Below are 105,913 nucleotides of genomic sequence, written 5' to 3' on the forward strand. Positions count from 1 at the left end.
GGCTTTGAATTTCAACGCCCAGTTACGCTAATAAAAAAAATACATTTTCAGCACAAAGTTTGGATTTGTGTATTTCAAATCCGGAATTAACATAGCCTGCCCAAATTTGCGCGATCATTTTATTTGAACACGAGAAAATTTTCGGAATTCTGTCAATATAGACGATGCACGTAAATTCTAGGGATTTAGGGGCTGTTTACATGAGCCCGGTCACCCGAGATTCAACAAAGCGTGAGAGGACTTGGTGATGACACCAAACAAGCACATGCTATTGTTGTGGTAATTATACGACTGCCAGGATCATGTTATCTACTCAGTTCAATACCTCAAAATCATCTCATGCTTCGTTGAATCTCGGGCAACCGGGCTCATGTAAACAGCCCCTTAAAGGGTCTTAAGTTCGAGTGGAATTATACACATTTCAAATTCAAGCCAGGAACAGTTGAAAGAAAAATGAGTCAACTATAGGCCCTCCTAATGGCAAGAGCATTGCACCGGCATCGCAAAAGCGTAGGTTCGATTCCTGCCGAAGGACCCGTAGTGGACTCATTTTTTCTTCAACTGTTCCTGACTTGAATGTAAAGTGTGTATAATTCCACTCGAACTTAACACCCTTTAAAACCCTAATAATTTGACATCTGAAAAATATCTCATGCAAATCAGTTCGGGCTGCCTGTAAATTTCTAGCCACTTGTAGGCGATGTTATGGCAAACCATTGATCATAACATACTTTCGGAAGACCATTTGTCGTAATAAATTCATTATATCCGAGGTATCTTCCTCGTACGAATTTCATGAGTTCTTTGGCCTTGGGAATTTCGTCCAGTTGGACTGTCGACAATCACCGAGTTTGACGATGACAAACCACGCTCACGAATATCTTCAAACACTCCCTTGAGAAGCGCTTTACCAACTTCAATATCTTCACAAAACAGAGGACCGATTTTATAACCTTCGTCGTGAATGAACGCCATTCTTGCAGCGACATAACCAACGATCGATCCTTCTTTGTCGATTGCAGCCCGGGTGTGAGTGCCTGGTGTATTCAACCATTTCTGTAAAAACTCGCTCCGGTTATATCCAAACACTGCTGTATCATAGCTGTAGATATCTTCCATGTTGATTTTGCTAATGCACTTCACTTCACAGCAACCTGTATAGCCTTTCAGCGCATCCAAAGCAGTGGTAATTTTAAGATCGTATATCCCCACAGTCCATCGTGAAATCATCCTGTCCGTTCCAATCCAAAGAAGATTTTTCCTGAGTGGAAACTAGCCTTAACAGTCACGGCAGCTTGGTACATCTATACAAGAGATGACTACTCTTACCGTATTTACCTACGTACGTTTGCACTCGACGTTGGTCATATTCGGCAAATTTTCTCCCGGTAAAGAGGGCTCAGTTTTCCAGCGGTCTTCGCATGAAAAATTAGAAGCTTTTCGTTTTACGCCTTGCTCTCAATTTTGTGTAAGTTGTCCGCTGACAATATGAGCCTGCACGAGTGGGAGAAACTTAGCTAAGTTGGGCCAACAACCGCATGTGGTTATTTTTCGAAAACAACTCCTGGTGTAATTATAGAATGACAGCTAGGGTATATATATTTATTCAAATTTTCAGCTACTGCATGGTAAGGCGCCTCTGTACGAGGTAAAAAGCGCATCACATCAAAGCCTTGACCTGAATAATTAAGCCCGTTTTCCACCAGCGATATTTTTCGAGAAATATCGCTAGTGGAAAACCGGCTTTAGTCTTTCATAATATGCAGTTTTAACTAACATACCTCGCATAACTCACTCCCTAAAGGCGGATTTCCACTTACAGCGAAATCGTTCGCTAGCGAAATATTAGCATATTTTCTTTTGAATTTAAACAGCATGAATAGATTAGTTCGACTTGAGTGTTCTCAATTCAAAAGAAAATATGCAAATATTTCGCCAGCGAACGATTTCGCTGTAAGTGGAAATCCGCCTTTAGGCTTAAATCCACGGGTGCTTTTGAATTTCAACCACTTGAATAAAATTAATTCTGCTTCATTGCTCACAGTTCAAAAGAAGCAGGCAAAATATTTTGCATTTTGCTTGAAAATTTAGCCCGTGGAATTGGAGCTTAACGACATAAACAAAGATAAAACATCAGAAACATAATTTTAATTTTTTGTTTAATAAATTATAGCATTATTACTTGTTTCGCACTCGTGCAATGAACTCGCGAATTCGTCGACGTTTATAATATTCATGAATGTTTGCATGGCGACAATCGATAAGTAATTTAGCTTGTAGGTACCTCACGTAAGTATATTTAATACTGCAAAGCTGTCGGTCCGTTAACCCGTCAACGGACCGAAAGCTTTGCAGTATTAAATGTACTTACGTGGTGTACCTACAAGCTAAATTACTTTTCGTCGACGTTTGTCGGTTTGTTCCAAGCGTACTCTAAAAACTAAAGGCCGGCGCACGCTAGAAGCTATGTGCTTATATAGCAAAATGTCATTCGTGGCCATTGGTTTAAGCGAGTTGCTCTCGCGTGCGGGCGACTTTTCCGGCGACTTTTGGTGGCACGAATGACCAAAGATTCACTATGACCCGTGTCACATCAGACGAGTTTCCCTTCTCTAATATGAATTCTGCGGTTGATTTGAAGCTTCCCGTTAGAAATTCTGTCTTAGGTCAGTTTGGTAATATTAAATTCCTAATATCTTATATCTAACGCTTCTTCGCGGTTTTGCTATGCTTCTAAATCAACATTAGAATATAAATTAGAATTTATGTTCAGAAAACTTCGACGGATGCAAGAAGTTTGGTTCCAATTTAAATACGAGTTCAAAATGCATGGTTAACTGCCTCCTGAAAAAGGGCCGGTTGTTCAAAAGCTCCATGGTTAATGTAACCCAGGGTTAAATTTCAGTGGCCCCTGGTTTTAGTTCCTGCTCTGGATCTCTGAAAAGAGCTTTGTAATGGAAGCACAGTCGTACGACTGTTTTGGCAGCGAAAATAATCTCCAGTGGCTTGTATTCAAATAAAACCAAGCGAAGAGCTAGGAAAATACAGCAAGTTACGAGCTGTGCGTGCGTTATATTGCGTTTCAGAAACATCGATCCGAACTCGTTTTGATGAGTTTCAAGGTGAACTTCGAATCGTCTATGATATATTTCCAGGAATACAGCAACGTAGAATAAGATGACGACAGAGGAAATAACGACTTGAAGCCACAGCGGATTTGTTGGGTTCACTTTTCCCGCGGTCAGCATGACGACGCCATCGTAAAGGTCCATCATCGCAGGAAAATATGGGAGAATATCGTGTCCATCTTTGCTAATTTCATTCAGCATATTTACTGGGACTAACGACACCAAAAGCATTATTGATATTCTGATTCTGACAGAGTTTGCAAATTCCGGGTCGTTCATGAATATTCCGCAGCCGATAGCGTAGAAAATAAATAACAAAAAATACGCAAGAAAATTCAGACTAGTATCTTCCTCTGCCTCGTCAGTTCGATGACATAAACCATATTTTTCTTTGATTCGCATAAAAACTTTGATACCAATAATTAGAATGATCGCCCATACAACAATTATCACAATGACAAGAGCCGAAAACTTAAATGGATTGAACGTCGTTACTTCGATGACTTCAAAAGACATATAGATCCATATTAGCATCGTCAGGAAACAGTTGAACAAGTCGACAACATTGTGTTTCCACGTCATAACGATCCCAGCAAATTTCGCAGATAGATTTCTTGATATTTTAAAGTATAGTTAGAGGTGTCAGTATGTCAATACGATACAGAGCTCGGTCCCTCTAAATTACTGACACTGTGTGGAATCTGTTTACACGTAACAATAAATAGGAATGCTATGATAAAGAATGCTTGTTAATTTCAACCCCCTATGTGTGTCATGCGGTGTGATACTGGGTTGCCAGAGAAACAATCAGACTACAAGTGCATAATTCGCAACACGCGAATGGCTTTTCGCAAGCATGCATAACCGATATTGCAATTGAATTTAAGTTACAAATACATTACGAAAGGCTAAGCTTCGCGAATGTTTTTTGCTAAGCTACAAGTCACAGCAAAATCACACACGACACGTGAACGAAAGTTGGCAGATGTCGTCGCACGCTGGGGAACTTCCTTACACAAATGATCACGAGTAACTGTTTGCTGAGCAGCTATAGCACTCGTACGCGGCCGACTTTAAGGCTAGCTTTCATAAAAAAAATTATAACCCGCATAATTCATCCTAGTTGTTTGTCAGTGTAATTTGTTCTAATTCGGTTTGACTCCGACGTGTCAGCATGGCGGTACGATACAGAGCACTGTTTACACGTAACCATGAATAGGAATGCAAAATAAGGAATATTCTTTGATTTTCAACCCCCTATGTGTGCACAATACTGGGTTGCTATAGAGAAACATTAGATCCATTATTCGCAACACGAATGGCTTTTTGTATCGATATTGCAATATAAATTTAAATTACAAATATATTACCTTAGCCACGCAGAAGCTCCTAATATAGTTATATTAAATCTTCAATCCTCTGCAAACTACGACGTGTCAACGCGCCCATACACGACCACATCTTGTTAAACGACGATTTAAATAGCAGCGATATCATTAAAATAGAACCAGAATCTACATGTATTAAATAATTATATTCTTACCCCAATTAAATCTAAACTTAATCGAACAGCATGAAAAGAACGGTTTATTTGTTCCTCTTGGAGGAAATGCCGTATCATGCCAGCGAAATCGAATCGCCCATCGGAGAATTAGCCAAAGCTGTGCACCATAACTTTTGGGAGACAAAATTGTTACGTAGATAAATACGGTCACATACACTTTTCAAGCACTAGTATGTTTCACGCCAAAACACACTTGCGACAACATCGCAAAAGCGTAGGTTGGATTCCTACCGGAGGACCGATAGTTAACTCTACCGGGTGTCCCAAAAAAAACTTTACCTGTTTGTCTTAATATAACTCAAAAACGATAAAAGCTATTGAGTTGAAATAAACTCCACTGTATACAAGCAGGACTAACTTAGATTTTGATATATAACATTAAATTATTGATGTGATATTTACGGAGATACAAGCATTTGATGTCGCAAGGTACTTTCAAAATCCGTGAAAAATTGACAAAAATCGGCTATTAAATTAATTCGAAAATACTTGCATGCCACTTCCCGTGGTAAGTTTTTAACTTCAGCGATTTTAACTTTAATTGTTCGCTCTTATATAAGAGTAAGTTTGCAATGGAAAAGCGTACATTTAAAGTTAAAATCACTAAAGTTAAAAACGTAAAAGTTAAAGTATTAGTTTCGAATTAATTTAATAGCCGATTTTTGTCAATTTTGCACAGATTTTGAAAGTACCTTGCGACATCAAATGCTTGTATCTCCGTAAATATCGCATCAATAATTTAGTGTTATATATCAAAATCTAAGTTAGCCCTGCTTGCATGCAGTGGAGTTTATTTCAATTTAATGACTTTTATTCGTTTTTGAGTTATATTAAGACAAAGAGGTAAAGTTTTTTTTGGGACACCCGGTATATTTAATCTCCTCTTTTTACTCCTATAGTTAATTTTTTCCATCAACTGTTCCTGGCTTGAATTTGAAGTGTGTATAATTCCACTCGAAATTAAGACATTTTCAAGCGGGAGTGCGATTTGTAATTCACAAGTTTGATTTCACACCAAAATTGCACGACACTGAGTGCAATTTCCACTTTATTATATTCATTTTGAAATCATACAAAAAATTAAACAAATTCAAAACGTTTGATACATTCAAATATCAACAACATGCATGCATGGTGTGGGCGTCTTCAAAAAACGTTCTCGACCTATTATACTAATCTTCGTGTTCACTGATCGTAAAAACAATCCATTTGAAGAGAAATGCATCTTTGCTCTCGCAGTACGGATAAGTTGCCCTCACAGTACATATATAATTCACTAACTCTACATTTTCGACTGATTACTCGCCTATTTAGGCCTATTTCAGTCGTCGAACTTTTCAAGCGCCGAAGCTAATGTTAATGCGCTAAAGTCTTTGTTTATTAAAGTTCATTGCCATTGATTCGACACATGAAGAGTTCAAATCAACCTCTGAATCGGACTTTATATACAAACATATCTTCTTATTTTGCTTATAATAAAGCTTATTAGGAACTGAAAATGTTTCCTTCGCGAAAGACTGATATTCAGACATTTATTTTTACAAGAAAAAAGACAAAAAGTTTAATATTTCTTGGAATAGGCCCTATAGCTAACGGCCACATCAATACATTGTGTCCTCGATTGGATCAGGCACATCAATCATTATCCAGTTGTAGCTCTCCGGTCAGTGGCGCGAGCAGGCAGGGCCTGGGTTCAATCATGGACCACCGCCAAGCCAGATCTGCGTCGTGGCTGTTGGCGAGGAAGAGCATCGATGGGCTGGATTGGCACAATCATACCATCCAAAATTATTCCTCACCAAACCGCCGCAGTCGAGTATCCGTTTGGTTTGAAACTACATCCGATTGAAGAATGAATCCCATATACGTCGGTTTGAACGAGCAAGATTTCGCATTTGGAACAGCTATGACCGCGGATATCAATTACGTCGACCACAGAGCATGGTTGCGACGCGTAGTCGAAACTCATTATGTCCACTTGTGTTTTTGTCGCCTGAAGGTAATCACGATAGACCATGCCGTCTGTGTCGTACTTGCAGGTTATTCGAAGTTGACTCGAATCATCTTGGATTGATTGCATTCTGGACTTTGAAAGACGATATGCATCCAGCGAGGCTTGTCCTCGTTGAACGGTTTCAGCCGAAACGTAATCTGTTAAATGAGGATTTTTGAACTGATGGACTGAACCAGCGTCCAAGCCATGGTTGAATTTTGATCAAAATGGCAGAAGACATCAAAGGGCTTCATGTTGCTATCGAGAACCTGGTACGTCCCTGAAACTCGATTACCATCGACGTAACCTCGGCAAGATCTGCGTGGACTATATTGGCAAAGGTCACCTGTGTAGCCAGGGGGGCAAATGCATTTAAAGCGTGGTGTCGTGTAATCCGATGGCGTGATAGCGTCGTACTTCGCGTTATTATGGCAAACACCGTCTTGTAAACGACAAAATGGCCGAGTGTTACATCCTGTTTTGACCTAAGATATCAATGATAAACGTTGGAAATCTAATTGTGATAATGAGGATAACGGCAGTGTTTACTAAATTTGTGAAAAAGTTGCGGCTAAAACTATAAAAATGGAGGCCAAAATCTGACAAAGTGCATGGATGAGTGTACTGTTACATCCCGATATGTTCCTGCGTTTGAACTAGAACAAATATTGATCAAGAATAAATATTTAAACAGGCACAAACATTGATTAACGGCTAGTGTAAATGGCTTATATTGACCTTGTGAGTTATAATACGAAATAAATTTACCGGACATAAATACGTTTTCGACCTGCCCTTAAAACTCATTTTCAACATTTTTCTACGTACATGCATGCAAGATCAATTCACACCTACCGACTCAAGATCTGGAAGCATATCATAATAAGAAAATCCAGTCATGTTACGCAGACCGGACGGTGAGCGAAATTGGTTGGACGACAAAAGCCGACATTCTCTATTCTGATGCCACATTTGAAATGACATACAAAAACACTCTTCGTAGCAAGCCAAGAAACATTCACCCACAGTCTTCATCGCGAGTACTCGAAATGCATACCCGTAAAGCACTTGGTCTTTCAACACTTTCGTCTTGTCCACGACATATCGAGACTGGACCAAGTGAAGATTTCCGATCGCTGTTATCATGATCATACAGCCAACAGCTGTCATGTTTAAAAGCAAAGCTGGTCTAAACGTGAATAAAAACCCAAGTATAGGTACGCGTTCACTGCGTTGCGTTTCAAATAAACAAATCCCCAACTTGTGAGGGCTCTGCTGAGTGCTCGTTTTATACCACTGACGTGATTAAAAAAAAGGAAAAAAATGTTAAGCTATTTTAAATGCCTAAATCGAGTTGTTATGCTGCAATTTTGGGTAATACAAATGAAATGAGCGTGTTTTATTAAGTTCGAGATTAGTAGTGTCTTCGGAAAAATATACTTATAAGAAATCGTGATCAATTTCAATGTGCATACATGTCTTTGAATGAAAAGGTGCTGGATTTTTTTGTGTTAGTCGCCTTTGCCATGGCAACACTGGCGTTCCATTTTAGCGCAAAGCTTGCACCGATCACGTATTCTTGCCGTTTCTAAGGCAACTGGTGTGTTTTTTTTAAAAAGTTTGAATGTAGGGTAGTAGTCCTTGTTTAATTCCCTCGGGCATAAGATTATGTCACTATAATCAGTATCAAAATTTGAGCGGAAAAGATGTATTCTGTATTTATGTTCTATGCATTCCAGTACGTGTTGACATGCAGTTGGCAAACCCTAAAGCTTGGCGCACACTCGTGAATTTAAGACCATGTTACACGGTGCAATTTTCCTTGCAACTTGCAATGCAATTCTACCGTTTAAAGAGATTTGAATTAGTGAGGAGTCTTTAAAATGTAAGCGCCACGGAGCGTAATAAAGACAAAAGTTCGGTAGTTGTCAAATTTACATTTTTTAAAAGAAGAATTGCATTGCAAGTTGCAAGAAAAATTGCACCGTGTAACAGGACATTTAGCATGCACACAAGTCACTCGTGACAATTACCACCAAAACATGTTCCTTTTCTGCGGAAAATATTTGTGATATGCTCTCACTCCTGTCGTAAAAATGAGCACGAATGATAAAATATCTTAATTTGATCCCAGCGGTCTTGGAATATATGTTGGAGACACTTGTCACGGGTGAGATATGCGCGTGCTAAGTTCACCAGTGTGCGCCAGGCTCAAATCTAAAGTGATTAGCATCAGAAACGCAAAGCTATAATAATAGCTCATATACCTTGCAAAGAACATGCAGTAGCACATTTATCTCTTTCGGGTAGTTATTGGGCAAATGTCTCGACAACATGCAACTTGGCTATGCCTAACAACAGACTGAGTTTAATAATAACGAAATTGTCAAAAGATTTTGATGCTCAATATTGCTCTAAAATACTGATGTAAAATTTCAAAAAACATCTTCCGTAACTTAATAACTAACTTCTTAAAACCGTCTAAAACATCGGCGGCCTACCTTTCAAACATCTTTCTTTTCACAGTTCGCAGGACAGCCATTTCTCGCAGATGTGCAGTTTACAAATAACTTATCCAATGATCGGCTCAGGTTTTAATGCATATAATCGCGTAACATTAATAATTCAACAAGCCATTTTGAGGTGTCTCCGCCGTAAAGTGGAGAAAGCCCTCCCATTTTAAATTTAAAGTTTCTTGTCCTAATTAACTCACAGGGGGTTCTTCTGCGACAAAACGTGGGCACCTGTCGAGGTGCATTCATTTAAATTGCACAGTTCCCCTGACCTTCCAGATGGCCAGAACGCACGCACGTAGACATAAATTGGACGCATTTTAAGTTTTTGTTTACTGATTATATACGTTACTCACGGTCGCTGGGGTTGAAATAACACTTCTTCACTTTAGAATTACGCGCCTTTACTTTGGTGTTGTTGAGCACTTTGGCAAAGCCAGTAGGTGCTAATTAGCATATAATGCAAAGCTCACTTCCCTTGTGGTCGTTTGAGCAATCTGGCCCTACTACGCTTTGCGCATGGCTATACACGTAGATGGATCCGTGTTGAATTCACCACGCGCGGTTGTTGAGAGCAAAGGTATGTACTTAAAAACGGTAGTCATCTCATTGTGCATGGATTAAAATTCTTTTTCAAGCCGAAAGCTTAAATATTAGGCATATATTCTTGTTTTTTCTATTTACATTGGTTTGGTTTTAGGTTTAGATTAATATTACAGAGAGATTTTTGTCGGAGGAGCTATTAGGAAAGGAAGAGATATTACAGTTATGTACAATTGCTCTTACTAATCGAATAAAACCTGCAAATTAAAACTCTATAAAGCAATAATTCAAATTAGTGCATGAATATATAGACTAAAACGAGCTACTTGTCTTGAAATTGTTTTAAACTGTATTCAAGCTCTGCTCTGGATCTCTGTAAAGAGCTTTGTAATGGAAGTACAGTCTTACGACAGTTTTGGCAGCGAAAATAATCTCCAGTGGCTTGTATTCAAATAACACCAAGCGAAGAGCTAGGAAAATACAGCAAGCTGCGAGCTGTGCGTGCGTTATATTGCGTTTCAGAAACATCGATCCGAACTCGTTTTGATGAGTTTCAAGATGAACTTCAAATCGTCGGTGATATATTTCCAGGAATACAGTAACGAAGAATAAGATGACGACAGAGGAAATAACGACTTGAAGCCACCGCGGATTTGTTGGGTTCACTTTTCCCGCCGTCAGCATGACGACGCCATCGTAAAGGTCCAACATCGCAGGAAAATATGGGAGAATATCGTGTCCATCTTTGCTAATTTCATTCAGCATATTTACTGGGACTAGCGACACCAAAAGCATTATTGATATTCTGATTCTGACAGAGTTTGCAAATTCCGGGTCGGTCATGAATATTCCGCAGCCGATAGCGCAGAAAATAAATAACAAGAAATACATCAAAATTGTGAACGAATTCAGACTAGTATCTTCCTTTGCCTCGTCAATTCGATGACATAAACCATATTTTTCTTTGATTCGCATAAAAACTTTGATACCAATAATTAGAATGATCGCCCATACAACGATTATCACAATGACGAGAGCCGAAAACTCGAATGAATTGAATGTCGTTACTTCGATGACTTCAAAAGACATGTAGATCCATATTAGCATCGTCAGGAAACAGTTGAACAAGTCGACAACATTGTGTTTCCACGTCATAATGATCGCAGCAAATTTCACGGAAAGATTTCTTGAAAGTATAAAGTATAGTTAGAGGTGTCAGTATGTCAATACGATACAGAGCTGTGCCTCTAAATTACTGTAGGGAATTTCGTTAAATTCAATTCAACAATAAATAGAAATGCAATATAAAGAATGTTTGTTAATTTCAACCCCCTTTGTGTGATACTGGGTTGTTGGAGTAACACAAAATGCATGATTCGCAACACGAATGGCTTTTTGCACCCATGCATAACTGATATTCCAATTTGAATTGAAATTACAAATACATTACCTAAGCTTCGATAAAGCTCTCTGCTGAGCTACAAGTCACAGCAAAATGACACACGTGAACAAAAGTTCGCAAAACGTCGCCACAAACTGGGTAACTTGCTTAGTAGTAATATTTTTTGCGCGAAGCGACTTTATTCTTGGACAATTTGTTCCAGATGGTTGCAGCTGAGAGCTCTGAAACAAAAGTAAATTGTCGCTTCGCGAGAAAAATAGGGAGTTTACGATTAACGACGCGGCCAGCTCGACGACGCGCTTGCAAAACAAAGACACATCACACGCGAGACAATAGGTATGCATATGTTGTGGTTTAATGACAGCGTTGTCATTCTCACGACGCCTTTAAATGAGGCATTTTCACGCCCTCTTAATGACTGTTTGATAGCTTATATGAGTAATGAGTTGATAACTTATATGAAACTACAGGGTGTATAAAAAAAAACGTAACACTTAATATTCATGAATATCCTCTTTGTTCTACAACACAAAAGACGTTTGGCCCCTGGAATGCGAGAAAGCTTGTAATCATATTCTAGCGGCACAATCGTCGGTAAACAAAGTCGAGTGCGTAAACCAACGAGCTGAATTGAAAGTATTTAACGAGTAAAATTTTATTTACGATTTATTTTACAAGGTCGACAGTTAGCATTTAAGTTATCATGCACGACAATAAAAACTTGTTGTTCGGTTGTTAGCTGCACCATTAATAGTTTAGCTTATTTGACGATTAGCAGTTGAACTGTACGATTAGAAGCCATTTTAAAATCCCAGGGGCATAAAATCTATTGAGCTTATGAACAATATGAATTTTAGAATATTAAGTTGTTGCGTTTTTTTTTGAGACACCCTGTACAATATCAGCTAGACATCGGGGGTTCTTAGCACGATTGAAACGTTTGATATGAATATTTCAAAGTCCTAGAAACATAATTAATTTCTCGTAGCTTATTTCTAACAATACAATTGACTAGCGTCGTCGAGCTAACTGCGTCGTAGATCTTAAACTCTCTAATATCGCTAGTGGGAAACCGGCTTTACACCAATGTTCACGAGTGACTTCTTGCTCAGATATAGGTTATATAGCACTCGTGTGCGGCAGACTTTAAGTCAAGTCAAAAAATATAACATAATCTATCCTAATTGTTTGTTGTATTTTGTTCTAGTTGGCGCGGTTCTCATATTAAAACGGATTTCGCATATAGCAACAAATTAGCGAGTTTAAGATGCTCCAAATCTACGACGCGGACGTGATATGAAAATTAGGAAACCATGCAGTAATAATTTGTTTTACATACGGCTCTGACTTTGTTTATCAAAAAGAGTCTATAATTCTGATTCCTGTTGGGAAACTGTGGAAAACTTGAAACACTAATAATAAAGCATCAACAAGAAATAAATTCAAATTAGTGCATGCACTAAAATTTGCATCTCCTAATTAATATAACTCACAGGGGTTCTTCTGCGACAAAACGTGAGCACCTGCCGAGGTGCATTCATTTACATTGCATAATTCCCCTGACTTTCCAGATTGTCAGAACGCACGCACGTAGACATAAATTGGATGCATTTCAAGTTTTTGTATACTGATTATATACGTCACTGTGGTTGAATTAACACTCCTTCACTTCAGAATTACGCTCCTTCTCTTCGGCATTGTTGAGCGCTCTGGCAAAGCTACTAGGTGCTGATTAGCATATAATGCACATCATCGTCTATGATATATTGTTTATGAGACTCGAGGGAAAACAAAATTCACGATTGGCCGATACATTATTGCTTTGTTGTGATAGGAACAAAAACATACATGTCACACAACAATTTCATTAAAAAAACCCACTTAATTTGTTATGACAATATGCGGGCAACAATTTTTCACTTCTTTCCCTGGCGAGAAACATTGCATTTATTTATAGTCAGGTGACTACGAATGAACCAATAACATTTAAAATACACAGCACCTATATAACAAATATATTTATTCCCAGTCACAAAGTCTACCTTAAATAATGCATCTCTACAAATTAGTTTAAACAAATAGTCAAATGTTTTTAAAAATGGCCCTTAATAAACCAGCGACAAAATCAACACATCGTCCTCGACCGGAGGGACATCAATAATTATCCAGTTGTAGCTTTTAGATCAGTGGCGCGGGCATGCAGGCCCTGTCCCCAATCACCGACCGCCAAGCCAGGTCTGCGTCGTGGCTGTTGGCGAGGAAGAACATCGATGATCTGTATTGACACAAGCATAAAATCCGAAATTATCTTCACCCAAATTGCCGCAGGGGTTGTACCCGCTTGGGAAGAAATTACAACCGTACGAAAAATGCAGGGCAGTCGGATGTTTTCGCGCCAAAAATACGGAACAGTTTGAACAGCTATGACCTCGAACATTAATCACGTCCACAACAGCGCATGCGTATGATTTCTGGGGAGCAATCATGATATCCACCTGACTTTTAGTGGCCTGAACGAAATCCCGATAGACCATGCCATCTGTGTCGTATTTGCAGGTCATTCGAAATTGACTCGAATCGTCTTGGATTGATTGCATTCTGGACTTTGAAAGGCGATATGCATCCCAGTGAGGCTTGTCTTCGTTGACGGGGCTATCCAATAGGAAACTTAATGTCCTAAAGGAAGTATTTTGAAACTGATAGGACTGAACCAGCGTCCAAGTCATGGTTGAATTTTGATCAAAATGGCAGAAAACATCAAAGGGCTTCATGTTGCTATCGAGAACCTGGTACGTCCCTGAAACTCGATTTCCGTCGACGTAACTTCGGCAAGACCTGCGTGGACCATATTGACAAAGGTCACCTGTGTAGCCAGGGGGGCAAATGCATTTAAAGCGTGGTGTCGTGTAATCCGATGGCGTGATAGCGTCGTACTTCGCGTTATTATGGCAAACGCCGTCTTGTAAACGACAAAATGGCCGAGTGTTACATCCTGTTTCCATCTAAAATATGATCAATGATAAACGTTAGGAATCGTTATAAAATTGTGATAATGAGGATAATGGCAGTACTTACTAAGCTAGAAACTACAGAATTTGAGAGAAAAATTTGTGAGAAAGTTGCAATTAAAACATGCATTGTATAAATGCAGCAAAAAACTTCGGCAAAACTGCTAATGGATGCTTAGTTCACACCTACCAATTCAAGATCTGGAAGCATATCATAATATGAACATCCATTCATGTTAAGCAGGTCAGACGGTGAGCGAAATTGGTTAGAAGACAACAGCTGACATTCTGTATTCTGAATGCACATTTGAAATGACATACAAAAACACTCTTCGTAGCAAGCCAAGAAACATTCGTCCACAGTCTTCATCGTGAGTTTGCGAAACGCATACCCATAAAGCACTTGGTCTTTCAACACTGTCGTCTTATCAATCGTGTATCGAGACTGAGCCAAGTCAAGATTTCCAATCGTTGTAATCGTGATTATGCAAACAACAACAGCTGTCATATTTGAAAGCAAAGCCAGTCTGTGAATATCAATGAAGACAAATAGAAAACACTTTGTATTTTAGCGTTTCCGATTGTGAAAGTTGTAGAAAATCGAGTACGACTACCAGTCTGCGTTTAAACATCATATGACATATACAAGCTTTTCATAATTCCATTGCAACTTCTTTAAGTTCTTTTGTATACAATATTATTTGCATAACAATTGAAAAACGCGTACTATTATTATTGGTTTCATTTGCGGATATTTCTGATGAAAACAATCTCCCACGTAGCTAATCGAGGGCTTCCAAATGTCGCTTTTCAGATGCAATCATTGATTGACTTTTCTGTTAAGAGTTTAACACGGGGATGGAAACTCCATCAAAACCCAGAAGCCTACATGTATGGCTACACCACATAGAGTAGCATTAGAGAAATTTAGCAAACACGACGTGACGTCTAAGAACTCGCATATGCTTAATATTGTTAATAAATTAGTAAAATTGAAAAGCTTGATTGATTTTTCAATCACATTACAGTAGTCGTTGCTATGAGAACCGTGGCGTTTCAACTTTAAGGCGTCTTAGCAAAGAACCGTCTGTTTTTTACATTTTATTTAGTTTGCTCTTAAACACATTCTTTAAACCATTTCAAAATAGCTTGATGATTAAAGATACCACCATGCTTTCGGTGCAAAATATCGATAACTATACATGCAGGCGTATACAAATTATACCGATATGTTTTTGAAAGCCAGAATTATTAATTTCCGACTGTAAATGGAGTTCAAAGCTTTGAGATTATGCGTGATATTTAGTAATTCATCCAATAAATTATCCAAAAATCGCGTACCTTTTCATTTCTACGGCTACGAACACCCTTTTCAGAGAGTTCTTTAAGACTGCCATTTCTTGCGAAGGTCTGGACAGCGAGAGTACTTGCTTGATAACGCTGCATTTTAATATGTGAAATTGAATACGTTAATTATAGAATATATATACTGCAGCAAAATTAATTTTGTCACCAGGTGGCCCTTAATTGCCACAATAGTAAAAAAGACAGCATGTGTTCTAAAAAAGCAATTTATAATTTTATATCAGTTTATAAAAGCAATCGTATCCTTTCACAAGCGCGTATGTTCTCTCGGTATATGCAGTCCTTCATTTCAAACCAAGACTTAGCATAAAACAATTAAGCAATGACAGCGACTTTTCAACGAAAATATTCTCTGTAAGACAAAAAACTTCACATTTTGAACAGAGAAGATTTTTATACCTGGCAGATGTAAAAGTGCTTCAAAAGGTGTAGTCAATTCTCAATTAATTCATATGACCTCAAGCGGAGAACATACTAGTTTTTCCAAGAAATTTAAAAGCTTTAAATGGCTGCACTGTTATGCATTAAATCTATCAAGCCAAAGTTATTCGTTATCCACATGCAGAATGTTGTGGTTAAGAAAGACTAACTGAGTCATATCCCATGTTAATTCTGAGGTAACTCGTTGGACACGACGATTTCAGACACGGCTATTAGCCAATCAAAGACCGTGAATTCTTCCAAATAAATCACATAATTCTCATTAATATTAGCAAAACAAATTAAGAGTTCGCACATATGTTTTTTAAGCGACAGAAATACTTCCAACACTCGATAAATTCTTCTTTATTCAATTTGATTACAGAGTTCAAGCTCGACTATATTTTGTTTACAACGTTGACTATCCCCGCAAACTCTAAAACCGTACTTAGAGACAATTAATATTTTTGCATGCATATGTTATCTTAGATAGATAGATAAGTAAATAGGTATGGGTCGTCGAGGCCTCACAAAAATTGAACTGTTTGTTTGCTGTAAAACAACAGCACGGAATCTTGTTTGAACTTTCTCTTATACAACTTGCAAATGTCTTCGATTATTTTCTTCATTTTGTTAAATTCGTTGCTCAGGACTACGATATCGAAGGAATCCTCTTTCTGACCTTTCCAAACGCCTTCTGTTTCGACCATTTTAAAGCCATTGATTTTCGGCATCACGTCGTTCTTGATAAATTTGTGGATATCTTTCTGAGGAATCGACACATTTCCGGTCTTTTTACCAAAAGACGCGGTAAAAGAGAACCATTGTGGTGTTGGGGACGAACGCTTCGTCTGTTTGTTCGCGATCCTCGGTGAGCCAAAACCACGTTCAGTAGCCACGCATGACAAAATTAAAAAGACGAGAACACGGCATACGTTTGACGACAGCATTTTCGATTTGTTTAAACAAACTCCTTCCACAACACTAAATTTGAAAGAGTTATTTTTGCATGCTGGTATGAGTATACTGAACTCGTTTTTATAAAACTTTAGACTTCGTCTTATCAATATTTAACCAATATTTGAATAGAATATATTCACAACTTCAAGTCATGCATGCAGGTAGGCAGAAGTTAAAAAGTATCTATCTAAGAAGCTTTTCGACTCAAAAACGGATTAGATCATTAGAAACTGTCTTAACAATTCATGTATCATTTTTTATAGCGAGTATTAGGTCTTTTAGTTGAGTATCTCAGCGATGTGATAACATATACTTTCTGAAGTTCACAAAATACTGTGTATAAATACACTGACTTTTCTATGTCAGAAGACACACGTATATACATACCGAATACTCCTAGATCTTTTAAACTATCGTCCAAGTCAATGATCCCACAATCTGCGAGTTATGAGTGTTATGCGTGTGTTATATGCACACCCTTATTTATACAAATGCACCAATCTTTTTTAAATTTTTTTTTAATCATCCAATTTTTTTAAAAAATTTTTAATCATCCAATGATCGGCTCAGGTTTTGATATGTATACATAATCGCGTACATATTAATAATTCAGCAAGCGATTTTTAAGTCTCTCCGCAGTAAAGTGCATGTGAAACAACAGCTGTTACATTTAAAAGCAAAGCCAGTCAATGAATATCAATGAAGACAAATATAAGATACTTACGCCTGTATTCTAAAAGCTCACTCACACTCAAACTCATTGAGTGGGATCTCTTCTCATAAAGTTTCAATGGCGGTATTTCCAGCCAAACAGGGGCTTGATCTTCAGTGATTTACCTTATATCTTTTCATCTATTCAGAAAAAACTTTCTCATTGATCAGCATTAACGAAATTTATATGTCACACTCGATGAGTATGAGTGTGAGTGAGCTTTTTGAATACAGGCGATAGTGTTTTAAAGTTTGCGATCGTGAAAGTCGTTGAAAATCGTCGTAGGAAATCTACTTCGACTACTTGAGGTGTTTGTTTTAACATCATATACAAGCTTTCATCGTTAGACACTTCTTTTGTGTACAATATTAATTATTTCTATAACACTAAAAAAACGCATTCGATTATAATTGGTTTGATTAGCCGCTATTTCAGATGAAAACAGTTTCCCGTCAAACCAATAGCTTTTAATCTATAGTGCTTCTAAATGTCGCTTTTCAGACGCAATCATTGTCTTTGCTTCTTTGCTTGCATATTCTTTGCACAGAATACCTATCAGAAGAATAACTCTATACTATTTTTTCGTAAGTGTGATTCGTCATGATTCGTCACTTAGCAAGTGCATTTTTTTGAGGTAGTCACCCCCCTGCCAATACTAAAAATGGGTTGATTTTAGACATTGGCAGGGGGGTGACTACCTCAAAAAAATGCACTTGCTAAGTGACGAATCATGACGAATCACACTTACGAAAAAAGTACAGGAGTTCTACTTCTGTTAGGTATTCTGTGCCAAAAGCCTATAACATACATGCATGGCTGTACCACATAAAGTAGCATTAGAGTAGGGCTGCACTACGTGAAGTAGCAAACACGACGTGACGTCTATAAAGTCCCGTTACACTTTTTATGTCCGATTTTCTTCTCTTGATAGCTGTGCATGAGTACTAGCTAAGTTACGATTGCTCTGATATATAAGAAGTTTTGTTATATAGGTGCTGTGTATTTAAAATGTGATTGGTTCATTCGTAGTCACATGACTTTAAATAAATGCAATGTTTCCCGCCAGGGAAACAAGTGAAAAATTGTTGCCCGCATATTATCATAACAAAGTGTTTTGAAATGAAATTGTCGTGTAAGGTAACATGTTGTTTTTGTTCCTATATAACAAAACACTTAATGTTCGCTACACCTCGGGATATAGTGAGTTTTGTTTTCCCTCGAGTCTCAATGTTTCCCTCGACTTCGTCTCGGTAAACATTCAGACTCTTGGAAAAACAAAACTCACTATTTCCCTCGGGAGCATACATTAAGTGTATAATATTTGAAGCTAAAAATGGATTCGTTGGCTATCGCCTTAACCGCCAGGCCATCAGTGTAATTATAACAAAACAGCTATATTCGCCTTGACTTTGTCTCGCTTTTTATTCAGCGATATTCAACTAGCCTTCGGCAAATAACAAGTGTCTTGACATGCACAACTATATGTGTCTTTATGTCTATATGTGTCTCTGACCTTGCATTTATATCTTAGTATTATACATTTAATATATCGATGAACATCATACAAAAGTGTCCATCGTTTCGTGATGAATTAAGGATCCATTTAATCAGTGAATTATCAGGAAAATTGAAACCCGAAATCTTGATATAGAAAACTGAGTTAATCTGAGCCGAACCATGTTTGGGTCGTCGCCGAGTCAGAGGACGAACAGCGATGTTCTGTGTTGACACAAAAGTAATGACCAAAGGCATCTTCACTGTAGCTGCCACAGGTCTTACCACCAGCTAGTTGAAATTGACAACCTTCACTAACTGCCGCATGAGAATCACTGTGCAAAATGTAAAATTCTTGGTGAAAGAACACTGTGCATTTGGAGCAACTTTGGCCGCGAACGTTAATTACATCGACCATATGACACCATTTCTCGTTTTTGTAGGTTAAAATATCCAGTTGGTCGTTGCTAGCCTGAAGATAATCACGATAGATCATTCCATCAGTGTCATACTTGCATGTGAAGCGAAAATGACTTGAATCTTTCTGGATTGATTGCATCCTGGATTTTGAAAGGCGATATTCATCCCAACGTGGGCTGTCTTGGTTTTTAGGAAGATCCTTTGAGTACGGTTTATCGAATGTAACCCTGTGTTTGAACTGATAGGACAGAATAAGGGTCCAAGTCATTCTTGAACCTGAATCAAAATCGCAAAATACCTCGAACAGATTCATGCCTTCATCGAACACCTTGTACTTTCCAGGAATTCGCTCGCTGTTCTCGTAACCACGGCATGATTTGGCCACAGTTTGGCAGAGATTTCCCGCATAACCTGCGGTACAATTGCACTTGAATCGTGGTGAGATGCGATTTGTTGGTGCAATAGAATGATAGGTGCCGCCATTTTGACAGAGATTGATTGAAGGTCGACATTCCCATCCTGCATTACACCCTCCAGCGGGCTTGTCCGGCCGGAACTGGAAATAAGGGAAAATTGATATCGGAGAAAAAAGGGCGAATTTCGTTTTAAACTATAATCGGCATATTTGTTTACCTTTTCTAGGCAAAAGCCAAACAGAATGCCTAAATTTGTAATACTTCATGTAAAATAATGTACCCTTTTACCGGACGTCGTCAAAATTCACGCATTCTTTTAGGTTACTGAAAATGTAAACAAAAGGCCTGCCGATTAGTCTAAAACCAAATTTCCCCCTTTATTATGAGAGATCCATCATTTTCAACATGTATTTAATGCCTGACTGATTTTTGTTGAAAGAGATTGTTTTTACAGTATGTAAACACAAATTATATGAATTTAGCTACAGTGCATCCCCTTTTATACACAACGGCTTTGCACATTTGTGACATGCCCATCCACTTCACCAAGCACTCACAAATAAAATAATTACATTAAATGGAAGAATTCCTGTAAAGAAATGCAAAATAGAGATGGCATAGTCAATTTATTTTTACCTGTTCAAAGTCTGGAACCATGTCGTAATAAGAACATCCCATCATGCTGTGCAGCGCGAATGGTGACTGAAATTGGTTGGAGGACAACAACTGACATTCTGTATTCTGACGGCACATTTGAAATGACATACAAAAACAGTCTTCGTAGCAGGCCAAGAAACATTCGTCCACAGTCTTCATTGCGAGGTTGCGGAACGCATACCCGTAAAGCACTTGGTCTGTCAAGGCTTTCGTCTTGTCCACCATATATCGAGACTGGACGACGACGAAAAACAACAGAAGCAAAATTGTAGCAGTGCATTTAACTGCGTTTAAAGAGGCACTAAAGGGAGAAAGAGGAGAAAAGTTTTGCATGTCACTAATTTTCTTGTCAATCCTGTATTGAGAGAAAATTAAGATAAAAATAAATGCATCACTAACAAGAATATAGCTCTGCGTTCAACTGATGCTCTAAAAATTTAAAAAGAAACCCAATAAATGGTCCATTGATGGTGCGTTTTCAGATTCTTCTGTTTTCAGTGGGCGAAAACGCCGGATACGTGTGGACGATACGCGTAACCGTAAGAATAATCTTGCGTTTTCAAATCCTTCCGGCATCGTGTGGACGTGGCCTTAGTTTTATTCTGAATTACTGTCTTCATGCAAGATGTCTCGGTTTCCTGTTTCGGTTTAATAGTCGATTATACCAAGTTAGATTGTCTTGTATGTATGTATCGATCTTCAACTTAGCTATATATATATATACATATACACATACTGCGACACTAACATAAGCCTAACAAAAATATAAACCTGTCAATGTTTACAGATTGTAACCCTGACTGTTTATTCATTTGCATGGAAAAAAATCATTTACAAACCTTACCGTAATTTCATATCTTCAAAATGAAGGTAAAGAGATTTACACAAAACTAAGGCGCAGAGAAATCGAATGGTGTTCTTTGTATAATTATGCGGATAAAACGAATCACCAGAAATGATTATTTTTTTTATTGATTTTTTTCATTAAGCACCCGCGTTGCCACCAACCGATCTAATCTTTTTTACTTAATTGTGATGAGGCAGCTGCATTTTTTATGGAAGGCGTATATAACTAGGTCTTTGACGTATATTTCTTAATACTGAATGCCAGTTAAGGCGGATTTCCACTTACAGCGAAATCGTTCGCTAGCGAAATATTTGCATATTTTCTTTTGAATTCGAAACAGTCAAGTCGAACTGATTTATTTATGCTGTTAAAATTCAAAAGAAAATATGCAAATATTTCGCTAGCGAACGATTTCGCTGTAAGTGGAAATCCGCCTTTACAGGTTTTTCCACAGGCGGCTTCAACAGCAATGGAATTCTCGCGCAACCAGCGTCCTAATTTCTTACAACGACGTGTGCGATATATGTGTTAAATAATACATATTTAATATATTAATAGTCTTTTCTTGTCCAATATTCACTTTAAACAGACTGCCACTTCTGCGCATGCGCATGGTTCTGCTTATAGATTAATAGCATTCATAGATTCAATTCGAATGTTCCAAATTTTATTGCCTCAAACTCCCGTTTATTCAGAATCAGGAGAACGAACCAATACTTTGTAGATATAAACGGAATAGATAATATTTTTAAGAAAAATATGGCAGTTCAATTCAAACAAAACTTTGTTGATATTACGGGCTATGAACGTTCTTTAAATGTACAGCTTTAATAATTGAAAGTTTTGATTAAAATCTTCGCTGTTGCAGGTATATATCAAGTGTTTGACGAATAGGATTTTGAGAGCGTGCCTAGAAATAGATGACGTAATTTAAAGAACGTTTGTACCAAACATCGCCGTAGACAAAAAGTACAAAAACTGTTTGAAAATTTATGAAAATGGGAAGAAAATATAAAAAAAACAGAGCTTGACTCTCGAAATCAATCGATTAAGAGCGGGAACTTGATAAAGAAATAGGATGATTAAATGAAATTATTAGTCCCCAACAAAGTAGAACTATCGTTTAATGTCGTTGCAAGACAATCAAGAATGTGTCGTCTGACCACCTCATTGTTGTAATATTTCGACTTTATTCATTCTTCAGTGATTTTGAAGTAACAAAAATTGGCCTAAAATTATTGCGAGGTAAAAACTATGTTGTAGAACGCTGCATGCTTGGCAATATTTTGAATAAAACATTGCATATACTAAACTTAGTAAAATTGCCAAGTTTGGCTGCGAAATATTGTGAAGTACTGAAGATAAAGCGAAGCGAAGTTGGCAAATTTTGTATACTTTTGTATTATGGCTGGAAGTGTGTAACTAAATTAATTATACACTTCCGCCCGTAATGGAAAGTGTAAAAAAATTACCCACTTCGCATGGCTATATTTTCAGTATATACAACTCGACATTTTGCAACCAAACTTGGCAATTATACTAATTTCAGTATACTTGTTTGAGCTGTGGTGATATTTTCCCTTGTTATTACCTAAATCATATTATGCAAGTGGTGCAATCTATTAACAAAATAAAGACTATATATAATATGAATAAAATTTGCATTGGATTTACTGAGTCATAATGTGTTTCGACTCATCTACGGTACCTTGAGGCTACTTTCCACTCAAGGAAAAATCTCCTTTGGATCGGACGGACAGGAAAATTTCCTTTGTCGGTGACTTCCCAGGCGGCGTTTATACCAAGGAAACTTTCCCGTCCTGTCCGATCCAGAGGAGAATTTTCCTGAGTGGAAACTAGCCTTTAGAGGAAAGTTAGCAGTTATCAACGTGCCGCAAAGACTGTCTACCTTGAAAGTAAAACTACAAGCTTTGTGTCATAATTTATACGAAGTGCCGTAGAAAGTAAAAAAAAAACGCCTGCATTGTGACCAGAGAAGACCTCTGCGTGAAAAAAGCTGTTTCCATGGCTCGAAGGTATTAAAATGACTGGTAGACAAAATTTCGCAGCTGAAACGATGTTTTTACACCGGCTCCCATCGAATGCAGTATTATATATGCACATATAATATAAGCACACTTTTTCTTGCCTTGAGAATGACATGTTTATATACGTCCTTAATTGAGCTTTATTTGCAGGTGACAAGGGATTAATTTTCATCTCAGCTCTTGGGAGCAAGGCCCAGACGTTTTCTCTGTTTTCTTTCTTCTTTGCTAATCATATATCAACTGATCCTTGAAGAGCGGAGCTAAAGGATCGTGTCATTTTGGATCATCCAAAATGACACGAATTCTTCAATTTTCAAAAGCAACTATAGATTTGACGTCATTTGATATATTTATTGTTTTAATGACTGCCTATACGACAGGATATTTTATTGTATCTTTGTTTGCTTATCAAGTTCGCGAAGCTTTTCATATATAATGCAATTTCCGAATGCGAGAAAGACTACAAAACAGCTGGAACAACTTAGTATTCACGGCGTAACCTGTTAACACACTCAAAAACACTTTCTGTGCATCTCTATTCATCTTTCGGACTCGTGTGTAGAAACATAAAAAAAAAGATCGAAAAACATCTTGTCTTGAACTGCTGCCTTCCGAGTGAAATTGCAAAACAACTGTTCTCGAAATTTACGCTATTCTTTTATTTTGATTAAGTTTCCCGTTGAGGTCATGTAGTTAAGTCGACTATATAGAAGTTATAATGTAATCGAACTAAATGAAAATCGTACAAAAATAAGAAAGCCCTGTCATATTTACAGACCGAGATTTAACTATTTATTCATTTCAAGATAAATGAACGAGCCTCACCGTATTTTCATATCTTTAACTGAAGGTCAACGCATTCGGAAGAAAACAAATAGGGCCGCGATTCACAGGGTCGGTTGGCGGTTTTTGATGGCTTTTCAAGGAATGAAGAAAAATATTTTGGTTTATTTTTACTAAGCACTCTTGTGTTGTTAGTTAGTATTGCCACCAGCTGGTCCATATAGTCCCTCTACTCGTGATGAGCGCAATTGCATTTTAATGAAGACGTGCGTAGGTCTTCACGTGTATTTCTGGTACGATTTCCTAGTGATCGGCTTTTTCCAAACACGTCATTAGCAACCATTGCATTTCGGATCTCGTGCAACAGAGTGATAACAGTATCCTATAATTTCTTAGTTCAGGTGGGGTACTATATGTATGTACTATATACCCTCTTTAAATAAAGTTTATTATTATTATTAGTTCAGGTGGGGTAGTCATGCTGGTAGTAAAGACCGGTGTTAATAAGACATATTTTTTAATGATAACTTTTTAAGGATTAGCGACTACTGCACAACCGTTCTTCTAATAAGACAGGAATTCCTGCTGATTGGAAATATGTTTATATTTTTCTTCACATGAACTGCTGCTCATATTAATTCAGAATTGAATAGGAGAACAAACCAATATTGCATGTTTTAGATATGTATGGAATACATTTTTAAAAAACTTGACAGTTCATATTAAACAACAAGTGTTTGCGTATACATTACGGTTTTACATAAAAATATATATATATCCATCATTATTCGAAGTATAAATATTAAAGCCCAACATAGTGCTTTCAGTAAAGCCATAAGAGACAATTAAACCATTTGAGAATAATAGGAATATATTTGGTAGTAACGTTTCGTCTTAACTTAAGACATCTTCAGACTAAATGATAAATTACATGATAATTTGAATATGTTAGACTAGTGATATATTTACAAGGTATCAATTTACAAAAGGTGATAACAAGGACAACGTAAGGACAAGCGGTACATGAGAGGACAAGGGGACAGAGACGTCACGACACGATGACAATACGAAGTAAGGACTAAAATAAATTGAGAGGGATAGAGTTGCCTTGAACATTAAGAGAAGGCTTAAGTTTGGTGATGAGGAGGAGACTCTCATGTATCATTAGCTCATCTGACTCTTATGAGCACTATGTTGGGCTTTAATATTTATACTTCGAATACGCTTCCCGCCCGGCACGTCTCTGGCAACTGTATTGAATATCCATCATTAATTTAAAGGTTTTAATTAAGATCTCTGCTATTAAAAATAGAAAAATTGTATTATGCAAGTATTTGCGTGCTTAGAAACAAATTGAAAATTTAAAGAATGTTTGTATGTTGACTGAATAAGACAAGGCAAACATTGCTCCAAGAAGTATTGTTCAAGATGCCGTTCGTTTTACGATATAAGCGGAATAGATTCGCGATCTGAGATGCAAACTTTCATTCATAAACGATGCCAAAACCTTGACTAAACTATGTGTAGTATGTGTAGACTTTACCTTCGTACAAAATCACTAAAATTTGCCAGTGCAGCCTCTCGAAAACTAACTCTGCTTGATATAAGAGTAAATCTATAAATTTGATACGACAATGTTTTTTTTATGATTATAAAACAGGTCAGTCGCACTGGTCTTTAGCCTCCGTCGCGGAGGCATTTAATTATGCATCAACTTAGAAGGTTTTAAACTTTACGTGCGTGTACGTACGTGCAAAAAACACGACAGTGGAAAGCAGCCCTAACTCGAAATCTGATATTTGCATCATCATCTCATTGTACAATCAATGCCCTTATTTGGAGCTATGTTTTGCTCGTTTTTGCTTGCCAAAGCGAAAGCATTGTTCTGAATACAATCAACAAGCAAAAAATGATAACGCAATATGCATTACCCTGACTTATAAAGATGTAGCCTATGAAATTTGTAGACGTATATAGTTCGCGTATAGCGAATAAATTTAACTTTATCTCAACTTCATATCAAGTTTATATTAAAAAACTTTCACGTATATTGGATACACTTTGAAACAAACTGAGTCCCACTTAAGCTTGAACTGTCAAGTTAGCGCTGGATAGTGTTTGCAGAGTATTTTCGTGGTACGTCATCAAGGTTGCAAGGTAGCAACCTGGTCGCAATAAGGAACCGCAGGACGGCAACACGGCGACGACGTGGTTGGAATACTCCTTTAAATAAATGTTATGATAAAGCGTTGTTGTATATTATCAACTGTACCAATTTAGTGAGATATAAGACGTTGAAAACATCGTGTTTACGTTTAGGGACAACTCTATAGAGACTAATTCGAGGTAGCGCTCACTGGGTCCTGAAATGCAGACGTTCTACATAAGACGTAATAGATAACTTTCACCGTAGGACGAGAACGAAAAAACGGCAATCGAAGCAGCTAAAAACAAATTACTCTTCGACTCATCAAGTTATAACTGATGTTATGACATGCAGTCATGCAGTGCCGCAAAGCGAATTATAATATAACATCTATAGTACGCGCGTGCTGATTGGTCGAGAAGCGTGCTTCTATAACTGTATGGAAACACGGGGATTTTCCCGCCGAACTTGACAAGCGAAGCGACGTAATGAGAATTTGTAATTGAATCGAATTATAATATATGTGCAAAATCTTTTTATTGAGTTATATTATAAAAGAAATAGAAAACATTTTTTTCCTGTGTTTCTATACAGTTATAGAAACACTTGTGGAGTTTGGGAGAACTCGAAATAACGTGGAAAAACTCTGATGTGGAACACTGATTATTTCTCGTTCTCCCAAACTCCCACGCGTGTTTCTATAACTAAAATAGAAACACGAAAAATGCTTGTTTGTTTTTTTAATGTAAAATACTTGATATGTCATCAGATTAGTCGCTATACAGAATGACGTAATATTCTCGCGTGATGCTACAAAGAAGAGTAGAAAAATTTCCACGCAAAATTTCCAGAATGACTGATGCAAATATGGCGCAATCTAATTGCAACGGAAATACCGCAATGCAGTCGTTTTAATCAAAGTTGCACACGTTTGAAATTCCATTGTTTTTGAAACAATATTTTTGTTTGTCAAGCAAAAACAACTGAAAAAATTGCAAAGAAAATTAGGCGAAATATTTCGATCTAAAAACTCCACTTGTGGAGACCAGCTTTACTGTGAATTTGTACTTTGCATTTGGCCATAAATATTGCGAGGTTTGAAGCCATTAACTGGGTTAATAATTGATCTACGGCTAGAATATATGTGCGCGGAAGTCCCCAGGACATGTCTTAGCTCTCGGAAGCTTTCTTCCAATTAGATAAGTTTTTCTATGCTTTCTAAAGAACGAAGCTATGCTATTGGTTGAAATAGAAATGTATTGTAAGGTTCAGCCAATGAAAATCATTCTTGCGAGGAGCTGCGACACTACGCAGAAAGTCCCTCGGACGGCCAGTAAAGTACCTGATGCATGAGTATATTTATAGCAAAATGTGTTTAAATGACGTATTCTTATAGCTATAAAAATCCAGCGCTTAAAATTTCATCATTTCGAATACCACGTTGCGTATGGAACGTTCTCCTACTGAAAAGCCAAGATGAAATTTGTTTCGAAGATTCTCAATTTTATTTTCTACTGTACACTGCCGCTGCCGAATCCGATATGGGTAGCAGTTATGTATTTCACCCTTCCAAAAAGCATCGATATGGAGCCAGAGTTTACGATACCAGTCGAATGGGTGATTTCGTTTCTTTTGGGTATACAAGTCATTATCTTCCTCATTGTCGCCTCCCCGAGTGCTGTTGTCACGCTTATTCGCCTGAGAAATCGGATTGGCGAAACATTCAGCAGATGGAACCATTGGATTCTGTTCTCCCTCTACATACTTCACGTTCTAGACGTATTCTGTGCCGGATTAGCAATCGTGGGGCTATCGAAGTTATATATCATTGAGCCTACATTTCCTTATTTCCAAACTGTTTTGGAAGTCCTTACAGTAGTAATGAACAGAGAAATATGTCTTTTACCGCTTCAGATCTTATATGCAATCTGGATAAGTGGTCAATATGTGTCTATATGGGATCTGCAGCCATACCTACCTGCAATATTTGATCTCTACGATGGCGGTTTAATTCTAATATCCCAGTTGCAGTTTAAAGGCTCCACGTTGGTTAACGGAACGGTTACACTTGGTGTTATCCTATTCTCGATAACGGCATTCATGGAGATTGATCGCTGCAGATTTCCTGAGTTAAGAGAAGGGTCTATTACCACACAACGTAGAGAAAAGATTCTCCAGCTCTTGCTGATCCTCATTTTCCTTGGACTACGCATTGTTTTGTTTGGGCTGCAGCCAAATCTAACCGACTTCCTTTTCATCGGCAAAACCTGTGTCTTACGAATGCTGCCATTATACCAAGAGATTTCTGCCATATGAATTGAACAAGAAATGACGTCAATTAGCTTGCTTACAACATAAGTATGAACAAACGACTCTGCATATTATAATTAATACACAATAATTAAAAGACTATATATATTAGCATTTAACGTGATAGCTTTGGCGATTAAGGTAGTGATTCCTATTATGTTTAGTAGAACCAAAAGCACGCCATATTACATTGATAGTATATTGTTTTTGAATTATATACACTTAATCAAGACACTTTGTATATCATGGCGTATTCTTAATTGTCAATTTATTACCACTAGTCTATCCTTGTAATAGAAGACATTAAAACGATCGTGAATGATTTAACTTTTCTGTTTTAAAATATTTCGTATGAATTTCTAAGCAGTCGAGTACTCCTCTTGCTACAGTGCTTGCCATCTTGGCCTGGCCTGACAGTCAAGTTCTTTTTATGTAAACATGTTTCATGTTTCACATTTATTCAAAGCAGATCTCAAGCATGCCTATATACTGCAGGTCGAATTCCCACTTTTCCGAGTTGAGGCCAGTGGGTTTAGTTTAGTTTATGATACAATGTCAAAAATGTCCATCTCTCGCTGAAAAGTCATGTATTTCTTGCAATTTCAATTCCAATTCCATGTCGCTTTTTATTGCATCATCAATTAATATATACTTATATATTGCGCCATACAGCATAAAAATTGGGTTTAATTAGGTCTGTTCACATGATCCAATTTTGTCAGATCCAATTCACTTCTGATGGATGTTTTATAGTCTGTTGACTTGCACTGTATATAGGCAGCAAATCAACTAAAACTAATGCAGAACTGCTTTATCAATAACAAACTATATTCCATACGTCATATTGACCAACGCGAAATTTATATATATTTTATTGGTGCTCTTATTTGTGCTCACCGTGTTGTGCTCGTTTTATCTTGCCATGGCAAAAGCATTGTTTTGAATACAATAACATGTGAAGATTTGAAGTTGCCATTTATATGCAGGTAATGGGGAAATTACCGTCGCAAATAAAATGCCATGTTTAAATTCAGTCTGAAACTATCAAGTGAGAACGCCTTTTGCCACATTATTGAGTCTCACGCGAATGTTTAAGCAACACGGCGTTTCGGTTTGTGGCATTTCAGGGATATCTTCGCTTTAATGCTAACATACACAGAGTTGTTTGAATAAATTGTTTTGCTTCTAGCATGAACCAATGATTAATCCAGATATCTTTGAGACCACAAGCAGTATTTGTGTGATTGAATCCACCAAAACAATGCACCTGATATCAGATATTGGCCAGGCTCCTTTCTCAACTAAATTCAGTTCATACATTCGGTTCAACCCCCAAAAGGGGAGGTAGGAATATTTAATATATTCTTTTCAAATGTTCTTTGTCTCAGCTTATTCAAAACACCCCCCCCCCCCCCACCCGCAGTAAAAAGTATGCATATTTAAATCGTGAGAGCCCTGGTGCCAAATATGCCAGTTTGATGATTGGAGAAACACTGACTTATTCCCTAAATCAACTCAGTTTTGTTTTCTTTTTCAATCGTACATGCATCGTGATAATCTTCCATAGATATGCAATCCTCGGTAAACAGTTTTGAGAGACGTAAATATAAAAGTTAATGTCCGCATTTTGAAAAGTACCATTTGCTTTGAGATCTTTAAATACCGAACCTAAAATTAGGTAAAACAAACAACAAATGATAAACAATGATCATTCAGCAGCAATTTTCGGTGATCTATGGGGTGCAGCGATCATGTCAATAACTTCTGCTGATGTCATTGTGTTTTTTAATTAACCTCCGATGGGAAAAAGTTTCGTGTTTAGAGTTAATTTTAACCCATTCATGTGCGATATAGCAGCCGCTGCTTACACAGATTACTGATGCGGGTAGATTACGAGATTGTTACCTGCCAGCGTCTGGTAAAACGATCCGGCAATCTTAATAATGATTTATTCACATGGGGTAACATTAAACCAATATTTATATTTGGAAAGTCACTTTCTTTTAGCATATTATTACAGAGCACATAGCCACTATAATTTGCCTTATTTCAAGTATCTGCATAAATATACATTAATTTGAATGTAGCCACAAATTGCAACGTTGAAAAGACGGAGAGCTACCTTAAGATACACAGGGTCTTATTGAACCTTCAATTCAACTGATTAACAATGTTTTTTAGATTATTTTTGACCAGATTACTTTACCAGCCGAGCAAAAAGATCAATTCCGTACACATCAGAATACCATCTCAATTGTAAGATTAGAGTTCACCAACACATTTTTCCCAGTTAGACCATAGCTCAGTTCCGTGCTGCTTTCAGGCCAGTTCAGTGTTTCAGGCTAACATGGTGAACTCTATGTGAACTGGAGCTATAACCGAGATACCCTCTGTGAAAACAAATTGAAGCCGAGTTGAGTACCAGTGCCAGTCCATTTTTATTGTTGACAAATGATGACAAATCATCACGGTTGTCGATCGCAATGCTTTTCCGTAGCAAAGCTTATTCATTCTGGATTGTTCCAGTGAGATCGCTTTCGGTCGCATCACTTAGCCACTACCAGACTGTGCGTCGGATAATGCGTCATTTTCCATACGACGTTTAAATTAGGAACATTACGGGATCCCTTCGCTTACTTTGAAATTGACTCTGCATTTTATGAAATAGCTCTTTAGAATTCTGGCATATTTTGATAACGAGTATTTATGTTACAATTTCACAGGTCAATCGTAAAATTTCTATCCTTCTTGCAGACTGCATTAACTTGGAATTTTCATCTTTTCAATTTTCAGCAAATTTAATAAGCCTACAAGAAGGCTGTTAAAGTTTTTATATTCTCAAATATATCTTGAAAGAATGAAAGCTTTTTTCAATCGAAGCTATGGCCGATTCCTGAGAATTCAATCTTAGCTTAAATTTGAGATGTGTCTGGTTTTGACTTCAAATTAAGACCCATACAATATATTGAGTGAAGTTTCATGAAAACCTAATTGATGTCTCAGTGAACGGAGTTTGATAATAATCATTCAATAACAATTTGCAAATTTCTGTGCTGCTCTTATCAAAATGTGACTCTTAATTATGCATGCATGTTTCGTTTAAATATTTACTTATTAACGAAAGCTTGATACGCAACATTGCTGTAGCAAAATTATTCATGTCATTTTTTGCTGATGCAATATCAGTAGAGGGAAAGAAATAAGAGCTATACAACGTAAAGATTCAGCCGGAAATGAGCCTGCGATGAATGAAGTCTCAGATCGTGGTTAAACGTGATTGGTTTATATGATGATGGACGTAAACCTAGAGATAAAAGCGACGAGTTTACATACCCTTGGAACGAACTAAAAATGGCGATTAGATTATATTACATCTTCCATGTCCTGTACTTCTTGTTACATCCAGCAATATTTTTAATACTCGACTTCTTATTCACCATTACAGTCTATATTATTATTTCTCACCAACTTCCCATATCAGTGACAGACGAATTTGGAGAATCAATGGCAATATTTTTGAAGGAGATAATTTTTAAAGTATACCTACCACTATGCTTCATTTATACGACAAATCTCATCATGACTTATATAATCAAGTGGAGAAATTTGGACAGTGTTTCATTCAATGCGACGAACCATTTTTTTATGACAGCGCTTTTCATTTCGCACGTATGGTCAATATTGGTAACTTTATATTATCTTGACGCGTTTTCCCTTGATTTTTTGACGTTAGTTTGGAAAGGGCGATCCATTGTATTTACATGCCAATTGCTTTATCATCTCAAGATGTTTGGCCCTCACGAATTTAGCCGTCACATTTATGGGTCAGTAATGTGGGATATATTCGACGCCATGTGGTTCCTTGCTTCTGGAATTGAAATTGACGTGAAATCTCGAATCTCATATAAAAAATTGGTTTGCTGGTCTTCCCTCTTCAGCTCAGTTGCTACATTCCTGGAAATGTACCGCCTGACCTATCCTGCTTTAACAAACTGGGTTATGCCGTGGATAAAGATGGCTTTTGTTGGTGCATTCCTTGCCACTCGGTTTGTTTTATTTCTGCTCAGGCCAACAATCGGTGATACATTCTTCCTTATTAGGATTATATATGAACTGTGCAGTTTATTTATCGAAATAATGATAACAGCCATCCTAAGTGCATTAGAAAACATGTTCATATAGTGTAGTTTGGACATTATCGGTATATAGCTCATGACTGAATAACTCGAAAGATTATACATATCGTTTTAGGTATATAAACAGACAATTATTACTTTTGAATTGTTGAAGATAGCCGTAGTCTTCAATACAAAAGCCCAGTTGTTGTTAAAGATGAGTTCCTAGTATCCAGGCCCTTCGCTGATATTTTGGTCGCGCTACTTTTTTTTCAAAAACGGCCAAATTTGCATGTTTGAGCGCTTGTATCTCTGAAATTAAGAATCTAAGCAAAAAACTGATGTAGAACTTAATAACTAATTTTTTATGCTCTATCAGAATCACCAAAAACCCATTTTGGGTTTATACGCACTTTAAAATAGTATTGAAATATATTACTTTCCAATCTTTGTAAGCTGCTCGGTAAAAAGGTTACCTTCAAAAGTTATAGAATATTTATTATATATTAAGTTTATTAAAGGTGTATTCTGTATTAATAACATATTGAAAACCTATCTTTTGTCTTTAAGCAGTGGTTAGAATACGCAGCACAAACTGCTAATAGAATTTACTAATGAAAATCATACCCATAGAATCATAGAATCTACACTAGATGCTTAAAGTATTGTTTATTTTCGACGCCTTACTGAGACGGTAAATGGTATATAATTCGCCAAAGCCTTTATATGATACGCTTTTGCCATAGTGTGTTTTGTTATTGTTTTAAAGCATGTATACACAAAGTTATTTTGAATAAATATTTTTTGCTCACAGCATGATAGGTATTTGTTGAAAATACTGGAGGGAACTGGAACACCAATTAATACTAAGTTATTTCATCCTAATATTCAGTACAAAATGTTTAAAACTTTGGATTTAACAACGCAAAAGTGCAACTGTGATCACAGAAACTTTGACAGTGTAAACCGGGCTTTAACGCTCGTAAGTCTACAAGTGTTCGACGTGTCTCTTCAATCAAAACAGGAAATATTCAAATGCAGTTTCAAACTGTCGCTAATGAGCAGGGCCATTACAAGAGTTTCAAAATAATAGAAAAAGCACCGTCTTGCCCCCTTACCAGAATTTCATTTCTTTTAAGGCAATTTAAGTCAATTTTTGGCCAATTAATCGCGATAACCTCCAATATTAGGGAATCCTCGGTAAACAGTTTACAGACATAATAAATATATGTTATTTACCAGATTGGACGTTCGTATCGGGAAATAATTCCCGGCCAAGGTCTCAAAAACAGCGTTTTGAGATCGAGGGAAATATTTCCCTATACGGACCGACTAAACTGGTAAATAATAGATTTATTTTTTTCTTGCGGTCCGAATTTATATTTTAGCGTTGGCTCTGTGCTACGGCCTCATACGGACCGCTCGCGTAGCCAATCAGAGTGCAGGAAACGCTAAAGTATGAATTCGGACCACAAGAGAAAAAATAATGACAGTTACTTTTAATGTCCGCATTCTCTAACAAACAAGTATTGATATACAGTTATAATATAACAGCAATTTCCATTCGTCTGCGTTGCAGCAATTATGTCAACAATTCTCTGCTGAACTCATCGTGTTTATAATAACCACCTATTAAGTAAACTTCCCTTATATTTGCCCCTGCAGATTACCGGTGCGGGTAAATCACGAGATTGTTACCGGCCAGTGCCTGTTAAAAAAGGATTAGGCAATTTTGAAAATGATTTATTCACACGTGGTATCTTAAACCACTCTTTATATCACAAAAGCCGCTAGCCATCTTGGGTGCAACCTCGTTCCCAGGGTCTTTCTAGGGTGGCGAGAGAGAGCCTTTAATTCAACTGATTAACTGTTACGGACATATTTAAATCGATCGCGCCAACAAAAAACAATAGAAAGAGACTGGTGCTGGTCCTGAATTCCGCTTCAAATTAGCTTCAAAGATATAGCGGCCAAATAACCGCCAGATAACGTTCCAGACTGTATAGAGCTCACAATAACGTTCGTAATATCATGGCTGCCTCGAAATCCTTTGTTTTACTAGTATCGATTAACAACAACTAAATAACCCGATGCATATAAATTAGGGACGATTACTAACTAATCGTACCTAATGTTTATGCCAAATACCCGCCTTTGTTATTCATTTATCTCCCAGCACATTAGCCTGCGCCGCAGACCCATGCCCGAAATAGAAAGGCGGGGAATTTCCGCCATATTCCGTCTATGCGTAGACTACCAGCACATCGAATAACTATAAAAGTATTCCTATTGCCTCGGTAGCCATAATATTACAAAGTAATAGCATGGCGTTTCGGTCGATTAGCGATTAAATGTCCCTCAAGCGTCGGCAGGTTTAGTAAAAGTCCCCCGGGCTTCGCCCTCGGGACTTTTACTAAACCTGCCTCGGCTTTCGGGGACATTTAATCGCTAATCGACCTCAAAGCCATGCTATTACTTATAATAATAACGTTCCAGATATTACCGAGCTCACAGGGCATAAGCATATCAGCATATGCAAACCATTGTTCAACGTTTATTCAGAATTATGAATTAATTTATTAGTTAAGATGATTCAAAATAACTTTAATAAGCGCTTAATTATTACATCATATTTCTTACAATATTTCGTATTAAAAATTACACTATGGCAATTATATTACCGTGCTTTATTTTTATGCTTGCAATAATCGTGCAAATTCTTCTGAAGGCTGCTGCAATACTCAGCTTGTCAAAAAATCTTATTAAGATACTGTGCATAATGTCTACGAAAAACTTGGATCTAGGTAAGTATGAAGTCATTTAACAACACATGACGAGATATATATAAAATAGTTTAAAATTGCTTCAACGTTTAAATGCTTCAACGTCATGGAAAAACTAGAAAACATCAAGATATTTTTGAAATTTTCTCTGGCTGCCAATAAGCGAGGATCTTTTAGAAACTATTGTTCACATTTTAAAGCGTTTCTTTAGTGAACATGAAATATTTTAAAACTTTCTACGACTGCTACTTTACTGGTAGTATTTAATATGAAACTGTGAACTTAGACATTTTCTGGTTTGGCAGAACTGATTTGAGAAAATACAGTGTTCCCATGCAGTAAAAACAATGCAAAAGGTAACCAGTTTGAACAAGGCAATGTTGCTGTTTAACTAATCGCTGAATTCCTCCACAAATACATTATATTCATTGTTTTTGTTCTTTCCTAAATTGAGGGATCTCTCAAAGAGCGGCAAATCATCTCTAGGACTCGTTCTGTAGAGTTCCACGCTCGATCCTTGCTCCATTTCCTCCGGGGTGGTCGGCTTCAAGTTCGACATCCAAAATTCGGCGCGTTCCTCCGTGTCACTCGCTGGTTCAGGTGTTCTCATTTTCATCAATTCTTCTTCAACTTCCTTGAAATCGTCGTCGTCCGAATCCTCGGGTTCCATTCCCCCCTCATCGCCCCCCTCGATAAACAGTCTCTGGGAATCATCGTCTTGCTGAAGTAACCGGTCGATATAAGACATGCTCGCATTCAGAGATGTCGTTGAGTCCGTCATCGGCGTCCGACAGAACCTCTCGGCCGTCGACGGAGGCCTTTCGTTGTATCTTTGATAGTACCCTTCGACGCTTCCAATCCGTGCGTCGGGGACTTCACTTGCGCCTGAAAACAGATTTCTTTCGTCAACGGAAGCCACGGTGGTACCGGAGAGTTGCGACCATCTTCCTTCTTCAAGCGAGTCATCAGAATCGTCGCCCGAACTGCTGTCGTCGGAATCGTAGAGAGTCGCGCGGGAGAACAACACCGAACTACGCATCGTCATTGCATCGTCAAATTCTTCGCCATATTCCACAAGCCAGTTCTTGAAATCTTTCTCGGTGTAAGCACGCATCACCTCATCGAAGAGAGGGATAGCGTCACATACCTCCGTCTCCGTCATGTCGTTGTCGACGTGAAGCAGCAATCGCAGCAGGAGCTTCTTTTTGTTCGCACATTTCTCCGGATCGAACCAGCTCGCATGGCGAATCTCTTCCATGCAGAGATTCCGAAATGCCATTTCAACCTTCTCCGTCTTCTTTTCAATCTGATCGAAGGACTCGTCGACTCCCGACAACGGCTCGACGTACACGGGCTTTATCGCCGGCGAAACTCTGTATCCGATGTACGACTTGAACTGGTGGACCATGAAGTCGAGAATTTCGTGGTCGTTCGACTGGTTTGAGGCGTCGGACGTCACCGAATTCAACGCTTCCGAGATGATGGCAACGAAGACGTTGATCAGGATGAAGTTGACGACGAACGTGAAAGTAAAGAAGAAAATTGGACCAAGAACTCGGTGCGCTTCGACCAGGGCATGGAAGTTGAAAGCGCCCAGAGTCATGCCGAGTACGTTTGCCATTGACGACTGGAATGTGTGATAGTCCGGAGCGATTTTACCAAAGACGATGAACCCGAACGAAGCGTAGGCCAAGAATACGACGATGTATACAAGGAAGAAAGACGCAAGCGGTTTATAGCATATCTTCAATGTTTTGCTCATGAACGACATTCGTCTGTTGAAACGCAGCAAGCTGAGCGTCTTCAGGAACGAAAAGAACACAGCCATTCCCAAGGTGAACGTCGACCATTGATCCAACGCAGCTGCGTAGTGGAAGCTCACGAAGGATTGTGGATCATCTCGCATTAAACCGATAGAATAGTTAGTCGCGACCATACGAGCGAAGTAAAGACCGATTGTTGAGAAGCAAGAAGAGAGAACGAGCAATTCCATGTACGTCCACGCATCTTTCCAATACAGCCTTCCCTCACGGCGCCATTTCTTGAATTCGCGATAAGCAAAGTAAAGTAGGAAGGTCATAAGGGTGATTTCTAACACCATGATTGCCAAAAGATTTGGTCCGTAGTAACGATAGAGTCTCACTGGGTATATTTGATTGAACTGATAGTAGGCACCGGTGGGAATGATCTCGGAAACGAGTGTGATTAGACAGAACATGTTCACGTTCGGATTGTATGTCGTGAACTCTAAGAATATTGCCCGAGTGTAACGGTCGAGCCAATCATTTTCCTGCAAGTAGGCAGTCATGTTCATCGCCAAGGTTTCGTTGTGACCCAAGTCAGCGACAAAACCTACGGGATATTATTTTATTTTTTAACATGTCTAAATTTATTGTTTATTTTTATCAAATTTTTATCCTTTTACTAATTTTTATTGTTTACTGAAACGTAGGGATTAAAGAAAAATAATAATAAAAATTTATGTGTAATTTTTTACGAAGCAAGTGCTGTTAAGATTTAAAATTTTAGCATTTCTTTAGAAAGATTTCAAGGTGCCGTTGATTCAAATGCGTTCAATCGTTATGAGAGAGGTCAAAGGCCTGTCCTTTCCACATAAATAATCATCAATACCCATTTCTATCCATAATTATCAACACAAATATCTTCGGTCACCCTACCTCCTCCCCAGTATGTTGAAAATGATGCCCAATATGGCGTCCCTTTCAGTTCCCAAGCGGTATTGTATTGCCAAGCATTTTTCTGTTTCTCAGTGGCTGTATCATTCTTCTTGATCTTCGCCTTGGGGTCTTTCACCCACCCCTCCAGGTACTGACCCTCGTCTTCTTTCTCCCAACTGTAGAAACTGTTACACTCTTGGAACATGTGTTGAAATGCCGGATGAATTGAACATTGATCTGAGATAGACAGAAAAAGATTTGGTTACATTTCATGAACCTAGTCTCTAATTTGTTGTAATTGATATGAACAAGGCAAAATAGTTTAGAAGTATATTTGTTTCAATTTCTTTACTCAAATCGGTCACATTTTGAGCGCACAGACGTAGAAATATTCCATTACATCAACCATATTGTCAGGTTCACGACAATTGAATGGAGACATGATTTAAGCGGATATAACAAAAGGAGAAGATGTTGTCAGTAGATCTATGGTCTTAAAATGTGGCGAAGTTGTCTACAAACGAGCTATGATTTAAGACGAGATGGCTTCACTCCTTCCGTTGCAAAAAGAAAGCAATGCTGTGCAATGGATTATGTAAAAAGCTCAAAAACGACGTCTCACGTACGTGTGGGACTTAAATTGTTCATATGAAGTCGAACACTATTCCTGTCGTGCAATTCATAAATAATAGTTTTGTCCAGAACAAACAGAAATGTCTAACTTACTTGGTTTAACTCTCAGCTGTCTGAATCTCGCGACTCCGACGGTATAGTCCGTCGCACGGTCGGCTACGAAATGTTCCGGGAATGGAAAGGTATTATTCAGCACGATGCTCATGTCTGGGAACTCGCCTGGTCGCCCCTGAATCTTGCGAACCTTGTTTTTGTTCAAATTCAATCGGCTACGCGCGCCCCGAGAACGCGAGATCAGCGGATCACTTTTGACCCAGACCACGTTTTCTAGGATTTGATTTGGACCATACCACTGGTTTGGGATAAGTGTGGGTAATAAGGTGTATCGACTCCAATACCAGAACAGTTTAGGATCGGTTATCTAAGAGTAAATTGGATTAATATCGGCAGCCGTCAACCAGGAAATTAATAAAAAATCAATATTTCAGCAAACTTTCAACTAATAAATCTAAACTACTGTAGAGTACGTATTCTCAAAGAGGAAAAAACAAACACGGTAGAACACTTTTGCTGGGAAAAAGTAATCACTAAAACATCCTTAATTCACGGGAAAAACTAAACAAGAATTCAGAAAGAGTTGAGACCTGAATCTCATAGCATTATCACTATATTGTTTTTTTCTTAAGATATATCTTAATTTGTAGTAAATACCGAAGATATCTTTGCTTCAAAACAAAATTGGAAACGCAAATGTGGCAGAAAACCGAGGAGCTTTATTCTGAATCTTACTGGAACTAAATTAAAGACAATAATACCTCGCCAAAATCAATCCAATTCGTGTAACTGCTTCCTTCAAACATGCTTGACATGGTGGAGGTAGTGTCGTAGGCAACCTTATCCTTGTTACCATGGGCAACGCTCAGTAGGACACTCACGAATATAAAGTACCAGATTATATCGTAAAGAATATATTTCATCTTTTTTTGTTTCAGTTTTAAATCCCTGCTTTCCTGAAGTTTCTGTGGATCCAGTGGTTTAGGGTCAATTCGGGCCATTGATACCAAACCTTGATAGATCATAAAAAAAAGAGTCTTGATGTTGTTTTCTTATTTGTAGTTGTCGTTTTCGTTGTTATTACATTTGTTGTTTTTATTGTTGTTGTTGTGGTGGCGGTAAAAGGTATTATTATTGTTGTTATTGTTGTTGTTTCCTATGTGTTGATACATTGTTATAACAGTTCCTTCTTTTTGATGTTTCTGTTTAAACGCTCTTGCTAGTTGTCTTTGCTTTGTTGTTGTTGCTGCTGTTGCTGCTGTTGTTGTTGTTGTTGTTTACTTTGTTACTGTTTTTGCTGTTGTTGTTGCTGTTGTTTTCCTTTGCAGCTCCTAGCGTTACACTGGTTAGTATTCTTTCTGTAAACACTGACAAATGAACAACATCAAACATACCTCGACCTTCCATGTTCCTCTCCGTGTATTCCTCGTCCTCTTGAAGCTCTGGCGATGGTAATTTATCTTCATCATCCTCCCCAGTTGCCTTCTTCGGGTCTTTGGTAATGAGCGCAAACAGCGTTGCAGCGGCAAAGACCTTCAACGGTTGCGAGATGAGCACGTCTTGCCAGAACGAGATCATCATAGCTGAGATCCACGCTTCGGACTTGGCTTTGCCAAACGTCAGGCCATAGAAAACGGTGAACGTGGCGGATACAGAGCAGGCGATGAATATCGCGAAATATGCGACGTAAATCATATAGTGAGGCAAAGAAGACTTCTTTTTCCCATCTTCAAAAAAATTGAAAAATATTTACGAAATGATACAACGAAAATAAATAAAATATAAAAACAGATATTATGATCTAGGACTTCGTAGACTATTAAGATCGATGAGGCGTCTGTGAATATTAACAGCAATACCCTGGGTATTTGCATTCGATTTGGCAGATGAAAAGTTCGACCCGTGAAACAGGTCTATTTGCAAAGAATGAATGATTTTAATAGTTATTCTCACTATATCAAGAGTATTATGAGATCAGTGGTAACGACTTGGTGTTTCCGTTATGAGGTTACCTTTTTCCTCTTTTCCTTTTTTCGATTTTGATTCTTTAACGTTCTTTTTTTTCCGCGATTCGTATTTGGCTTCTTCTTCCTTTTGCTTTTCTTTCGCCGTTTTCTTTGGTCGTGCATTTCGGAAGATCCAGACGACAAACAAGTTGACAGGAAGCACAACCAAACTGCTCGTGATAGCGATAGAGAGCTGCTGTATGGAAAAGCTCAACGGACCCACCTTAAGTACACCATCGCCAGACGACGACGGGTCGTTTTGGTAGAACATTGCGTTTGCAAGCATTGTGGTCAGCAGGATACACAGACAACACGACAGCCGCTGTACACGTGTGAAGTTACTGCGGGCAGGTCTCTTGACGACCGAGAACCAGATGTGTCCGTCGGAGAGGTTTTTACGAGCTTCGTTTTGGAACAAGAGGTTGAACTTCGTGAGGTCTTCGGCGCCTGCCGGTCGGAGGACTCGGTCAATCTGACCGTCATCTTCTTCAACAGCCAGCCAACGATCGCAGAGGAACCACGTCTTGGTATCTCTGTGGATATCGTGAACCTTTAGGGTAAAGCGAATATTTCAATTATTTTGGTGTTGTAAAAAACTTATTGGTGTTGTAATTATTGCCAAGGATTTGCGAAGAACAACCTTCAATGCAGGCCAAGGATTCTTGCAAAATGAGGGTGCTGAAATGCTTGAGAAATATTTAGAGCAAGCGATGGACTAAAGTTGTGGGGTTCCACGAGAAGTTGTCTAGCTATTCAATGAGACTTACCATCAGACGTAGTAAGTACCAAGATGGAGAACTGCCACCATTATTGTGCCAGATACGAAGGCTTCTCAATTTCCCCAAAGACGAAGGAACGGTTAACAGAAAGTAGTTGATGCTCCCAACGGAGATTTTGTTTTTGCTCGGATCTTTTAACATTCTCACCGGCGTCTCGTCTCGCGTTCCTTCCAAGATGAAGAAAATATCTGCCGTCGTTCCGGCCTCGGCGCTGAACCCAGTGTAGACGGTGATTTCGTAGCTGTATTGATCACGAGGGTCGTTATCAGGTAATGGAACCACGCCAAGCTGAGAAGAAGAAACAGTTTTAGAAGGGAAAACGTCGCTCACACTCAAACTAAGAAAAGAAGAACCTTAAAACTACGCATATAAAGATATTTCTACCAGACCTTTCGTCCCATGATTTTGTACAATTGATTACAATGATCAGAGACGTTTTATTAAAAGATTTCATCATAACAAAAAACCTTTGACAACAGAATATTTTAATAAAAAATGGAAGGAAACATGCTCCGAAAAACAACAACATCTTTGTAAACACAGGTTTGTTTGTTAAACTTTTTCACATCGCATTGAAGTACTTTATGCCTCGCAGATATTTAAAACCATGATTTTAGATCTGCCAGTCTTAGCTACAGTAATTCACTGAAATTCCACCCAGAAATGACTTCCTTCCTTTATAGTATCATGCATTACCTTTTCCAAATCTTTCTTGTCCTGTCTACGAGCGGGAATAAGCAGAATAAAATACAGAAAAATGAACGACATCACGACGGCGAATACGACAGGATTGCTGAAAAGATTATCCAAGCTTATCGCACTCCAGTCAATCGTATTAGGAGCAACGACCATATCTCCACCGAACGATGTCAGATGCGTACATAAACATTGTGTTCCGTCCATAGCTGTCTTTGGACCGACCTGAAATCAGATCAAAATCAAAGTTAGTAAGAGTTGAAGCATTCAAGGCGATTTATGAATGCGTAAAATGACTTGGTTCATGGCAAGTTATCATTAATAATATTCTTGTATGTTTGCATGGTGACAATCGATAAGTAATTTAGCTTGTAGGTACTTCACGTAAATATATTTAATACTTAAATGAAAAATTATAATTTAGTCTTTTAATTCTTAAGTATTAAATACTTACGTGGTGTACCTACAAGCTAAATTACTTAAGTTATCGTTAGTTTGACTGCAACTTGGTATAAACTGTCGACTCTATACTCATGCTATAAGTTGTCTGAAACAAGTGTTCAGGACTCTGCTGATCCTGGTATCTATAGCCAACGAATCGACAATATTTCGTACTTACAACACATCCGTCGCTTTTCCAAGTGTCATTCTCGATGCTCCAGTACAAACAAGACGAAGTAAAGGTTCTCATCGTGAAATTTGCAATCGGTGGAATGAATTCTTTATATGTTATTTTCCCACCAGAGATAACAGCCTCGTACAGCGGGTCAAATGTCCCGTTGTACTTCACGCCAATGTAATACTGCAAAAGAAATCACAGAATCTATGAACAAAACTAATCTGTATTGATCCTCCTTAATTGTAGACTGGCTATTTCTATTTTTTTCAGCACGTTTTTGTAACCGACGTGAGAAATATGAACCGTACGAAAACAAAACTTTAATTATTTAACTGTAAATCAACTCCGAACCAAGAATACGTAATTACCTGCATACGTATTACAGTGCTGCATTTTACCATTTACAAACCAATTCGTCAGGCTGATGGTAGCTTTAACAAAGTTTTCAACGAGGAAAACGTACTAAGCACAGCTTGAAAGAGCATCTTAGATATTGTACAATCCCAAAGTTCAGTCGTAAAATATTTTAAAATGCGGAAAATAGAGTCGCGTGTAATTATCTCTGGATTCAAAAATTGATAAGAATTATGGCTTTCGGAAAAATGCGCAAAATTAAATCAAAACAGATTTGAGTTAATTTGGTTCAAACAGCCAACCGACGACCCTGGATTATTTTCGATTATCAACATGGTTAGAAACAAAACTAGTTACCTTTCCCGCGGCTGTTCTGTTTAGGTCCTCGTTAGACCGGAACAAGATGTAAGGGTTTATTTCCCGACCGGTTTTTGTCTTGTTCGCGGTTCCATTCCCCGAGTGCTTGACGGGAAACACACGTCTCGGCAGCACGTATTTAAAATCATAATTTTCCTCGGTCGGAAATTTTCCGAAGCGCAAATAAGCGATGAGTTCTGTGTTGTTGTCTTCGGCGAGAATCTCGACTTGTATCGAGGTATCGTTCTCCACGACGGGAAATGCTCTGTACAGAAACCTGCCGTGGTTCACGGCGTAAAACGAGAAATCCACGGACATTCCACGTGGCACCCACATGTCAATCGGCTTGGATAGGTTGCTCACTTTGATCGGATGGCCCGAGGCGTTCTTCAATTCCATCGTCATAACCTTGCTCTTCACTTTCGACGAAGTCGAGTCCCAAGCGAATGGATTCTTCGAATTTGAAACAGCCTAGTAATAAAATATCTTAGCATGTCGTCGACATTGATAAGGCGTTTGCACTTGCAATTTTTGCATGCTGCGATTTTCTTCTTTTGGTAGATCTGAACGAGTGATTAGTTACGAATGCTCTGATTATAAGAGTCTTATTTGAACTTCATCAGTAACTAGTTTACTTGTTCACATCTATCAAAATGAAGATCATCGCCAAAAAATGGCAGCAAAAATTGTAAATGTAAACGGTCCTATACAATTTTGATCATGAAACATGCGAAAATGGAATATCCTTCTTTGGATTCAATATTTGAAGCTCATTTGTTATCGGGGGCGTTTGTTTAGACACCATAAAATCTTTACAGTGCAACTCTATTTCAATAGATCTAATGTCGGTTGACTAAAGTTACATCGAATAACAGCATAGAATAGTAATCCAAGACATCCAAGAGTGCCGTGATGGAGCTCTACGCATTGTGGAGATGATAGAAGAACCAGTTGAAAAACTTTATGATGAGATAGCTGTTTAATCGCGGTAGAGCTACAAACCTTAGTATCAACAGGTGGTATTTTTTTCGTATCGTTGCCGTCAATACCGAACAAAGCTCCGACATTCGGCATCATGAAGTTTCCACCTCCTGTGTTCGCCCCAATATTCCCGCTTTCCGATGGATCAGCCCTTTGCACGGCCATGGATAAGCGCTCCGTTTTTACCTCGGTCGCCGGTTCTCCGGCAAATTTCTGCGTCAAAACGGCCGAAGCTAAATTCTCGACGTTCTCCATCGCTTTTGTAACGAGACCTTTGCTCTGTGATAACGAAAAGAAGAGTTTAACGGATTAATCGATACCAGAAAACGTCTTGAAACGTCTTGGGCAAACAAAGATATCTTAGGAATAGATATTATTCAGATTAAAATGAATTATTCGTCTATAACATCTCATTGCGAGATCCCTGCCTCAGGTAAAAAGCAAGCCAATGAGATATATCATAGTCTATGAATGGATCTTTCGTTTTCAAATTGTCTTCAAATCGTTCCAGACTACAATATTCTCGTGAAATACTCACAGCACTATCCGTCTTTGTCGTGTTATCACCACCGTCATCTGAGGCGTTGTAGCTTTTTCCAGTCTCTATAGACGCTTCCATCGAGTTTCCAAGTGTGTTGATAAGTCCACCAGCAGCGTTGTAAGTATCCTGCGGGTTCGGGGGCTCTTCTGACTGAGTGCTGTTGCCAAGGAAAGCGATCATTTGATTCGCCGCGTTCATTGCACTGTCCTGTAAGATTGAACAACGGTAGGTCTATCCTTACGACGAGTTTGTAAGGCTTTAATTTTTCGGGAAAAGGAGATATTCGTATGAATAGTTTGCATTTTCATAACCTTAATGATGGTGCTGTGTTCGTAATATAAACAAAGGGTTTGTTTACTTTTTAAACTGTTGTAATTGGCTACTTGTAATTGCTGTAATTCTCAAAGTATCATGTATTTATCAGAATATTTAATACCATTTAGCTTGGATGATACTTTTGAATTGATATTGGATGAACTATGCAGTTCATATTGAAAAAAATCAAAAGATTGGAAATCATCGTGACTGTGTTTTCACGATTTTAAATATTATAGTTTTGCGTGATTTTACCTGCATTTCTGCTGTGACTTCGTTAGGAGTGTTTGACAATGACGCACTGGCTGTCGCTTTTTCACGGATGGCTTCAACGCTATCGATTGGTATATCGGAAACAACATTTTCCATTATTTTCCTCATCTAAATAACGCGAAAAGGGTTGAATAATAACACCCGTATTCACCCACAACACTATAAACGCTAGCAAAATCAATCAAATCCCAACCTTAACACGAATAGCCGTTTCATTCTGAACTTGAATTCTATCGGCTTCCTGAAGAATTTGGATTTGTTGATTAATTGCGTCAATCTCTTCTGGTTTCAACTGCTCTTTATCAATGGCCTCCAGCGCGTCTATCTCTAACTGAAGTTTCGAAGTTCTGTTACTGTTCGCAAGATTGTCAAGAAGAGAACTCAACGCTCCCACAAGTTGTGTTGCGCTATGAGCATCACCCGAGGCCATCATATTTCCCAGTGGTCCATCCTTGGATATCATGTGAAGCATATGCGTCTCAAATTCTGCGAGACTTGTAATAGGCTTAGCCGTGACCTAAACATGAGATGGAATAAAGAAAATAGAATGGAAATTATGTTTGAGAGATAGAATTCAAGTTGGGTTCCAATTTGAAGGAACAGTGGAACAGCAACTTGGTTTCCGAGAGAGTATAGCTGCTATATGCATATGCATGCAGTGTATTGTCAGACGAGTGGCTTATATAGCTATGAAATATGGTGTTCCACGATTGTGCGAGTATATCTTACCGTGACGTTCAGGATTGTTACATTAGGAGCTAGTAATGAATCAGCAGCATCTACGATGACTTGTATGGAGTAGTTCAAGTGAGCTTTGCCCAGGGGAAGTTTGACGGGTGGCGTTTTACTTTTAGATCCAAAGTATATCAACTGTTCGAAGTCTTCATCGCTTGTTTTGTAAGCGAACTTGTACGATAACGGGACATCTTGGTCGCTCCAGCCCGAGCAAGAGACGCGAAATTCTGTGTCCAGCGCGTAGCCTTCTGCAGGATCTAATTAAACAAACAATATCTATTGTGTCTTTTGTTTTAATAGAAAATCAAAAGTTCTTTGTTTCTCTCTTTTGTCATTGCTATTTCCCCATGAAGACAGTCGCATGCAAATAAGTTGTGGAAGCCCTTCGCCACAAGGACGAAGGTTAGTGAACCAATTGGCAAACTTACCTATCACACACTCTCCACCGCTAGGAGGCTGGTTCATGAATAGTTCTTCTTCAGCGAAACCAGTCTGTTCATCCAGCGTGACGTAAAGCCTCAAACGATATCGTGATGTAGGCAAAAGAACTTTTTCCCCGATGACCACCGTATCTTTTGTGGTTGCCGTTATCACGAAATCTGTTTCAAAAGTCTTCACCTAGTGAAATGCAGTTGAGAGGAATTTCAAGTCTAATATAAAATATGACCAGTTTTAATAAGCAGATTCACCAAGGTTGAATTGTGAATCGAAATTTACAAAAAAAAAAGTGAAATGTGCCTAAAAACGACCAGGTTATTGCAATATTGACATAAACAAGTTTTAAGACGGGACGAAACATTTCCCACAGGTCTCGTCAACATTGAACAACATCTGATTTAGTTTTAACGATATTGTTCTTGACGTATTCGAACAATTCTGGCCACAAAATATTGTTCAATGCTGTTAATCCCTAGGGAAAAGGTTTTAGCCGTGTAACAGCAGGCGACTTTTACTTTTCAGCGGTAACCTCCAAACGGTTGGGAGGGTGATATATCCTTTGTCTGGGGATAGCAAAATTGCGCGCCGTGTACTAACCACTTTCCACGCGTCGTTACGAATGCGATAAAGTCGACCACGTTCTGGCGCCTCGTAGAGCTTCCACTTATACGTCACACGCTTCAATATTTCAGGATCTTCGAGACCACGGATGCCGCCAGTGTAAGCCAGCTTCACGGCAGAAACTCGTTTCTTTTTGCAGTTCTGAAGGCATCTGAATGATGGAAACGAAAGAAAATAGTTGTTAGACGCTTCGATCCGTTTCTAGCGTTCGTTGTGTATACGCCAAAACAAATCGCCCTAAACTTGGCCCTGTGGTGCTTCCATCCCGTTAATGAATCGCTGAACTTACTTGACAAAAACATTGAGAACATCTTTTTCACGTGTGTGGATGTTGAAGTACGACCTCATACGACGATGATTCTTTATAACCGTGAACCGTAGAGCGTAGTTCACGTTCGGGAGGACGGTGAAATTCGAATTTAGGTACACCAAATCGGCAGCGCTTCCATTCTTTAAAACACTAAAACCATCGCCTGAGCAGCCAGACTTCACCTCCGCAGCGCTGATTTCCTGCGGGGTTAGCGTGTTGGGAATCCCTTCGACCAGGCACTCCCAGATCAATGTTATATTCTCGTAAAATCCCGGCCCGACGTCCGGGTCCTGGGAACCAGATGCATCGATTGTCACATTTTGCGCGTAGCCTTTTGAAATGCCCGAACCACCGTTGACTGTTGCGATCAACGGGGATTCAATGATCCGAATGAAACCGTTGTCGAAACCGACTACCCCGTCAATGCCTAGCATAGTGATCGTAAATTCATTCTATACAAACCGTATGGTAATAGGCGGATATCGATGCGGAATCTTAAAGAAAAAGCAAAATTGCGTCGATTACAATTAGGGTAGGGGTTCGATCATTCCTGGGATCAAGTCGGTGAACTCTATGTCAACTGTAACGATAACTTGGTCGCCATCTTGAATTCACGGTCGACGATCGCGCCGACAGAAACAGAAAGAGACTGGCACTTGTACTTAATTCGACATGAAAGATGGCGACCAGGTTTTTGCTCTATCGAGTCGAGACTTTATTTAAGGGGGCTCAGGACTCGCTGTAAATCATCAGAAAGGCGCATGATTGGGCTCGAGATGACGTCATGGTTTATATAGGACGTATAAAAAATTAGCAAACATGTTAGGGGTATATTTTCCCCGCATTTTACAACATTTCGCAAGCAAACTTTGCAAATAGACTCTTCCTGGGGCCAGTCGTTCAAAGCTGGGTTAGCGCTAACCCTGGGTTAATTTTTTATCCAGTGTTTTAGTTTATGTGCTTCTGAGCAACTGTTCGTTTTAAAACTCTGGAAAATATGACTTCCATCGGTCCTGAAAATATTCATTCAACTTTGCAAACAAGCAATTAGAAAAATTAATGTTAAGATTTGCTTTAACCCCGGGTTAAGCTAACTGGCTTTTGAACAACCGACGGCTGAGGTCTTTAGGAAATAAAATTAGTCTTTATTCTAAATATTTTGTTACCTTGGGTTGTTAACGGCGACGTTTGAAGCAAAGATAAACAGCGTGTCATTACCGCCTTCAACGGGGTTCACTTCGTAGACCTCCCATAGAAAAGAAGTTGTCACAGAAGCTTTACAAAGGACGATATTCTGCGTGTCAACCATGAAAACCTGCGACCGTAAAACATCAGTCGCCGTTGTCCTATTCTTTCCGATGTTAAAAATATCGATTTTGGGATAATCGCAGTGATTCCAGACAACCACAGCCTTGTGGAACTTCCAAAGCTTCGACACCAAATTTGAACCAATCAAACGGGGCCAATACACGTCGATAAACGCGTACGTATAATTCAGAACGAAAGACTTTCCACTGAAGACGTAGGTATGGCCTGGAGACACTTGGTCGAGGAAACTCTGTTCGCATAACGTGTCTGGAGCATCCTTGTAGAGGTAATTATGACTGTTGTTTCCGAATCGAATCAGATAACACGATTCTGTTCCAACTTGATCAATTGTCACACGAAACGTGGTCGGATGATCGATCTTTCGAGGGCAATTACTATCGATGTCGATTCCAATGACGATTTGTTGAATGCGAATTTTGAATGTCGTGGATCCCTTGCTCACCGCATTCACGGCAGTAACGGTCGCTGTGAAATAATCTACCTCTCGATACTTATGAAAAACTGTAGCATTTTGCGTCACTTCTTCGTCGCCATCCCCAAATTGATAAGTGTATGTGATGTTCGTGCCGTCGGACGTAGTCACGTTCCATATCACGTCGTATTCCAAAGGTAGGCGATCAAGATTGGGCCCACGAGCCGGACCGAAGTAGCCAGCATCGCCGGCGCTGTGAAAAGGAGTGAGCTTTAGTCCTTGTATGATACGTTGTATTTCCACTTCAAACGTGAAAAATCCCCAAGAGATCTTGTTCATTATGGTACAGTTCACGTGGAACAGACCCCAGCTTTCGTAGAAATGTATGACGGTCGAATTATAAGGTCCCGAATAATTTTTTCCATCTCCAAACTGCATTTCCATATGCGCGTCAGTTGGGTGCCAATAGTACCTCTCTGGAATAGGGAAGAACGTGAAATTCATTCGACCCGGAGGCAGGGGACGTGGAGAGTCCGTGACGCCAACCAAATACACGCCGAATTCACCTTTAACTTGTTTTGTCGTAGTAACGGTGCCCAAGCTATTCGTGAGCGTTACATCGATTACATAATATCCACTGTGGTCAAATTTATGCCACACCGTCCAGCCATCGCTTGTAAATACCCCTTGGAACCATTCCTGACGGAAGCTGAGTGGACCCGCGTACGGATCGTTGAAATCCCACTTGATGGTCACGTTCGAGCCATCTGCGTGGATCGTGTAGTTCACTGTGTGATTCGTTTCCACGTATTTCGCGTGAATGATAATTTGGGGTCACGAATCGGACGATCGATCGTGACCGTCCGTACGCGAGTTTGAAGCGGCGTCACGAGATTAACGGCTGTTATCTTCACGTTGTAGTAACCGACACGATCTGTGAAGTGCTTCTTGTCGATGACCGCAGTTCCCTTGAGGGTGTCTGGAGAGATGGTCACATCCGTTATAGGGATATCGCGTTTTTCCCAGATGTGATAAAACGTCACGGTGTAACTGATGTTGGTGCCCGTGGCGGCTGTGAAATTCACCACGAGATCTTCGTCATTTGGTTGAGGATCTGGCTGGTCAAATTTGAATCCTTTTAACAAAAGAAACCATCTTTTAGAAACATATATTTCTAAATAACTTACTAGGAGTCATTATTTCATAAACATATTGATAATTTGTAAGGAAGATACAAGAGGAATCGCATTCCTTTGTCAGTATAAAACCATAAAAAAGTAAATCTACCAAAACATCTTACCAATGACAGGAACTTGTACAATTGAGATGGTGGAGGCGGTGATGGGGTAGAGTCTGTTGGTACAATTAATGCGAACGTGGTACACGCCAATGCCAGGAAACATGTGATAAATTTTCTGGTGAGTTATCGGCCATTTGTACACCTAGGACGAATCATAAGACAAATATATGAATATAAAACTCCCCCATCTAAGATTCTGGAGACGACCCTGATAAAACTCTCGACCACATCAAAGACTGACCTCTTCATCCGTGATCCAATAGCTGGAGTGACCAAACGCTCCGTCATCGAAATCCCAGGTGCAGTTGAAATCGGAACCGGTCTTCATATCGAAGTCGAATTTTACAGCATCTGTATGATTGGTGGGCGATGTCGCAATTACAAAACCGGTCAGCACGATGATTGGCTTATGCACTTTAATAGGTTGGGTCCAGGTCACCCACGAGACGTTGTTCCACGCGGTTATATTTACCGGAAATACGGCCCAATAACTGTAGTTCTTCAAGATACTGGTTTCACGTGTCAGAAGGCTAGACTTATCTTGGAAATCGAAGAAATGGATCACGTTCGTTCCATTGAGTTGGGTTAATTTAATCTCGACTGTTTCATTGACTTCGATATCACGATTTGCGTGGATCACGCGTGACGTGAGATCCACGATCGGGATCTCCACGATGATCATGAAGTAAAGTTGAATCCTATTCACCAGGTTATACGCGGTTATGTTCACCCAGTACTCGATAGGGTTCGCATAAACATGGCGTATGGGTCGTTTAAGCACTCCGTTTATGTCCAGAGATTGGTTGAGGAACTTCGTTCCGTCGCCCAAATCAATTTCAATTGTGACACGAGAACCGCTGTCGATATACCAGTCGATAGCGGTGATGTGTGTAAGCCTAGATGACAAGATAACATAAGTTATAATTAATAGAATCGATACTAAAGTATACTACAGACTTATTTAGAAACTCCACAGACCTATTTAAAAACTCGAATTAGGTAGATTTTCCTGGGGTCGTTTGAAAGAAATCAGGATAGCGCTATCCACCGAATAATGACTTTTCAACCGTTAAATAAAAGCAAGAACGTTAGCTCAAATTCTTAAAGAGAATAGCCAATTTTAGAACACTAAGGTTTCATGTTTTTAATGATTATACGAGGTTAAGATTGCTTCATTGGAATTCCGGAAGTATACATTTCTAGTAATTTTCATCATTTCTAGTAATTTTTTTTTGGGATTCAAACATAGTCTAATTGACCAGGATATGACTTGCACTTGCGATAAATTCTCATGAGAAAAACTTATTGCAATGCGATTCAATTTACTTAAAGAGAAGACCAAGTTCTAATCTTTCTTCTAATGCCAAGGTATTCGGTGTAAACCAGAATTTGATAAACTAATCGGAAACTATGTGGACAAGTCTTCCTACCTGGCCGGTTTGACGGGCGACGAGAGATTCACATCCTTAATGTAATCCTGAATGAGCAGCGTAAATTGTTCGGTATCGTCTGAAAGATGATTAAACGCGCGCAGTTTGATAAATTTATACCCAGGAGAGGTGTAAACGTGGGTGAAGACAACTGGTTGTGATACGTTCATCTGAAAGAAATTATCCGTGCTTCCGTCATCGTAATGCACTAAAAAAGTTACATTCGTCCCCACTTTTGCACTTGCTGTTATTGTGTAGACGTCGTTGGTCGCCGCAATGGCTTCTAGTTTCCAGGCTACGTCGACGATCGGTTGCGCGGAGACAATTTCTTGAGAAGTCTGGAACTTGTTGATCGCATTGTCGAGCGATATCGCGGCGTGGTGGACGCCCGGAGCGAGGGAGATCGGGAAAATTCGGGTTTGCGGGACGTAGTAGCGAGCCTTGAGGGAATGCTGCATGTGGACGAGCTAAAATGAAATGATATATGCTTAATTTCTGTAGAGCAAACTATACGAGCTAAATATACAACTTCTTTCTCGATGTTTGCTTCATTACGGCAAAATTTTCGAATTCTTACAACCACTTGGTTGCATTCAGCTATAATATAGAGATCACTGGTTGGGAAGAGGAAGCACGACAGGGGGGGGGGTGTCGGGCTTAGGATTGCACTGATCTGCTTATACGAACTTAATGGTTTATGGGACTCGTGAAAGTTAACTTAATGGCAATCGTATTTACCTTGGTGTTTTTCGCAGAAGCTGTGACATAACCGCCTTTGACGAGATTGCTTGCTTCCACTTGGAGAAATCCTTCGTATGCCGTATAACTTTCCACGGTCAGATTGGCCGCTTGGGACGATGGGTAATACACGCCCACGACGTCTTTCTCGCGCACGTCAACTGTCTCACCCTCACCTAATACTTGGTGTTGTCCAACTTTGGAGAATTCAACCTGAATACGTGACACAGTATATACTATTAAAACTTCATTTACAATATTTGTTATGCGGTAACTGATACGACCGTTACAGGTATTAACGCTTTTGACGACAAAAAATCGTTTGCTAATGTCAGTTCAACGTTTAGGTTATAAAACTTTGACCAAATTTCGTCAGAGAATAGACCGAGATAAGCCGGACTACTTAACAAAAGCGAAAATGCTTCAATGTAACGAAAAATAAAACTTGAAAACGTTTCTAATTCTAAAAATATAAAATTTCCCGCCAAAACTTTAACAGTTGCGTAATTGTATGTCGGGAACCAATCAAAACGCTCCATTCCGTACTGTAAACAAACGCAAATGCAGGAACTATGCGAAGAAGCTAGTGTAATCCGCCTTTAAATCGGTTTTCTCACCTGCTTTTTAAAAACCACCTCGTACTTGTGATATTTTTGAGGGATAAACTTAGATGTTGTGGCGGTTCCTTGACATTCATACTTGTCCTTTTCAAAACATCTGCCGGACGGCAAGTGAAGCATTTTATCTTCGCACGTGTACCCGGATAGATCAACACACACTGGATTTGCGAGTGTACAGTTTTTATTCACGTCACAATATTCTCGATAAACGCCGGTTCCACAGACTGGGCGAAGGATCTAGGGAAATAAGGAAACATTAATGTTGTGATGAATTGCTACCGGATTGCTATCATTTCTCATACAGGAAATTCGTTGCACCGACGTGAGAAATTGACTCATAAAGCGCTCTTACGCTATTCAAATTTTCTTGCAACTTGCAATGCAATTATAATTCGTCATGAACTTCGATAAGAGGTTTTATAAGTACATTTTTAAAAAATTCTTCTTACCAAAACGGAGAGCTTGCCAATGCTTTCAACGTTGACCTCGATAGATGAAACAACGCCTAATTCGACGAAGGTTGATACGAAGTACAGACCGCTTTGTGTTTGTTCTTTGTTCGGAATTTTGTAGTGAATTCCGCCAACTGTGCCGATGAAGCCCACTAAAAATGAAACGACATGCTTCAACTGTCAATACTCTTTTTACGAGTCGTACAATTGCACATCATATTACAAAATACTAATTCGCTGGTATCGACCTATTTATTTAGAAAATTCGATATTTAACATAGTAATAGTTTGAGCAATTCAATTCTCTCTCTGAGGTCAGGGAATTTGAAGTTGGTGCACGAGTATCAGTTAGGATGTATAGAGACTTCGATACTCGGTTAATTTCTGGAGCTAAAAAGAAGTAGATGAATGAAGGAGATTATTGAAGTGAAAAGACACTTCATCAGCGCATATAATACATGATAATGAATAACTTACTTGGAAGCATCGGGGTATCTAGTTCCGCAGCATTCATGCTGTAACTGAACACATCTATCGGACCAGTAAAGCCAGTCAAAGTACATTCGTACGGACGATTTGCGATGATAAGACCCGGGCATTCAAGGCTAAGACCTTTGGCTACCGTGATGACCAGAATGGAATGTCGGACTTGGAATTTTCTTTTGAAAAGCCCGCTTGTTTCAGCTTCAATGACGACCACTTCGACTCCAAGATCCTGGAAGGTTAGTTCTACCTGCGATGAAGTTGTTGAAAGAGACGAACGTTTTCTGTAAACTTTAAAAACAGTCCCAGCGATGGACGTAAACGAAAACGTAGCGGCCGTATTCTCTTTAATCCATGTCGGAGCTGAGAATTGGAAAGTGTTGTTCGCAAACTCGGTAACCTGATAAACCGAAAAATGCAATTTTCCACCGCATTTCAACATCTTCTTGTTCCGACAACGCGTTGAGCACATTGCATCAAAAACGTAGTCGGTCGACTCGAGTTTGTCGGCACAATAGCAGTCGCCGCTGTCGGCGAGCAATGCGTAAGGCGACGTAGTCCGACCGCATCCGACCATGCAGCTGAATGGATCCGAACCAGACTCGATAGGGTAACGGGAGGTGACGACGGAAGACGCGGGAAGGCATCCAAGACTGTTAGCGTCTAAAACATTAAATAAGATTGCTAGGAAAATAGTTATGGTCGACGGCAGTAATTCATGAGAAGACTTTCGAATTGAAATTCATATCGTAAGAGCCTTTACTTTCTCCCTTCAACGGGCTAGCCCAGACTGACGGATACACAACCTCACACATGACAAAGTATAAGGAAAGAACGAAAAAGTAAATGGACTTTTTGTCGTTTTACCAAACGGTGCAAGAAGTATAATCAACACTGCTTTTTCCCCTGCAATTTGCAATGCAATTCTACTTTTGAGAGATGTATATTTGGGAACAACAAAGATTTGTGCTTATTACACTTCATGCACTTTTCTTCTGCAAGACTCTTCGCGAATTTACATCTCTTTCAAGTAGAATTGCAAGTTGCAAGAAAAATTGCACCGTGTAGCAGGGCCATAACTACATTAAACTTACAGTCTTGCTTGCCAACTAGCTCCAGTCTCAACGCAATCCTATTGTGATACGAGGTTGGAAGAACTCGTAGCCATCTTGTAACGAGATATTTCCCAATGTTTACCTCCCGCAAAATGGAAGGATTCACATTGCCAGACATTATCTAGGTTGAAAATCATTGCTGCTTAAATTATAACTGATTTAGTTTTCTTCATCATTTATTAGTTAACTTGTATCATGTTTACTAGTAGAGCATTTCCGGCACCAAGGGTGATTTCTTTCGACAAAAATGAAATTTCTTCGCTTTTGCGAATACATATTTCGAGAACATTCATCGACTCCAGAATTATTGTTATCATTAAATTAGGTAAGATTGATTTCATCCTGTAACATTGGCTGAAATGGCTGTAGTAAAAGCGACGTTATTTTCCAAACCTTGTCTATCCCACTGGAAGTCTTCACTGTAATCCATGCGACGCCATCTTTGCTTTCTGCTAACATGAATTTCTTTACATAAGCATCTAATTCAACGTTGCCTTTGAGACGAACTTTGTTTATTTCCATAGTCGTGACAAAATCGACTTGAAGATACTGATTTGCATCCGATACACTACTTATCCAACCGCCTGAAAAAAAAATAACCAACCATAAAATCAACAGTTAATTATACACGGTACTATAATTTCACGTCGAAAATCTACAATATATAATAATAACTTTAATCCCAAATCTCGATGTGCGATAAATTAAGGATTAATTTAAACGATTAAAGTGATAGATTAAGGATTAATTTGAAGGATTAAAGTGATAGATTAAGGATTAAATTCTTGGATACTGAACGTGTCTTCGTTACCTATATTTTACGATACGAAAGTTGGAAGTGCTTTTATTGTAGTATAAAAAATTGACAAAAACCTACAGATCCTCAATATAATCTATACCTAAAGACATCCTGGCAAAATGGGGGAGACCATCTTCGGTAGAGCTTGATGCGGTAAAGGAACTGTCTGGTATCCGGAAGTTCTCAATTCCAAGTTCTTCACTGGCTTTAGTCCCTGGAAGAACAGAAAAGAAATCACGCATATTAACAAAGTAAAAAAAAATTAGCTAAAATATTTTAAAAGATTAAAGGCGCTTCCATAATACAGTAAAAACGGCCAGACCAGTCTCATTTAATTTCAGTACAGGCAGATCACTGGTATTTTAGAGTGTTTCAAGAACACTGCATTTAGGTACATCGTTATTTTTAGCTGCCCAGCACGGGGATATGAGTCTCACCAGGCTATGTTTAACGAAATACTTAATTTCAATTCAAAATATGACCGGTTTGACCATTTTAGCCGCTTAAGCGAAAGCGCCCTAAGCTAAGATTTCTTGATATTATTTCGAACTCTATAGCTGGGTTATTACCAGCCAAATTATATCGGTTTCGGGTAAAAACTATCGCTTGGTATTTTGCAAACACCAATTGAAACCACTCAATGCATATTGGTACGTACGTGGTTTAATTCCCATGCAATTATACAACGCCTGGAAATCTGAATTTGTAAGTTTTCTTTCCCAAATCGCCAGACTGCTGACGGATGAATGTGCAAAGCTGTTTGGTATCATTGCAGATTTCCCCAATGAAAGCGGTCCGAAAGTAGAACTTGCAAATCTTTGCTTTCCATTGAGGACAGTGTTCAGGTCCAGAAGGCAAGTCGGTCCATCCGCGGCACTCCATGAACAGGCTATGAAATGCCAGGTTGCCAGGGAAAACGGCGCAGAGACCCGCCATTGTACATCGCTGTTTTGAAATTCGATCTCGACCGGGTTATTATTGTCAACGCGATCTAAATGATAAATGAAATACGTTTACTTGGTTCTGCTAAATTCGTTGAGGTGAAAGGGAAGTATTTGCAAGTTTCTCATCACCATTGTAAAGTTAAATGGTACAATTTTGTTATATCTACAAAAAGCAAGACCAGTTGTTTTCATGCATGGATAGTCTGTACCACTGGGAATCGAATCACCCAAAAAATTGTAAGAATTAAAATTGTATCCTTGTTAACTCTGACATAAGTCACAAGAGAAGAACGCTGCGAGTTCTTTAAGCAGATCCACTAAAAGATTTCAGTTTTTCTTTCGAATTAAAAAACTTTATTCCAAAAATGTTTGCAAACCTGCTTCCATTGGTGCATAAATCGAAAAGCCCTGGTTCCCTTTTCCACCGGACAGGAAATAGCTTGCAGTTGTAGATAAAGATTCGATCTTCAGCCATATCGAGAACGATAGCCCTTCGCTGCAAAAGTCCTGCTTGTAAAGACACGATGTTGGAGAGTATAGGTCGACAAAGCCATTGGAAAGAAGAAGAGCTGTTCTTTGCCCTCTCGACAACGCTGGGCCGGTCGTGTTCATTGTAACGGAACCAGACGCTAGAAAATAGGTGCGGCTTCTGGTTCCGTACACTCTGTTGTTGGATAGCTTATCCAAGGGCCAGAAATAGGTGCTGTCGTCATGGCAACGGTCTGGTAGAAAAATAAGTAGAATTCTTGCAAGAAAGTTCACTGGAAATATCCTGCAATTTAAGAGCAGCTTTCCACTAAAGCGATTTTCATACGCGCACGTACACGTAAATGTATAAATCCTTATATATGTCATATTTGAAAAGGCTAGGTGAATAAATGAAAACAATTTAGTTTTTCGCATTTTTTAGTATGCATTTGTTGGTCCGCGAGTTAAATATTAATTCAAGAAAAAGCAAGACCTTTAAAGGCAGGTTAAAATCGCTTCTGCTCATTTTTTCGGCTAATAACAATGAGTAGTCTACTTTTTTTCAAAATTGCTCAAATTCACTTGCACGTTTCGTATATCTCTGAACATGAAAAGCGTGTCAAGTATTCAGAAAGTTCTTGAACGCATCCAAAATGTAAGCAAAGCATTTGTTCAGATTACGGACTGTACTTCACCTTTAACTGATGGGGAAGAGTTCATATTCGTGTATCTACTTCATTGCATTTCTTTTGAATTCGATTGTTTTTGCGGTGTTTGGAGCATAAATCATTTGAATATACAACCGGAAATTAAGCGTCAGGTATGCCTTGATCAGAATACAAACCTTTTTTGCCGCAGTAAATGACTTTTTCCCCCGAAACTGTGGCCAAAAACCACAGGAGAGGCAAGGGTTGAATATTTTCTGTCAACTCGATCAACACCGTAGCACCAGTCCCGATAACGATTCGTCCAGGTTTCCTCATATCCACCCAGAATGGAATCCAATGCGAGTCGAGGTCCACCCCAGGGACTGACGTCGGTCCGGCTTTTACATCCCCTCCCCTACTTAACTTTATACTGTCCGAAATAGGTATAACATAGACAAGTTTGTCTAAGGAGTTGCCAAGCCTAATGTCCAACTTATCTTTGCCTTGTTTGAGAAACGAAAATACTTCGCTGTGGACGTGACGTTGTGATTGTAGCGCCCCATCGGAGAATTCCTCGAAAGTGCAAACGTTTTCTTGAAAAAATAGAAGCAAAATATATACAATTCGTTGAAATATGGTATACCCGCTGCGGTATACACTTTTCGGAAATATACTTTTTAATGAAACAAAGGCAATTCCGTTAGTAAGGCCTAGTTCATTCGTCGCATTTTGCTCGCGTCGAATGCAATTCAAATGATAGATGATGAGATGGTAAACCTTATTCAGCCTCAAAACGTCGAAACGTTGAGAAGTGTTTCGTCTGTTTTAGGCAATTGCTATACCACATTTGAGCTTCATTTGAAGCCATTCAGCTTCATTATCATCTCATTATCTATGGTTTGATTTGCATTCGACGCGACCAAAATGCGACGTATGAACTAGGTCTAACTGAACACACACCATCAACACAGGCGCCATTGTACACTTCGATCTCTGTGAAGCGAATACCGCCTTCCGAATACTGGCTCAGAACGGTAAATTTCACCCATGATGCAACACGAGGGACAAAAGAGACTTCCTCTGGTTCTGTGGATCCTGGTAATAGAGTTATCTAGAAGAAAAACAGTCGAGATTTGTTAATAGGAACCATGCATACAATTTATCGGGTTAATTTATTAACGAAGTTAATCTTAAAAGTTAAGTGGGAAAAGGTAGAGTACAATAGGGAACATTTAGATACAACATAGGACAGAGGAGAGCACAGAAGAGCTGAATGGAGTATATACAATGAAGTGGAGTAAAGCAAACGTACAAAGTATATTAAAACAGATGCAGGTGATAAAATAGAGCACAGAGGGGTAAGAGACTACACGTGAGTACAATGGTGTAAAATTAAGTACAATGGAACCTGCTTATCTTTGACACCGAGGTTATTTAGTGCTATTTAATAAACAATTTTAATTGAGAGTCAAAACGACTAATAGTTATATATTTTCAAGCTTTATTCTCTGCACTTACATCTTCTTTTGATCCATCAGAAAAGCTGATTGTGATCCACTCGGCTTGGGCGCCATCGTCAGACTCCGTGATTCTTACAGTGTCAACAAGATACGGCCTCGCAAAAGCGATCTTCAACACTTTGTTTGAATTCTTGTCGCCATCTTGTGCGTCCTCTGTTTTACCATCGGTAAGGCGAGGACAGGAATGCTCTTGATCGCCCACGATAGCTGAGGAATTTCCACCATTCTCTTGCAATGCCACGTTTAGAAAAGTGCATTGAATGAAATCTAAAATAGACGAAGGTTTTATAACGTATTTGGTGAATTCATATCTTCAAAAGGCCTTGCAATGATGACTATTATTTAAACGTTTACGGTAAGCTAACAGTTGATGTTGTGATGTTGACGAAGCCTTAGTGATTTGTGAAAAGGCAGCACGATTTCTCTCTTAAATTCTCACAAATCCCCTATTTGAACGGGCAAATTATGCAGAGAATCTGTGAAAATACAACATCAGAATGTTCACAGAAATCTAGTTTATTTTCGTAGCTCAAAAGAGTTTGGTTCCTATAACTTCGAACCGTATCTAAGAAGCGCCAAAACACTAAACACACTAGTACATTAGTAGAATAAAAACAAATATGCATTTACTTAACGAAACTTAAGTATGCTCGTTGAAAAACATGATTAAAAGCTAGCTATTTAAAATTTCCAGAAAACTTTTCTCAGGTTGGGTTTTTCAAGTCCGGAGCAAGCTTAGGCTAGTTTTACTTGGGCATGTTTTTCAGCTTTGGCAAATTAGAATTGCAAATATTTTGGGCGTTTGCATGGGGTGTTTTTTTTATCAAATTGTGTTTCTGCTGTAACCCATATCTTAGCGCTCGGAGTTTAGAGTTTAATGTTTGGGAAGGACCACCTTAATTTAATTAGCGGTGTATACAGGGAAAGTTTGATAAAAGCCGAATGCCGACCGGAGATGTTCCTTGCATCGAAACAAAATCTAACACTGTCTGATTCAATGTGGGACGATATCCGATGTGAACGAAGGACATTCCAAAAACGTTTAGCGTGCAGTGGCTGGCCTTAACTTGCCCTTGGCTAATGTTATTTGAGTTTATGCAAGGTTTAACCGCTTTTGAAAGTTTATATATAAATAAAATTTCTCGCACGCGACAGCGTTGAAGCCACACCATTGGTTACTACCGGCCATTTTCCCAGCACAATCACGCCTGAGTTTCGTTTTTAAAAAGCCGTGTATTTTAGAAGAACTTTTGAACAAAAAAAGTTGAATAATTTGCTATTATATATTTGATAAGTGCAGTAACTAATTAATCATTAAATGTGTTTTTTCTTCGTAACCTGGTAACACGTTACTCCTACCTGTTCCTATAAAATACATGTCAAAAGCACTTACAAGACGAAATATACGAAGGAAATTGTTTTTATATAAAATATTTTACATATAACTAAGTCCCAGCCTTTAAGCGAAAATAATTATATCAAGCACACAAGCGTTGAAGTAAATTGCAGTGCGCAAATTTCAATGTAATCGGTTCGACAATAATGCAGGTTGCTGCACCATTAAAATTAACTGTGCTGTAGTTTTTCCGGGCTTAACGACATTGCCTCTTCGCGAGAAAGGTCTGAATAATTTATTTCAACGTTAAATTTCATTTGTAACTTATCTAAATGAGTTCGAATCGAAATTTCGATGATAAAATAATGACGCAATTCAGTACGTGACATTGGCCCGTCGAAATTGACGTTATTTTTAGTAAAATAAGTTTAAAGTAGCTACTATGAAAACCGTTCTAGGGTAACCGCAAGAATGAATAAACAGCAAAATAATGAAGACGTTTATTTTACTTAATGCAAGTCGATGTTTCAAATGAATAATTCTGATGAACTTGTATGAAAACTGCTATAAGTGGTATATATGAAAGTCTGCAATATAAAGCTTCGACTTTTATGAAAAAAACTTGCAATTAAATTAAGAAACGGTATTAACTATACATGCTGGTTTTGCCACATTTAGTAGAATAGCTTCATGTTGATACTAATGTTTTGTATCCATAAACTTCCAACCTTCCTCAATGTCAGTTGATCATTGCAGTACTGCTTGTCTGACTGAGTGTTGACTGTTGCTACTAATATTAGCCTGACTGGTCTAGAACTTAATCCTTTGCAATGTTTTATTCAGTGTTTCACTTTCAACCTTTCTCAATGTCAGTTGATCATTGCAGTACTGCTAGTCTGACTGAGTGCTGACTGTTACTCCTAATACTAGACTGACTACTCTACTTAATGCATTGCAATGTTTTATTCAGTGTTTTAGTTGTCATGCCTGCTTAAACGCTAGCCTGTTTTTTAACATAACCTTATAAATACATCGACATTGGATGGATTGTATAAAATTCCTAATGAGACTGAATATTTTGACATTTTTTAGTGAGAAACTGTGCAAAAAATGTGTCTTTTGAAATTGGATCACCTTCGGAAAAACGGTCGACGTCCGGAAGTTTTAAGAAAACTCGAGATAGATGGATCAATTCATACTGCAAATCCATCTAGAGCAGTATCACCACCGTTTAACGGTAAAATATTGAAAACTTACCTGGATCAGGCTTCTCTTCTGTAGCACAAGCGCTCCACGCTGCCTATATTTATTAAGAAAAATGAAGTAAAAATTATTCAAAAGATGAAACGGAATCCAACTGAATGAGACTGGAAGTGTCAGACAAACATAACTTACCTCAAAACAGCAGAAAAAAATAAAGTATGATAACGCATTCATTGCACGAAACGCTCAAGAACATCCGTTTCAAATAGCAATCTCACATCGCCTTTGCTCGCTAGTAAATAGCACGAAGCCCTTGTCTTAGCGTTAATCTCGAAAAAGCACCTACGGAAGAATATTTGTTCGACGCAATAATTCAGCTCAATATTTATATAAACATGAATTTTTAATGTTTGTTATATATATATATAAAAAGTTCTGCAGGTATTAAATGTCGCGTAGACTAACAAGATAAGTATATGGAACTTTTAAAACGACAGATACAGATAAAGCTGTGGTGAAATTTATGATTAACTATGAGAATGGATCGGAATATCCTTGCTGGAGAATTCGCGACGTGGCACCGGCAATATAGATTTTCGGCAGGTGTGTTAAATTCGACTGGCAGGTTGTCCCACATGCGTTGACGCGTTTCATATTCAAACACTTTCATTCGAAGGGTCTATTATCTTGTGTTTGCCATAGCAACTGAAACGGCCGTTGTGATTCGGGCGGTTGAACTAATTGATTGCGCGCCCAATTGATGTCGGGCTTATTTTCTGGGCAACAACTATCATATTATCCTTTCTGTTCCGGGAGCTAATTTGCAAGCGATGTGAAAATTGAATCTACGTTCTTAATAATAAAATGCCCTTATATAACAAGTATATTAGAAGTCTGTTACATGCAAGGATAATATTTACAATCTTTTCTATATAGTCATTGTTCAAGATGCTTCAATAATATATAATAATAATAAAAAAATTATGCTTTCATAATAATAATATAATGTTAAACTCTGCTATATAGAAAGTGATAATCGTTATAGACATAGTTGCACTTTTAGATAAGCACCGTTCTTCCAAATGGCTGTCACTATATATATATTGTATAAAATAAGTCCAACTGAATACACAGTTAATATAGATACAAGAAGTTACAATTAACTGGTGCATTCACCGCGTCTAAGTTAATCGGTGTCTGTTGTTAAGTTATTAGCTTGCAAAGCGACCATATGGCGTCTACTTTTTAATTCACCCGCGGTCTTTTGTGCAGCCTGAAGAAAGACTGTCTCGTTGTTAAACCATGTTATCAAATTTACCAGCCATGCAAAGTTTCCTATTTTGAAATTCATTACTTTGAATGTGCCCGCGAATCTAATTTCTTGCTGAAATACCTTGACTGCATTAAAATATATACAACACCGATAGTAAATCCGGTAAATTTATTGCGATTTTGAAGGGGATTTTAATGGAGTAAAAAAACGCGGGCTATGTTCAACGCTATATTGACACGAAATTTGAAATTTCTCTCTTCAATCACTTACACTTTCGAGGGTTTACACGTTATATATCTAAGTCACCAAGTGTTTTCGGAAATAGCCATTTTACAAGTGGCTTAATCTTGGGCTATCAACAATTGAAATTTCGCTTTGTATATAAAGAACACAGTCACTTCCTGTAGTGCTATACGTGATGTCAAATTAATGCATGCGCTAACAAAATACATCTGTCAGCGTTTCATGCATGTGGGCTAGCCAGCCTGACGATTTATGCCTGGTTTTCATTTAGCAGTAATTTTCGTGAACATGTCAAGGTGGTTGATGTATTCGAGTATTCGTATGTGTTTGCAGTTAACAATGACAATATAAATACATAAAATAAGTGCAAATTCCTATCCGGATTTTTTCACATCGATAAAAATGACTTTTTCAAGAAGCCAGCTCTTATAGTTCCGCTATGCAAATTTTGCATAAGGATTTAAATTATTCATTTCTTTGCGAGTATATTGATTGTTTTACCAGTCGATTGAAACGTCAAACGTTATACTGTGTTCAGCATTTGAAACAGGTCAAAACACACGATTTCACAACGCACATTTAGTGCATGCAACATACAGTTCTGTCAACTATATACCAGATTATTCTCCTCCATATTAATCGTATAAGACACGCAGAAGAGAAAATTTCACCAGAAAGTATTATATTAAAGGAGATATATTCGCAAATCGCTTAAGAAATATGAATTTATATATAGGTTGAAGGGGAATTATATTTAAAATTATAAATTATAAATTATATTTTATTGCCATCTGTCGTCTTGCATGCGTACATGCTAATCTATTTTGCGTCCCCCGGATATAGTTCTTCAAAAATAAAATCAAAATACTTTCATATTATAAAGGAAAAATTCCCAAGCGTCTTATCATACCTGTCACTTCATACGTCAGTATAATAAAGTTTTTTTTTAAGTAAACCAAGATGGTTAATATTGCCTTCAGTGTCAATTACGGAATGTAAACAAAGTTTAATCGAGCCGCGTCGACCCATCCAATAAATGTACGCGCAACTTTATATTTCAAAGGAAATATTCATTTCCGAAAATTATTTGACGCAGTTATGAGTAATTGTAAATGTAAAAGTAGGGAACTTAAGATAGACCAAATCTACGACGCGGACGTGACATAAAATCAATCGCAAGCCGTTAAGAATTCAGTTTTAATTTAGTTTTACATACGGCTTTGAGCTTTTTACCAAAAGGACTCCATAATCTATATTCCTGTTGTGAAACTGTGGAAATTTCGACCGTATTACTTTACGTCCGCATTGTAGATTTGGTGTGTCTTAAGGTTCCTAAATATTAGTGTGTAACTGCTAACCGTAATACTAAAGAAATGGCTTTTAATGCCGCTAATGACCTAACAAAAATATTGTCGTGTAACTTTAGTATTATACCGATACCATACTATGCAGTATCCGCTGTTATAGTCACTATTTTAGCATAAAATACTAAATAAAGTATATCACGATGTATGTAAGTACAGACTATAATCAAAAGTATGAATGTACCTTATTTATCGCACGATTTGGAAACGTTGATCTGTTAAATAAGCACTTTCCATCGTCTTTCAAATATAAGTACAGACTATAATCAAAAGTACGAATGTACCTTATTTATCGCAGGATTTGAAAGCGTTGATCTGTTAAATCAGAACTTTCCATTGTCTTTCAAATGATTTCTCGACAACAATGTTTCACCTCACATATTCTGAACGTGATCCATAATGTAACTAGCAAAACGTTCGCAAATTATGCTAATCGCCATACAAGTTTGTCCCCGAACGTCGATATATTTCCGTTCGCAAGTTCGGATTTTCGAGTCATACGCGCTATCGTATGACTTCACATTGACAAAACAAGACACGCCTTTGACATGCGGAAATTCCCGAATAATTCACGGAATACATATTTCTCAATGAGTCAAGTTTATTATCAACAAATATTTGTACATTCGCCTGGCATATATTTACAAGAATATTTCGCGCCGGAAAACCCCGGCCAAATGAATTGTATTTGACAAATTTCATCGAACTGAAACGCATTCGGCTCACGTACATCGGGAATACTTGAAACGTTTTTTTATTAAATTAAATTAAATTTGCCGAAAATATTTGCTCGTGTTATTAAGTGGGATCTCGTAATAGGGCCAAACTCCAAAGCCATGCGCTCTAAAGAGATGCGTCCTTTATTTAACCTTATACTCTGTGAAGTTTAACTTAAGTCTTCTAGATTATTTTACTCGAGTGAAGAGTTTGCTATAGATCTGTTTTCCATTCTGTTTTTCTATTTTGACTTGTTTTGCTATTCTGATCTATATTCACGATATAATGTATCAATAAAAATACAGCTTTTTCCTCAAACACGTTTTCTAGGTCATATATATGCCGCGCAGTTTTGTGCCGATAAATTCATAACGCAAAATATGCAAATCAGGATCTTTTTTTAGTTCATTTGAGGCGAACCTGACTTCATAACATCCCCAAAGTGATTTGATTCACGAAATAGTAATCATTCCATAAATTACTAACACTTTCGGTAATTTAACGAGCGCGAATTATTCTAATCCCCATCAAAATCATCGTCTATATTTGACGTTTTCGCCAGCGATTATCATAACGAGCGCTCATTCGTATTCCGCTCAATCTAATCTTTTTCAGATTTAGCGACTTGTGTTTAGTTCGGTTTTAAAACGAACACAAACAACCGTATGTACACACAAAATAAGGTAGCTTTTGACAAGAAATCACCAACATATCATTTGCACAAACATTTGCGCAGGGGTCAAATAAATCCTTCTACAAACAACTAAAGTACACGCTGCCGGTCAATTCGCAATAGAAGTTCCGGCACTTAAAAATAGGAATGCGTACTTAGTTACAGAACAGCAAATGCGGTTTTATCAACGTAATTAATATCAAATGTCTGCTAGATAATCTTAAATTATATTTTTAGAAGATCGTGCGCTAAACTCGAACGGTGCTAAACACTTCTGGTGGAACAACCATAAGATGAAAGTTTCTAAATTCACCGTTTCTAGTCTTCCGAAGGAAATGGACGTTGCTTTCCGGAAACGCGGCCGGTTTCGCATGGGGCAGTATAAAACCATCACAGATTTCCCTGAGATGACATGTTTAAAATCAGAGAGACACAACAAGTGCAAAAGATTACAAGATCTTCAGAAGATAACTCAGGACAAAGGTAGGATTATAGCTTCTATCATGTATAACGTTTATTTGAACGTGTCGAATAAATTGTACAAAATTTTAAGATTGCAAAATTCCGGGTTATTTATCAGGCTATAAGTTTGCAAGGTTTCTGTTAATTGAGTCCTCGATAAATTTGCTAATGTTAATATCAATTACAACTACAATATATCTCTTGTTTTAAATCGTATAAATTTCAGAATTTAATTTCTCTGCTTCCATTCGCGAGGTCTGCTTCATTCGCGAGGCGCGTTTCACAAACCAGTAAATCCCAAAAGAACAAGTTAAACTAAGGACTTACACCAAGTCACTGCGCTTAGATCTTGTGTTTCGCATGCAGGAAAGATTATATTCCAAACCACTTTTTCTTTCGTAAAAGGTATGCTAAAGTATATATATCGCGAATTTGACAATTTCTCGACGATTTTAAATATTACTGTCCTAGCCCATGTTTACGTTACGTGTTTCAAAGATGTTAATACGACAAATGTATATTTGTTATTGATTTGAACCGAAGGGTCGATTAGCATATTCAAAATAAGGACTTACACCAAGTCACTGCGCTTAGATCTTGTGTTTCGCATGCAGGAAAGATTATATTCCAAACCACTTTTTCTTTCGTAAAAGGTATGCTAAAGTATATATATCGCGAATTTGACAATTTCTCGACGATTTTAAATATTACTGTCCTAGCCCATGTTTACGTTACGTGTTTCAAAGATGTTAATACGACAAATGTATATTTGTTATTGATTTGAACCGAAGGGTCGATTAGCATATTCCCCGTGTGCTGTTTTGCATATTCTGCACTAGTATACTATATTTTAAAACGTCCGTAAGATTTCTCTAGTCGCACAAGCCATATTTCCGCTGTTCGACTATTATGAAGTTCCTAAGTATTGAATGACAATTAATTATCCGCACCCAAAAATTTCCCACGTTCTTCCATGATAAACAAAACGGGATTCCCCCTCATAGACCACGTGCGCGCACGTGGACAAATCAAGATTAGAAATTGTATTATGAAATCGCAGTTCTATCCATAAAGTTGAGCTACGTTTTAATTGAACTAAAAATAGCTTTCAAAAAACGCGAATTCAGCCCGCGCCATAGAGAGGAACATTAAAAAGCTGAATTATATCATATCACATGCACGTGCGCATATGAAAAATATAAGACTGAAAAATGAAATTTAAAACAATGATTGTGATAGAAATCATTTGGCACCGTAAATATATATCCCCCTACAATCCTTTGAGACACGATGTGTCAGGCACCATAATAGGCGTTACCTACAAGCTCTCGAAAGCACAAGTTTGTTAAATAAATGCTTGGGGAATTCCCCATGAGATATGATATATATAGAATACGTTTTAAGCGCGCCAATCTAGTTTTGAATTTTATTGCTTATAAGCAGGTTTATTATATGCTATTGAATGAATTATTTACAAGTTTTACGTTGGAATTCTGAAGACAAACTAAACGTGCTGTAAGTTATCGCTAAAAATCATTTACCAGCTTTTGTTTTTCAGTAAAACGCAGAGAAAATCAGGATCGTGACCCTGTCCTGATGCGAAAATGTAACCGTCTATTATGTCAAATTTTGTACGTCTTCCAGTTAGGGTTACTTACGGGGCGGGATCTTACGCGAGGAGTTTTTATTTTGTTTGTGAACTCTCACACAAAAATAAGGTTCGTTCAAGATGTCGAACTTTTCATGGCCGAATTGAATGAAAACAAGACTTTATTACATTAGGTTCGCCAAATGAAAATTTCGACAACAGAACGGGCATATTTAAAAAAATAATTCGCTTTGTACCAGCGAAAGACAGCCCTAATATTATAGTTTCAACATCGCTGTTTTAAAATCATTTCGAAACCATGTCGAGATAAAGTTTGCGGAATAAATTTTAAGTGACAGTTGCCGATCTATGACTGATATTTCCGCCACCATTTTCCGCAAAGGATTTCTGAGCAAAGACTGTTACATTTTATCATATGAAAACGCTTTCGTACTCGTCAGAATATGAGTAACGAAAAAACATTGTTGGTTGTACGTTTTATATGAGAATTTGATCAAATTTCATTGCTTGATCAAACGAGTAATACATCAAGCGCGAACAAAAATCGCTTGAGAGAAGTAATCGCTTTTATTCCTTGATCAAACGAGTAACATTAGAGTCGAGAGTTTGTATAAGAGTTTCATAAACTTTCATTACTTCATCAAACGAGAAAACAAATCAACCTTTTGAAATTTCAGAACTCAACTATTCAACAAAATGTCCCAATTTCTCGTCATTTATCTGTCATTCATACTGGCAATGATCTGCGAAGTTTATTCGACAACAACAAAGACATCTGTTTGTTCGACGGAGAGATTTCAGCTGCGAGCAGCAGTTACAACCGCCTATCAAGAGTTGGTAAGAAACTATAGTTCTTCCTAAACTTCATGTACCCCCCGCTTGCCACCATTTACCCCCCGTGCACCATACATGTCCCTACTACATCCCTAGATTACCACTATTATATTATTATAACAGTGTCTCCGCGAAGGAGAATATGACAGATGACCCACAAGGCATTTTATGTGTTGCAAAGTTAATTCGATAATCTGTAACATTTTTCACAGGAAAAAACGAGCAAGAAAGAGATGCCAAATTTCTACAATAAAGGACTCACGTGTCGGGTAGGTTACAAAGAATGAATAAAAAATGGAATAACGCTTTTTGAAAGATGTAGACCTTAATTTTGTGTTTTCATTTCTTTAGAATTATATCGATGGTCAGTCACCTTTTCCGACGGCGGTTCTTAAAAAGCCTTTGAACAATGTAAGTAATACATTAACTTTTTCTAACACAAACTTGTTTTGTATGCCTTCAAACTTAATTCGAATCTTTGAAACCGCTTTTGTAAGACCTCTAGTGCATCATCTTAGCATGTTACCGATATGACAACGATTTGATTCATTGCAGTTTCTTGGCTCAAAGTTTTTGGAACAGAAGTACGAAGTCTTCTGGCCGTTCGTTGACGCGATGATGGTAAATTTGAACGGAACCACCTCAGCGCCGAGCAAATCACCTGGATTTCAACTGTGGAATGTCTACAGTTACGCCACCCAACTTATAACGTGTGTTTTTAGGAATGTAAGTAAAAATATAAAGCATTGCCCAAGTGTCTTGTAACTCAAGTAATATACACCTTTCGTATACTAACAAGGCGAATTTTGACTCTTTGTTCCAGACCGCCTCGGCTAAAAAAATCGCGGTAAAATACGACGTGACATTGCATACAAATGATGTTAAACAATGTCTGGTGAGTACTAACTCTTTAATTACTAACCGAAGAGCATTTCACATTCTAATATCCTATCGAACTGTACTGAAACGCTAGCAACAATTATCTCGACTTAAAACACCTGCAATAGCATCTTATTAATTGAATAAACATTGCCCAAAGCTTTTCACTGAGTTAATTTCATCAATTTGCAAAAAAATGCAACTCAACGGCTGTTTATATGACGCCACTTCGCTGAGGTTGAACGAAGCGAAAATTACTTTGAAATATTGAAATGAGTAAATAAGATGATCCTGGATATAGTGCAGTCATCCCAGAAATAGCATATGTTTGTTTGGTTCAACAAGGACTCGATTCGATACCTCAAAATGATAAATCACGTTGAATCTTGTGTGACCGGTGTTATATACATCGCCCAACATCAGAAACTCAAAACACTTGTCGCAAGCTTCTCGAGAAGTTTAACCAGTGTCTTCGCTCTATCAGTTACAATAAGGTTGTCATTCACAACTTTGTAACAACCTGCAACAACCTAGTATCGTTCCCAGCCTGCTAGCAAATCATATCAACGTATATTTTGATGCAAGGTTGTCCCTACCAACCTTGACACAACTAGACAGTTAGGTCGTGTTTTCCCCGCGTAAACCAACCTCAATTCCTTTTTTTGTGAATTTTAGACCAAAGCTGGCATCAGAGCCTCGCGAAAACGCGTTGAAATCGTTAAATACACCGAAATATTCGAAGAACTGTACCAGGCCCTCGATGACTTCGGTAGCATTGCCTCGACAATCAAATTCCTGGGGTTAAAATGAATTGCCACAGGAAAAAAATAATTTGTAACATCCAATTGTTATGCACCACTGGTGTACAACAATTGGATATTAGTAAATTCAGAATGAATTATCAGAAGTTAGCGTAATATTTACGTGTTTAATTTATGTACGAATCAAATAAAATAATAATGTAATAGGCAAATATTTTGTCGTATTTTTGTAATAAAATGTTCTAATTTAAAACCAATTGTAGATTTCTATTTTTTTGCTTTAAAGTTGTAGTCCTTTAAAGTGTTGTTTACACTTTTTTCTGCTGTCACTTTTGGGGGACTTTTAAACAAACCGCATTAATATTAAACATTTTCTACAAAGGAACAACTTCACAACTGCATATTCGTAACATAAATCTTTATTAGTATCAATCTTTATAGATCTAAACCACAGCTTTTAAACCTTCCTTTTAAACCTAGATCTCATTAACAAGAACAGAATCAAAACATGCATTTCGGGGGGGGGCATGCTTAAAGCATAGTTAATAGGAAAAGACAACATCTGAGTGCATAAGGATGCACTATCCAGAGTTTGGTTTGAGATCAGTGTTAGTAACTCAATCAAAATATGTCTTCATTAACTACGCTCGGGATTAGTTTACAAAAGCTTAGTCGATCAGTTTAAATCGGAGACGACCGTCACTTAACGCCTCCGTCCCTGGCCGGGCAATGCCGAAGGGTCTTCTCGGTTGGCCTTCGGGTTTTTCACCGTTTCATCGATGGATAATATGAGGCACGCTGCCTCGGTTGCCGCTGTCAACGCGTTTATCCGTACGATCGCGGGCTCCCACACACAGGCCTCGTAGTTATCCGCAATATCTTCATGTGTGACGTCAACACCATACCACTTCCCACCTGGCGAAAGAAAAACGCGTCTATTCATTCATTCTATAAAAGCGGTTGTTCTAGTTGGCGGCGAAGAGCTACGTTCGCCCACGAGATCGCCGACTGACGTATGTTAAAGAGGCGGATTTAGGATTTTCAAGATGTCCGCCAAAAATTATGTAATAATCCCATGTAATCCAAAATCCACGGATTTAAGCTTTAATCTAATCTTTTAAGGTTAGTAATTGGGTATATAGGGGTTGAAGTAAGTTTTAGGATTAAAGTTAAGATTACAATCGTAGATTCTGAAATAGGATTAGGGTATCCTCAGTGAAGTCTTGCGACGAAAACAGGGGGCCCCTATCCCTCCCCCTGGTGGGAAGAAAGCCAGAGGCGATTGGTTTTTCTGAGTTTCATCATTCGAGCAGAGATACTTAATATTGAACATTGGATTGATTTGAAACTGAAAATTGATGGGACTAAATTGGTGTATAGCCCATATAGTATGGGAACATTGACCCCGTGATCTTAACGAATACAGAATAATATCGGGTCAAGCTGAAATGCGCTTACCTTGTGCGTGCTTCTGACGCAGTTTATTCAAAATATTCGTTGCGTCAAAGCCAGCGTTGTCACAGAGCTGTCGTGGAATTATTTCAAGCGCTTTGGCCATTGCTGCTATCAAGAGCTGTTCTTTACCGGCGATGCTTCGCGAATACTCCCGAAGATATTTGCTCAGCTCCAGTTCTATGGCGCCGCCACCGGCGACCACAGCGTCGTTCTTGATCGCCCGACGAACGATCATGATTGCGTCATGCAACGATCGTTCGGTCTCGTCCATGAACTGCTCGGCGCCCCCTCGCATGATGATCGTACATGTTCGTGCCTGCGGGCAGCCTTTGAACATGTTATATCTGTTTAGAAATATAAATCCCGCGTTTAAAAAGCAAGTCCTTCAAAACGGTTAAAAGCTACAATATTTCTTCTCAAAAATACCCAAGTGTAGGTTTATTCGATAGCTTAAACCAATAACTACCTTTTTATATCGATTTCCGGTCGACTTTGAAATGAAAACGTTTAAAAATCAGTAAAAATAAAATTGCCGAAGATGTCCTCAAAATGGCCGCCATATTTATATTTTCATAACCATTCTTCGTCTCAAATTAAACCCATACAAGGAATGTATAGATCTTGTTTAATGAAAATATGGGTTGTTCAACAACTCATAGCTTTGTTTAATGTTTCGAGTCGACTGCAAAGTCATTGTTAAAACCATAGGCGGCCCAAAATTGGCGGCGAAAACTTTTTCGGCAATTTGTCAATGTAATGTATAATGTAATTATATATTATACATTACATTGACAAATTGCCGAAAAAGTTTTCGCCGCCAATTTTGGGCCGCCTATGGTTAAAACCTTGCTGTTTGTTTACATCTTACAACTTAGGAGGAAAACGTTTCTTCCAGCTGAGCTGTATAAAGAACTGGACTGTTTGTAAATACGAGCATCGTATCAACGAGAACCTACCTTTCTCCACCGACTTGCACTTCCTCAAAAAGCTCGCAAGTGCCAAGGACATCTGGAGTTAAACTATTTGCAGACGTCTGAATGGAGCCACCACAAGCCTTCATGGTTCTCTTGAGATCTTCCTCAGTCACACGACCGGCACAGAACATGTCCCTATCACAGCAAAATGAAACACCTTTGAACTATTTGTAAGCTTAAGCCATTGCCATCCATTTAAATATCGTTTGAGCTGGCATCATGTAAAAAATAAAAGGTCTCTGAGTATTGCCAGTCCTTGCAGCCATTACTGAAGGTCTGAAGCAAGCGAAAATAGGTCGACGTGCAATATTCCCCACTACAGAGCGAAAACCGAGTCAATAATGTGAATATTCTACAGTGCTATAACAAGAAGGAATTTCGTTTTAGACCAATCAGCAAGTTTGTTTACATTTTCAGTAACCCAATCAGAATGCATAAATTTTGATAAAAAGTACAATATATATAATTTTACATGAAGTATTTAAAATTTAGGCATTCAGATTGGCTTTGTCTATACATTTAAACAAATATGGCGATTAGTTTAAAATGAAATTTCTCCTTCTTCAGTGCTGTACCTATCTGCGAAGTATTGTGTTGCAACATCGCCGATGGGTAGTTTCGACAAGATTACTTGAGCTCCACTTTTGACCAGCTTCTCAAGTTTATCATACAAGATGTCCCATTCTGCATCAACAATTTGTTGATAATCCTGCAAATAGGAAAATATTTTAATAAATTTACTGGCAGAAAAATTTTGACACTGTCTGAATAATACATTGTAACTGTACATACTGAAAAAGAGCCACTCTCTTTTGAGGGTATTATCTAGTGTATTATCAGTACAGTGTTGCTAAATCTAGTGTATTATCATATCAGTTTTGCTATATCCAGTGTATTATTAGTGCAGTGTTGCTATATTCAATGTATTATCATATCAGTTTTGTTTATATGCCAGTGTTTAGTGCAGTGTGCTATATGTGTATCATATCAGTTTTGCTATATCCAGTGTATTATTAGTGCAGTGTTGCTATATTCAGTGTATTATCATATCAGTTTTGCTATATCCAGTGCATTATTAGTGCAGTGTTGCTATATTCTGTGTATTATCATATCAGTTTTGCTATATCCAGTGTATTATTAGTGCAGTGCTGCTATATTCAGTGTATTATCATATCAGTTTTGCTATATCCAGTGTATTATTAGTGCAGTGTTGCTATATTCAGTGTATTATCATATCAGTTTTGCTATATCCAGTGTATTATTAGTGCAGTGTTGCTATATTCAGTGTATTATCATATCAGTTTTGCTATATCCAGTGCATTATTAGTGCAGTGTTGCTATATCCACTGGTTTATTCATCTCTATGGTTGCAATATCCAGTGTATTTTATTAGTGCAGTGTTGATATATCCAGAGTAATATTGTATTAGTGTTGCTATATCCAGTGTATTATTAGTGCAGTGTTTATATATCCAGTGTATCATGAGATCAGTGGAACACGCAGGAATTTGTAATACTAGTCTCACCTCAACTGTGTTCACTCTAACTTCAGCATTCTCTTTCTCAGACTTCAACTCCAGCTCAATGTTAAGCAAAGCTATCTTTGGATTCAAATACTTCTTCGGCTGCATCTCAAAACCAGCGTATGAAAAAGATTTCTTGAAAGCCACTCCAGCCACAAGTTGAGTGTCCTAGAAAGATGCGCGGAAACAAAACAATTCAATGCAGGACTCATTCAAAATCAAAACTTCAATTCAGTATATATTCAATACTATCCTCAAGCGTACCTCAAGTGCACCCCCTGAGACCTTCTTCATCCCAATCATATTGAGAGGCAAGAGTTCATCCAATAACATGACAGCATCAACAACCATTTTTGAGAAAAATTCTTTTTGGTTGGCAATTAGTTTAGAGCTCATTGCTGTGGCAGCGCATTTCTCCAATAAACTTCTCATCTCACTGGAAAGTTAAATACAAAATTAAAACAATGCAGGATTATTGGGCTTATTTATCTACAATTAAATCATTGATACTTTATCACAAGATATGCAATTAAATAAACAAGGATTTAAATGAAATTTTGCATCTCTTTTATCCCATATGTTCAAACCTCAAATAGACATCCAAGCTCACCTGGGATCATCTTTCTTGATCTGCACAGATATTTCTTTGATCTTTTTGATAGCCTTAATATGAAAGCAAAAAAATTGGTCCATCAAAAGCATTAATTTATCTGCCATTGGAAAGACAAAGACACACTACTCCTTAGTGTCTTAAAATTGCAACTGGTATAAGCATTAGTCTCCCATTTATAATCCATCAGCCTGTAATAATGCCAAATATATTCTGCTTCTTCTAATGCTAGCTGGATTTTCTAATGTGTAGTTAGGGAATGTTTAACTGTAGAGCATGTACAAGTTACGTCAAATACTTACCAGGTTAACTGCCTTCCTGTAGCTTTTTATGATGACCTGTGGGTGAACACCTTCCTCAATGAAAGGTTTTGCCATTCTCAAGAACTCGCTTGCGAGTAGCGTCACACTGGTTGTCCCATCTCCTACCTACATGAAAGGTAACAAACAACTGTTGAAACAGTTTTTTCATCATTTTCCACCCCACTTCATCAGTTGCCTTCCTCACAGAGGCCAATAGAAGAAAATAAAAACTTATGGAATATCATCTCTCTGACCCTACAATCTGCCTATACAGTGGCATATGCATACCATAGCACAAATATTGCAAAATAACTTGGAAGCACAACTGTGGCAGAATTTATTCATCAATTATTTTACAAACCTCAGCATCCTGAGACTTTGCTATGTCCACCAACGTCTTTGCAGCTGGATGCACAACGTCCAAGAGGTTGATAATGGTCGCTCCGTCATTGGAAATGGTTGCTTTGCCTAAAACAAGTTGGATGAAATATATTAGGCAATGAATATTATTAAATACTTAAAGCAAAGAAAAACAAGAACAACAGTTAGGCTAGCCTAGGGAGCAAGCAATGTTGCTTCTTCAGGAATGCCTTGTATTCAAATCTTTCTAGGGCAGTATCCCGCGAAACTTCAACAATATATTTAGCAATTTTTGTGGTCCGGCAGAGTGCATCCCATATAACAAATCTTGCAGATCATCTCTGGTTTGGAGTTCCCCCCAGCCTCTTGACAAAGCTACTTTAATTATTATTTTTCCATAAATGTTGCCATATCTCTGGCACACATACATAGAATACATCAAGCTACCTCAAATAAACTATTCACAATATATTTGTAGCATTTGCCTATAACTTCAATACATCATTGACAATCAATTAATATACTTTCTAGTTAATATTTTAATACTGACTTCAGTAGTTCACTCTGTTCAACAGCAGGCAATCCATAACGCATTTAAAAGCAACAGAATTTCACACGAGTCTTGGTAAAAATTCTGACGTTTGCACATTCATAAAACGTACAAAGTTGTACTGAATCACACCCACCTCCGCTGTCAACAATTAATTTATCCATTCCCCTTGGCCCTAGCGTCGTTCGTACTGCATCAGCGACATACTGACACGCGTTGATGTTGCTGATCAACTGCGGCTTTCCTTGAGACGTGTCTGTCCCATCTTTGAGTAAAATTATGCCCGGTTGCTGTCAAAATAAACCATCCCAACAAACGGCATTAAAAACCCATTCTCATCCGCGCGAATGCGTAAATTTCTAGATCGAGCGGCTAAAATCTATACTACCCTAGCACGATAGGCTGTTGCTCGAGGATTTACTAAAAAAATACAAACAAGATGGAAGAGGATTGAAAATAACGTGAAATATTACCATGATTATGACTTCTCAAACACTCCTCGCTTCTTGCAAGTCCAAAAGAATTTTGATGTCTTTTCAACGTACTTTATGTTGTATGAATATTTCGGCTCGAATGCAAGAATTTGAACACCCTGAGCTCAATAGTAACTCTGGATTCTGGAATATCTGGAATATATTGCGCAGAGTGGAAAATTTCGCTATATTAACTATGACCACCGCGTGATCACAGCAAGCCCAAGTCTTCTACGCGCTTTTGCTCGCTACAACGTCAAGAAGCCAATATCAGTCAAACAAAATTATTTATGAGGGACTGGGGAGTAGACTGCTGAATGAGAGAGGGATAGGTTTGACGGAAAATAACCTTTTATTAATTTGATCGTTTTTATAAAAATATAATTAAACTATTTCGGCTTATAATACGATACCTAGGCTTTTACGGAGTTATTAATCGCCCATACAACGACTAATTTCAGTGCAAAGTTATATAACTCTTTTATGTCGCCGAATGTCACAAGACTCAGTCTTTTCTCCTAATAATAAAAAAGATTGATGAATATTGGGCCGGTTGTATCAAGACGAACAAGTCAACTTGAATATTATGCACTGAATATGTAGTTGTAAACAGTATCTTTGACTTTGTATTAAGGTTAAAAACGTTTAGTTTGCTTGTTGAATAAAACGACAGACTTGATTTCTATTTTGAACTTAACCACCGTTTAAGCTAAACGGGCTTGATACAACCGGCCCCTGACCTTAAAACTTGCTACAGAAATTCGTGTTACATTTTTTTAATATATATGAACTTTGTGCATTGATTTTGTCTAGCTTCGATTTATAAATGCTACATTTTGCATTCATGATAAATTACCATTATTGCATGCTAACTAAAGCAGGCTGTTGATTTAACGAACAGAGCTGATCATTGCGACAATTTGACCGCTGTAGTATCAAATAAAACTAGGAGTATCAACGGATACCTTTCCTTTCTTTGCCAAGAGATATAAAAAGAATCACTTCGCCAATAGGCCAAGCAATATTCGACCTGCCGAGTTTCAAGTGGCGCGTGCAGGCCCCCAGCGACTACCCAAAATTTTTCCTTTTGTAAAATCGCATCCCATATATACAATGAAATTCACTTGCAGTTATCATTAAAGGGCCTTTATATTCAAATTGTTAACTGGTGTGAGACCGTGCTACAAGCACGGCTGTTTCAAAACCAAAAACGAAAAATTGGAAGCCATTGCTATTTCTAGGAATTTATGGCCCTCTGACGTTGGCGGATTTGCTGCGGCATGTTTGTTAGCATAACTAAACAATGTCCTAATTATCGACGTTTAACATATACCATTTATTTTGATCCATCTTTGCAACATCTGTTCCTAGCTGGTTGAAAGTAGCAAAGAAATTACTTTATTGTGAAACTAGCGATTTCGATTTTGGTATAATAAATGCTACCTGTTTAAAAACACTTGTAACAGAGCATTTTGTAGCATAAAAATATACGACAAATTGATTGTAGGACTAATATATTGATATTTCAATTATCGAATAAGGGTAATTTGTCAATAAAGCTTATCGTTCTAGAGTTATTTATATAAGCTACTGCTTTTTAGTGCAAACACTCAGCTTGTCAAACAAAACGGTGCTGCTTTTATTTGAAGGAGTTCACTCATTTAAATCTTGTTCCTTTCTGATCGTGAGGCGGTTGTAGAATTAGTTAAAATTTAATATGGCAGTACATTAAGTTCAAGAGCCGACTTAATTTTGAAATAGATAGTCGGATTATATTCAAGTATTTTGTACGCTAAGCTTAAGGTCGTTGAAAGTCGATGAGATAATACTTCTGTTCGAAATTGAGACTAATTGTCGAGGAAGAATTCAGATGAAAATTGGAGGAAGGATACTAAAATTATTATAAGCATTATCCGGACCAGAATTCGGTCGCGTAAATCATTGTTAAACGGGATATTGTAATATCTCTGTTATGGCTCCTTATTCCGTTGATTATTCCCGGCCGGTAATCTAATCACCAATGATTCACAACATGAAGCTAAGTTGATTTATGGCTATTCAATGATATATTATTCCCATTTTTCCAATTAAGATGTGCTGATAAATCTGTGAACTTCTCGGCTGGTTATATTAATTAGATCGTCAGTTGCTTGCGAGCAAACTCACACGGTTCTCATAACATTACGAGGCAGATCAGCCTCTCCCTAAACAAGTTACCCTTTTACTTTGGGTGAATTTAACCTTCTGGTGCCCAAGGGTTTCCCTGTGACGAGTAAAATCGTCTGGCGTTAGACGGAGTAAAACACTAAAGTGTCACAATGGCCACTAGAGGGTTCATCCTAACTGCATTAACTTTCTTCGACAATCCTTTTTAAAAATTTCCCACTAAGAAATTTCAGTCAGTCTTGAAAAACGGGTAGCTATTATAAATTGTAATAGTGCAGGTATATATTTTGAATAAGTCGCATCTTTTCAAGTTGACTGTCCTAATGTTTAGCGTGTTTCAATTGAATTTGAAGTACACTGAATCAAATGCAAGCGGTCTCGTTTAGGATACAAAAATGAATTAGCACAATTAAGCGTGACTCGTATGACCTTACGCCTCCTTAGAAATGACACAGTTACATAATTACATGATTACAGTGTCCAGATGTTGTGAAAGTGCGAAAATGAAATTCCTGAGGCAACATTTCTCGCACTTTTTTGCGACTTCTTTAGCCTTCAAAGCGCAAATTTATGAATGCGATCAAACTAGTTAACGTAAACTTGCAACTGAACGCAATTAGGATATCGTTTATAACGAAAACTACCACAAGTATTTCTTTCTATAAATAAAAACGCTAACGTTTCTACTATTTTTGTTATTGTTCTTTGAACACTTTGCGGCGGGCTAACGGTGAAATATTATGGTCTTAATTCTGCTAAAATAAAACCAAAATAACTAAAAATATATGTCAAGAGCCCTATCAAAGTTTCTGTTTTTGAAACATTTTGCGACATCCTTTCTTTTGCGGCTATGTTTGCAAAAATGCATCTTTCGCCCTTCCCGGCCCTACCAATGTCACTAAACTTCGATTTATTTTTGTGTTACTGACAATGTTATTTTAACGTGGTCACGAAAAATCACCCTAGATTGACGTCGATTTGGGCCCGTTTCAGCCATTGCGGAATCGCTTCGCAGGAAGTTCAATAAATGGGCACTTATAATACTTTCCCTTTTGAATTGAATTTGCCCAAAAGTTGGAAGCAAATTCAAGCTATGCTTGCAGTAACCGACAAAAATGTCTCAGCCCAACATTCGTAACAAAAAGCACCTCAAACATCAAAGTAATAAGAACCATATTCATTATTCAATGTTTCGCAAGCCAGCTCAGTGTTTACCATTTGGGAACGGGCGCGTGGGATGGTCACCTTTGTCCGAACCAAGTTCCCTAAGGAACATCCACGAAGTTTATCACGTGTTCTTTTGCCACTCCCGGCCGAAGTATAATCACATGTGTAATAAACTATTTTCATATGCCCAGCGAAATGATATTACATATGCGTAGGATATTGGAATCAAGCATTTGCGAAACCATTTCAGGCTGATGGTGATGTTCTATTTTTATTTCAAAAATCGCTGCACGGATGAGGAGATTCGGCCAAACTGCAGATATAAAAGCGCCGAGGTAAATATGGTCGTCAAACAACACAGAACCCAGCAAGATCGTAAGTCTATTATCCTTACAGCACGCAAGCCAAAGTTCAACTTTAAAAGGTAAGGTCAATTAATCAAGGGATTATACTTCGAACGTTGAAAGCGATTAGCATATAATTAATATTATCGTATTATCCTCATAAATGTTACAATTTAAGTAGGCGAATGTATCAATCTATTGACCACACAGAAATGCTTAGCGTACAAACGAATCGAAATACTTGGAAACTGTTAGAATGACCTTCTAACAAAAATATTATTGAGCTTTTCTCGGTAAAATGTTAAGAACTCTTAGAATAGCCGGGTCGACTTACTAAGAATTTATGCAGGATAGTATAAAATTTTGTTTATCATTGAGATTCGCGATAATGATACCTAAATCGCTTAGAATTACTACGATACAACTACAAACCATTCTCGTATTTTTCGACAGACAAAATTTAAAGGCCAAATCCATGCAACGCGTAACAGTACCCAATTTCAAACAAATATAAACTTATGACTTCCTATATATGAAGGACCGACAATTTAAATTAGTGAAAATAGCCCACATATAATAATATGACCTATTTACATCGAATATTGAACACTGTTACAAGTTTTCAATTGGCCAACGATTTATATCAAAATGTCCTTTTGAAGTTGCATCATAGATGTCTCAAATCTTGTCCGTATAGAAAACTCTTCTCCACTATAGTTCCTACCTAAAAATTATCGCCAATTCAAATCTCCAACGTTTAAATCAAGGCACCGTAGCATTTTACCATCAAAAATAATTGAAATTTGTTAAGTAATATCCTTATTATCTAGTTCCTACTTGTCTCAACTTTACCCGAATTATCATGGAATCCTCAAGACAAATTATCGGAGTAATTTTCTTCATAATGAGCTGCACTGCGATTGGTTGCTTCGCAAAGTCTTTTACGACTTTATCGTCGTTCAACGACGATCTGAGCGAACTAAACATGAGCATTCGACAACTTACAAAAGCCTCCGAGAAAACGTATGAGACAATGGTAAGTTGTGGTCGGTAATAAAAATCTTTGAGTACCGTACAGAGCCAGAATAATTTAATTTCTAAAGGTGTTTAGCTTAAACGGTGGATAAGTTCAAAACGGAAAACAAAATTATCCATTTATTGAACAACTGAGCCGAAATATTTCGATGTAAAGAGTTTAATTTTCGATGGAACAGATGTATAGGTTCAGCCATTCACAAAATGTATGAGAGAATTTTTAAACTTTGGCTTATCCACCGTCTAAATTAAACACCTTTCGAAAACCGGTCCCAGGATGACAGAATTTGATCGATAGTTCTTACCAATAGACAATAGAATTATTTATTTGCATATTTGCAGTACTGGGTAAGAAAAATCAAATATGGCTTTCCTGACCGAACCCATCCTAAGGTAAGTTGCACAAATAAATCTATAGCCACACGTCAAAGATTGGGCATTTTCACTAAAATATTGATTCGTTCAAACAGCTGACCTGTTGTGGATGAACACGTATGTTCTACCAATAGACCTTTCTTATAACGACTGCATCCGAAACGCGCAAAGTCTAATGTTACACGAAATTTGATTGGCTCCACAAAACTATTCAGCCAATCAAAATTCGTGTAACATCAAACTTTCCGTAGGACTTGACGTGAAACGTTCTACCAAACTTGATTGTTCTTTCTCTTCATTTAATAGTGTACAATTCCATCATCTGTGCTGTACAACAGCGCTACTTACAGATTTTACAACTCCAGCAAGCACACGGTAAGCTATATAATGGCGCAGCTATCACCTAGATAGGAAAGGGAAAGTACTGGAAATAGTCGTGGAATAAAAATTTCTCGGTTAAGACGTCTAATATCTCTTGAAACACACCTTATTTTTAAATGAAATTTATGTCGGAGCTATAGTTGCTATAGCTAAACATAATTACAAAATTTCAAATAGTTTCATCAACAAAAGCATAATAGAGAGTTAGCCATTTCCCAATCGAGCAGGGTACTGAGTCTAGTTGCGAACCGCAAAGCATCTATGGGCTGTTTGGAAGGCCAGGAGACATAAGTCTGAAACACAGATCAGTGGTCTGAAATAATTTGTCCCTCCAAACAGTCCATAGATGCTTTGCGGTTCGCGACTAGACCCAGTACCCTGCTCGATTGGGAAATAGCTAATTACATACTAGGATTAAGTAGGGAACGTTGTTCTGTGCCCATACTAACACCCATCATTTTCCGTTTTCCAGATCCATGAGAATTTGAAGAAAGTCAAAAACACGCTTTGTCCCTTGTCCGCCGCTGCAAAACAACTATCGTTAACGTTTGCCAGTGTAAAGAATGCGACTTTGCAAACCGCCCTGACAAATCTGGCAACCTATGTCCACACGCCAGTTCGAGTGCTGTGGCGAATGGTAAGCTGTCAGCTTGATAAGTGCTCTATAGTATCGTATGTGTTAGGCAAAATATCATCATCAAATTATCCCGAAAGGCATTATGTCAAAATTTCAGTATAAATTCAACGCATTCAAGATATATATTCAACAATTTATACTTAAAAACTAAGGTTTAGTTCCCACTATATAATTACCAACAGAGATGCATTTTTACGGTGGAGACAAAGAAAGTTTTTTCAAAATAAACAAACAACTTTATTGTTTAGTGATCACCGAGAATAGCCATCGCTGAACTATGAGACCTATGAGTTCTCGCCGACAGTCGGCGATGCGTCTTTCCTTGTCGTCACGGAATCACCTTAACTATATACAATCTATGCTCTATGTTATCTATGCTATCTATGTTTGACAAAGTAGCTACATAGGCTACAACTTATTAATTTCCCTTTTTATTGTAGGGAAAAGTAACATCCAACGACTACAAATTCGACTCAAACAAACTCACAAAACAGGTCGAAAGTTACTTGGTAAGGCGTGTGTGTTTAACTGTTGTCTGTAAAATCGATACGTTTAATTCTGGGCAAACTATCGAGCTTATATATGCAAGCTATTGAAGCCGTAAACAGAATTGGTAGCTGAAATGATTAGGTTTAACATTTCCATTGTCCTCAGTCCGCTATTGTTTTCTGATAGTCAAGACTTCGGGGAGGCTGAATTGATATTTAAAAGGTACTTATAACGTTTTCGTTTCTTTTTCCATATAGAAATGTCTGCCATCAAAAATCACCAACGATCACGTGACGTTCCTACGTCACGTCGCATTCGTCGAAGCTGCTGAAATAGCTCTTCTTGACCTACAAGCTGACGTCCGCTTCATCGAAGACTACACAAAAATAAAATCATAGTTTCCCACCGGAATCGTCCGCGTTCCTTTACATTAAAGGATTAAGAAAGTAATTCAAAGTGAATAAAATAGACGTAGTTTAAAAACGAGTGGATTATAGATTAGCTTATTGAAATGAATGTAATACATTAATTCTAATTGAATAAAACAGTTCCATATATGCAGATAAATTATTTGCTTGTTCAATGAGTCTTTATACTTGGAAAAAGTCCCATCTCTTGCCTTGGGGCCGGTTGTTCGAAAGACGTCTAGCTTAAACAGTGGATAAGCCAAAGTTTAACAATATTCTTATGAGTTTTATACATCTTGTGAATGACTGAACCTGTACATTTTATGCATTAAATATATACTTCCATTAAAAATTAAACTATTTACATCGAAATATTTCACTCAGTTGTTAAGCTATATATAAACGTCTTTCGAATATATCGGTTCCTAAGTCTTATAGGGAAGTCTTCCCTCAATCTTAAACAAAGCTCTATAGCCAATACCTTAATTTCGCTTATCAAAGCACTTTCCTTGTTTTCGCGTTGTAAATTCCACTGAATCTTGTCCACGAGAGACCCCATATTGTCCACAGTCTTTCTAGATTGTACGTCGAAACTTAATACTTTATTTTCATTAGTGTAATCTTATCCGATACGCATATCAAGGTGTCTTTAAGCCAAGGCGAATCGCTATATATGCTATCGAATATCTGTTATAACTGATTGGTTTAAATGAGTTATCTCATAAATCATCAAATGGGCTCCAGGAAAACTTTTATTAGGAATTGGGACCAGGAACTAACTGCTCAAGCATTACCATTCACTGAACCGTATAATTCTCAAGAAGCGCGTATATCACTCCTTTAGTTCCGACTAGATATTCTTTCCTTCCAACTTCCTAGTAAAATTACATCCTGAAGTAAATTCCCGCGCATGCAATTAATAGCAACAATCGATTGTTACTTGTACATTAACAGTGCTACAAGCGCGGCTCTTTCTGAAAACGAAAATTATGGGAGGCGACGTATTATTCTAGGAATAACCGTTTGTTTAAATATATGACTAAACGACGCTAAGCCAATTTATCTAAATTGATGCATGCATATGTCATCTAGCTATACGAATATAGTAAACACCATAAATAATAAACACCAAGACATGTTTAATCAGTTATAGTCGAACAGATATAAGTTGTCAAGTGGATCATCGAATAAATGTAATGTGTCGACAAAGCCAATCATATATAGGCCGGATTACATTTCAACCCGTTCGTGGGTTTTATATTATATGACTCATATATCCGCCATTTTGACCTTGGAAAGTCGTAGATTTTTAGCAGGTAAAACTGGTCAAAAAAGGACTTTAGGTGGAGAAGTCTTGCGGGCAATACTTCAAAGATTTTATGTGTTCTTCTGGACTTATTTAGTGTAATTTGACGTCAAAAGTTAAAACTTTTAACAATTAAATTCTAAAAATGTTTTGTTTACGGTCTCCATTGCCTATATTTCATTCAAAATTTTAACGGCTCTCGTAACAGTTATGATACCTTATCATAATCTATTAAACCTCGTATTCAAAACAAAATCTCAGCCTTTAAATCGACAAGAGATACAACACAAAGCCAGCGTGTTGTGAAACATTAAACGCCACAATGGAATTACCAGGAACAGATTAATTTTTCAATTGAATTGAAAGTTGATCTTGATAAAAGCAAACGTTAGCTACCTTAAGACTGATCTGCGGTTTGATAATAACGAACAGTGAAAATAACTATTGCCATCATTTTCTTTCTATAAATTATACCTTTCCGGACCGAAGAATTCCACATTTTCTTTCCATAAATTAAGATTCCGGATAATACTACAATTGTTATTTTCATCAATGTCCTTCAAGCAAACTGCTGTTCTAATAATGGGGTATTTCGGCGCCAAATTCATCCGAAGCAAAACAGAAATAGCTAGAAATGTATTTCGAAACCTGAATTGAAAACGTTACTGTTTTTGAAACATTTGCAATATCCTCTTTTTACGCTGCTCTTTTTGCAAAACTTCACGTGCCCCATCGCTCAAATTTATCATCAAAATGCAGTAAGTCAAACCTTTGTCTTGTTTCATTTCTTTGTTATTCCAACCAGGGCGTTTTATTTGTATAACATGACCTTTATAACATTGTTCTCGAGCTTTGTTTCAAACATTACATATTCACTTTGCTTGCAGGAAGTTAAATAATTGCACTCAAAATAGTTTCCTTTTTAACTTTACGCGGTGGGGGAGTCGCCACGCCTGGTCGAACCGAACACCTGACAATCACAGGCCGGGCGCAGTTCTTCGTTGTGTCATAGATTGATCGGTTTTCACTTACGGCCAATACGTAGGAAATCAAGATCATAAAACCTAAATGTTCTATTTTTATTCCAAATTTCGCTTCACGGATGAAATGACCTCGTCTCACTGGAAGTATAAAAGACCCAAGTCGATCATGGTCGTCAAACATATCACAGCCGAGAAACTACATCGAAAATTTGTTATTCTCACATCGCATAAGCCAAAGTTCAAATTCAGTAAAGGTAATTCTAATAATACGTTTTCTAAGTGAAATGTCTTCGCGATAATAACTATAGATATTAAATAATTATTGTAGTATTGTAGTCGCACTGAAATCAGAAATATTGTAAACTATGCAGATGGATTTTTAGATAAATATCGATTAGTTGAATTTGTTTTTCTTAGTAAATATAAAGAAGTCTTAGAATCGGCGAACTTTACTTAGAATTAATACGTGACAGTTTTAAATTGTTACTTCAAAGATTATGAATCATAGCAAATAAATCGCCTTAAAATCACATGCACGCCTATAGACGGTCCTGAGAACTTCCTTGACAAAATAAATTAACTAGAAAACGTCCACAAACTACAAGACCTAATTTCAAACAAAATCTACATGTTCCTGAGCGTACCAACATCAACAAACTTAGAATGTATATCAATTGAGATTGTTTGCACTTCACTCGCGATCGATGCACGTAAATTCTAGAGGTTTAAAGGGTCTTAATTTCGAGTGGAATTATCTTATTTAGAGTGCGAGGTTCTTGATCGGTGTGAAATTCAGTCTCACTTGGCGTTTAGTTTGTAGTTGAAAAAATAATCGCATAAAACAATAATTGGGGTTTTTCAAGCGCACTGTATTATGAGCATCAAGAATAAAAAAATTCAATTTTTCCAAATTTTTCATTGGATTTTTTTCATAGTTTCCTTTCGTCTTCATTCGAACTATCATGAAACTTCCAAGGCACATTATTAGAGTAATTTTCCTCGTGACAATCTGTTCTGCCATTGGTGGGTTTGCGAAACCATCACCATCATCGTTTAAACAAGATCTCACCAACCTATATCACAGTATACTTCGACTGAAGCGAACCTCCCATCTAACTTACGAAACAATGGTACGTTTATGCAGCAAGTAAAATTGTTTTACAATACTATTTCTGATGGAATTTAAGCTCCGGACAGAATGAACCTGAGGTATATCCACGAACCTTTTTTATCACAAATTATCAGAATATTTACCAGTCGTGTTGAAATATATCTATCAACAGTGCTCTGATCACAACGAAAGTTAGACGCTTACACTTGACAAATTAAAAGGCTGAGTTAAATTGACAGTGTTTTAACTATGATTATAATCAATCGATTGATGACATTTGCATATTTTTAGTTTGGGGTTAGAAGGAACCGATACGGTCTTCCCGATCGTAATCATGCGATGGTAAGTTATTAAGTTTGTTTAACGGATCAAGTACAATTCTGACTAGCAATATGTTCAATCATCCTGTCAGCCTCAGGACGGAACTTAAGGTGTTGTGATAAAATCATCTCAAATAATTTTCAGCTAATCAGCCCTGGCGTAGATTTAATGTGATTTCATTAATAAAACTCTTTAATTCTGTTTATTCCAGTGTTCCATCCCAACCTATTTGTTGTACAATGAATATACTTACAGATTTTATGATTCGAGCAAGCACACGGTAGGTTCAATGCGACTTTGATTAGGATTCACTGAATCCCACTACATAATCCTTGAGGCATTTTGTATAGAAAGGGCAAATTGTCCTTTCATCTAAAGTTATCTTATACAACCGCTATTTGTATTGCTGAAGAGCTTGAACTTTTAAATGATTGCTTTATTACTTGATTATAATGATCGCACTTCATTTGAAAATCCTTATTTTTACAATTTTCTCTTATTTTATTTACTTTTTCTAGATACATGAAAACTTGGATAAAATAAAAAATACGCTTTGGCCCATATCTCGCGCGGCTTTGAAGCTCTCTTTTGGTAGTGAAAAGAACACAAATTTACGAAAGGGATTAAAAAAGTTGGCAAATGCTGTGCATGAAACAATATGGCCGTTGTATCGTTTGGTGAGATTGATGTCTCATAATATATGAACTAAACCTTGAATAACAGTAGAAGGAATTTCACATTTCAAGGCAGATGAATGCATTCGGAATTTGGCTAAAAGTAGTCAGCAATTAATAGTTTATATCTTGACAATACTCTCAGACAATATAGCTCTATGATATTCACTTTATAATAGCGTCTACATACGACCATGGCTGAAAACAAGTTATTTCACGTTTTCACAACTCTTTATTAAGTAGAGCGACTCGTTACCAGTTCATTTTTCCATTTTTAGATGAAGGGGAAAATAAAACCTCTGGACTTCAATTCACATCAACTGACAGAACATGTCAAACTTTATCTGGTATGTAGCTATCAACAATATTGTTGTCTGTGGAAAAATGCTAGTCCTCACGGCATGAATCGTAACTAATTTAACTCAACTCGTAGTGAATATAGCAAAAAAATTGACTTTACACTTTCAACCAATTAGCTGAATTCAAAAATTCGCGCTTTCGAATACCCTGCGAAGATTAACCGAAGGTAGGCCGAGTCTGCGCAGAACTAACAACACTTCTTTCCACATTCCTTACAGACATGTCTCGGTTCAAAAATCACCAGCGACCGCGTAGAATTCTTACGTCATGTCACGTTTGTCGAAGCTGTAGAAATTGCTGTCGTTGATTTATTTCCGGACTTGTACTTTATTGAAGATTATTTAAACCTCAAAGTGGCCCAATCCATGAACTAATTTCGATTATTGTGTTTCCGCTGGAAATTTCTCCGCGTTCCTTTATGTTAAAGGTTGATAAAGTAATTCATGCTGAATAGAATAGTGAATAGTTTGAAAACAAATTGAATGCACCGGTGTAATAGATTCATTTAAACTATGCATTAAATTGAGTCAAGTGAAGTAAAATGAATCAAATTGCTCTATATTCTGACCTGATAACACCGTTTAAGTTATCTGGGGCCGGTTGTACGATAGCTGGAAAGCGCTATCCACCGGATAGTGATTTTGACGACCGTTCTAAAAATGCTTGAAAAGCGATAAAATTTGATCTGTTGAACCACCAATTATTAAAGGGGATCCTCGATTTAGGAATACTAAGATTTAGTCAAAGCTATAGCAAACAACGGGAGATTTTAAAGCGATTGAAAAAAAAACAATATCCGGTATAACTGCAACTTAACTACAACATTTCATAAACATTTTTTTAATGAGATAAGACTTTACAATACAAGAATTCACATATCCATGGCCAGAGGAAATTCATCCTATATTAGTTTCTGACATTTATGTTCCACATATTGAACCTGGACAGCGACACCAGTGCGCCGGACAACGTCGTTCTCCGTCAACTTCCGAGCATACAGGCTTTCGTGCAGACACGTAAACCAGCGATGCCGTTATCCCAGATGTAAACTGCACATATAGTTTCAAAACATTCGTTCATCTTTGCCCGTTTTTGCGAAGCAAAATAGCGTCGAAATCAGTTTTAACTTTACTTTAATGATACAACTTCTCACCAAAGAGCGAACGATACCCCGTGATTACGAACAACAAGATGGCCGAACTTTATCTGTGTTGGCATCCTCCTTTAAGCGAACCGAACTCTCTCCGTTCATTTTTTTATTCAGCATCGATGCCTGTTCATTCTCGGCCTCGTTCCGATCGCTCTCCTGTTCGCGAACAATTTCGTAGATTTTGCGCAAAGTGCTCTCAAAAGCAACGTCGACATTCATCGCGTTCAGAGCCGACGTTTCTACGAAGTGCATTTTGTTTTCAACGGCATAACTCGACGCAGTCTCCTTTTCGACCGCGCGCAAATGGCGCAAATCGACCTTATTGCCAACAAGCATTAAAACGATTTTATCGTCCGTATGCTGTCGTAACTCGTCGACCCATAATTCGACATTCTCGTAACTCTTCGTGTTTGTAATGTCGTACACTATAATGGCGCCAAGTGCCCCGCGATAATACGCACTTGTGATCGCCCGATATCGTTCTTGGCCTGAAGAAAAGAGTTGAAACTTTCCTTAAGGATCGTGTGCTGTATGCATGTAATTTTCCTATATTAATAACATCGAACTGCATGCAACTATATGAAAATTTGAGACTTTAAGTAGGTCAATGTTTTTACAGTGTACACACACAGGTCGATGATTCGGAACAAATATTGTTTATTGACAGGATATGTTAACTATTTCATTCAGTGAGAAAATGCGGATAAACAATTAGATTTAGACGTTCAATATTTGAAACTCACCAAGAATTCTTTTAAAGCGAACATCAATGCATATGTGGTACGGCTTTTTATGAGAAACATGTTCAGTAAATTTGAATTTAGGCTAGAAACTTATCTGATGTCATAATGCATAGTCCTTGACTGCCTCGAAACAAGACCTTGCATACATGCTTCAAGCAAATCTCTTAACACCGTTTACCTACTACTGTACGGTATATACCGTAATGTTCCTAAATGCTCACAACCAATCACGAATATTTTCACAACACACGCGGAGCTTGACTCAGCCGCATTTATGATTGGCAGGTTCTTTGTTATTCTGTTACATTGTGTGCAATATTACATGCAGGCATAGTTACCGACGCTTTATTTATAGTTGAAACGACATTTAAAGTTACTTTTTTTCTCCACTTAAAGTCAAGTGGATGAGCAAGACGTGTTGCGTTAGCTGAAGGAATAGAATTCCTGAACGAATAACTCGACAATATATTCAGCAATGCAGCGTATAAGCTTAAAAGCTAGATAACCCTCAAATACCTAAATTGATAAATTTTGTCATGAAGGACATAGTTATTAAAATACCTTATTTCTCTTGAAGATTTAGGCCGGTTTACGACTGATTTTGCAAACTAAGAAACTTTAATCCATGGCGTCTCGATGTATTCAAAATGATCAAAAAACTGTTTGTTTGTTTAACTTTATTTTCGCCGTGTTCACTGGCTTTCAAAAAATGCGGTTCATCATATCTTACTTGAACGATCAGGACTGAAGTTATATTTATTCCGACATGCATGTACTCATTAACTTCCAAGAGGTGTCAGAGCGCACGTTCAAAACAAAAGGTCAGATGATTTCAATGAGGGTACTTTTTTATAGGACATCGGAGATGCACATTGGAGATGCATTTTAAAATTTGTTTAAGATAACCTTGGAACTCCTAAATGTGCTAATATTGTTTCAGAGTAGTTTTAGCAACTTTCTAAAGCGTGAAATATGTTATATATTTCTCTGTTTCTCGAAATATGTTTCGTGAAATATGTTATATATTTCTCGAAGCTTCTACTATATGGATTAAGTGAAGAAGCTATCAAGACATCTCGAGAAGTAGTCGACGATCTGGCGATCTCTTTTGTATATTTTGACAGTTGCTAAAACGACTTTGATGAGATGAGCACTCCAGTGTTACATCAGTCGTACCTGCTGTGTCCCAGATCTGAGCACGAATGATTCTTCCATCAATTTCTATATCTTCATGAGCGAGTTCCACGCCAATGGTTGGTTTTGAGCTCAGTTGAAAATCATTCTTTGTGTACCTTGTCAAAAGCTGGGACTTGCCTGTGGAATACAGGAAGATACAGTTAACACTTGGTACGGAAACTGGCCTTAGCAACGAGTTTTTTTTATCCTTGATGTATTTTGAAAGGCGACTTTCGCACGCCGGATTTATGTCAAAAATAGGAAAGTATATGTTTTACAAAATGAACAAGAAAAAAGAAACCAACTCGATCAGCGCTTTGCTGAGGCAAAATTTTGTAAAATGAACTGTAAAATTTGGCACAAACCGCAGATTATACGACTGCTTATCAAAGGAACCGTGTAATATTAACTGCCGTCGATAAAAGGGAAAGATATTACGAGTGTTTTATCCATTTTAGGTGGTTCAAACCGCAAGCATACGAATCGTGTAAGAAAGTTTGTAAAAGTTTTTGTCGTCAAGAACTCGTCGCTATTAATCAATATCTTGTACAGTAACTATAAAGCATATCTGTTCATTCATTTAGCTCATATTAAAAAGCGATTATCAACTCGAATTCTGCTAATAATTTAGTGAATACTATACGTTCTCTCTAACAGCTGATGTATCATTACGAGATATCTTGATGAGCTAACAACGACTTGCCAATGTGGATGATAATATTATATATATATTAATCAGATATATACGAAACTGAATTGGCTGGGGCGGCATGGTATGGCATTGGTAATAAACTTTCCATATCTGAATATGGTCCCCCACGGTCAAAGCGATAAAATAAAGTTATAATTTACTTATACGGTGAGTTTGAAGCCACTATATAACTGAGAAATTGATCGTAACCGTTTGGATTTGCCGAGAAATACTTAACGGTGCATAAACAGTGCGAACAAAGATATGGGATATGGCTTTATTCACAGAGTCAATAATATATATGTAATATATAAACCCAATAGTCCATCTCTGTATAAATATTTATCCATAGGATTAATATCAATCTACGACACAAAGCATTAGGGCAAATTTTCGCTTCCGACAGACCCAAACATCTTCTTCAAGTGTATAACGTCGAATATAATCAATAGTTTTTGGGAAAATTAAAAGTTTACAGTTATAATAGTCAAAATCAACTTCATAGCGTTCATTGAGTATAGCTTTATACACATATACTCCCATATAAGGACTTTATATCGTAAATTTCACGAAATTTTATGTTGTATTTCGCGAAAGTCTAAGTAAATATGGCAATAGTTCAGTGCAGAAGTTATAAAACAGTTCTCAGTCACCGTATATACGACAGAAATCATTCAAACTTACCAACTCCGCTGTCGCCTATCAGGACAACTTTAAATAAATACGTGTATGTCTCCTCGTCGTCTTTCGACATAACAACACGATAACGTTCGTTTCTATTGAGCTTAAAAGCCCTCTAAGCTATCCAGGTTTTTGTCAACAGCAGATCGCTGGGCCTCGCAAGACACGAGCCGCCAAATAAGTCGGAAAGTGTTGATATATTGTGTGTTTCTTCCCCGATGCTAAACGCCTGCCAAGTCAGTCGACGCTCGTATTGATAGACGTAATAATACTAGCATCTCATTTGAATATTCAAATAAGTCCATGTTTTTAAAGCACTTGAATTGACAACACGACCGAAATATCAAAAAATACGATTGCAATATATATCTTAGGTTTCCTTTTGAACGCTGTTCAGAACGCAAAGCATCCATACTTGCATGCTAAACAAATCGTGTCAGACCGAAAGGCCTTATCAAAAAGTTCACGAAATTTTAGATGATTTCAAGCCACGAATATACGTGATTCAATATCAGTCGGTATAAAACGATTAATGATTATATGTATTGTAAATGTATTTGGGTCAAAATAGCTCGTTAAATCGGTAAAGTGTGCTATTTTGCTTTTATTTTATGTCATTCCTTTTAATTTTCGCCATCATACCCATTAAAAAATAGTTTTCAATTGCATTGCCATATAGTTCTTTATCATTCAATTGCCATCAATAAAACAGGCTTTCGACCGCGTTCCGGTAATGGTCAGCGGTTTACTGCATCAAAGAAACCGCTGCAAAAGCAAAACGGAGGGGCGACTATGCCTTTGAAAGTATTGGAATTAATACAAAGAAATCAATTCCTTGATAAAATTTTTAATAATGCTTCTTACATATTCCACTAATAACGAGCTAACCACAGTTCAATTAAACATGTCTTCCGCATATGTTTTTAGACTTTGTGTATATATTATGTATCAATACACAAGCCATATATTTCCCGCCGTACGTTTGAACGCGTTGTTTTAATTCAAAACTCTTGTTTTAAACTAATGACCGCTTGTCTTTACACGCTTGCTCAGTTAAAAACTCTATTCAGACTGATCTATTTCGGATATGAAGAAAACACAATTCATAGGCTTAAACCAGATCAAACTTAAACCAAATAGAGCGACACTGCTCTCATGCCCGGCTAAAAAACAAGATAACTAAAGTGTCATCAACGATGCAGTAGTAATTGTCGATTCTTGAGTACATGAGATAGGCTCTTGTGTTTATTGACACACCATTATGGGGAAACCCGCTAAAAGGAATCTCTCGATAAATATAAACAATGAAAAATATTCGTCATGTTTATATATATAATATATTTTAAAACGCAGATGGATGGATAAACTCTATCCCTTTGGCCAGCTCGATTTAATTCGATATTATCACAAATTTAAGACTTTCATCAAAATTTGAACCAGCCCATAGTTGATAAAAGTTCTTTGTTACTGAATACGAGCAAGGTTTAATTCATTGCCTCAGATGAGGTGTTCATCGTTGCCAAAAACATTCGCATTATAAAAGCGTAAACATTCAGACAAAGACGTTTAAAATGCATATAGTCAATAATTAAAACCATCTCGACGTCGGCTCTGTCATAATATACTACCGTGAATTTAAATGAATAGTCGTTAGTCTATCCTTATTTACAAACTGCTCGGTCGTTACAACGAATCACACATCCTCCTTGAGCCATCTTGTTTCCATGACCTTTCTTTTAGTAATTTTTCGTGAACTTGGCTTCGTGGTGTGGACAATGCTCTCCTTGAGAGCGGCCTTCCGCTGACGCAAGCGGTAGCCTAGCAACCCCAGCATAACGGAGATTATAAGCACGATGGTTGAAAAAAGAATGACCGGGGTTAGTCGCGACTTTACCGAAGAGTTTTCGAGCGATTTTTTTGTTTTCTGGAACAGTTTGATTTGTCGTCGATTGCAAAGATCCTCGTCACAGCAACACAGAACTCCGACAAATCTTATCTGCAACAACAGAAAACTATAGTTGTCAAAAGTTCTACTGCTAAATCAATTTTTCCTAGATTTAAGAATTTCATGCGCGTAATTAATACGAAATACTTCTGCTGCAATGGACCTTATGCATAATGACGTATCAAGCCGTGACGCCTGCAGGGAATTATGGTTTTAGTAGTCACGGCAAAAAATTCAAACATCAAAATTTCCCGCCGTGACTAATAAGACCAGAATTGTCTGCAGGTGTCAGAGCTTGTTACGTCATTATGCATAAGGTCTATTGTTTTTATACAGAGCTGACTAAATTCAATATAGTTAGAATTTGACTATGGCTATGATGTAAAACTTGAGAGATTTGAGAGTAAGATTTGTGAGCGGCATCAAGCTTTGATAAAATTTGACATTGACAAAATCACACCGATTTTGATTTCAATTCAAAACTTGTTTACAATTTGGTTTATCGAATTAAATACGATGCATAATGAAAGATGATTAATTGAACTCTTGACGATATTCTATAAACGTACCTCTTTACATTCGCCCGTGGTAATATTGTGCTCAGAACACAGCCCTTTGTGATCGCAAAACAGTTTTTCTTTTCCTGTTTGCTTGCTTGACAGGGCAGCACAAACGCCTGTTGTTTGACAACGAGTTGTGACGTCGAACTCTTCAACATCGTTGAAACAGCGGCGAGTTTTAGTTGCCGTTGACAGTGTTGTGGCTGCCTCTTTCATTGTCGACATAGTTTCCGAGGTGCTCTGTGCTTCTTCCGACAAAGCGACGGAAATTGGCTGGTCGAAAAATTCTAAAATTTCAACAAATATCATCGTTGGATCGTGTTGCTAATTTCAGCGGGAAAAGGTTCGGTTAAATTTATGTGTTGTTTATTTTGGCGGGAAAAAGTTCAAAACATCAAATCCTTTCGTCGGGCTAAACAAAACCACTTTATTTTAGCTTTGTTATTTTCATTTTGTTATACACGAAGTTTAAAAGAGTATTTCATAGTTGCAAAACACAAAGCGACTGAGGTTTTGTCGAAATATTAACGCAAGCTATATCGCTGTTATAAATTTGACATTTATAAACTATTACTGAAATGAATACAACAGTAACTTCGTGTTTTTAAATGCACTTTCTCTTCGGAATCCCGCGAAAAATCTCCTTCTTTAAATCTAGTTTTTATGGTAAACATATTTTTTAGACATAATTTAAGTTTTGCGAAATGTTTTTAATATTGAAAATATGAAAGAATCCTGATAATATTCTCAGATTTTCCGCACGCATCACATGACATAGAAATCTACATTCTACGTTCAAACGTTAAGAACTTACTTTCGACAGCAGGTTGTACTTTCAGAAAGGCACTTCTGTACGCGTAGCCCATGAAACTGCTTGTAACCAGGCATGTATACAACCCTTCGTCTTCCATTGTCAAATTTTTCAACGTCAAATAAACCCCTCTCTTGTTGGGCGGAGGATGTCCGTGATATTTTGGATGGACGACGGTAAACAACGAGGTGTTGAGAAGCTCCTTTTTTGTAAAACTCTTCACGGATTTGTCCCATTTTAACCACCTGTAGTCGACGAGCGCGTCGCTTGTATCAGCACAAAACAAAGCGACGGAATCGCCGACCATTGCTGTGTTGTCTTTAGGGTAGCCAGGAAGAAGAACGGGATGGCTCGGGAACAATGGCTGCCGTGCTGCGAAGAAAATAGAAAACATATATCTTAGAATAAACTATAAACGCGCTACTGATAGAGTCAATTGATGAATGATTTGATAAGCTGGTTTAGAAGCTGTCAGAATCAGAACTACGACTTGGGTTCATACACACAAAGGTTCATTTATAAGCTTACCGAGAACTTTCAGCTTGAAATTATGCTTGACGCGACCAAAGTCGTTTTTTATTTTGCACGTATAAACACCATCGTCGTCACGTAGAACGTGTCTGACGAGCAATTCCGATTCACGTATTTCGTGTTTCTCGGTTGATTCTAAGGGTTTTCCGTTGTACAGCCATTGATACTTGAGTGGCGCCCCACCACGGACGAGACACGAGAATGTGACGTCTTCATTTTCCACGCTCGCAATGAAATGCTTCCGTTTGTGTTTGGGAACGAGGAATTCAGGAGGATCTGAAAGGGTACATATGTATAGAATGTGTAATAAGATGACGATTGGCACTACTTCTAGGGGAAAATGCGATTGGGAGGATAAATGTGGATGCATAGGATAAAAAGTGGATGAAGGGATAAATGTGGATAGGGGTAGAATGTTGATTAGGACAGAGGTCAAAATGTGGATGTAGGGGTAAATGCACACTCGGAGCATAAACGTGAATGGGTAGATGATATGAGGGTAAATGTGGATTGAGGGGATGAAATGTGGGTTTAGGGGATAAATTGGAGAAAGGAGATAAAATAAGGATGAGGGGCTGAAATATAGATTGGATGTAGATAAAATCCATGTGGGGTTAATTCACATCTATTCTTAACATTACCTGTTCTTGAAACAGGCGTGACATTGAGAAACGTCGATCCATGCGTCATACCATCGCCATTGGACAAAAAGCATGTGTAAAAACCTTCGTCTTCTTTGGTGATATGTTTCAATTGCAGTTTTACGCCGTGGAACCTTCCTTTTTCTCCCTCAACTGTGAAAGGCTTGTATTTCATGGGGCTCAACTTCCCGTGGCCCTTCTCGTGAAGTCCGGTAATGTCATCCAAAGTGTCCGTCTTCAGCCATTCGTAGTGGGTCATTTTTGGATTGGGCTGTTCGAGGCATTCCAGCTCTACGCTGTCACCGACCCTAGCTGTGACTGGTTTTGGATAGCCAGGAACTAGAACTGGTATGGATTGTTGAACCCCCTCTAAGCAACGAAGATGAATATAGTGTTGAAAAATCTATCTTCTTTCAACTATTCTACAAGCAACGATGTGATGGAGACGAATTCCTAACGATTATTTAAATTTTGTGCAAGTGATTCAACTCTGTATTTGTGCTGTATTCATATAGAGCGATTCACACAAGCCTACATCTCCAACAATACTAAAGGTTTTCAAATACAGTTTTCATTACCTAAAATTTCGAGGCTGTAATTGCGTTTGATCCAACCAAAATCATTTGAGACGATGCATGTGTAGACGCCATTATCGGAAAGTTTCGGTTTACGAAATTTCAAACTCCACTTGTGATCTTGAAACACGTTTGCTGTGGTTTCAATACGCCGGCCATTTTTATACCAGTTCACGGTGAGTGGTCCGTCACCGTTTGCTTTGCATTTTAAACTGAGCGGAGTGTTGATAGGCCAGGACACATACGTTTGTTTAATTTTGACGTCCGTAAAACTCGGAGGATGTGAAGCTACATTGGAAAAAACAAATCAGTCAAAATTACGTTAACAATGTATAGATGTATTATAGGTGGACAGATAGATATTTTTCGTTATCTGACAGCCCAATGGCTGAATTACAAGAATTTTACAGATTTCTAGGAATTCATATCATAATCTATGATGTATAATTGTTTAGCTTTGCTGAATCTGTGCTCGTGAGTATTGATATTATAACTATCGATGAGATGGCTCGAAATATGGGAAGTGTTTATTCGATCACAGATTTTTTTTCAACCACGGGATTTCAGAGAAAAAAATGCTTCTGCACCGGTGTTCGTTTTAAAATTAGACAAAGACTTATAGTGACCCAAAAAATATTTATGGCAAAATATTCAATTTTACAACAAGTGATTGCAGAAATTGATTTATGTTGAAGATTTGACCGGATTTTGAACACCTGCATGGCCCTGGTAGAACACAGGATACAAATTCTGTTCTCGTGAGAAAAGATGAGGGGGTGCATCGAAACAGGAAGGTTTCTTTGTGGAAGGAAACAACGAGAGATCTACCTTAGAGATCCCACGACTTTCGTTTGGTAAGGACCGTGATTACCGTTTCACACGAGTGTCATAAGACATGAGCGTGGTCGAGTCCACGACTATCTCAAAGGTGAAAGAAACTCATCGTATATTGTGCCATCAAAACTCTATCGCCTCAGCATGTACGTTCAAACTGAACATACTTTTGTGAACTGGGGGAGTGATTATACGACAACAACGTTCACATTTACCAGTGAAACAAACAGTTAAAATCGTTTTCATACGGTTTCTAAGTAACTTCCCTTTTGATTTGATAATTTAGAGAGATTCAAACAGGTCAAGGCTGGCCACAAAGGTTTGTCATTATGCTTCGTGACCTCAGAACAAAACAACTTTTTACTAGTCAGTCTGTGAAGTGTAACAATGATCTTAAACTATGCTTTAAAAAAGAGTTCTTTGAGTAAAGAATAGGTCTTTGACAACTCTTTTTACTGTTGAACAATGTCGACGTAATATTGCTTCTAAAAAATGTGCTGATGTAACGGACGAAATAATGGTAAACAACGAACGAATTTTTATTAAAGATTTTCTCTAAAAAAACGCGGAAACTAAACCGAGTTAATCGCTTGCTAATAATGCCCAATCCACTTAAAGAGTTGAAATCGACAAGTGTTCCAACCATAATCCATTCGCATTAACTCCTTTGAAGTTGTCGATCATGCCAATACACTGACTAGGCCTCACATGTTGAACATCATATGCAAACGCTTTTTATGGGCAAAAGCATATACACTAAGTAGGATATTAGCCTCTTATAGGAGAAATCTGATTATGGCATATTCTCATAAGATGTAAGCAGGCATTATTAGATTTCAACTGTTTATTAGCCTCGTCATCACTTGAGAGATTGAACTTTGACCGAATTGCGAGAAGCAAAACAAATTTCCTGTTTTTTAAAATTTCGCGTAAGTTTTGGCCTTCTGCCACAGCAGCGTTGAAAAGACATCTTTGATATCCGTTGAGGAACAGGAACATTTTAATTTTGTGTGGATAATATCGTTTTAATATGCAGAACATTATTGTAATAAAGGCGGGAAAACTGACCGCAAAACTGAATCACATCGTGACGAAGGCGGGAAAACTGACCGCAAACTGGATTGATTGGTTAACAAGGAACTATCGTATTATTCTGCTCAGAAGAATTGCAAAATAGAAATCCATTCTGCAGTATTAAAACCATTATATATCTCCTGTTATTCTTCATGAAATTAGGCGAAATTTTATAAATATGTTAAATTTCAAACTAAAGCTCTGACATAAATTTTAAATCGAAATTTATCAGCGTTATTCTGGTAATTTGAATTCAATTATTTAAAAATGCTGCAGTATTTGGGCTAATTCTGTAGTCTGCATGCGCCAGTGCACATATCGATCGAGCGATTCGATTCAAGCAGCATCGATAATTCAGGCTTTCTGTTCCAAATACTTCATCTGATTTAATTGCTCTTCGCCTTGGTCCAATAACAGCCACTCCATCTGGAGGAAATGAGCTTTCGCATATAATCAAAGCATTTTTCTCACTTGTTATAAAAAAGAAAAATAATATGCGTGGAAACCAACTATCATTGTTGATATAAATTGCCTTTAGAAAATTGTTCTTGTTTATTGCAATGCTGGGCATAATTATACATTATTCGGACTTGCTTGTCACGTTATCTCCCTTTACGGTGAAGGAACAATGTCTACGGGTATTTTGAATATTCATTTAGCCCTCTGACATCATTAATCTCCACAGACACCGCCTTTTATTATCTACAAAACTTGACCTGCTACGAAAAAACTTAGCATATACAATGCTACCAGAAATCAATAAATGATTCAGTATAGAAACTTGTCTGTTGATTGACAATCTTCCAGAAACTCGATTAAATGACATCATCGTCAGATTTCCTTAACAAGCTTGCTCGTAAACCCTGTTGAGATTTTGGAACTCAACGTGTTGACAAATTGTGTGATTCCTACGCGTTCACAGATACCGCTGCGCGCGTTACAAGGTCAGAACTTACGCAAATTAACCAAATTAGTGAATCAGAACAGCGCGTAAACAGGAACGGAAAAAAGCCCAGACCATCTCGGCGTTTCTACTCAATATGATCACAGTCAACCTCTTTGCAACACCTCACGTTATCACGTCGTGTCGGAACCCAAAAACCCTTCCCTTGTAGACTAAGTATTTGAGTCTATGCTCATCAATTTGTTGCCGGATGTCACTGACTGATGTAAAACCAACGGTACTGTAAACGCTTGTACAACACAGGAAATATAAATATTAGCACGGTTTTTCAAAAAAATTGGCAATCCTGATCAAAATTATTCAGTTCCGTCTTGTTGTGTTTCCAGGACGGTTAACAGGAGAGCAAGACGGATAATCCAACCCTGCCTTGTCTTTTACAAGGGAAAGCGAAAATATCTCTTCGATTTAAAGGATATCCTGACACTTGCAAAAGGCTCAATTTTAGTAATTTAGTTCAATTCATTTTGAAATTTGCTTCAATTTGTATACACTGCATGAAATCACCATTACAATCATGAAAAACGATAAATCCGGTTAAATAGTTTCTCCACATATCCGACCATAAATGGCATGCATGGTGCGCCTAGAATTTTATATTTTTACGAGAAAGTTCGTATTTCAGGCGGTCAATTGAATTGAAATACCCGAGTAACCCGACCACTGTCGTTTTGATACCAGTCACACACGTCCCCACCCTCTCTCTCACCTAGTCACATGAACAAAGTTATTCCCATGGCCAAAAGATATCTGCAGCGTGTATATATAGCGACTGGCTGCATTAAACCTATTTTCTAATCACTTTTTTTAATGTACTAAGTGAGGAATTTGATAATTCGCGAGAAAACATGCAAAAACAAACAACGAAATAAGCCATAGTTGTAGGCAATTATCCTCTTCAAGCAGTTCGATACGGCGATAAACAAAAAATGGAATTTCGAGGGCAGTTTACGATATTGAGCCATTTCTTAACACAGGAGCCAAGTCAGTAAATAGACAATACGTTTGCCTTCGAGTCAGTGTTTTTGCCTAAATTGTGTTCCTTGAAATCGCTGACAATCAGTCGCTTAAAGATTGTCACTTTCTATATTTAACTTGTTCTTTGAAATGATCTAACAAACTAATATACTAATATCAAAAATGATATGCCATTATATTAATTGGATTTTCGAATCACGACAGTCACGATCTACTTAGAGTTTCCACGTTAATTATAGATATAAAGATTAGGGGTAAATACTTGACGATTTTTTCACTGCAAAGAGCTCTTTGAATGAAAATATTCGAGATATCTTTGCATGGTTAAACATTTATCGCAGTTTTGAAATATCGTCGCAATAAAATGCAACTTTCTCACACCTGCACACGGAATGTTTATGCCAAGCCAAAAATCGTTTAAAAATCACTTTGTTCCGATGTAGTTTAACATCCAAAGAATGCACATTAGCATTGCAAAATGGCAATAATACTTTTTAAACGGATTTATTTGACGTCAAATATGTAGCTACATACGTTTCTAAAAACCTTAATTGACATAATACAGTTTTCAAAGACTGATACTCTTCAGGATCGCTTTCGCAAAGGTTTTTGCGGGGTCGATAGGGCTTAATTCACGAACAAAAACTCGAAATTTTCGGTTCCCATGTATGGAGACGGCTTAAGAAATGCCGAGCTAATTTGGCAACTTGGCTAAGTTAAGCTTATATTTCGCGTGAAAAAAAAAATCAGACAAAAGGGTAAATCCAAATGGATTATGTATTATCTACGTTGGTTAAAATCCAAGCTAATTGAAGCGAAGTTTTTGGCGCTGACAGTCCCAGGAAGAGAGTAAGTTTCTATCTTTGTGCACTGACGAACTTTCTTGAACAAAGATTCCTCTTTTACCAATACTTACTTCTTACATATGCATTTGAAAATTTCATATATTGACTTAAAAATATATTACACAATTAATATTTACGTTCGTGCAAGGCTTCCGATAAATCTCGAGGCTACATCGGAAATCAATAACATACGCCGACAATACTGAATCGGTAAAACATAAACACAAAATATTTGCGCGTCGATTTTGGCTTTTCAATTTTCCCATCGGGAACGGAAGACGGACTTCCACTTGCAGTGAGATGTTTCGTTATTGAAATTTTTTACATGTTTTCGTTGTGATTACGAGCGAGCAGATAGCGTTAATGTATCCATCCAGTCGCATTTCAAAAGTAGATATGCTATTTATTACCTCGCAATATTACACGACATTCCTGTCCGAGTAAAAATTCAGTTTTATAAGATAAAAATATAGTGATGCATGCATATACGCGCGGGCTCATTAAACCCCGAAGCAAAATAGTACAAAAATATGCACTGAGCCGGCAGGTGCCTCAATAGGGGTCCCCATTACCAATTTATCACAAACGCGTAAGCTTGTTAATGTATCTCAGCTCACGTTGTGCTTGAGATTGCCTTGACCAGGCACAAAACAAGATTATCGCTGCATTTCGGTGGGTTCACAGGTGCCGAAGTTTAGATGGATATTCCATGCGAGGACACAGCAGTTACGCCAAGCTTTTTCGCAATTTGTCCGTCTTACGCGAAGTTAGAAATGCGCGCTGCATTTCATAAGACCTCGAACAATGTGCCATTATATAAACACATTAGTTTCCAAAGGTTTTGTACACAAAGTTTGTTGTCTTAAATAACAAAGCTTGGAAAAACACACGCAGTCATTCGCGCTTGTTACCGTTTGAATGTATCTTTTTCAAACAGTAAACTCGGCCTATCGTCTCGAAAGAGTTACAGCCGTTCTAGTTTTATAAACAATGTTGACAGCGGAGGATAAAAGAATCGAAACTCGATGTAAACATTGCAGAATTTGGCAGAAGAACAACCCGCTTAGTGAAAGAGCGATATAGCTTAAAACACGTTAAAACTACGTACCTCGATTGCATAGAATTCCGTCCGCCCACATCAGAAATAGGAGAAAATAAAACATATTCGGCTGTAGGTACTGAGAAGATTATGCTGTGATGCGTACGTTAGCTGTTGAATTGATGGATTCGCGATGACTGTTCTGCTTACCACAAAGACTTAGAGATATAATGGCGCTTTTCATTCGACACCTCAAGTGTCCTACAAGTGAAGTTTCCGGATGTAGACTCTAATGTCACGCCTCGATTGGTTTGCGAAATGACGCTCATTCATCAAAAACTATTTATACATTCGATTCGAGACCAATCCCCTAAAACGCGCATCTTAGGACGCGACGAGATTCGTCATCTTGGCCGAGATCTTGGCGCAAAATCTCGGCGACCATATTCAGAAATATATACCAGTAATTGATTCCACCCGTATTCAACAATACCTATCCATAATCAAAGCGATGGACTTGGCAAACAGTTCTCTCAAATGTTTTTTCTGAAAAAGAAAAGGAAATACTAACTCATATCGCTTTTTAATCTTGTAGTGAGAAACTACGAAGTTTTCTCAAAATGCCTAAGTCATACAGATAAGCGACAACTATACGAGTCCATCGCGCCAGTTAAAGTCTCGTAGACAGCAAAACATTGCTAGCAAGGCCGAGTATACAGTTGGATATAGAAAATCATGACTGCATGAGAATAGCTATATAATAGTTAGATTTGCAATTCATGTGATTGTAAATATATACACCACAGTCATTTCGTATATTTAAAGGTGACGATTTAACGCTTTTAAAAGAAAAAATATGCACACAAAACTAAATATATTGCTAAGGGTAAGAGTAATTAAAGCTGTTTGTATCTGTTTGCGATAATATTGGAGTGTTTAGTAATCTAAAGTATTGCTATTTTTAACGTGTTCCGGCAGACATAAGTTGAATTAAATATATAGTTGACGGATCAAACTGTTTTTCCGATTTGGCACTCCTTTAAGAGTT

General features: G+C 37.8%; 6 protein-coding genes and 1 long non-coding RNA gene across 7 annotated transcripts; all 7 read right to left on the reverse strand.

Moving 5' to 3' along the window:
- Positions 1-13,148: 13,148 nt before the first annotated feature.
- On the reverse strand, positions 13,149-15,586 carry LOC114526000. Its single transcript, XM_028547476.1, has 3 exons — positions 15,493-15,586; positions 14,342-14,678; positions 13,149-14,145 (listed from the first exon to the last, which is right to left on the reverse strand). The coding sequence occupies exons 1-3, from the start codon at positions 15,546-15,548 to the stop codon at positions 13,360-13,362; spliced, it is 1,179 nt and encodes a 392-aa protein (XP_028403277.1). The 5' UTR covers positions 15,549-15,586; the 3' UTR covers positions 13,149-13,359.
- Positions 15,587-16,287: 701 nt separating this feature from the next.
- LOC114526001 lies at positions 16,288-17,371 on the reverse strand. The gene is made up of 2 exons (XR_003687288.1): positions 17,284-17,371; positions 16,288-16,920 (listed from the first exon to the last, which is right to left on the reverse strand). It is a non-coding gene; the product is annotated as an uncharacterized LOC114526001 (long non-coding RNA).
- Positions 17,372-19,268: 1,897 nt separating this feature from the next.
- LOC114525887 lies at positions 19,269-20,858 on the reverse strand. The gene is made up of 2 exons (XM_028547348.1): positions 20,575-20,858; positions 19,269-20,078 (listed from the first exon to the last, which is right to left on the reverse strand). The coding sequence occupies exons 1-2, from the start codon at positions 20,818-20,820 to the stop codon at positions 19,269-19,271; spliced, it is 1,056 nt and encodes a 351-aa protein (XP_028403149.1). The 5' UTR covers positions 20,821-20,858.
- A 14,569-nt stretch (positions 20,859-35,427) lies between these two features.
- LOC114525847 lies at positions 35,428-63,184 on the reverse strand. Its single transcript, XM_028547296.1, is given in 38 exon segments — positions 35,428-37,979; positions 38,306-38,542; positions 39,032-39,359; positions 39,754-40,004; positions 40,387-40,719; positions 41,005-41,548; positions 41,766-42,065; positions 42,474-42,698; positions 43,093-43,275; positions 43,804-44,274; positions 44,806-45,063; positions 45,323-45,532; positions 45,896-46,021; positions 46,107-46,430; positions 46,643-46,905; positions 47,077-47,266; positions 47,684-47,858; positions 47,997-48,463; positions 48,466-48,511; positions 49,184-50,546; positions 50,549-50,893; positions 51,059-51,200; positions 51,300-51,954; positions 52,489-52,955; positions 53,227-53,439; positions 53,844-54,083; positions 54,296-54,450; positions 54,776-55,444; positions 55,876-56,017; positions 56,290-56,480; positions 56,796-56,909; positions 57,354-57,686; positions 58,017-58,361; positions 58,952-59,347; positions 59,715-59,865; positions 60,273-60,541; positions 62,868-62,910; positions 63,006-63,184. Coding segments are annotated over 38 exon segments (13,167 nt in total). The 5' UTR covers positions 63,048-63,184; the 3' UTR covers positions 35,428-36,018.
- Positions 63,185-72,029: 8,845 nt separating this feature from the next.
- LOC114526009 (T-complex protein 1 subunit eta-like) lies at positions 72,030-77,962 on the reverse strand. Its single transcript, XM_028547489.1, has 11 exons — positions 77,875-77,962; positions 77,538-77,691; positions 76,853-76,959; positions 76,492-76,617; positions 76,190-76,242; positions 75,844-76,015; positions 75,583-75,747; positions 74,633-74,766; positions 74,040-74,192; positions 73,087-73,427; positions 72,030-72,543 (listed from the first exon to the last, which is right to left on the reverse strand). Exons 1-11 carry the CDS (start codon positions 77,875-77,877, stop codon positions 72,332-72,334), a joined length of 1,620 nt encoding a protein of 539 aa, XP_028403290.1. The 5' UTR covers positions 77,878-77,962; the 3' UTR covers positions 72,030-72,331.
- Positions 77,963-90,469: 12,507 nt separating this feature from the next.
- LOC114525981 (ras-related protein RABA2a-like) lies at positions 90,470-94,577 on the reverse strand. The gene is made up of 3 exons (XM_028547454.1): positions 94,075-94,577; positions 92,700-92,837; positions 90,470-91,268 (listed from the first exon to the last, which is right to left on the reverse strand). Exons 1-3 carry the CDS (start codon positions 94,142-94,144, stop codon positions 90,808-90,810), a joined length of 669 nt encoding a protein of 222 aa, XP_028403255.1. The 5' UTR covers positions 94,145-94,577; the 3' UTR covers positions 90,470-90,807.
- Positions 94,578-94,910: 333 nt separating this feature from the next.
- Positions 94,911-105,116, reverse strand: LOC114525951 (hemicentin-1-like). Its single transcript, XM_028547412.1, has 7 exons — positions 104,935-105,116; positions 99,138-99,422; positions 98,560-98,928; positions 97,916-98,194; positions 97,391-97,759; positions 96,586-96,863; positions 94,911-96,067 (listed from the first exon to the last, which is right to left on the reverse strand). The coding sequence occupies exons 1-7, from the start codon at positions 104,987-104,989 to the stop codon at positions 95,765-95,767; spliced, it is 1,938 nt and encodes a 645-aa protein (XP_028403213.1). The 5' UTR covers positions 104,990-105,116; the 3' UTR covers positions 94,911-95,764.
- Between the last annotated feature and the right edge of the window lie 797 nt (positions 105,117-105,913).

Source organism: Dendronephthya gigantea, unplaced genomic scaffold (assembly GCF_004324835.1).
Source record: "Dendronephthya gigantea isolate DGI-Jeju-01 unplaced genomic scaffold, DenGig_1.0 000036F, whole genome shotgun sequence".
Lineage (NCBI taxonomy): Eukaryota > Metazoa > Cnidaria > Anthozoa > Malacalcyonacea > Nephtheidae > Dendronephthya > Dendronephthya gigantea.

Bases quoted from the DNA above. Each gene is read 5' to 3' on its own strand.
- LOC114526000 (XM_028547476.1), bottom strand. From the start codon at position 15,548: ATGGCAGTCTTAAAGAACTCTCTGAAAAGGGTGTTCGTAGCCGTAGAA. The intron at 14,679-15,492 runs GTACGCGATTTT...TGATATTCACAG, and splicing joins GTAGCCGTAGAAATGAAAAG to ACTGGCTTTGCTTTCAAATA. The intron at 14,146-14,341 runs GTAGGTGTGAAC...ATCATATTTTAG, and splicing joins TGCTTCCAGATCTTGAATTG to ATGGAAACAGGATGTAACAC.
- LOC114525887 (XM_028547348.1), bottom strand. From the start codon at position 20,820: ATGGTGGACAAGACGAAAGCCTTGACAGACCAAGTGCTTTACGGGTAT. The intron at 20,079-20,574 runs GTAAAAATAAAT...CCTTATTTCCAG, and splicing joins TGGTTCCAGACTTTGAACAG to TTCCGGCCGGACAAGCCCGC.
- LOC114526009 (XM_028547489.1), bottom strand. The intron at 76,016-76,189 runs GTGAGCTTGGAT...TTAACTTTCCAG, and splicing joins ATCAAGAAAGATGATCCCAG to TGAGATGAGAAGTTTATTGG. The intron at 74,767-75,582 runs GTGAGACTAGTA...TCCTATTTGCAG, and splicing joins TTAGAGTGAACACAGTTGAG to GATTATCAACAAATTGTTGA.
- LOC114525981 (XM_028547454.1), bottom strand. From the start codon at position 94,144: ATGTCGAAAGACGACGAGGAGACATACACGTATTTATTTAAAGTTGTC. The intron at 92,838-94,074 runs GTAAGTTTGAAT...TGTATTCCACAG, and splicing joins GATAGGCGACAGCGGAGTTG to GCAAGTCCCAGCTTTTGACA. The intron at 91,269-92,699 runs GTACGACTGATG...TCTTTTCTTCAG, and splicing joins TCAGATCTGGGACACAGCAG to GCCAAGAACGATATCGGGCG.
- LOC114525951 (XM_028547412.1), bottom strand. From the start codon at position 104,989: ATGTTTTATTTTCTCCTATTTCTGATGTGGGCGGACGGAATTCTATGC. The intron at 98,929-99,137 runs GTAATGAAAACT...TTCGTTGCTTAG, and splicing joins TTACAGCCTCGAAATTTTAG to AGGGGGTTCAACAATCCATA. The intron at 96,068-96,585 runs GTACGTTTATAG...CTGTTGTTGCAG, and splicing joins CCACGGGCGAATGTAAAGAG to ATAAGATTTGTCGGAGTTCT.